The sequence below is a fragment of the Culex quinquefasciatus genome, chromosome 2, assembly GCF_015732765.1.
Source record: "Culex quinquefasciatus strain JHB chromosome 2, VPISU_Cqui_1.0_pri_paternal, whole genome shotgun sequence".
NCBI classification, from domain to species: domain Eukaryota; kingdom Metazoa; phylum Arthropoda; class Insecta; order Diptera; family Culicidae; genus Culex; species Culex quinquefasciatus.
Window position 1 is genome coordinate 71,384,355 of NC_051862.1, and position 140,958 is coordinate 71,525,312.

At 40.2% G+C, this 140,958-nt stretch overlaps 7 protein-coding genes and 2 long non-coding RNA genes across 15 annotated transcripts; 5 read left to right on the forward strand and 4 right to left on the reverse strand.

Annotated features, from left to right (window-relative positions):
- Positions 1–7,382: 7,382 nt before the first annotated feature.
- LOC6051636 (exosome complex component RRP4) lies at positions 7,383–8,439 on the reverse strand. Its single transcript, XM_001868007.2, has 2 exons — positions 8,233–8,439; positions 7,383–8,177 (listed from the first exon to the last, which is right to left on the reverse strand). Exons 1-2 carry the CDS (start codon positions 8,355–8,357, stop codon positions 7,418–7,420), a joined length of 885 nt encoding a protein of 294 aa, XP_001868042.1. The 5' UTR covers positions 8,358–8,439; the 3' UTR covers positions 7,383–7,417.
- Positions 8,440–11,930: 3,491 nt separating this feature from the next.
- On the reverse strand, positions 11,931–13,710 carry LOC119767506. Its single transcript, XR_005277553.1, has 5 exons — positions 12,995–13,710; positions 12,671–12,935; positions 12,350–12,616; positions 12,230–12,288; positions 11,931–12,172 (listed from the first exon to the last, which is right to left on the reverse strand). It is a non-coding gene; the product is annotated as an uncharacterized LOC119767506 (long non-coding RNA).
- Positions 13,711–16,081: 2,371 nt separating this feature from the next.
- On the forward strand, positions 16,082–17,041 carry LOC6040780 (exosome complex component RRP4). Its single transcript, XM_001850073.2, has 2 exons — positions 16,082–16,191; positions 16,247–17,041. Exons 1-2 carry the CDS (start codon positions 16,082–16,084, stop codon positions 17,004–17,006), a joined length of 870 nt encoding a protein of 289 aa, XP_001850125.2. The 3' UTR covers positions 17,007–17,041.
- An 869-nt stretch (positions 17,042–17,910) lies between these two features.
- Positions 17,911–53,190, forward strand: LOC6040781 (E3 ubiquitin-protein ligase RBBP6). Of its 4 annotated transcripts, XM_038255274.1 has the most exons (13): positions 17,911–18,068; positions 26,112–26,333; positions 26,417–26,702; positions 30,983–30,994; positions 31,115–31,226; positions 31,289–31,664; positions 31,720–32,677; positions 32,739–33,107; positions 33,170–33,274; positions 33,528–33,638; positions 33,698–34,024; positions 49,526–51,146; positions 51,714–53,190. In XM_038255274.1, the coding sequence occupies exons 2-13, from the start codon at positions 26,168–26,170 to the stop codon at positions 52,860–52,862; spliced, it is 5,592 nt and encodes a 1,863-aa protein (XP_038111202.1). In that variant the 5' UTR covers positions 17,911–18,068; positions 26,112–26,167; the 3' UTR covers positions 52,863–53,190. The 4 variants fall into 4 exon arrangements, with proteins under 4 accessions (XP_038111202.1, XP_038111203.1, XP_038111204.1 ...); XM_038255275.1 differs by lacking the exon at positions 30,983–30,994; XM_038255276.1 differs by lacking the exons at positions 26,112–26,333; positions 26,417–26,702 and having other exon boundaries at positions 17,916–18,068.
- Positions 41,502–43,714, forward strand: LOC119767214. Its single transcript, XR_005277394.1, has 2 exons — positions 41,502–42,022; positions 42,243–43,714. It is a non-coding gene; the product is annotated as an uncharacterized LOC119767214 (long non-coding RNA).
- A 5,240-nt stretch (positions 53,191–58,430) lies between the features above and the next one.
- On the reverse strand, positions 58,431–85,463 carry LOC6040783 (TBC1 domain family member 16). Of its 2 annotated transcripts, XM_038255278.1 has the most exons (7): positions 84,935–85,463; positions 74,308–75,567; positions 61,766–62,267; positions 61,564–61,708; positions 61,356–61,462; positions 61,107–61,288; positions 59,343–59,542 (listed from the first exon to the last, which is right to left on the reverse strand). In XM_038255278.1, exons 2-7 carry the CDS (start codon positions 75,557–75,559, stop codon positions 59,343–59,345), a joined length of 2,388 nt encoding a protein of 795 aa, XP_038111206.1. In that variant the 5' UTR covers positions 75,560–75,567; positions 84,935–85,463. The 2 variants fall into 2 exon arrangements, with proteins under 2 accessions (XP_038111207.1, XP_038111206.1); XM_038255279.1 differs by lacking the exon at positions 84,935–85,463 and having other exon boundaries at positions 58,431–59,542; positions 74,308–75,559.
- Positions 85,464–95,820: 10,357 nt separating this feature from the next.
- On the reverse strand, positions 95,821–98,291 carry LOC6040784 (borealin). Of its 2 annotated transcripts, none has more exons than XM_038257960.1 (6): positions 98,036–98,291; positions 97,828–97,961; positions 96,971–97,085; positions 96,517–96,757; positions 96,286–96,456; positions 95,821–96,222 (listed from the first exon to the last, which is right to left on the reverse strand). In XM_038257960.1, the coding sequence occupies exons 1-6, from the start codon at positions 98,136–98,138 to the stop codon at positions 96,042–96,044; spliced, it is 945 nt and encodes a 314-aa protein (XP_038113888.1). In that variant the 5' UTR covers positions 98,139–98,291; the 3' UTR covers positions 95,821–96,041. The 2 variants fall into 2 exon arrangements, with proteins under 2 accessions (XP_038113888.1, XP_001850129.1); XM_001850077.2 differs by having other exon boundaries at positions 96,517–96,745; positions 98,036–98,289.
- A 4,088-nt stretch (positions 98,292–102,379) lies between these two features.
- Positions 102,380–121,913, forward strand: LOC6040786 (zinc finger protein 26). Of its 2 annotated transcripts, XM_038252757.1 has the most exons (5): positions 102,380–103,162; positions 103,246–104,437; positions 118,946–120,462; positions 120,560–120,624; positions 120,684–121,913. In XM_038252757.1, the coding sequence occupies exons 2-5, from the start codon at positions 103,276–103,278 to the stop codon at positions 121,108–121,110; spliced, it is 3,171 nt and encodes a 1,056-aa protein (XP_038108685.1). In that variant the 5' UTR covers positions 102,380–103,162; positions 103,246–103,275; the 3' UTR covers positions 121,111–121,913. The 2 variants fall into 2 exon arrangements, with proteins under 2 accessions (XP_038108685.1, XP_038108683.1); XM_038252755.1 differs by having other exon boundaries at positions 102,381–104,437.
- A 4,329-nt stretch (positions 121,914–126,242) lies between these two features.
- On the forward strand, positions 126,243–127,816 carry LOC6054211 (borealin). Its single transcript, XM_038258003.1, has 3 exons — positions 126,243–126,432; positions 126,511–126,671; positions 126,731–127,816. Exons 2-3 carry the CDS (start codon positions 126,569–126,571, stop codon positions 127,636–127,638), a joined length of 1,011 nt encoding a protein of 336 aa, XP_038113931.1. The 5' UTR covers positions 126,243–126,432; positions 126,511–126,568; the 3' UTR covers positions 127,639–127,816.
- Positions 127,817–140,958: the final 13,142 nt, after the last annotated feature.

Below are 140,958 nucleotides of genomic sequence, written 5' to 3' on the forward strand. Positions count from 1 at the left end.
TGACAATCTGTACCACAAACGGCGGCGATGACGATTTATTACCGACCTGGAAAAGAGCAGAAGGGGGAACGAGATTCTTTCAGATTCGAGCACTTTGAGGCTGTAGATCCGTCAAAGTCCTTGAGCAGGTTGAGCGCGCGAATGTTTTCTTTGATCTCGGACACTAGCTTCTCGCGCAGAGAGCTGGACTGCGAGGAAAACGGAGTTCACTCGAAGCGCGAGTCCGAGTTGGAGTCGGTGCTGGAGGAGAGCTACGAGCGCCAGAAAAAGGCCGCCCATGATTTGAAGGTGAAGAAGGACGCACTGTGGGAGTTGGAGGGACACATAAAGAAGATTCACCGCGAGATTGCCGAGATTCGGAAGAACGAGGGTGACACCCTTAACCACACTGTGAAACCGACGTCGTCTACACCAAGCGTCGTCGTCAGCAAAGGACACAAACTGCTCTTGACATCGTTCACCAATACATCCTCACAGTTGGTCGTCCTCCTAATCAGGCGTTCTTAACCACCCAACGAGCAAGGAGAGAGAGAGTATTTTTATTACCTTTCGCGTCCCCTTATTTCTGTGCTGCATACATCACATTCGTAAACATGTGCCAGAGCGACTATAGAGCGTCGCGACGACAGCTAAACGATAGAATAGTGCTTTGTTCTTATCAGTGAACGACGGTGCAAGCGTGCGCGCGATTTGTATGCAAGAACGTACAGCTTGAATAACACTTGGGGTCTCATTTGGAAAAAAAATATCACCGATATGGAATATGGGGGGAAAGATGCAATAAATCAAGTACATAGCAATTTATGAATTTTGAAATATGAATCTAAATATTTTGAAAACTATGATTTGAATTGATAAGCCATTATTACTTCTTGCCTCAAACATACTGCTGTTAGAAAGAAACTCTTACAAGTGTGGTGGGTTAACAGTCGGAGTCCATAAATCCAGTCAAATGATAAGTCGCATGATATGAAGCTGTAAAAAAGTGTAAGAACATACCTAGAAGATATTTCTAATTGGTTTGCCAGATCTCAAAACTGCGGTGCATTGAAAATTATAAAAAATCAATCAGCAACACCATTTTTTAATCACTTTTAGGGTTCCAAACAACCTCTCAAAACTGAGAGCGGTTGGTTAAGCCCACGATTGGCGTGAAGCGCATGAATTTTGCATGGAAAATAACTTTGGGGAAAATTGCATTTTCACATTATTGACTTTACAAAATTCATATTTTATTATTTTATGAAACTAATACCGTAGAAGTATAGCTTTTGATGCCCCTAGTAGGGACTCCCTACCAACTCTCCCAAAGAAAGTCGTCGCTGTCGTGCTAACTTGTCGTACGTGCGTTTTGGGCCAAATTGAGTTAAAAACGCCATTTTGTGCAGCTCACAATGCATCACATTTTGATCTTCACAAATCCCCAAAATTCGATTTCAAACCTGAGATATTCAACGAAATCAGAAAAAAAAACTCCGTGTATTTTTGTCACTTTCAATATAAAAGTACACTCAAACCCCGATGGTTTGACACCAACTGTTGTCAAACGAACGGGGTCACTTTTTAGTTTGACACCCCTTTTACACACACGGAGTTCACACACACTACCAAACGTTTGTTTTGATAGTGTTCGTGAGCGCCGTGTAAAAAGTGACAGTTCGTCACTTTTTAGTTTGACTTTGACCAACCAACGGGGTGCAAACTAAAAAAGTGTCAAACGAAAAAGTGACCAACCACCGGGGGTTGAGTGTAGTTTCAATCTTGTCGTGCTATCTTGTCACTCCCTGAAAATTGATAAAAGTGCGACAACTGGTCAAAAGGATTTCAGGTCAGAACGCGTTTGACGCACGTACAAGTTAGAGTGCCGTAAACATTTCTGGAGTTTTTTTTTGAAAAGGTCCAATAAACCAATTTTTCAGTTTTTGCTTTTTGGGTGTTTTTTGATACCCCTGACTCAAGGCGGTTTCAAAAACACCCAAAAAGCAAAAAACTGGAAATTTGGTTCATTGGACCTTTTCAAAAAAAACTCCAGATTTGTAATTATAATTCGGGACTCCAGCAACCACCTTCAACCAAATTTCGGAACAATGCACATAATTGTCAGCCAAACAAAACGTGTTTGTTATTGTTTACATTGCGTGCTTTCGTTTTTGTTTATTCAAGGTCAAACATTAAAACGCGGGCGGGGGTGCGACAAGATAGCACGACGACGTCGATATGTGCTTTTATACGTTTTGAATGTTTCCGCTTGACATGGCAGTAGAGGGTGACGATTCTCGAGATTTTCAATTTCCCGGGAATCGAGAGTTGAATTTTGCAATTTCCCGGGAATTCCCGGGACCCGGGAATTTTTTTTAAGTATGCCAATAGTGCCAATCATTTATAAAGAAAAGTAATTAATGTGTTTTTTTTTTCAATGAATTTAGATAGAATTAATTTATACTTATTCAATAAAACGTTAATTACTAGCCTCGTTATTTCCGGGAACTGTCTACCTTTAATTTTTTTCTGAATCTGCAAATACAAGATCGCTTCTTGATTTTTTTGGACTCATAATCTCGATCGGACTAAATTCGTTGATCTGTTGAACATCAATTCACGACCTGTAAAATATGAACTGTTAATCTATTTTTTTTTTTTTTAAAGAAGCCAGACTGATCTGATTCTACCTGATTAAGACTACTGATGGACGTGACAGGACGAGGGCCCAGTTTAGAGGTTTCAACATCAACGATGTGCGGCTGGCTTAGAGATCCTAAATAGGGAGACTGGTCGAAGCGAGGGGCGCGAAACTGGCCTTAATATATTAAATTTGGGCATTTAATGTATTAAGGAATTAAATTCCTCTTGTCAACTAACATATGACAGCGCCCAACCTGCTTTGTCGAAAACATTGATTTGTTTTGCGTCTCCTTCGCGCACCCTCCTGTCAAGTTTGTGTTGATTATTTGATCTTGGTCAAAAATTTGGCGATGCTGATCAGTTTTTTTGTTTTCAAATTGTTTTTGCAAATGTTTCCGGAAGGAATCAGTACCGTAATCTGGGGCGAATCGGGACTACAGTCTGAATAGGGACAGCAGTTTTTAGAGCACTTAAAGCTTTTAAATTTGGAAATGGATGTACACATTTTGTTGGTCTGAGTCTGTTCTAACCGAAACCAACCAGAAAAATTAAAATATAGTGTTCCAACAGAGTTAAAACTGCTGTCCCAATTCGCCCCATGTGTCCCGATTGACCCCAGTTTACGGTAAATTTCTGTTGCTAGAAGCTGCGAAAGGTGGTCCATCGTCCATTTCCGCATCTAGGTTTCGGATTCTCGGAAAACCGGCAGCTTATAACGATCATAGAGGCCTTGACCGTGTTCATCTGAACTTCCTGCTGGGCCTGTTCGCCGCAGTTGCGCAAATATTTCTAATCGCCGTTCCGTCGAACCCCGACATCGAGAAGGTCCTGAGCTCGGTCGGTATCGAGGCCGACTCAACCCGAGTCACCAAGGTGGTCAACGAGATGAAGGGCAAGTCCGTCGTGGAACTGATCGCTACCCGCCGCGAGAAGCTCTCTTGGATGCCGTCCGGTGGTGCTGCCCTGACCATTGCCGCCAAGGAGAAGAATAGAGCAAAAGAAGGAAAAGAGTTCGAATCCGAGGATGATGACGACATGGGCTTCGGTCTCTTTGAATGAGGGATTTCTTCGTGGCAACATCGCCGGATGGCTGCTGCCGGTTGCTTTGGCGTTTTATCCACAAACAAAAATTGTGTAATTTTTGTAGTGCTTTTTTTTATTCAGCTGCAGGCAATTGTCAGAAACATCAAATAAAGAATCTTCTGCTTGTGTTTATGCTTCCCACGATCAGCTGGTTGTTCATGATTGGCTAGATTAGTATCAAGCTTGATTCAATTGTGTATTTATAATGGAAACCATTTAAATAAATAAATCAAACTTGTTTTCTAACTGTCTAACAAATGTTGCTGGACCGCCGGGTTTCATGGTCGTACCGGTGATGGTGGTCGTCACGGAGCCAAAAGATGTCACGGGTTAAGCAGGCACGAGGTGTTGTACGGCTAGCCCGCTCGAAGGTGTTCCCGACTGCTGTGGAGGTATGATGACGTTTTGCTCGTTTGGCGACAGGTACAGCCCGGACTGAGATTGCTGCTGGTATTGTTGTTGTCACACCTGTGGCTGCATTATGGCCACTGCTACTTAATGGAGGTCATCCAATCAGTTGAGACTGCTGCGGTTGTTGCTACTGCTGCTGCTGCAGACTAAGATGCGAACTTCCCGAAGGTGGTGTCGTCTAGTTGTACGATGCTTTGGAGCAAACCGGCGATGATACGGCAGCTCCACGGTAACCTAGTGCCTTCGAGGCATCCACCTGAGAGGAGAAATAAAAAAAGTTTAACTCGCGAAACTCTACCTAACAACACTCACTCATCATACATGTTTGCGGTTTGTTTCGAGCATAAACGCTCCGGCAGTGTCATGTGATCCGCCGGGTCCGTGCCCGAGACCCCGACCTCTCCGACTCACGACGCCTGATAGTGGTGCTCTCCACCAACCACATCGTGACCGTCATGACTCTGGGCACCACTTCCGCCGCCTCCAGCACCACCACTCGAGTTCGTCGCAAGAGTTCGAGCAAGTTCCCGTGCGCCTGCGCATTTGCGTGAAGGTTGTTGTTGATCTTAGACTCCAGTTGCTGGGCGATGACAGATCCTCTGGCCAGCAGCATCTCTTGTATCAGCTACTTTTCCGCTACTTTCCGATCTCCTGCGACACCGTTCTTCTTTTCAACTTTTTGTTTGCGGCAGTTCCACCCAAAACAACAAAAACAAACACGCGCGATGTCAAACGGTCGTACCAATGTGATGTAAAAAGAGGTGGCGATGTTTAGATCGTAAACAAAAAAAAAATCCTCGTTAATTAATTAATTTTGGCAGTTAATTAATTAATTAATTTAATTTCTTACTATTGTCGCGCCCCTCGGGTCGAAGTGAATTTGACGTACCCAAACAGACACGAGTTTGACGTATCCAAACGAGCATTTGCCTTTACCCCCAGCAAAACTTATCAGTGTTGCCAAGCTCAAAACATACGTTGCCAGATCGATTCAGCAAACTTAGACCAGTCTCCCTATTTAGGGTCTCTAGGCTGGATCACCCTCCCAAAAAAAAATGTTAAAAATAGAGTTTTCCCACAGTAATTTCCAAAGATATTTTAATCGTTTAGCGCCAATCGTAGACATATCCAAAAACGAAACGAAACTATTGGCACTACGCCCCCCGGGGCATGGCCTTCCTCTAACGTGGGATTTCTGCTCCAGCGCCTCTGACGAGACAGGAGAAACCGGGACCGACGTTTTACTTCACCATCCGATAGAAGCTCAGTGGATAAGGCGGGAATCGAACCCGCGTCTCATAGCATCATCGGGATCGGCAGCCGAAGCCGCTACCCCTGCGCCACGAGACCCACTATCCAATCGCTCACAAATTTTGAGAGGCTGATCGGGACCCTAAATGGGTATAAACAAATGTGTTGCTGATGATATCAATTTTGTGTGTGTGTTTTTGAAACCACTTTGAGTCAGGGGTATGCAAAAACACCCAGAAAGTAAAAGATAAAAAATTGGTTTATTTTACATTTTCAACAAAAAAAAAACTCCAGATATTGCAAAAGTTACATCCTGGAGCAGAAATGAATGAATTAATAGTCTGTCAAATTGATATTTATTTATCTTCGTCTTGAACAGATATGTTTTGGAGATCGTGATTATGCAGGTTAATTTTTTGTGTGCTTTTGTGTCGCTGTTCGTATGGGGTGAGTGATTGTGGTAATCGAATAATAGCATGACTTATGGAATTATTTGTGTCTTGAGCGTAATTTTCGTTGAGTAATTGGTGTTTTTTTGTGATCTTAATTAATTGTTTTGTGATTTTCAAAGCTTTTCCTATATCATCGTTGATCGGAAGGCACGGCGTTGGGTAAATTGTGTATAATTTTTTGAATAAGGTTTTATTTTTTATGGTGAAAAAGACATTTCTATATAATGATCGAAAGACGCACTGACATTTTGGATTAATTAATAGTGGAGTGAAATAATTGTGTGTGAGTGACTTTGTGTGTTAATCAAAAAGACCTTCCCATAGCATCGTTGCTCGGAAGGCTCGCCGAAGGGTCTGTTATGAAAGTCCTCCCCATAGCGATGTAGCTCGCGAGGCATCGAAAAGCCAATACCTTATCCTACTAACCCAAAAAATATTAATCACGTGATGCTTGAAGGAGATGCTGTGGATTCAACGGTCTCAAGCGGTATCAACAAGTATGTAGCGAAAAACTATGTGCTTGATGAGTCTGCAACTTCAACTATCGGACTAACATTCCTCCCTTTCGTTGAACTGCAGGCTTCTTGGGAGGGCGCCGGTATTGACTAATAAAGTAGGGATCTTCAGAGGTTAAACAGTGAACGGATGGTTGGCTCCCACTGATTATTTTTGATTCATTGTTTAACTTCAGCTGATCTGTCAATAACAGAGTAGCAGCTCATTGGCAGTCAACCATGCTCATGCTCATGCTCAAATTGATATGTTTTGGATTTAATTTATAGGTAATTCCATACCATCTATACCAATCAGCACTCTTAATCGTTTTTTTGGATAAAAATCCAAATCGAACCACCTACTCCTTTTGGCACCACCCTAATGTTTTGCCTTTTTTGCGATTTTGTTAAAAGTTCGCTTTAAAAAAAAAACAATTTTTTTTGGTTCAATTTTTTTTTAAATTGCACATTCTCGGAAACTTTTATTTAGACCTCGCCCAGCGAATCAAAAATTACAAAATTACAAATCTCGAAAAATGCGAAATTGGGTACTAAAACCCTATGCCAATTTTTATGTACAACGGTAAAAAACACGATTAAAAACCATTTCTGATCACTTTTTTTCATTTTAATGCAAATTTTTTTTTTGACAAGACAACATTTTTTCGATGGATCAACTATGGTCCCCTTGGAACGACCTGTCAAATTGATTTAAAAATCCATTTTCAGCTCTTTATGGTCGTACAAAGGGTCATTGTACTCAGAAAAATAAGCTTTATCGCTGTGAACAATAATATCAGCAATCTAAGCTTCATTTTAGGACCCAATTCAAGAGAATTAGTCAGAGACAAGAAAACGGTTCGTCACTGATCCTTTTAACGCATCGTTGAGGTCACCAACCAACCAGATCTGATCAAGTGTCAACTAGGACGCTGAATAATCCTTGTTTTGCTCACAAAGTGTTTTTCGGCTTAGTGAATACATTTCAGGAATACATTCCCCAAATTCCCATAATAGACACTGTTATTTTCATCGATTTCTTAAATGAAATTAAAAAAAGAATGTTTTATTCATTTTGTTCAAACAAGTTTTATTCCATCGGCACTATTCCTGCAGCCTCAGCTTGTGCTGGGTCAAAAACGCAATATCAAACATAGCTTCCTGGTGCAACAACTCGTGCACGTCGTACTTGAGCGATTCCTCGTACGCGTACAAAATGCTCGTATCGTACAGCAGCATCTTGCAGTGCGCCAACGCCAGAATGGAGTTCCTCAGCCGCGAAATCACCTCCCGATCCTGCTTCGAGACGGCTTCGTCCAGGTTTTGCGTGAATCCACCACCGTCTTCACCTTCGGTGTTCACGACGGGCGATATCCAGATGAACCCGTTGTTCCCCAGGATGATTGACGCTCCGCAGGGCAGATTGTGGAAGTGCGTCTTGCGCCGTTTGATCAGCGACGGGAACACCTTGACCAGAATTCCCTGACCCAACTTGCCATACTTGAGACTCCGCGTGTGCAGCGACAGCACCCCATCCGAGTGGACGTTCTGCACCTCGGCCGAGATGAGATCGCCCTCCTGGAGGTACTTCCGCATCTGCTGTTCGTCTTCGACGCCTCGCCGCCGCAGTTCTCCGCCGGGAAGGTTCACCGACGACAGCAGCAAGATCGAGTCCAGCCGCGAGTTGGTGTCCACCTTCCAGCGCTTCTGCTGCACGTCGGTGACGCGGGCCACAACGACGTCGCCGATTTCGCCCACGTACCGTCCCTTGAGGGCCTTAACGGTGATCAGCTTGTTGACCTGGACCATCACACCTGCCACAGACGACTTGATGTCCTCATCCTCCATGTACGTGCCGTGGCCACTGGAGGGGAATGCGTTAGATTGCGAAACCGATTCAAAGGATCTGCTGTACTCACCGCATGAATCCCTGCTGGGACGTGATGACCTCTCCGGGAGTGAACAGCCGCGGGTTGCTATCGCCGGAAAGAAGCGAAGGATTAACTCTGTCCGACGCGAGTTTGATTATAACGTTCGAAGCCATTTCAGTGGGTGGCTGTGGGTTGACGGGGCGGAAATGTGGATCAGTAGGTCCTGGATTTTGGGAGTTTATTTTGTAAACAAACCCAGTTAACTCAATCCGAATTCTGAAACGGAATCTAATTAGAATCGTATACAAATTCCGTTTCAAACGCAACAACCGGTTCCGTGTTCAAACCGGTTGTTGCGTTTGAAACGGAAATTGTGTACGATTCTAATTAGATTCCGTTTCAGAATTCGGATTGATTTGACTGGGAACGTGCGCCGCGCGGTTAACCAGTGATGCCATTTACTGTTTTACAAGAACTGTAGAATTCTTCGAAATAGTCTGTAAGAATCATATAGTCACACGCAGAAAAAAGTTTTGTAGAATCAGCCTGTACGAGGTTTGAATTAACAAAATTTTTGTTGAATATAATCAAGCTTCCCATGCGCCAGTGCCAACGCACACCGCGGGTTTGGTTTTCTAGCTTCGGTACGTGCCTGAACCCATTTGTGTATTGGTATCTTGGTACATCGTACTAGCGCACCACGACACCACAGACAAACAGACGTGACTCTCCATACAAATTATTTTTGAAATCCATCGTCCTTCATCAAATCACCAAATCACGGCGACGCCAGCGCTGCCTGGTGAGCTGATGCCGAAGCGCAACCCAAACATACCAATACAAACCCATTACTGTCATGTGCCACGTCAGTGTATGCGTGAGACAATCAAGCCTAAACGATTGTAAACATCAACAGCTGATCGAAATAATTTTGTTGTTGCTACTCGATGAAAAGAATAAAAATCAACACCGAAGGCCGAAGATGGTTCCGTTTCCAATAGCAGAACCTTATGAGCCAAATCATGCGGCAGCACCAGCAACGACGCATCACAACCGCAACCGACAGAGATCAAATAACTGGTCCTCCCAGTTGCTACCAAGTTCTGTCGAAGATTTCTCCTCCACCGAAACCTCGAATCATTACACCTAACACCATCATCAACAAGATGCCCCTGGTCACGAAAACATCAGTAGTGGCCGCCGAAATAGATAAATCCAATTCAAACCTACCAGAAATAATCCCCACGATGGGCGTTTCGGAAATTTCCACGGGGAACGTGTCCACGGCGCAGTTAAGTTGCATCAAACAACAAAAGCAAAAAGTGGCGAAGATTCCAAAAAACGCTACCGCAAAATTTACATCGAAAGCGAACCACAGAAAATGAACTGGAAAAAGATTGAGTGGCGCAACATCGCCAAAAACCCAAAAGGACGACCAGCAGCAGCAATCTGAGCAGCAGTCCACGAAGGGTAAGCAGGTTGCTCCGAAGGAGTAACTCCACCACAGGATCTGGCTTCCTCCGCAGTAGCCGGCGCCTCAGCAGCAACCTCGACATTGGCAGGCAGTTGAGCAGGCCTACCGGGTTATTAGTGGGGAAGAGGCTATGACCCCAATTTTGTCCTGGAAAGCCTGGATTGTGATTCACGGTTAGAATTCCAGAATTCCATAAATATTTGTGCTCTCATTTGCTGCTTCGCACGTGCTCACGCTCAACTAAAAAACAAAAACACGCTTCACACACACTGAGAATAGACGGGCGAGCTGTCACGGCAGCAGCGCCATCAGCGCCGGGTGAGTGGATGCCGAAACAAAATTGCATTCGAAATAACCGTTTTTGGAGGACGATGGTTCGGCACTCGAGTGTCCCGTCTGTTTGTCTGTGACGACACTCTCGGCTCGCCCCATCGGTTTTGTGTCTGGCACTCACCCATGGCATGAACCCAGCGTGCTGTGGTACGCGCCGTGGTATAGGCAAGCAAAACCGTGACGTAGCAAATGAATTCGAAGAACTCAGCATTCATTTTGTGAGTGCCATTTGAGTCGAGGGGTAGCTCACTTCGCGTTAGATCACAAAAACGCTCAACATCAAGCTCGAAATTTCAGAACGCTGCACAAAGCGACGATTTTTTTCACAACGCTACGAGAAGGCACCATAAGGCTAGCTAAGGCGCGTTAGCGCTCATAGGGCGGCTTGTTTCTGCTCGAATGTTGAGCTGCGAGAAATCGAACTTGCAACCTTGCCATGCTAGATCGAGCAGTTTTTTCATAGGTTCTGGCAACTCGGTGTTTGTTTTGATTTGTTTTTCAAGCAGTCCGATCCGTGTACTGTCAAAAACATAAAAAATACTCGTGAGTTTGTTTGGTTAGGCCTGGAGTTGATGAAGGAAAGTGTGCAATTTGATTTTACGATCGTAATTAGTTGATTAATTTAACAAAAAACATGTAATTGCTCTCTGGAGTACTGCGAGAAGGGGCCTGGGTAAAAGTTCCGTCGATACAACAAAGCCGTGGATTCTTGGCGGTCAGCTTTAAATTGGAACTGGTTTGACTACTTGGAAAAGCAGCAGCACTCGTCCGGATTTGGCCGCATTGGACTGGATCGGATGAGCAAGGACAACTACGATCCTGAAATTATTCGGTAGGACACAGCCGGGGAATTGTCTAGACGACTTGGGCGCTGTCAGGGTCGCTACCGGACGAGCTGGTGGAAATGAAACGGGATGCAGCGACCCGCCGGTGGTACGGATTGGACTGAAGACCCGCGTTGTGTCAGAGTCCAGCTGCTGCAACTTTGCCGGCAGCACGGAAACATCGTGAACGTTAACAAATCGATGGATGGCCCACGATGGCCAGGACAACCAAGTGTTCAATGCCAAGGCGGGCTTTGCGAAAAGAAACCGGGAATTTTGTATGGCCCCGCATCTAATGAGAGTAGGTCGTTAATTCGAGAGATGCTTCAGAGCCGTAGGAGGAAAGCTGCTAGCGGATGGTGCAGGGACACTTCAGTACATGATGCAGTTGGTGCACTCTGGTGCCGTTAACACCTCCGTAGTAAGCGATAAGACTAACGGCGCAGAATAGCAGAAGGCAGTCGGACCGGTTGATGCTGATTTGAAATGGGAAAGACAGGAAGCAGCTTAAAATAAATAAAAACTATATTTAAATAAATGCTATTTACAGCAACGAACTCACGATCACAAATGTTGTTGACAAATTCAAACAGCAAGCTTCGTCAAATATTCTATAAGAGATTCTACTGATAACGGAATGCGCAAGGATGTGTCGCTGTTAGGATGTGTCTAAACCCTCTACAACCCAACCCCGCCTCTAGGTGGGCATCGATCCAACTAATTCGCCAAAAATCAGTTTTTCAACCAATTTTTGATCTTTAAAAGCATTGGGAAAGCAAAGGAAAGGAGAACTACTTAAATTCTAGCATATTTAAGGGTTGGAAGTTTGACTTAATTTATGTGACTTTGCCAATATTTCAATCAATGTCATTTTCTGGGGTCAACTTTGGCAGTGTTTTTCGCTAACATTTGTGTATGTTTTGTAATAATAAGTATGCAGTACTTTTTGTAATGTTCCAGACTATGCTTCTACTCATGTTTCTACAATTTAAATGACAATGGTATCGTTCTATAGCAGAAAAAGTGAAAACAAGCTAAAAATGAAAAAGTAGCTCCAAAAACACTTTGCTTTGACGACTTGAGACAGTTTGAGCAGCAAAGTCCTTTCGCCTGCCATCAACTTGAAGTCTGCACATTTCTCTGTATATTCCCCACAGAATTCAGCAATTTTTGGATTTCCGGGTCGAAGGTTCGTAAGTTCTGGGAGGCTTCTGATGTCTTCCTCGATGGACCGTATCTGGCCTTCACTTAGATCCTCCAAGGCACAGTTCAAGTACCCCGTTCTTTGCAGCACTCTCTTCAGATGCGCGGGCACGGGGCACTTCAATTGTGCTTCCGCCTTCTTCCAGAAGTTTTCCTATAAAATTAATATCAATAAGTTTCATGCCATAATTATATTTTGTTTAGTTAGTACCTCGAATCCTTCCATCTGTAACCGGAGTTGACCGGAGACCGGAGTTGACAGAAGTTTTCCTGTTAAATAAAGAAATCATTTAGTTTTTTTTGCATTTTTTTTTGTAATTGAATATTTTACAGGCGCGCGAAGAGGGCTGTTCTCGCCACTTGCTGTTCGGCCAGCTGCAGTCCGGATTGTGGACCTGGGTCAACCAACTTCGACCCAAAATTGTCCACTCTCCGTCTGTCCACCGACCGGGATCGACCACCTACGGCCAAAATGGCCAGCTGCCGTTCGGCCAGTCGAGTTGGGATGGCGGACCTGGGTCGACCAAATTCGACCCAAAATTGTCCACTCCCGCCTGTCCACCGATCGAGATCGACCACCTAAGGCCAAATTTGGCAGCTGAATTAAGAAATCATTATTTTTTTTTGCTTTTTTTGTAATTGCATATTTTACTGGCGCGCGAAGAGGGCTGTTCTCGCCACTTGCTGTTCGGTCAGTTGCAGTCCGGATTGCGGACCCGGGTCAACCAACTTCGACCCAAAATTGTCCACTCTCCGTCAGTCCACCTACGGCCAAAATGGCCAGCTGCCGTTCGCCAGTTGCAGTCGGGATGGCGGACCTGGGTCGACCCAAAATTGTCCACTCCCGTCTGTCCACCGACCGGGATCGACCAACTACGGCCAAATTGGGCAGTTGCCGTTCGGCCAGATCAGTTTTCCTGTTAAATTAAGAAATCATTAAGTTTGTTTTGCTTTTTTTTGTAATTGAATATCTTACCGGCGCGCGAAGAGGGCTGTTTTCGCCCCTGGCTGTTCGGCCAGTTGCTGTCTGGATTGCGGACCCGGTTCAACCAACTTCGAACCAGAATTGTCCACTCTCCGTGTGTCCAACGGCCGGGATACCTACTTCCAAAGTGGCCGGCTGCCGTTCAACCAGTTGCAGTCCGGATTGCGGACCTGGGTCAACCAACTTCGACCCAAAATTGTCCACTCTCCGTCTGTCCACCGACCGGGATCGACTACCTACGGCCAAAATGGCCAGCTGCCGTTCGGCCAGTTGCAGTCGGGATTGCGGACCTGGGTCGACCAAATTCGAACCAAAATTGTCCACTCCCGTTTGTCCACCGACCGGGATCGACTACCTACGGCCAAAATGGCCAGCTGCCGTTCGGCCAGTTGCAGTCGGGATTGCGGACCTGGGTCGACCAAATTCGAGCCAAAATTGTCCACTCCCGTTTGTCCACCGACCGGGATCGACCATCTACGGCAAAAATGGCCAGCTGTCCTTTGCAGTCCGGATTGCGGACCGGCTTCAACTACCATCGATCAAAAAACGTCCACTTTTTGTTTGTCGCGGAACCGGGAATCGGGAACCACTCACTTCCGACGAATCTACCTTCGAACCACAAATGTCCACACTTTGTCGCGGAACCGGGAATCAATGACTTCCGACGAAAGCTTACTAAATTTTGTTTTGTCACTGACGCCACGCCACGCGGTTGAAAACTGCTCGAAGTTTATGTGTCAATTCGAACTGTCAAATTTTTTCGAGTAGTTTGACAAGTGTTTTCACAGAAAGGTAACTGAAAAGGCTAGCTAACACGCGTTAAGATCAAAAAGGAAAAACTAAATGGAAGGAACGAGGAAAGGCTTTTATGAACGCTTAAAGGTTTGGAAAAAAGTAATTTATCGCTCATTAAAGGCGGAAGTGAGCTACCCCTCGATTTGAGTGGTTTGACAGGTGTCAAATCGGGACCTAGCATTTTTTTGAATTAGAATTTGCTTCCGATTGCGCAAAACGTCATAACCCGAGTTTTTTTCGTATTAGTGCCCGTGTGCTTCTGGCCAAGTTCGTGTACGTGCACCTGACCACGTAGGTGTTCCTGGTCGTTCCCGTGACCGTGCTCTAGGCTGTTTCCTTGTCCGGACTCCTGACCGTGTTCGTGCCTGTGCTTCTGACAGTTTTCGTGTCCCTGGCCGTGTAGGTGCCTGTTCCTGGACTTTCCCGTGGCCGTGTGCTTGTCGTGATCCTAACCGTGTTAGTGTCCATACAAAACGGAACAGCCGGAACACAAATTTAATTTTTGATGCAAAGTCCCGGCAATGACACCTGTCAAAAAAGTTCATTTGGTTATTTACCTTTGAGGTTAAGTTCCGAGCTTTTCTCCTTTATAGAGGAGAAAATCGTGACGTCAGAAATGAACTCAAATCACTCAAAGTTCATTTTGTGAGTGACTTTAACATTTTGGCCTAGTTTGACAGCTAGCTCGTTCCCAGATTTTCTGTGGGAGAGAAAAGGAGGCGAATACTTTATGAAAATCATACCTGTCAAAATTCCTAGCCTCAAAATTTTGTCGCGAGTTGCTTTTCTCCTCTATTGAACCCGTTTTGTACCGCCAGCGCATACCACGGCACGTACCTCGGCTCGTGCCAAGTGAAGCACCTTGGTTCATACACCGGGTTCATGCCATAGAGTTATCTCACGGTTACGACACGACTGTCATCCACATACAAAGCGAGTGAAGTCAAAATCGAACCAAGATCGAACCAAGTTTTTAGCGCGTGGCATTTGAAAAGGTCGTATGCGCATCAGACATAAGTTACATAAATAAAACTTTTTTCCGGTTTTTTGTCTTTAGAAAGATTTATGTTTTTTCTCAAATTTGAACTAGGGGAATAGCATATAATTCCATCGAGAACCTGATGTTGGCTTATCAGCACTTTGGTGTTCAGTTACAGCTAGTTTAAAGCATTTTCGACAGAAATTTAGTTAGTATTCTGAAAGCGTAATTCATTTTAAGACAACGGACAGGATTTTAACACAACGGAAATATCAAACAAATTTTATTTTGTTTCAAGGAAACTGAAGCTATTCAGTTTTTAGTTCAGTTCAGTGTGTTGTGTAGTTTTTCTTGCAAGGCCAAGTAGAACTTTGTTTTATTGATCTAATAAATATTAAATGTAAAAAAATAACGTAATACTTGTAACTATCTCGCATATATATGCAAAAAAAAGTTAAAACCGAGGTAGAAACTAACAAAAAACATAATTTGAGAAAAAAAATTGTATTTGTTTCATACGACCTTTTCAAAAACCATACGTAAACAATATTGACAGCGCCTCTGGTGGGGACTTCAGGAAACTGCATGCGTGTCAAATCCCTGAGTTATCTAAGCCAGAGCTCACGCACACTAGCACCCCATTTGTTTTGCTGGCGGGCACAAAATTTAACCTCAATCTTGTTCGTGTACTTACACGCAATACATGCGCACGTAGATAACTCTATGGGTGAGTGCCAGACACAAAACCGACCCGGCGAACCGATAGTGTAGTGGTGCGCTGGTACGATGAACCAAAATACCCTCGGTTCGTGTGAGTCGGGTACGGGTGTAAACCGAACAAAGCAGGCGCAAAGCAAACCCGAGGGACAAGTGAACCGCGTGTACCGCACGGTGCAGGAAAGCTTGAATATAATCAACGCCGATTTTGCGTTGAAACAAACCTTGATTTTCTCGATTCCACAAAAGTCTTTTGTTGTTTTGAAAAAGCTGCTTTGACGTTTAGCGTTGATTCAACAAAAATTATGATTTTCAAATCAACAAAACGTTTTGTTGATTCAAATATGCCTTATTTTTCTGCATGCATTAAACACAATAGGTATTGCAGATCCTGCAGAAGTTTAATTTAATATATTGAATTTGACTTTATAGCTGTCGGCCACCATTGCTAGTACCAACCACTAGTGTCTTCCTTTTATCTACAAGGACTTCGCCGCCCTGGGCTCCTATGAAAGTACACTGATAATCAACATTACACACTGTTCAGTTCACTTTTACACACTTGTATGGGATTTTTCAGTTCAAGTATGATTACACGAAAGTCGGACCGAGTTAATCCGTCGCTTCTGTCCGGCGATAGCAACCCGCGGCTGTTCACTCCCGGAGAGGTCATCACGTCCCAGCAGGGATTCATGCGGTGAGTACAGCAGATCCTTTGAATCGGTTTCGCAATCTAACGCATTCCTCTCCAGTGGCCACGGCACGTACATGGAGGATGAGGACATCAAGTCGTCTGTGGCAGGTGTGATGGTCCAGGTCAACAAGCTGATCACCGTTAAGGCCCTCAAGGGACGGTACGTGGGCGAAATCGGCGACGTCGTTGTGGCCCGCGTCACCGACGTGCAGCAGAAGCGCTGGAAGGTGGACACCAACTCGCGGCTGGACTCGATCTTGCTGCTGTCGTCGGTGAACCTTCCCGGCGGAGAACTGCGGCGGCGAGGCGTCGAAGACGAACAGCAGATGCGGAAGTACCTCCAGGAGGGCGATCTCATCTCGGCCGAGGTGCAGAACGTCCACTCGGATGGGGTGCTGTCGCTGCACACGCGGAGTCTCAAGTATGGCAAGTTGGGTCAGGGAATTCTGGTCAAGGTGTTCCCGTCGCTGATCAAACGGCGCAAGACGCACTTCCACAATCTGCCCTGCGGAGCGTCAATCATCCTGGGGAACAACGGGTTCATCTGGATATCGCCCGTCGTGAACACCGAAGGTGAAGACGGTGGTGGATTCACGCAAAACCTGGACGAAGCCGTCTCGAAGCAGGATCGGGAGGTGATTTCGCGGCTGAGGAACTGCATTCTGGCGTTGGCGCACTGCAAGATGCTGCTGTACGATACGAGCATTTTGTACGCGTACGAGGAATCGCTCAAGTACGACGTGCACGAGTTGTTGCACCAGGGAGCTATGTTTGATATTGCGTTTTTGACCCAGCACAAGCTGAGGCTGCAGGAATAGTGCCGATGGAATAAAACTTGTTTGAACAAAATGAATAAAACATTCTTTTTTAATTTCATTTAAGAAATCGATGAAAATAACAGTGTCTATAAGGCTTTCTAGTCAGAAATTTACCAATACATTCAAAGTATGTTTACATGACAGCTGGACGTTTGTTTGCATCAGGTTTCCTATCTCTTTCTAGCAAAAATTTTTTGTCAGACGACTTCTAGCTGGTTTTTTTTTACTGACTGCCCGATATGTCAGCCAACATACTTCGCAGGGCTGTGACAGCTACAGCTCGATCTTTGTTTGCATCAGGACACTGTGACGAGGAGTTCGTCATTTTTGAGTTAAATTATATTTTTTTCACTGGGACTAGAAAGCCTTATTATGGGAATTTGGGGAATGTATTCCTGAAATGTATTCACTAAGCCGAAAAACACTTTGTGAGCAAAACAAGGATTATTCAGCGTCCTAGTTGACACTTGATCAGATCTGGTTGGTTGGTGACCTCAACGATGCGATGCCGAATACCCATATTTACACAAAGAATTTTAGAGCGCCCGCCGCGGGATTCGAACCAGCGGCCTCAGGATTGTGAGTCCAGTGCGCGGTCCAATTGATCCACACGGGCGGGCGCGTAATATATAGACAAACATTAAAAGTTCAATATTTTTTTCAACCAACAACAATAAATTATTGTTTCAAACAAAAAAATCACTTTAAATTCATATCAACAATCATGTTTTTGCCAAACAAACCACTCTTTACGCTGCAGATATTCTGCAGCTTCGAGTGCAAACTTATCGCATTTGAAAAGCTTTTGGTTACAGCGGCACCAGGTAAAATAAAAAAAAAGCGATCAACCCCCCTTCACCGTGTACTCAAACTGACAGCTGCTTCGGCCGCCGCCGCACCGCACATCAGCTTCTTCTTCTTTTCTCACCAAAAGTCACCGCGAGAAATTTTTACGAAAGTGGCGTGGAGCAAAAGTTGTTCGCTCGTAATGTTCCACGAATACGGTTCCGTTTAGTGGTTACTTCCGGTCCGAAAGTAGTGCAATCCGTCGCCGGTTCGCAAGTGAGTAAAATAAGCCCAAATGTGGCCACTTGGGCGGTGGAATTACGTAAGAAAAGTGGAGTTTAGTTTTGGGGTGATTTTTTTTTCTTCCTTTGCTTCTGCCGAAAGTGTTGCAAACATGGAGGACTTTTGCTTCCACGGTCGGCGGAGCTCTGCCCCCGTCGAATTAAGTGGGCCTCGGCGAGTGCGAAATAAATGGGGAAACAAGCAACGAAATTGCGGAAAATTTTTTTGAAATTAGTGCGGAATGAAGGTGGTTGGTGAAATTCTAGCAAGATTCTAAAGAAAAGAGAAAACACAAGAAATTAGATTGTGATAATTGCTAGCCGCAGCTAAAATTATCGCTCAGTTTTATCGATTGCCAAAATTCAATCAAGTGCCCGGCGTGATTCGATAGGCCACTTCCTGTCTGGAAGAACCATCGAAGCTGAATTACCTAGCATTACGTCAATAATCGTGGTGAGGTACTTTCCTCACCCCGGACTAATCGATAAAAATGTGCAAGAAGAAGAGCAGTGGACAACAACAACAACAGCGGCTTCGGAGTGCTAGTGCAAGTTTCACTCCGAAGTAACATCAGTCAGTGTGTAAAATATAAAACAGGGGTGAATGTCCTTTCCTTCAGCGCTGGAATAAATGCACGAGAATATCGGATGTTGAGAGAAATCCCGAAGGGTGTTTGTTGATGTCTAAGTGAGGGGGATTATCCGGTACTATTTTTAATAAAGAACGTTTATTATCTTAAATACAGGTCGTTGAACCATGATTTTTGTATTTATATCCTTATTATATTCTTAGTTAAAATTGGTTTATCGTTCTATTCTGAGTTTTGTAATGAATGCTATAGAATAATGTTCATGAATCTCGTCGAAACTTGTTAAAATTTTTTGTTTCATTAAAATATTATCATCATAAAAAATATTTTAGTAGGCAGTGCCCATCATGTGAAAGGTAATTAAATTAAGAAATTTTGGAGAAAGGCACTATTTATTTCAGGTTATGGCTTATTTTGAACCAAAACTGATACTTTTTTTATGAAACTTGTTCAGAAAACTGTTTTCTACAATGTGATTGAATTGTAAAATGTATTAAAATGTAATAATGTAATGTGGCAGAGGATTGTAAAAATAATTTTCGGAACCTATTGAGTAATAAACAGCTTCTATATATATAAAAAATTTCGACGGTTTTGTTCGAACGCGAATCAATTCAACACGGAACGTCGGATCGCGGTGCTCTTTGTTGCGTTGGGTTCGAATAAGTCTAAGGAAGGTTCTTACGCCAAAAAGTAACATCACTCTTGAACCGATTCCGGGAAATTTGCAGACGTAAAATCAAATTTTGATCACAGGAGGCTGAATAAGCAAAAAAGTTAAAAACGTCAACAAACGAAAAAAGGCAGAACGAAGTTTGTTGGGTAAGGCTTGTATTAAATAAATAATCCATAATTTGCATTGTTTAATGCTCAAATTTGTATCCGGGCAATGTGTTGCTGTAATTTCATGACAAATTGTACAAATTGTCGTATTTGGGTTTCCAACTTGGATTTTGGGGTTATTTCACAGAAAGCTTGAAAACTTGTAGATTTGGTTCAATTTTTTTTATCGGAGGTCAAATATTGGTCAAATATAGTTGGTTAACTTCCGCAAGGCATATTCATAAGAAATTTAAGTGATATCAACATGAACGCCCCGATTTTCTGTGTTTTTTTTTTTTGAGCAAATATCCCATAAAATCGAAAAAATATTCTTCAAAATTCAGTTTTTTTAATTTTTTAATTGACAAATTTTAGAGATTTTTACTGCCCATGTTTGCATAAATGAACTATATGCAAAAACAACAATCTGAGCTTTTGAAGTTTGTCCCACACATAAGGCTACGTGTTAAGATTCGCGAAAAAAAAAATGATTTCCTCCTGATTTCTAGATTAAAGTACTGGATGTTGTAGGCTATTCTGAAAGAGCACACGATTTTGAGCCAAACTGCATCAATAACTCAAAAGCGATGAAAATGCATATGGGACATTTATGCGATCAGGGTCATTTTAGATGTTTTAATTATTTTTATTTTTGAATTTTGTAAATTTCAGATGTTTTACCCAGAAAATCAAATGATTTTTGTTATGGCGTCCCTCCTTTTAATTTTCGGCATTTCAAGATTCTGCAATTCTTGATTTTCAGTAATATTATATCGCATACAAAATTATTTAAAAGTTTGAAATTTTCAGTCCATTAAATAAGTAAATCCAAATTATTTGATTTGATGCGCTCACGCTCAATGAATGCTCATCAGCAAAGTAGGTAGATTTTTAGTATTGTTGATTAAATTCGCACAGGCCAATTGGATTGCCACTTTTGAAGATTATTTTCATGTTCCTGAGACAATTTCATGTCAGAAAAGGGGCATGAAATCGTCTGATGTTGTCCGGTCAGTATTATTTTCAGAGTTTGATTGTTTTGAAAAAATCCCGATCAATGAAAAATGGTCGATTCGCAATCAAGACACATTTGCTCAAAATTCCAGACACTCTTTTCAGCTTATTAAACTTTCAAATTAAGCCTAAACATTCAAGGAACGGCATTGTTAGGTATTAATTAAGCTGTTAACAGGAATGCAATCGATTTTCTTTAATATTTAAACATGGTTTTACCTGTTAACACGCTCATTTCTCATTTATTTATTTGGAATTGAATCCAGTCTATAGAAAAATAGTTGATTGAAATTCATCTAATAAACAGATTTGACATTTATTTTTTACAAATAATTGATTAAACAAGATGAGGTGTCCAGACTTCAAAATGTAATTTATTACCAAGAAAACATTTTTGTGTTCCTTAGACAATAATTTCAATATTACACTTGAGCAATTCCAGCTCAAATCAGGATTTTTTTTGGTACTTTTGTACCCGACCCTCTCCATTTTCAATGAAACATTGTAGACATATTATCCTAGGCCTTTATAAGCAATTTTTGTGTATATGAAGCCAATAGTACTTGAAAATAACGTTTGAGAAGGGCGTAAGGTATTTAAATATTTTTGTATTCTGTAATTTAAAAATTACTGTATCTCGAAGCCGTTGCGTCGTATCAAAAAGTTGTCAAAGACAAACTTGTAGGAAATTGGACGGGCTTTCTGAAAAAAAAAATACACTGAAACAAAAATACACGCCACATCTATGAGATTTTTTGACTTTTTAGTCTAAAACTTAAATTCAAAGGTGACGTCACGATTTTTTTTTCGTTCAAAATTTTTGAGGAAATAGCCTTAAATATAACCAAAAGACTGACGAAAAATGCAGGATGGTAGGGGAGTTTGGGGTAATATGGACAGTGGGGGTAATTTGGACACCCCTTTAAAAATCACGTTTTTTCGGATATAAAGTGAAAACGGCAATTTAAGTGATAAGGCTAGTACTAGTAATGGCCTAGGAGTATGGACAAACCAAAAAAGTTGGAATAGGTTAAGTAGTTTTGGTATAATATATAAAAGTTTCTAAAGGCCGGTTGGCACTGCCTTAAATTCTAATATTTGAAGGTTAGGAAATAAGGTTTTGCAGGAGTTATATGGCAAAAAAGTGGACATTTTTTGTTTAAGGGGGATGCTTGGACGATGCCTGAGATATGTACGTATAAAAATTGTGCATTTTATCTATTTTTATCATCAAAAATCGCAATTTATGATAGAATATGCTATGGAGGTAATTTGGACATGGCTTGTGGGGTAATTTGGACATACCTGAAAGTCTACCTGTCAGGCAACAAAAAAGTGACTTTCATGGTTGGATGAGTTTTTAGAGGGATTTAATATGTCAAAACAATCAAAAATGAATGTGAGCAATGAGAACTTTCACAAAACCCCTATTTTTTAATTTAGATAAATTTATTCCAATATTCGAATTGAGCATGAGCATGAGCATGAGAGATCACCCATGGTTGCCCCTCCGTTGCTGAACAGAACCGTAATATCCTTTCAGCACTACTGATTATAGGCTTCGACGATCTAGTGGTGTTTCCCTTATCAACAGCATGTATGAATGCGCTGAAAAGATAAAACACCATGATTGCTAAAGCTAGATCAGTTGCGAATAGGTAACAGTCATTGGCCACCAACGGCGCCCGCCATGTCAGTTTGTAGACCTCGATTTTAAGGGACGGGAATGTTAGTTAGCGCAGGTTGCTACTAGGGCAGCTGATTTACTCTGTGCTTACACCCCACGAGCGCCAGGAACCTGAAAATTTGTTAGTAGGATAGGGTGTTTGGTCAGGATTCATCATAGAAGATGATGATGCGACCCAAAATCATAGTGTTTGTTGAACGGTATTTTGTATTATTCTCAAGGCAAGCAATCGGAGGCTGCGGATGAGACATTTCCCGTTTATCTGTTGTTAAATTTTAAATGAAATGGTCTAGTCTTAGACAGCCGGCTGTGGAAAGATAGAACCAAAATCATTTGTAATTTAAACTGAAGGGTTAAACAGTGTAATTTTTAACTTGATTTATTCCAATATTCGAATTGATGAAAATCTGATTACTGTACATTTGGCGTTGAACAAGACTCTTATGTTGATTGCTTTTAATTAATTTCTTTGACATTTCTATGCTCTAATTTCTATGACTAATTTCTATGCTGGTTTACAATAATATTTAAATTTGAAGGGCTACAGAATGTAAAATTAAAAAAATATGATATTTTCAGGCTAATAAATTCTATATAAAGATTGATTTACATAAACGATACCTTAATCACTAAAAACAAGTATAGTGTGCCTGATCCAGAATCAATGTTTAAATCATTTCAGTATTAATGATTAAATTATGTATACTACACTGATCTATTTGTTATCTTCCTATTGAATTATAGTTCTATCACAAAATCATTATTTAAACCTTTGATGAAATATTATGAGCAGCACTTCAAAATATAAAGCAATTACAAAACCAGGTTGAAGGATAAAAAACATGCTCAAAAAATCAAATGTTAAACTTATTCTTCAACATGTGTCCAAATTACCCCACAAAAGGTGTTCATATTACCCCACAAGGTATGTCCAAATTACCCCACAAGGCATGTCCAAATTACCCCATAGGGGTGTTCAAATTACCCCCACACAGAATTTGGACACCTTTTAACTTTTGCGATAAAAATGGGTTTTTCATCAAAATTTATCGAAATTAATGACATTTTTCCATCAAATATGGTCTCTATTATCATCCACATTCCTTTAAAATATCCATACAGCCCGTAACAGAGCAATTTCCTTAGGGTGTCCAAATTACCTCACACTCCCCTATGTCTCTCCTAAAAAAATACAAAAATCATTTACTAAAACTGTTTATTTGAAAAGTGGTCTAAACGTCAACATTTTTGAAAACCGGTAGTGGGAATCGATTCTCCAGACAATTTTACATAAAAGTCTCCATATTGACCATTATCCTATGTCCAATTCTTGGGAAGATACAGCGGTTTTAAAAATTAAAATTTTGAAAAAACGGTTTTTTTTGTGGTTTTTGGCAATTTTTATATGACAGACTTGGTTTTTCAGTCTCGTGAATATTTTTACCAGAAAGCTCGTCCAATTTCCCATAAGTTTGCCTTTGACAGCATTTCAATTGGATGTAAGGGCTTACAGATATAAGCTTAATTACATTGCTTATAACTGAAAACTGAATATTTTTTCATTGTGGTAGAAACCAGGATAGTAAATTTTATTACGTAAATATAAAAACGATATAAATCAAAAAGCTGTCAAAGGCAAACTTATGGGAAATTGGACGAGCTTTCCGGTAAAAATATTTAAGATACAGTAAAACCAAGTCTGCCATATAGAAATTGCCAAAAACCACAAAAAAACCCGTTTTTCAACATTTTAATTTTTAAAACCGCTGTATCTTCCCAAGGATTGGACATAGGACAATGGTCAATATGGAGACTTTTATGTAAAATTGTCTGGAGAATCGATTCCCACTACCGGTTTTCAAAAATGTTGACGTTCAGACCACTTTTCAAATAAACAGTTTTAGTAAATGATTTTTGTTTTTTTAGGAGAGCCATACCATCCTGCATTTTTTGTCAGTCTTTTGGTTATATTTTAGGCTATTTCCTCAAAAATTTTGAACGAAAAAAAAATGTGACATCACCTTTGAATTTAAGTTTTAGACTTAAAAGTCAAAAAATCTCATAGATGTGGCGAGTATTTTTGTTTCAGTGTATTTTTTTCAGAAAGCCCGTCCAATTTCCTACAAGTTTGTCTTTGACAACTTTTTGATATGACGCAACGGCTTCGAGATACAGTAATTTTTAAATTACAGAATTCAAAAATATTTAAAGACCTTACGCCCTTCTCAAATGTTATTTTCGAGTACTATTGGCTTCATATACACAAAAATGGCTTATAAAGGCCTAGGATAATATGTCTACAATGTTTCATTGAAAATGGAGAGGTCGGGTACAAAAATACCAAAAAAAGTCATGATTTGAGCTGGAATTGCTCTCTTTTATCAACTCTATTTTTATTAATCGGATTATTTCTTTTGGTAACGAAGGCAATCGTAATGTGACACCTAAACTGCCGTTCTACGCATAATTGTCCCATGTTCAAAAAAGTGCAACTGAGAAAAAGGCGTTTGAAATTTTTTGACCGTTTTTTTGTGTTAGGTTTGTTTTTTTTTTGTGTTTCTACGCATAATTGTCCCGTAGGTCCCTATTCACCCCATAAGTCCCTAATCATCCCAGTTAGCAGTTCAATCCTCTTACTACAGAACAGGTAAACAAGACACAATACTTTGTAAAACTGATAATTTTGTGATAGAAACTTGGTGGGACAATTATGCGTAGAAGTACAACGATGGGACAAACAGACTTGGTGTTGTTTTCACTGAGTTTACGATCAACACTGTAAATCTACTCGGGATTTAGAGAAAAACGCCAACAAAGTTTGACAGCCCGCTTTGAGCATAAATCGTCTCTTACTCAGTTTAATCATGAAATATCTTCATGAAACTTTCAGGAGTGATTGAAAATCATCTTTTGAGTGGATTTAACCAATATTCTGAAATATAAAATTTTGTGATTTTCTTCATGTATGTAAACCCTAAAAACAAAATTTATTAAAAAATCTTCATTCAATATTATTAAGAAGATAAGCCTATTTCAGCCTCAATTTAAAAATAAAAATCCTCGAAGCTCTGCTGAAAAAGTTGTATACCTGCAAATTTTGCTCAATTAGCAAAAAATAAGCACGAGCGCGAGCGATGAGCATTAGGGTGACAATAAAAAAAACGACTCCAGGGATACACTCTGATTCGAAAATAAGTATCTGTGCAAATGTTGAGCCAAATCGGTTAAGGTTCAGGGATCGCTTTTTATCGTTGAAGTTTACATGGGGGAAAATCTCAAAAATGTGTGCAGAAAAACATCGTTTCAGTTTTTTTTTCTGCCAGGTGGCCCAAAATTGTCCAAATGTGAGATTCTTGTAGGAAATTTAATTTCCTACAACTTAGTAAAAAAAAAGATATTTTCTTATATACTTCCTATATACCCCTTCTATACTTCAAGTATAAGTAAAAATTATATGTTTACGATTCACAAAAATACTTTGAAGGACACTTTTTATAATTACTTCTGCCCTTTTGTTCAATTTTGACCTTATGTCGTTCATCCGTTGATTGTCTTTTAAATTAATAAATTAATATTTTAATATTCGTCCATCGACATTTTTGAAGTCGTGCTCAAACTCTTCGAAAGACAAAAATAAACTTTTTTTAACGTAAAAAGCGGTTCAAACTTTTTTGTTTATGCAAAAAAAGTTTAATATAAGTTTATATTTAATATTCAGTTGATGAAATCAGCTGAAAAAAAACAATATTCATATGTTGAAATGTTTTGTACCGATCTTGGAGAACTCAGACATCCGAAAATGTAAAATAGACAAAGTCTTTTCAAAACCTTTTTTTAAAGAAAACATTGTTGGGTTTCCATCACCCTTGTTGTCGAAACGGTTAAAGTGCGGCCCATTCAACAGCTCTCGCTTTTCGTCCTTCAGGAATTACTGTCAATATAATCTGAGGGTTCCTCGAAACCCCTCGGGCCGCCGCCACAATGTCGGTCCACTACAAGTTCAAGAGTGCGCTCGATTTCGACACCATCACGTTCGATGGGCTGCACATCTCCGTGTCGGACCTCAAGAAGGCCATCGTCCACCAGAAGCGCCTCGGCAAGACGATGGACTTTGACCTGCAGATTACGAACGCGCAAACCAAGGAAGGTAAAGTGGTGACCGCGTGGTGAGGTTTGCCCTAAGGTGATACTAATCGTGGTGTTTTCCCCCTCGCTAAAATCCAAACACAGAGTACGGTGACGATTCGGTGCTGATTCCGAAAAATACCTCGCTGACGATCGCCCGCGTTCCGCTCAAGAACGCCCCCAAGAAGAACTGGGAACCGAAGCGCTCGCAACGGGACGACACGGACAATGCGTCCGGGCAAGGACCGGCGGCGAGAGCAGCGGATTCGCGCAAGGGCCAGGATGCGGCCGCGATGCAGTCCAACGTCGATCTGTCCACCATGAACGGCACCGAGGAGGACAAGATCCGCGAGATGATGTTCCAGAGTACGGCCGAGTACGACCCGACCAAGTGAGTAGACCGACCACCTTGTGTGATGTGACACCTTTATGAATAGGAATAAACAGAGCGATTGATAAATTAGGGCGCAATTGAGAAACAATCGTCCCGCGGTGGTGATGGTGTTGGTGTTGAGTGTTGCTTTTGGGGCGAATCATTATCTCATACTACTTGTATTATTACGTTTGTAAATATTACTGAGAATACAAAGGATTTTTAGGTACACTGCTTTCTGTTCGTCTTTTACTGAAACCCAAATAAAGATGATAACTACATAAAAATCCCTATATATAGTGGAATTTCAACATTCCAATAATTTTGTTTATATGTAAAGTTTTTATTCCTAACCACATTCCGGATACATCTTCCTCATATTACACTGCCAAATATTTCATAAAATCGCTTGCCTCCAAATTCCAATATGATCCAAAGTATTTAGAATATGCCGAATGGGTTTTCTCCAACGTTTGTAAATCTCACTAATTGTTCATATAAAATTCGGAGAAACACCTTATGGCCCTGTCTAAATATTTATGAAAAAATCAAAGTGCACGTGTTTTTGGTGACCCCAAAGTTGCTTCCCCTCGAGTTGAGACTGCGCAGTATTTTTTTAGGTTAGTATATTATCGTTCTACGCATTTTTGTCCCATGTATTTTTTTTACAATTCTGACTTTTTAGCATTTTTAAGTTTAGTTTCAAAAAACCCTTAAAATTTAGTACTTTGTTCGGAAAAACTGTAAAAACAACACCAAGTCTGTTTTTCCCATCGTCGTACTTTTACGCATAATTGTCCCACGAAGTATTTTCATTCACGAAATCATTAGTTTTACGAAGCATAATGTCTTGTTAACCTGTTGCGTAGCAAGAGGAACACACTCAAGAGTGATACGCTTCTAACTGGGGTGATTAAAGACATATAGGGCGAATTGGGAAACCCACCCCCGGGATAAGTATGCATAGAAACACAAAAATCGGTCGAAAAATTTCAATTCTGTTTTTCTCAGTTGCACTTTTTTGAACATGGGACAATTATGCGTAGAACGGCAGTATATTCTTTAGTAAACAGGTTCAGGCTTGCTAAAATAATATTGAAGAAAGCCACTATCGTTTATTTGTAACAGGTGTTTCGTGAAATTTGTTTAAAAATGCAACAACAATAATAGCTTTATTTTTGAACACAACAATTAGAATTTTGTTTTTGCCTTCCTCACCTTACTGAGGAAAGGCTATAAAATCACTCGAAAAATGAACTTCTTAATTCGACCTCGTAGACTTACCTTCACGTATACCTATCGACTCAGAATCAAATTCTGAGCAAATGTCTGTGCGTGTGTATGTTTGTAAGTCCGTGCACCGAAAAAAATGCACTCGATTATCTCCAGACTGGCTGAACCGATTTGGGCCGTTCTGGTCTCATTCGATCCGTCTTAGGGTCCCACAAGACCTATATTAAATATTATGAAGTTTTGTTAAGTATTTCAAAAGTTATGCTAAAAAAACGATTCTGGCTAAAATTTGAAAGATTGTAAAAAGGGTGTTTTTTGTAAAAAAAAAACCCGTCTGATCATACATTTTTAGAAAGTTTTTTGAAAGACCATTCTAATGAGCCTAAAACATTGAAGATCTGATGACCCTATCAAAAGTTATGAGCCCTTTAGTGTCATTTGTACACATTTTAGAGGCCGGATCTCAAATATGTTGATGTAAAAGTTGTCCGGATCTATCATGCGACCCATCGTTGGATAGGTAATCAAAAGACCTTTCCAACAAGCCCAAAAGATTGAAGATCTGATAACCCTATCAAAAGTAATGAGCACCTAAGTGTCATTTGTACACATTGCAGAGGCCGGATCTCAAATATTTTGATGAAAAAGTTGTTCGGATCTATCCGGAGATCTGGCTCCCGGGATTTTGTTGATTGGAAACTCCCGGGAAAAAAGAACAGATATATTTTTTTACTGCCTTAAGGCTTAAAAAACTTTAAAGTAATATAACTATTGAAAGTGAACAATTTTCATGAAACAGCTCCGTAGGTGTTGTTCTAATATTACGTCCAATGATTTTTGGGATTCTAGAGCCCATACTCCATGTAGATATGTTGTAAGAAGTAAAATTTAGATAGAATTTGTAGGTTTGACATTCTTACTACAGAAACAAATATGTACATAATTGTGACGAAGGCACCAACCACCATCGATGGATTAAGTAACGTTTTTTTTTAGAGTAAATAAGAATACGTGAGGGCAAACAAAAACTTCGTCGAACTCTCGATCGAACTACACAATTGTGTTTGCACCCGCGGCTGTTGTTCAATACATTTTTTAAGAATTTTCATGCGTAATACCTTATCTACACCACTCTATAACAAAACATCACCAATTATCAATATTACAACTGAATTCCATATTATTTCCAACTGAACTAAATAATCAGCAATCAAAACAATGATCAAACGACGGCGATTTTGTGCCAGTTGTATTAACTTGTTCTCAATTTTAAGTCTATTTAACCCCATGTTCGCATAAATGTCACATACGCATTTTCATCACTTTTGAGTAGACCCAAAAATGGTTGATAAATAGATTTTAGGATAATTTTTAGATCGAAGCCCGCCGAGAGGCAGGGATGGGTTTTAGAGGGTTAACAAATAGTAGTTTATGCAATAAGTTGCAAAAAGAGGATTTTTTCAGCACGAAACGTACATTTATCCAACGAGGTTCACCGATTTGGATAAATACGACGAGTGCTGAAAAAATCAAGTTTTGTAACGAGTTCCATACAACATTTTTTGCAATTCCGAAAAACATTTATTAAGTGAAATTTTATGTCAAATTTTCATGTATTTTGTCAACAAATCGTTTAAATCAAAAAAATGTTGAAAAGTGTTACTTTTCAAAACAAGTGCTGAAAAGTTCAACTTTTCAAAACAAGTGCTGAAAAGTTCAACTTTTCAGCACCCATTTGAGTGCTGAAAAGTAGAACTTTTCAGCATTTATTTTGAAAAGTGTTGCTGTTCGATTCTGTTATTTTTGGTACAGAAAAGTAGGCTTTTTCGTCGTTCAAGAATGACAGGAAAAGTAAATAGTTTCACGACGGAATTGCAAAAATATTATTTTTCATAACATTGGGAAAGGAACTACAAAAAAATGAACCTTCTACGTTTCCATCTTTTTTTATTTTTTTAAAAGAACTTGATCTTTGAATTTTTAATATATATTTTCAAGATGGTAACTAAAAGCCGGCTGCAGAATTGGCAACTCACTCTAATAACGTGAGTGAAACTTCTCAGTACAAATAATAGCAAGTTGGAGCTAAATGACTTCCAGAATAGAGTTGATGCGCATTTTAACCCCTTCCCGCCCAGAGCAAAATCAAGATTTTTTTTTACCTTGCCATTTTCTATAGAATTGACCAAATTGGATGAAATTTGAATAACACTGTGCAGGAAGAATGATATCATTTCATTTATTTGTTTCGGGAAATTTTAATTTGAAGTGAAAAATTAGTGGTGCTCTGATGCAACCATGGGCGTGAGAGGGTTAAGGTAACAATTTAAAAGCCCTTTTCGTTGAAAGATCTTAAAGCTGGCAACCCTGTCCTGATATAAAATGTTAACAATTAGGCGAAAGGCGAAATCAATGCAACTTTCAAATTATAAAAATGTTTATTTAAAATGACATTGGGCACCGAAAACTAGGGGAACAGCATCTAATTCCAGCGTGCCTCTATTGTTGGCAGGTCAGAACTTTGACATTCAATTAAAGCTAATTAAAAGCGTTTTCAACTTAAATGGAGTGATAAATAGCTCAATCAGAAGTGAGCAAGCCAGTTTCTATCAAAAGTTTTGCAAAATTAGTTGTTTAAATAGTGAAAATCAGCAAATTGGATGGAGTTAGGAGCGAGTGCTTAACCTGCCAAACATATGAGAATTTCCCCTACTTCATGATTTTCGTAAGGCCTTTAAAAGTATTTTCTCATCATTACAAAATGCATGCCTGAATTGTCTAGGTTGGGGACCCTGCAGTGCAATACACAATAAACTAAGTCGAAAGATGTCAGCCAAATAAAAATGTCTAGAGTTTTATTTGAAAAGGTCCATAGGGAATATCATAGCTTTTCAAAAAATCTAGATTTATTCTATACCTAAGTGAAAAAAAAATTAATAAAACGTATCAATTCTATCTCTAAAATAACTGAATAACTCAGCAAATTTCATAACTATCCATTGTTACACCAGTTTCTCAGCATATTTCTCTCTTTTTCATTACCATTCATGCTTTCGTGGGAATAGATTTAAGCACAGGTAAATGAAGCTTTGTTTTGCTGTTATTTGCATTTTTATTAAAGTTTTTCTTTGATTCACCTTTACAAAAAAAAATCGCAAATACAAGTGACACTAACGCCCTCTTTCTACCTCCGCCAGTTACCAGCGAATCCGCGGCCAATCGCAAACGGGGGAAGTCCCCGTCAACTACAAGTGCTACCGCTGCCACAAGCCGGGCCATTGGATCAAAAACTGCCCGCTCGGTCCAATCGTAAGATTTGAAGACTCGTGTAACTCTTGACACATCCTCACTGATAAGGTTTCATTTTGCAGCCCAAGGAAGCGATGGAGGTGGTGAAGCGCACCTCGGGCATCCCGCGGTCCTTCATCGAGCGCGACAAGGACCCGGAGAACAACCCGATCATCCAGCTGCCCGCGGCGGTGCCCGAGGAGAAGCAGGTCATCCCGGAGGACTTGATCTGCGCCATCTGTAAGGATCTGTTCACGGACGCGGTGATGATCCCGTGCTGCGGCAGCTCGTTCTGCGACGAGTGCGTGCGGACGGCGCTGCTCGAGTCGGAGGACAACGAGTGCCCGGACTGCAAGGAGAAGGGCTCGTCGCCGGGCTCGCTGATTCCGAACCGGTTCCTGCGGAACTCGGTGAACGCGTTCAGGAACGAGACGGGGTACACGAAGGCGCCGCAGAAGGGTGAGTTGAGGTGTGGGTTTCTTGGGTTAGATTTTGAAAGTATTTTTGGTTGCAGCGAATAACAAGCAAACCAAGCCGGTTGAAGAACCTGTGGCGTCGGAGCAGACAGCGGTTTCGTCGTCGACGAACGTCGCGGAAGCGCCCATTGAGGGAGCGGATGGCGAGGAGAAGAAGGAGCACTCGGCCGAGGAAGGTCAGCAGGAGTCTACGGATCACTGTGACTTGCACGAAAGCTACGAAGAGGTATCTCAACACGGAGATATCGGGTCACCGAATGGGGACGACAAGGCGTTTGACAACGACTCGGATTACGAGGACGGGATAACGGTGACGGTTCCGCCAGCTCACGTGCAGAGTCGTGGGGCGTCCCGGCTGCACTACAACGGCCGATCGTCGCACTATCCGCGGCACGAGACTCCGCCCACGGGTGGTGGGTACGAATATCCGCGAGAGCCGTACAACAGTGGAACCAGTAGCAGCGGCGGAAGTCGCAGTGAACGCCCCGAGGTTAGTCACGAGGAGGGGAGGGGAGCAGGTGAGGAGTCACGAGCTCCGAAGCGCGAAGAAGACAAGGACGGAAGCTACAATTCCGCCCCGGCGGGAGCTCCCAAGCACGAGTATGGATCACGTTCTCCGGATTACCACCAGCCAAGCCGGGGACTTATTCCGTTGCCAACGCGAGGCCATCCACCGCAACATCCCTCGATGGGAGGACATCCGCCCCATTCGGGCTACATGGGAGCGCCTCACCAGGGACCTCCCGGCCCCGGATATCCAGGAGCGCCCCACCCGGCGGCACCCCATCCGTACCCTGGAGCTTATGGAATGCAACCCGGTTATCCTCCACAACGTCCGTACGACCATCCCGGCGGTATGTACCATGGTGAGCGACCTCCGCGGATGATGTACCCACCGCGGGGAGGTTACGCCCCTCATCCGCCCCACATGCGACCACGCCACATGGCACCGATGGGACCGGGTGGCTATCCGGGCGTCCCCCACGTTGGAACTGGGTAAGTTACACCATCAAGACACTCTCTCAAGAACCACCAAACTAACCTTTCTTACCTGCAGCGTCATCGACGACCCGCTGGAGGCCTTCAATCGGATCATGCGCGAAAAGGAACGTCGCAAGGAGCAGGAAGCGGCCAAGCAGGCCAGTCGGCACCGATCGTCGCCGCACGCCGACCGCAGCCGTCGCTCGCGATCGTTCGAGAACTCCGGCAGCGGAAATCGGAGCAGTCGTCGCTCGGCGGAACGCGATCGGCGTCGATCTTCGAGGGCACGCTCGCCCGATCGCCGCAGAACATCGGAGGAGAAGCACGGTGGCGGAGAACGCAGCGAGAGGGAACGCGGCGGTGGTGAAGGTGGACGAGGAGGCGGAGGAGGTCGACGTCGCAACAGGTCCAGCTCGTACTCGAGCGGATCGCGATCGTACTCCAGGTGAGGCTCACTTGACTTGAGAGAGGTAGCAAGATGTTCATGGTTGGTGTCGTGTCTTTCAGATCACCAGCGAAGCGTGGCAAGTCGCCGAAGAGACGCTCGTCGCGCAGTCCGCAGTACCGGGAGCGACGCTCCCGAAGCCGGTCCAAGTCGTTCGACGAAAGGAGGTGGGTCTTTTTCGTACAAGCAGCTTCCCCTCCCAAATTCCCACGGGACTGCAAGGGCGTAGCCTTGGAGCACAGCGTGGAAATTTATTTTTTTAGATATTTTTGGTTATACCGGGCAGCAATCAAATTGTCTAAGAATATTGAATTGACCATTGTGGCACCCCCTACAGCGTGGAGCAGACCCGTAATGCTGTGCTATGCTAAACCCTAGATTACAAGCAGCTAACACTCCTTCTTTTTCTCTCGCCGGTAGACACTCCAAGCACAGCAAAGATCGCAGCCGCGACGAACGTCGTGACGATCACCGGGGCGAGTACCGTGACAATCGGGAACGATCGCCGGGCTACGGCTCGCACTACTCTGGGTAAGTTCCCCGAAAATCCATCAAAATCCATGATCAGGATCTAACACACTTCCCAATAGCTATCGCGGTGGTCGTGGCAGTGGTGGCTACCGCGGGGGAATGCGAGGACGCGGCGGTTCCCGCGACGGAGGTTACTACCCGCGCAGTGGTTACGGTGGCGAGCGTGGCCACATGCCCCAGCAAGGCCCGGACCAGTACGGCCACCCGGGCATGGTCGACTACCACCATCACGATCCGTCGGTGGTGGGCATTCCGCCGCATCACCACGGAGTTGCTCCGATGGGGGCCGGACCGGCCGGTGGAGGTCACTACGCGGTTCCGGTGCAGCAACAGCAGCAGCAGCAGCAAGTGATGGCGGCGGGTGGAGGCGGTCCCGCTCCAAGCAGGTATTGTGCCCTATTTGTTGTTGTGTATTCCTTGTTGCGTACCTTTCGTGTACTGTCGTTTTGTTTGTGGTTCTGTGTGGGCCGGGGATTTGCGAAATCGGTTTTTATCGATTTGCGTTTGATGACATGGTTTAGTGGGCCCACGCAAAACGTGTTTATTCTGGTGTAATTTTACTTGGGTTTGGGGGAACGATACGGAGGCATTTAAAGTCCTCACTGTAACGCTGCATTAAATGCAGTTATTTCAAGTTTTTCAATTCTCTGTGATAAACCGAATCCCATTTCTAGTTAACTAGTTTTTAAGCCGTAAAATACATGTAAAAAAATAATATTTAAGTATTCATTGTAATCGGAGAATTATTTGTTGGACCACGGTTCGACACTCGTCAAAATTTAACGCAACTCCCATATCTTAAATGCCTACTTTCAGCATCCTTGTACCGACCCTGACCACCGTCACGTACAGTTGTCTCGTAACCGAAACAACCTACTCGACTTACACGTACTACCTGCAGACAAACGCGGTGCTCAATGTAGTGCAACCGAGTCTGCAAATAATTCTCTGAACGATGCTGTTGCATCTGACCAAGAAATGTGAAATTTGTTACATCGCTGTATTGTTATATTGTTTGTTTGGTTTTTAATGCTGTTACAAAAAGTACTTTGTATGATGTAGACTAGTTTATAGAAAACTTTGTAAAACGTCCAGATCGAGCAATAAAGTTGACTTACTCATGTGTTATCTTAGAATCAAATGATATTTGTGATATTAGCATTAGGTTTATTCCCGTAGTTGTGAGAAGACTGAAAGTTTTTGTAGGAAAGCTGTTTGCTACTACATAATTTACGCTGGTATACATGGTTTTTAAAACTATATCATTAGGGCACAAAACCAAAAGGTAAACATTCGGGATTATTCCACTATTCCATTCATTAGTACATTCCCTACATACCCTCCAAGAATCAGATTGATAACAAACAATTTCCTATTGAAAAAATCAAAAACACAACACACACAACAACACACATTTTCACTGCAAACCAGTTTCTCGTACTTGAGGAACTTTTTGTGTTATAAAGTGAACTTTTCATGCATTCTTAACACTAATTCACTTCAAAACAAAGTTTGGTTTACGTTTCACCAAGGATTTCTGCAGAAAAAAACTTCGTCGAAATATTGCGCCTTGCAGCAATTCCTAGAGTTTTGTGTCAATCGTGCTAGGCCTAGATTTTTTCATCACACTGCTTTGCAGGACTGAGAACTGTCAACTTTGCGCACTTTGCACCGCGCTAGAGTGCTGCGGAATAATTTTCATCACAGTTGACAAATTGATTTTCCATCACACCATCAACACAAAACAAGTGTAATGCATCGACTTCTGACCACAATCTAGCCACCTAACTGTGGTAGCCGAGGCAATTAAGTCATTGAAATGGTCTGTTAAAGGTTCCTGGTTCGATTCTCGTAGTTGGAACTTTTGAGTTTTTGACGGGTTATTTTTTTTCTAATGAGCTCGAGGGCATAATTCTATCGGCCACTTTGAGCCGTGATTTTCTTGGACGATTGCTGCCCAATTTTGGGTGATGGTTAATTGAATTTACGTGGAATTGGCTATAAATTCAACAATATTGTGGGAAAAAAACCCATAAATTGTAGACGAAAGAAATCTGTATATTTATCATTATGACATTATAAAAAAAGTTTACAGCCCTAAATGGCATTGGAAGATTGGACAAGCTTCAGGGGTAAGGGGTACGAAAGGGGTAACCAATCGCCCTCTTCAACGACGAAATTCCGAGCATCCGTCCATCTCGTCCGTTTTTCATCATCCGTCCGGCAAGCTGACGAGGAACCGCCGTAAGCCAAGATGCCGGCACGAACATAGCTACTTCCCGGCACCGAAGACCAGAATTCCACTGCCGGAACAAGTAGTCGTAATTGTCTTCTTACACCTAGGTCTCTTCAACTAAAATTTGGACAAATTTCATCATCATGACGACGTGCATAATCCCAACGGTCAATAAATTCTAAACTGGAGGGACATTGTTTTATTGTTTATAAATAAACTACAAAAATCTGCTATGAACCGTGACCATTCTCGCATTAACCGTAGCATAATGTTTAGCAGAGGTTCTCGATCTTAACACAAATGGGAAAATCCAGTATCATTTTTCAATGGAACGATGTAATCTGGGCAGTGTATGGTGAAATCCGTGTCATCACCCTTAAATAGGACTTCACGAAACTAAAAAGAAATTCAAAATTAGTCACATTGAGATCATCTCTCTGCAAGACTGCCAAACCGATGAAACAGGTCCCTTTTATCTAGAATATCCGTCCAAAATATCTGAATCGAATAAAACTTTTCTGACTTTAAAAAACAAACCAGCTACAAACAAAAACAACTTTTCCATGGTTACGGTTGGAAGTGTGATGAAAAATCACTGTGATCAAAAGATACTGTGATGAAAATAATTGCGCAGGGCTCTAGAGAAGTGCAAAATGCGCAATATGTACAACATTTAATACGGCCTGCGGCTGCTGTTCAGTACACTTTTGACGATTTTTTATGTTTCACATACCTTATCTACACCATTCGATCACAAAACTTCACCAATTATCAAAATTTCCGCTGAATTCCTTATTATTTTTAACTAAACAAAAAGGCTCATAAACATCATTAAAAACAACAACCAGGTGACAGCGCTTTAGTGCCCTTTCAGTTCTTTTCGAAATTGCATTAAGAAAGGGCCCATTATGAACAACAGTTGGAAAGTTAAAAGGGCCTAATAACGAGATTTTCTTAAATTATGAGTTTTATTGCAAAAATCATCAAAAATTAAGAAGCATTTAAGCAGAGTTGAGGATAATGATGTGTTTTATCGTATCATCAGTAAAAATACCAACAGTCAAGCTTCTTTTTTTAAAATAGGAATTGAAACAAGTTGTCCACTTTTTGCAAGCGATTTTCTCGAATCGCAGTTTTTGGTTTTGTGCCCTAATGAAATGTTTGGCTTGATATGATCAATTGGGAAACATATGTATTCTTCATTGATTTGTTTAGTCAAACGTGTTTTCCTGAACCCATTTTTTTCGTAGTTTTTCCTTTTCAGGTAATTTTAAGAAACTATGGAAAAAATATCTCTTGTTTGTATTTTTCCTTACACTTTTTTGAGTTTTTATTTGCACTTTTCTCTACTTTTTAGTTGAATACAATTCACTGGAATACCTACTGTGATAAATGACTCATAACAGTCGACTCTGTGGCTGTCGAACTTCTCTTTCTCATTATTCCTCCCTCTGTAGACGATTGCTTCGGTTCCTATAAATTGCATACTTTGATGCCCTCCCTCCTTCGATATCCTCTCTAACTCAACGTTTTCTTCCTCCATGGTCTCTTGGATATCATTCATTTCCATTTCCATTTCCAAAATTCCCTTTATCAATATTGTATGTTTGTCATAGCTTGCGAGACCTCTTTGTGAAGCAGAGTTTTGAAGGAAGTTGATTCTCTCTCATAGCTGGTAGGGGCAGGGGGGGCAGAATGGCCCGCCTAAGTAAAATTCGCCAAAAAACATAGAAAAACATACAAATTTATCAATTCAGTATAGTAGGCTTATGCTTTGGGATGTTCCCTTAAAAGTTGTATACTTGGTTGATGAAAATTTTCAGCTTAAAACTATTTTTGAGTCACTTAAAAAAATAAGTTTTTTTCGGCTACTTTTCCTGGGTGCGGGGCAGAATGGGTCACCTTAGAAAACAAGCCATTTTGTCTAATAAAACGTTGAAGGGAGATAATAAATGATTAAAGGGACCTTTCTAATTTAGTTTCCATGAAGTTAGACCACTTTTATATAAATAGTCACTTACCAAAACAAAGATTTTTGAAAATAGTTTTAATATGTTGAAATAAGACACTATTTTTACAAATAAGCATGAAAACAACTAAAAAATCAACTAATGTTGCATTAAACGTGATTTGTGAACCTACCCGTAGCGACATAATCCATTTATCCAAAATTTCATAACTTTTGATTGTTTTTATAAGGCAGGGAAAGGGTGGTCCATTCTGCCCCCAAGTGGATTTTAACTTATCACTTCCACCACCAAGCCTCTAAATTGATTTGAGGTTCCGTTGTTGATTGATTACCTTCGTAATAGCTCCTGGTAACATTATAAACATTGAACAAACTTTTTCAAACAATCTAACTTTCGAGAAAGCTTATTTAAGAACCTCGAAATAAACAACATTTTCGTGGTTTTGTCAATAAATTTACATTTTTGCTCATAATTCGAAAAATACAATGCATTCAAACGTGGTTTTCGGTATGGTGATGTTATTTGACGTCCTTTATAAGACTCTTGCCTTACAGTTGGTTTAAATCCATTCTGAAGCCCAAAACCAAGGGTGGCCCATTCTGCCCCCATGGGTCATTCTGCCCCCCCTGCCCCTAATAAGCAAAAAAAAAAAAATCAGACGAGTCTACATTTCGCATTGTTCTGCAAAGCGATGATTCTCTTTCTCGATGTCACCTTTGACATCGACAACTAGAAAGTCGAGTGTTTTATCATAAAAGTATTTTTTTAAGGGGTTACATACCTGTAGAAAACCACAAAATTTTATATTACAGATTATTTCATAAATCCACTCAAAACATGATTTTTAATCACTCTTGAAAATTTCATGAAGATATTTAATGATTAATCTGAGCAGGCCAAGGATTGATACCTAAGAGCATGCAATGGCACTGACCTTGTTGCGTGCTCTTCGGTTGACGTCCACGTAAGGAACATCCTGGAAGGAGCGTAACTAACTACATCCGTAGTTCTGTTAGATCATCCGAACTATCTTGATCAGAACAGTATAGCTCTGGTTCCTTGCGAGTGTCCTATTTTCTTACCTCCACGTTGGCTTGGTTTTCATGATGACCTAGCTGGTGGCCTGTGGAAACGGATCGTAAACCTTTGACCACCGCGGGTCAGAGTCGAGACGGCTAAAAGAAAGGGGCGCGTCAATGTGGGAAAGGGAAGTAATTTGTGATTGTAGACGGTATTGTTTTGATTCGCAGTATGTTGAGTCAACTGCTGTGGATGTACCTGAAACATCGCACAACGGTGTTTCTCTTCTCTTCATTCTCAGCTACCACCTATCTCCTATTTTTAATTTGCTTTGCTTTTCCACTCTTTTCTATCAATTGATACTGCTGTAACAAACTTTGTTTTGTTTGTTTTTTTTTTCCTTAAAAATATACTTTTCCTTAATGTACTAGTAATATCAAGTCTATTTATCATTCGCCTAATCTTTTTTTTTATTTTATTGTTAATTTATTTATTTGAATAATTCTTTATCTGTCCTATAAATTATCATTACTATAATCTAAGCTTGTTTTGTATCTCTATTTATTAACTATTGTCTAATTTTACATCTAATACATCTAGCTTCTCATTTTTATTCTTCAAAATACGCTCATCATTCTCTTACTATTGATACTTGATTTTTATAAAATAAATTCTCTTTTACTGTCTATTGTTTTCAATCTTCACCCTTTTTTCAAACAAGTGAGGTTTGAGCCCTTACTCAATTTATGGAATGGTTAAAGGAATAACACAAATATTACTATTGTATTTTTGGTAAACTTTTATAACATGCTTAGGACCAAAAATTGTAACAAAACACCGCGACAAAAGAAATAGCAACAGATAAACACGACTCAACAATAGGGAATATTTCAGGAGAAAACAAAACACAGTAAATAACAATAAGTTTTTGAATTCAAACTAAAAATAAAACAGTTTTTGCTTCAATGAAAGTTGATAGGCACACTATAAATGGTTAGGCGCTTATACTTACATCAAACCCTACGTAATGTACCACCCCCGGCCGAGTTAAAATGCGTAACCGGAAAAGAAGGTGTGCATGCCTGGCACGAACACTCAAAGCGTGTTCTAGCGTGCTGCTCGTACTGACTCAGAGCAAGGGTGAGATGTAGGTGTAAGGGCAGTGCGTGTTCGTCGGGAACCTAGTGCATAAGATCGGTCAAGGCCCGTTCTTACACTGAAAATTGCGATATTTAATGATTAAACTGAGTAAGAGACGATTTATGTTCAAAATTTTGCCATGCGCAAAGCGGGCTGTCAAACTTTGTTGGCGTTTTTCTCTAAACCCCGAGTTGATTTACGGGTGCCACGATATCTCGAGATGGGATGGACCAAATTGGCTGAAATTTTAGGTGAAGACTCTCAAGATGTATCCCGTGTGCATGACGAAGCCCAATTTTTAAAATTAGCTTTTTTTAAAAAATACAAAAATCCAAAACAAACGGTTTTTTAGTATGAAAAACACAAAAATATTTTTATCTTTTTTTATAATAACCTTTTTGAAAATCGGACTTCGTCATGCACACGGAATCAGTTTAACCCTCTCACGCCCATGGTTACTCCAGAGCACCAAAACTTTGAACTCAAATATCTCGGAACTGACACAACTTTTCATGATGCTTTAAGTTGCAGGTGTTCATGTAGAATGTATACTAACATCTCCCAAAATTTCATCAAATTTGGTTAAGCACAAGCAAAGTTACAGTGTGAAATGTAAACAAAAATGGGCCAATTTTAGGGAAATAAATGAGACCTGTTTTCGAAAGCCCGTAAAAAATACCAAACACAAAATTTCATGAAACAAAAAATGTTTTGCTATCATTTGAACCTTGGACAAGAACCCCTGTGAATAACATTGTGAGTTTGGACCGGTTTTAAGTGTTTTTCAACCTTTTTCATTTGGTGCACCAGAGCACCACCTAGGCATATGAGCAACTAAATATTCAGGAGCTCTTTTTTCTAAATTACAGAAAAAGCTTATTTTTATCAAAACAAAAGTTTATAAACGTTTTGACTATTCATAAACAAGACAAAACATTGTTATTAGACCGATAATTTTATTAGTTTCCTCATTTTTCATGAAAATGGTTGTTTGTGGGTTTTGAATGAGCCAATCAAAGAAACCTGAAAATGCAGAGATTTTAGAATTTGTAGTTAATACTTCAGAAATATGGTCTTACAGCAAAGAATAAGTAGTTTTTAACACATTTCGAAGCGTTTTCAAACAAATGAACCAATAGATTTGAAGAAAACGAGATTTTGTGGTTTAAAAAAAAGTTGCTCATCTTCCTGATGGTGCTCTGGTGCCACTTCAAATTCTACTTTTTGCCTCAATTCGATGTTTGTGGGTCAAAGTAAAGTATTTCCTGCATTATTGTACCAAAATTAAGCCATTTACTATTTTTACGATAAGCAAACAGCTCTGGGCGTTAGAGGGTTAACGAGTATTCACCAAAATTTTGAGCCGATTTGGTCAAGACTGTGTTGAGATATCGTGGCACCCGTTTTTTGAAACTGCTAACTTAAAATTGCTATATCTTGGCAACGATGCAACCAAATATCTTCAAATTTGTTTTAGAAGTAGGTGAAAATGTATATTTTAATGTCATGAAAAAAGAATTTAAAAAAAAGTTTAAGTGTGTGCTCATACTAACCTCTGACTTTTTTGCCAATATACATGTATGTAACCCCTTAAGAGTTTTGGGACTCTAACTTTTTTTATAAAGCGCTTTTAGTCATCACTGTAGTAATTTTACATTTAGTTTTAGTTTTTAAATATGATATTCTTTCAATCATTATGCAAATTATATTGGCAGGTCAGCAAAAATATTAACATAACACTAAACGATTTTATTGCACGATTCTGGACGTTCATAGGCCTTACTATGATCAAGAAGACTGATGTATTTGTTAGAATATAATACTACTTTTTTGTAAATCATATTACATAACAGCGAATAAACTAAAACCACACTAAGAAGACTTTCCCTGTAAGCTATCATATCTCAGTTGAGGTAAATTCAACTTCAATGTAGAGAGAAATTTAACAAAAAAAGTCGATGCGTTGTTAAGACTCAATGTCTAAAAAACTTAATATTTTTTTAAACATATTTAAAAAGGTTTCACTTTGGAATACAGAGAAACCTCTTTTTACGCGGTGGCGTTACGCTTTTTGTTTCGAAGATTTCTTTTAAACCATACAATATTTTTGCAAACTTCAAAAAGCGTTTTGTAGATCTGAACAAAACCTACAAATTGCTTTTAAAACATTGCAAAAATGTTGCGTCATTCCAGAGAAATCGACAAATTATCAAAACGTAACGCATCGCGTAAAAAGAGGTTTCACTGTACCGTTAAAAACTTTGATTGCAAACTTGTCAAAATACACTTTATTATTCATTATAAGGGAAAATTTGTAATAGTGGAATGATACATCACGTAAACTGCATTTGGCATCAATGTTTTCCGCAGCTTAAACAAACAAGAAAAAATAAAGGTGGAATAAAATAATTTAAAGGTTAAATAATAAACCTGTATTGTGATCTTTTCTAAAGGTAATATATCAGACCGTCATAAATTTGTAATGCGCTAAGAACTTCATTTTGTTATAATGTGCCGATGAATTCCTCGTTTTGTGCCAATTAAAGATTAAAAAAAAAGAAAACTTACACTCAGCGTTGCGATACGTCTTTCAAAAAGTTTTTTTTTTTCCAAAATAGTTTCCACTTTTCAAACATCATACAACCTTGGAAGTTTAAGGTTTGAATCAGTTTGAAATGATAATGATCGAAAATTGAGATTCAAAACATGAAAATTTTGTGAAACTTTTGTTTATAATACAAATAATTATAAACAACAGTTTTCCAAAATGTTTGAAGCTAAAATATTCAGCTCTTTCATATTTTTTTTTTCAAATGTGTTTTCAATCTGAAATTTGCATGGTCAGTAGGGTGACAAGAAAAATATATTGTAAAATCGTAAGAGATTCTGGTTTGATTCTTTAGGTAAAAATAAATACCCGTGCCATTTTTAAGCCAAATCGGTTAAGGGTTTTGCCTTCCTCACCTCAATGAGGAAAGGCTATAAAATCAGTCGAAAAATTAACTTCTTTATTCGACCTCGTAGACCGACCTTCACGTACACCTATCGACTCAGATTAAAAAAATTATGATAAACACAGGCAAACATTCGTTAATCTGCATTGAATCCAAACAAATCAACAAAACTCTCATTGTAAACTAAATCTAGAGTGAGCGGGAATAACTGTTTATTTACAATCCAAAGCTACGCCATAAAAAAAACTTGAAATTTGTCAGCTAAGCTTTGCTTGTACAAACCTTTAGTAAATTATTTGCTTGAAAATTGTTGAAATCGTTTCAGTATTGTTTAATTGATTAGAAAAAATGTAACAAAAGGTCTGTGATAAGATTTGAAGAATTTGTCAATATATGGTATTCCAAAAATATCTAATATTAAAAAATGTACCTGATAAGTTAAAGTGAATCGAAAGAATAATATAAACTAACAACGGTTGCTGAAGGCTGAATGTGTCACAAACGAAGATAAATCGAACGAAAGCAGCGCTCCTCTCGTCTTGAACACACAATGATTGGACAATACTATTCAATGAAGAAAAGAATCCAGTTGAGCTGCAGAGAGAAAAGAAAATTTAATCCGCCACGTGCTGAAAGTGCCAATTAAGTGGAAAATTAGCTTCTTTCTATAAGAAAATCTCAATTTGTCATTCAATCAAGTACTTTGTATCCAAACTATTGAACAGCAATAAATGCAATCGTTCGAGCAACCAACAAGAGATGTGTATGAACTGAAACTAATGTCCACGTTTATACTAACGATTGGCAGCTGGAAAAGCGCGAAAGACAAGCAGAGCAGCATCGAGGAAGGACGAGTTGCGGACAACGGGCAGCAAAAAACTCTCAATGACTTCGTTGTTTGCATCAAAATTTATTCTAATTATTTGGCGTAAATCAATTAACCCATAAATGCAAACAGCGGAGTCGTTGAGTGTTTCAACGGGAGCCAACAAATCGCAATCATCATTCATCGATTAGATCCGAAAACAATCCCTTTGCAATGTTGTATTTGTCCCCTTTCAACTTCGCTCGTCTTCATCTTCCTCATTGGTTGGTCTTATTTTTCAATCAGTAGAAATCTACCGATTTCAACCGCTCACAGGTTCCAATGCCTGTTTTTTTTCCCTCATCTTACCACAACTAACCAAATCAATATTTTACCTACACTGGTGGAATGGTTTTTTTTCGAAAAAATCGAGCCAAACATTTCATTAGGGCACAAAACCAAAAAGTAAACATTCGGGATTATTCCACTATTCCACTCCATAGAACACTCCCTACAAGCCCTCCAAGAATCAGATTGATAGCAAACAATTTCCTATTGAAAAAATCAAAAAAACAAAAGGGCACATAACAATGTTCACTCCAAACCAGAAAAAAAGTTCAATTGTGCCCTTTTCTTTTTCGTTAGTTTTTCGTGGTTAAGGAACTTTCTATGTTATAAAGTGAACTTTTCATACATTCTTAACACTAATTCACTTCAAAACAAGGTTTGGTTAACGTTTCACCAAGGGTTTCTGCAGAAAAAAACTTCGTCGAAATACAATATTGAATACGGCCCGCGGCTGCTGTTCAGTACACTTTTGAAGAATTTTAATGTTTCACATACCTTATCTGCTCCATTCGATCATAAAACTTCACCAATTATCAAAATTTCCACTGAATTCCTCATTATTTCTAACTAAACAAAAGGGCCCATAAACATCATTCAAAACAACAATCCGGTGACAGCGCTTTAGTGCCCTTTAGTTCTCTTCGAAATTGCATTTAGAAAGGGCCCATTATGAACAGCAGTTGGAAAGCTAAAAGGGCCTAATAACGAGATTTTTTAAAATTATGAGTTTTATTGCGAAAATCAACATAAATTAAGAAGCAGTAAAGCAGAGTTGAGGATAATGGTGTGTTTTATCGAATCATCAGTAAAAATACCATCAGTCATGCTTATTTTTCAAATAGGAATTGAAACAAGTTGTCCATTTTTTGCAAGCGATTTTCTCGAATCGCGGTTTTTGCTTTTGTGCCCTAATGAAATGTTTGGCTCGAAATGTGCAGTTTTGGAGCTTTCGTGTCTGCGGAAGGATTGCTGCAAATAGAAAGAAAGCGTTATTCAATTACGCAACGCAAAAATTTGGTCAACAACTTCCATACAAATTTTAAGAAAACATTTGAAGCGTAACACAGCCTTCGCGCCTTTCCACCACTTACTGCGTTACGTGATTACAGAACGCTCGGATGATAGCGTTGCTTGGATTGGTAAGCCCATAAATTTTTTAGAACACAAAACAAATTCACACTTACATTTTTTTAATGTACTCGGTAAATTTTTTACCGAAATCTCAACAGCCGAGCGCTCGATAGTCAGCTCGGTAAAAATTACAACTACCGCAAGCTCGGTAAACGTTAATTTGTCAGCTTGCTTAAAATTTCACCGAACAACCCGGTAAAAATTACCGAGAATTGACCGTGCCTACAGTAAAGCTTTATTTTCCTCATTTTTCTTGTTTTTATAAAAAAAATGACTTTTAAAATTGAAAATACATTTATTTCAAAACAATTTTTCAATAAATGCACATTTTTTTTGCGATCTCGATTATTCCGCTGCAGACTCAGAACTAGAGCATGACAGTGTGAAAGTAAATTTATTGTTCCGAAGTTCTAAACCAAGGTAAGAGACTTCAACGCAAACTGAAAAGATGTTTTAATTAAAAACATGCTACATTTACAAAGTTGATATCACTTACCCAAAATAATTATTCTCGTTTAAAACTATCGTTTTCAACACTTATTTGAAAAAAAAAAAAATGCACGGTCAATGACTGACTTCAAAGTTAAAAATGACAGCAAGAAAATGACATTAGTATCTACTGTGCAGCACAGTAAAACACATTAATATTTACTGAGCTACCGGTATAAAAATGATTGAGAATCAGAAGTTTCCCGTCAAAACTGGTTTACTGAGTAGATCAGTACTTTATTTTTACTGAAGTACGGTATTTTAAAGAAAAAATACCGATGGCTCAGTAAGTTTAGTAAAAATAACCGACAGCTCAGTAAAATCTTACTTTTACAGTGCAATTTCGGTAAAAAGATTACCGAGTAATGCGCTAATTTCAGGAAAGTCCGATTTTCTCAAAAAACCTTAACGTGAACCACCCTAATTTTCAAGCAAGCCAAAATGCGATCTGAACCATTGCAGTGTAGATAACTTTGGAACAATGCGATTTTTTACGGTTATGATAGATTTGGGCTCACTGAACACGCTCCAATCTACAGAATAGAACTTATCAAGTTCATAAAAATAATGATAAAGATATCAAACAATCTGTCGAGTTCAGAAATTGAGTTCAGTTGGACAAAAGTTGCTCAAGAACTGACGTCCCGTTTCACCTTAAACCAGACTTAGTTTTTTAATGGTAGGTGCATAAAGAGGCTGTCAAGGGCATATTCAACTTAACAGTTCGTTGTGCCTTAAAAGAATCCTTAAAACTCCATTTAAATCCTGAGATATGCGTGTGTGTATTTTCCAATCAAATACCCGCTGGCTGGCTGCAACATTTTGGGAAAGTATTGTTTATATCTGACCTGATTTTTATACTGATTGGATGGATCTGTAAAACATATTTGTTTAACAGATTTGTAGAGAAATCTCTTACCTTTAAAACCCTTTTTGAACTTTGTAAATCCGTTTTGATTGTCAAAAGATATTAATTTTATATGCGGACTTTGTTTTACCTTGATCTTGAACTTACGGATTCCCAAAAAAGTGACCACGTGGTTTATGGATGGTTCCAAATCAAAACGGATTTACAGAGTTCAAAAGGGTTTCAAAGGTAAGAGATTTTTCTACAAATCTGTTAAACCAAATATTTTTTAATGATCGATCCACCAATAACGTCTGGTCAGTTAAATCTCCTTACTAAAAATAAAAAAAATCCTTAATTTTTTTTTGAAAAATGTAATTTTTACCTATACAATATTTTGATTTTTACAGATTCTAATTCAGGCGATATAACACACACTTTATACGTATAAATCTCCGATGGGGTATCTCGGTTTATAATATTTTACTCCAGCCACGCCGCACGGTGATAACCCTCGCGCAGCACAGTTAAACCAAATCTGTGTAAAATCGCATGCAAAAGCATGCACATAACCTTTGTGAGCAAAAACATGTAATATTGTATGACAAAACGTGTACACAAAAAGTATGTACCGCAGAAAAAAAAAACGGGTCCGCTCACCCCAAAAATAATATCAATCCGGCGAGAGTCATATTCAGATTACCACGTCCGCCCCCAAACGCGCTCGGCTATCTCGCCGCTGTGTAAATAGTTGTATCAATGCCCATATAACAGTAGGTTTTTCTTACGTCGTATACTGTGTTAACTGCATACGATGTATGGGGAACCTACAGCTACATCGATGAAGATCCATTTAATATTGGTAATCTGAATATGACTCTTGTCAGATTGATGTTATTTTTGGGGTGAGCAGACCTGATTTTTTTGTTCGGTACATGCTTTTTGTGTACACGATTTCTCATACCGTAAACTGGGGTGACATTGATAGAAATTTGATTTGGCTACTAATTTTGATAAATCTAATGTAACGGTCGCATTTTTGCATATATGGTCGATAATAAGCTATTCTTTAATGCTTACATTCTCAAAATTCTCACAAATATTCAGATATTAATTTGATGGGCAATTGAAAAACCTATCAAAGTCACCCCGGGCTATCAAAGTCATCCCAGTTTACGGTATATATTACATGCTTTTGCTCACAAAGGTGATGTGCATGCTTTTGTATGCGATTTTACCATCGGATTTTTTGCTATGTGCTTTCAACGAACAATTTCTAAATTACAGACCTATTTGCGGTCCAATTCCGAGGTCGTTAGGTATTTTGGGGTCGGTGTTGTAGTGGTTATGCGTGGTTTCCTCTCACCCTCTGGGTAAAAAAACCTGTCTCGGTGGAGTCTCTGGTCGGCAGTAGGACTCACAAACCAAAAGTCGTTAGTTCGAATACCGGGGTGGACGGAGCTTAGGTGTAGAAATAGGATTGCCTCACCGTTTCAAGCCTTTGGACACCTAGTTTCGAGTAGGAATTTCGCAATAGAGAACGTCAAGGTATTGTGGTTTTTGAAATAAATCGAAATAACAGCGCGAGTGGTTTTCATCTCGCGAAGCAATTTTCTGTTGTTTCTTTTCTGAGTGTATCCCAAATGTCACACGCGAAACCAAAACAAAATTTCGCCGCGGCACCAAATTGAAATGTCGCCAGTTGAGTTGCGAAAAAACTCGCGCCGCAACTTACACGGAGCACGGAATCGATCACGAAAATCTACCGGAAATCGTTCTGTGAGCGTGGATCCGATCAACCGGATGGACCATTCCATGATGTCTAGCTTGGAGAGGACAATTACAGCGCTTTTGATTTTCAAATTGATGGCTAATCTTCCCATTTTGACTCTAGAGCTTACCCGCAACAACCCGCATCAGCAAAACTCTCCTGGTGGTAGGACACAACGGACCGGATTGAGGTCCCTCGACAATGATGGTCACTTGTTTTTGTTTTATTTAGACGGAAATCCATCCGTAATCAGAAACTTAACCAAGACTTTTTCCATTCTGCGTCTTTTCTGAAGCTGAAAACCAACTGAATTTCATAAATTACCCCAATTGACACAGTTCTAAGTGGTAGCAGAACTGAAACCAAGATTTTAAACAATAATTCCATCTAAAACGTTCAATTTCCTTGGCAAATCACAAAAAATCAGCCACGTTTTTCTCAACATCCAAAGCCGTCAAAACAAAAAAGCAAACTCACTGATTCAAAATCACCCAGCTTGACAGATATTTTGCGACAGAAAATCGTCGCGAGAGTTAAACTTGCTCAATTCGGTTTAGTGCCGCGGCAACAATAACGTTGTATGTAGAGCGAACAATTTGTTTTTTTAATTCTACGTAAACTTAAGGACAGATGCGTTGAATCTCAATTAAACATGATCGAAAACGCTCACATTTATAAAAGCGCCATTGATGAAAATCCTTTATTATTGTCTGCTCAGAAAGAATACGCCAATGAATGTTTATCAACACGGTGAACTAAACCAAATGATCCATTTCTGTATAATAACTCTAATTTCCCCTGAAGCAAAAATCCGAAAATTACCTAACGAATTGAGTCCCTACTTTTATTCGCGCCTTACAACATTGCAAATGGATTGTTAGGTCTACAACAGATCCTCTTCACTTGCTTCAAACATCGTTACCAGCCCCAGGGTCTTGTACAGTGGAGACAAGGTTACTTATTTTGTCAGGTAATAACGATCTATACTAGCTGCGAATGCGTCTCAACTTTTCAGGTTGTGGAGAGTCCTGCACAAAACTCATACGATATTTGTTTTCGGTTCACTTCACGGTTTTATGTTTCACTGTTTTTTAACCCTTTTAAATGTTTCGGAAAATCTGGTTTAACATGAGCATATTTTTTCTTTTCTTTTTCTCTTCCTCACATCTTTCGCAGATTCCCCCCACGTGACGTTGGTCGCGATCCGTACATGGGTGGCCACCCGGCCGTAAAGTCCGACTCGATGGGAGGCTACTACGATGATCCTGCGGCGCGGCAAGTCCCCATCCCGCAGCAGCAGCAGCCCCAGCAGCAAGCGCCGACTCCGAGCGTGGAGCCTCCACCGCCGGGCTTCGAAGAACAGGACACCTGGTCCGGCAAGCAGGAATCGGACTACCGCGCACCAGCCAACGTGACCGCCATTAAGACCGTAAGCGCGGAAGAGGCGGCGTACGGCGATTACCACAATACGCCAAAGAGCCGTGACCGGGACGAGCAGCGGGGCCACACACCGGTCATGCGGGACGGCGATCGTCACCACCACGATCAGGACAAGGAGGGTGGAAGCAGCAGCAGCAAGAAGAAGAGTCGCGATGACGGCGGCGATCGTAGCCGGGAGGAGCGTCGGGTGCGGTCCAAGACGCCGGATCGGCACGACAAGGACAAGTCGAAGCGGGGAGATAGGGAGGATCGTGGCGGTGACAAGGACAAGAAGCGACCTCGGGATGTGAGCAAGGATAAGCGGGGAGCGGAGAAGGAGCGCCACCGAGAGGCGGAGAAGAGTCGCGAGCGGGAGACGAAACGTAAGCAGAGAGATTCTAGCGAGGAGGAAAAACGGGACAAGAAGAAGGACAAGGAGAAGAAGAAGCGAAAGAAGGAGAAGGAAGCGGAGAAGAAGAAGCACAAGAAGGAGCGGAAGGAAAAGGACAAGGACAAGCGCTCGAAGGAGGGAAAGAAGGAGCGCAAGACGGTGGAGAAGGAAGAGGCAGACAGTTCGCTGCAGCCGGCCACTCCGAAGCATGCTCCGAGAAGGGAGGAAGGGGAGAAGGAGCAACCGCAGGTTGACACCACTCAAGAGTACATGGCGCACGAGCTGGACGACACGCTGGTCATTCCGGAACGTTGTCACGATCTCAGCAAAACTGCCTCCGAGGGTGAGGACAATTCGTACCGTGAGGAACCTTCCAGCAGTCACGATCAACAGGAAGAACAGCATCAGCATCTTGAGGAGCAGGTCGACCATAGCGATCTGTACTCGGACATCCCGGACAAGTATGAGGGCGATCAGCTGGAGAAATCCGTGCTCGAGGGTCACCTCGGTGACGAGGAGGACGCCGACCTGGTCAACAGCAGCGGTGTCGCCGCCGAAGATCAGGACGACATCAAGCGCTCCGACTCGATCCTAGACCTGCACGCCAACCTCGACTTTGAGGGAGAACTGGAAGAGGGCGAGCACCAGTCGCCCCCCAAGTTCATCGGCATCCCCGAGCTCTCCAAGTGGGAACTGGACGAGGACACCCCGCTCATCTCCAGCACGGAACGCAAGGTCATGCTGGACGAGGGAGGCGTGAACGTCGCCAAGCACGACGACTCGTCCACCAAGGTCACCAACGAGGTGCTGAAGCGGGCCGAGAATGCGATCTTTACGCGCGCCATCAACGCCATACGGCCCATCGAGATCAAGAAGATCAGCGTCGATCGACAGAAGCTGTACGCCAACGAGGGTGGCCACGAGCACGAGCACGACGTGGTGGAGATCAAGAACGATAAGCAGCAGGACGAACTGAAGCGGTTCCAGGTGAGTGTTTTTTATTGGGTTTACTTTAAAAGGGGGTTTCGAAAATAGATTGCGATCACGTGTTGGGGGGTTACTCTTCCGCTTCGTACTCGTACTGTTCCATGCGAGAAGACTCGATCTGGCGGATGATTTCTTCGCTCAAATCCAGTTTTAGGTTGATGGTTACCGTCGATCTAGGCATGTAAAGATGAGTTTTGGAATAAGAATAGGAGGAAAAAGTCACAACTTACGCTTGTCTTTCTTGATTTCTGGACTGAATCATCATGACAACTGCGTAGCTTAGCAAACACGAAATAGTTGCGAAAAAAAGTTTCAGCGAGAATTTGGCATTGTCTTCGTTGTAGAACAGTAAAATTGCCGCATTTACCAATAACAAAATGCAGTTTAGGGCGAACATTCGATTCATTGTGATTAGGTAAAAAATATACACTGAAAATTAAGCTGAAAATAAATATTTACTTGTTTTGACGTTACTTAATATTTTTTCAATGGTTACTTGAGCAATAATTATAAAAAGTTTTATTTGTTTGTTCAAATTATGCTCTATTCTCTCTCTCTCTCCCTTAGGTCACCGTCCCCACCAACGACGACCACGCGGAGCGCTCGGTCGAAATCAAGGGCATGGACGGCAAACCCGACGGTCGCGGCTCGCCGGTTCGCGCCTCCATCAAGGAGCGCCTCGGCAACAAAATCACCGACGTCATCCGGGGCAGCAGCTCGAACACGTTCTCGCGTTCGCGCACCCCGCCCCAGTCGTCGACGTCGTCCGGCCTGCGCAAGGTCAAGTCTTCTACGGTGGGATCATCGTCTAAACTGGTGGTTGACTCGACCTCTTCGTCGGCTGCGGCCGCAGCGTCCTCTTCCCGGAAGCGAACGCGCAGCAAGTCCGCGGATCGGGACCGGGGTCGGCGTGACGATCGTGGCGGGCGCCGCGGCGAGGAGATTAAGATTAGCAGCAGCAGCAGTGGAGGCTCGCGGAGGGTGGACATTGCCAGGAGGCTGATCGTATCGGTGCGGGAAGTTACGCCGGAGAAGCGGGCAGATGGTGGGGGACGTTCGAAGGATCGTCGCAGCAGGGAACGCGTCGCGAAGGAGCCTTTGCCGTCGGGTGGGGATCGGAGTCGCGATCGTGTGGTTAGGCGTAGCAGGGAACGGAGTCGCGAGAAGAGGATGGAGAGGGAGCGGGAGAGGGAGAAGGAGAGGAAGCGTGGTGGGGAGAAGGACTCCTCGCGGAGGAAGTCACCGGAAAAGAGGGGAGAAGACAAGAAGGTGGCGCCTGAGCGGAGACGGGCTGAAGGCGACTCTGAACGACGTCGTCGGGAGCGTTCCGCTTCTCCAAGCCGTCGCATCAAGGACGAAGATCCGGGCAAACGCTTCGTGGAAGCCCTTGGCCGGGTCGTCCAGGAGGAAGTGGTCCCGGCGAAGAAGAGCAAATCGGACAAATCGCTGACCAGCAAGCCGGCAAAACCGGCCAGTTCGAGCGACTCGAGTAGCTCGGACTCGGAGTCTTCGTCGTCGGATTCCAGTTCGGATTCGGACGATGAAGCTGCGGCCCGCAAGCGCAAAAAGCGCAAACACAAGAAGGAGAGGAAGCGCGCCAAACGGTCCGCCTCGACGGATTCGGACGACTCGGGCGGTAAGAAGAAAAAGAAGAGCAAAAAGTCCAAATCGGGAAAGAAGAAGAAGAAGGAGAAGAAGCACCGGAAGGGTGAGTGAGGTGAGCCTCCGTGAAAGTACAGTATTCGAGCGGGAATATCGTCGATTTGAGGGGATTATTGTACAGCAGAACACGCACTCGGTTTGAATTCTCGTACGTTCTTTTTTTTTATTTAAACTTGATTCAACTCCAAACAACGCTATAAGTTTGTAGTAAGCCTTTCATACCACACTTAAGTTAAGTCATACAAGCTCTTTTGCAAGACCGACCCTGAATTCTGACCGGTGAAACCAATGAAATCGACTCACCTGCGAATGGTCCTCTGCGCCTTCTGTAAACTAACAGTTACGTTAAAGAACTCTAATAAAGCTATAGAACTGAAGAAAAGGATGTTTTTTTTTCACATAAAAAAAGAAAATTCCACCATTGTTGTAGTCTTATGTGTCTGGTAGACTTTTATTTGAAGCGGTATCTCTTTTTACAAGTACAATATAGTTTTGTTTTTTTGCTTGCTTATCACGACAATATTTGCATATTTGTTTTCCCTATTTATATATTCACATCCGTTTCCAAAAGGGCGCACCCACCGATCATGATCGCACAATCGACGAATGCCGCCTTCCTTCCAGCTAAAAGCCATCATAATACACAATACACTTTTATAATCACGTTTCGTTTTGTAATACCTCTTTGCTTAAAATCCATTCCATTAATCGTTTTGCTAGCTTTGCCCTAAAAGTGATCGTCAGCATCTTTTCTTTCATCATAAGTTTTAAGTTTTCCTCCTTTATTTTGTCACCATTGCTTGACTCTGTGGTTTAGACCCCTTCCCTCTGTCTCTTCTCTCGATAAGTGTTTCTGCTGAGGCTGTTTAAAGGGTCAACACAAGAAGGGGTCAGGGGGGCTGTGTGTTTTGTTTGTTAGGGGGTTTGACTAAGCTAGGAATTGCCTTTATTTTACATTTTGGGAAGAGAGTAGCGGTGAAATGATAAACAAAGAAAAAAAATCAGGTTCTCATAGTTGAAAGAAACAATTAAAACTCTTTATGTTTTTTTCCTTTCTTGGACATTTATTTGATTTTGTTTATCGTTTGAAGATCCGTTCTCAAATTAAATTCAATCCATCTCAACTAATTATGTTTGCGAGAAACATAACGCAGTAGGCCTGGTAATAGAAAAAATAACGTTGGGAATGATCGACAATATTTATTTTGACTATTGAGCAATTCTCTACTGACACCGCAAATGGATGTATAATTTGTATTTTTTTAATTTGGCTCAAACTTTGTGACCAAAGAAGCCATTTTGTGTCATTGGTTCACTCATACAAGTCTCCATACAATTTGGCAGCATACAAAAATTGTACGCAAATATTCGAAAATCTGTAACTTTTGAAGGGAATTTCTGATGAATTTGTTGCCCTTAGCAAAGTTGTAGGTATTGTTGAGGACTATTAAAAAATGTACACGGAAATTTTATTGCCGTTTTTCATTTTTTTAACACAAACTCAATTTTTCAAAATTTGTTTTTTTTTATTTTTGAGATTTTTGATATGTAGTAGGGGAAATTCTCGTATGTTTGGCAGGTTAAGCACTCGCTCCAAACTCTTTCCAATTTGCTGATTTTCACTATTCAAACAACTAATTTTGCAAAACTTTTGATAGAACTTGCTTGCTCACTTTTTATTGAGCTATTTATCACTCGACTTTGGGACCATCCATAAACCACGTGGACACTTTTTTGGGAATCTGTTACCCCCCCCCCCCCCCTTCGTGGACAATTGTCCATACAAAAAAATCTTATTTGTATGGGTCGTGGACAATCGCCATAACCCCCTAAAGTGTCCACGTGGTTTATGGATGGCCAGGCTAACCAGGCTAATGAAAACCATGACTATGCATGGTTAAGGTGCAACAATGCTACCGTGTAACAAATTGATGATGTAACAATGTTACAGTGTATCGAATGATACGGTGTAACAATGTTACGGTGTAACCATATTACGGTGTAACGGATGTCACGGTGTAACAAATGTTACGGCAATGGTTATACTGCAACATTTGTTACACCGTAACTTTGTTACACCGTAACTTTGTTACACCGTAACTTTGTTACACCGTAGCATTGTTACACTGTAATTTGTTACACCGTAACTTTGTTACACCGTAGTATTGTTACACCGTAGCATTGTTACACCGTAACTTTGTTACACCGTAACTTTGTTACACCGTAACTTTGTTACACTGAAACTTTGTTACACCGTAACAATGCTACGGTGTCACGGTCTAACACAGATCACCGTTTAGCCTAACATTCTTTAATCAGGTTTAAGCCTGGTTCAAGCCAATGGTTCATTTTGGCTAGCTTGCCTGGTTTGAACTAAATGAACCATGGCTCACGGCGCTCGGTGAGCCTGAGCCGACGATGCTTGCCGACGCGTGGTGTGAACCTGAGCCAGAAAAATGAACCTAGCCGAGCCGATGGCTCAGGCTCGTGGGAACACTGATGGCAACATTAGAGGCACGCTGGAATTAGATGCTGTTCCCTTATGGTCAAGAGTATGGTCAAAAACTTTGCCGTAGAGTTATGAATTTTTGAAATAATAGTGATTTTTGGAAAAAAATCGAAATAACGTTTTTTGAACTCATTTTTAAATGTAAAATTGGATTTGCACTCGAAAAGTACTTAAAACATTTTTTGATAAAGGTTCCCGTAAATCAACCAAGCGTTCAATATTTTGTCCTTTTGAAATATTATTCTTGATTCAAATATTGTTTTCGAATAAAAAAAGTTTTATCTTCGAAAATCGGATCACTAGCTGCCCAGATAACTACATTGGAAAATTAGGTGTTGTTTGGGTTAGACTTAGAAAACTTAAATTTCCCTTTTTCTTTTTGTTTAAGCCGCTGTATCCCAGCAACCAGAGGTGCAGTCTTCAATGTCTCTTAGACAATTTTATAGCAAATTTGCCTCATGGCCACTATGTTTGAATAGAGGAGAAAATCGTGACGTCAGAAATGAACTCAAATCACTCAAAGTTCATTTTGTGAGTGACTTTAACATTTTGGCCTAGTTTGACAGCTACCTCGTTCCCAAGTTTTCTATGGGAGAGAAAAGGAGGCGAATACTTTATGAAAATCATACCTGTCAAAATTCCTAGCCTCAAAATTTTGTTGCGAGTTGCTTTTCTCCTCTATATCGAAAAACGCAAATATTTCGCTAAAATCAATCTTTCGGTGACTATATCTTGAAAAAAGGGTCTCTTATCAAAAAATCTTGGAAGTACTTTTCAATTGCAAATTTAATTTTACATTTAAAAATTAGGTCAAACATTTTCTTAAATTTTTATCCAAAAATCATTACTTGGCGGCAAAATGTTTTGATCATCCTTCTATGGCTTAAAAGTTGCGGGTTTTTGTCCCCTAAAACATAAAAAAATCTCGACATTTAAATGAATATTGATTTTGGGAAATTGAGTTTTTGTAAAAAAAACATTAATTTACAAATCGTCAAAAAAATATTTCGTGTACCTTTATTCTAAATAGTTCCCAACAATACCTACAACTTTGCTGAGCACACCAAATTCAATTCAATTCAATTCGAGTTTTTTTAAATACTAGTTCGAGGTTAAGTTTTAGGGGAAAAATTATGTTATAAGCAAGGTCCTGATTGCTCAAAATCAACCACTCCATTCGCGAGCACAAATAGCAGGCGACCGGATACTGCCCTGATGAATTCCTACCGTTTGTCACTCTATCACCATTCGCTCCCGAACACTCTCTTTTCTACTCTTCTCTCTCTCTCCGATCGGCTCAGTCTCCGAACGGTTCAGACAGGCCAATCGTCTCCGATCACTCTGAACTGAAAACATTTTTTCTCTGATGCGCTGCATTGATTTGAGTTGCCTAAAATCAATGTTATCAATTAAATTGTGCATTTATTTTGATTTCATAACATTATAGACACCATTCAAAGAAACTTCCACCAAGAAAAAATCAAATTGATGGCAAACTGATGGCGTGAAGACAAAAAGACTGCCACGCTGGCATTTTGTGAGAGTGGCTCTTCCACGCTGAAAAATAAGGCATATTTGAATCAACAAAACGTTTTGTTGATTTGAAAATCAAAATTTTTGTTGAATCAACGCTAAACGTCAAAGCAGCTTTTTCAAAACAACAAAAGAATTTTGTGGAATCGATAAAATCAAGGTTTGTTTCAACGCAAAATCGGCGTTGATTATATTCAACAAAAAATTTGTTGATTCAAACCTCGTACAGGCTGATTCTACAAAACTTTTTTCTGCGTGTCGCTGAGCATGGTAGTGTGTGAGTGTCGTCGAGCGACGGAGTAGGCAAATACAGTAGTTGTTCGGTAACTGGGCGCTGTTTAACTGGGCTGCTTTTTAACTGGGCGCTCGATAACTGGGCCGTAGCCCAGTTAAAAAGCAGTCAAACGTCAAAAAACCAAAACAAACCGAAATGACCGAGGGGTTAATGGATGCAAAAGTCATTTTCAATGAATACAAAAACTTTTTCAAACATTTATTTAATTTCAAGTCAGAATTGAAGAAGTATGAAAAGTAAGCATTATAAATAATTTGAGTAACTTTTATTATAATATTTCATGTGGAAAATATTATGCATCGGTGATCCCCTCGTAATTTTTCGTTCAGCCCAGTTAGCGAGCAGCATTCGGTGACTGGGCTACGTTCTCAGCCCAGTTACCGAACAAATACTGTATTTTCACGATGTATTTGTTCGCTGAGTGAACAGTTCGGGCCACTCGCTGGCTGCTTGCGAGACTCATTCGCTCATGAATGCTAGCGGGTTGGAATAGGCGACGAATGGATAGGCGATGAGTGAGTGGTTTCTGTTCATTGAACCGAAAATCAGGACCCTTGGTTATAAGCATTCAAAGAGCTCTAAAAGACAAACATTTTCGTTTTCGAAAAAAAGTGAAATTAAGTTGCAGCAGTTTTTAGGTAAAAAGGATGCAATTTTAAAACTAAAATATCTTGAAAAGGCGCAAGCCAAATTTTATGTACCAGAATGCATTTGAACGGGAGATTTAGCCTACAAACGTAGACAAAATCTCAAGAAAAGTTTGCTTAAAACAGAAGAGCTACGTTTAAAAGTGTATAATTTTCAAAGGAAAATGTATGAGACCAACCTATCGAAATTTGAAAATTGTGCAACTTCATGTTTTTCTATGTATTCCCTGGATCTGAATCTGCTCTAAAATTAGTGTTTAAAAACAATCAAAACATAAAAAAAAACTTGTCACGGACACTTAACTTTTAGTGATCAAAAGTCGAAATGGCAAATTATTTGTTCCATGTAAATATTTCTTAAACTAAGTCAAACCTGCAACTTTGCTCATGACATGACACAAAAACTTTTTAAACCCAAAAAAGGTTAGTGATTATTGAAAAAATATTTCCAAATTTTGAATACACATATTTTGTCTGACTCTTTAAACAAAAGGAGTTAAAGTTTACCTAAAAAAATAAAAGAGCGTCTAACCTGGAAAAAGCTGACAAAAGCTAGAGAAACGAAGATAATAAATAAATTGGAAATATGTATATAAAACAACATTAATTACTAACATTTTGTTTAAATCAATCTAAACTTATGTCACCACTACTCACTTTTTACTATTTGTTCTTGCTTTTTTTATGTGTTAGCTAATTCTTCATAATTGTAGCAGTGTTTTGTTTTGTTATAGTTTCTACATGTAAGAATGGTTATAAAATTTTGTGTAAATATTTCGTAACATCAACAATATAATTTCACTGTACTTTTTATTTTCTTTTAATCGCTGCTTTATACTGGCTGGGACCATTTGTGAATCCTTTGCTACGGCAGGTGCTTCATCTTTGCGGTAATTTTTGCATTATTATAGTTCCAATTTTGGTTGTGTGTTGTTGGATATCTCTACCAGACTATTGTAATTTGGTTTATTTTAAATATATGTGTCTTTTCCGTTTTTTTTTCGGCTAAATTGCTTGCAGCTGAACTAAACTCATAGCGTCTTCTTTAGTAAAAGTTTTGCAGAATATAGTACTGGTAAAAAAGCATAGCTCAAAGAATGTTTTATTGTTCTTCGTTTTGTGTGTTTTTGCCTGTTTGTGTTTGATTGCATCGAAGATAATTGATTATTCTAACCGCTAAAGATAACATGTTTTGTTTTCATATATAAGCATAGCTATGAATACGCACGTGTCAGTGAATGTGAATGTAAGTGTGTGTCTGTTTACTTTTACGTTTACTAATATAGTAACTCATCATACTATAGCTTAAAGTGTTTGTCTTGTAATCCGTTCAACAGTAAAATAACGACTATTTGGAGAGCTAAAGAGTTTTCTGGTTTGATTTTGCAATAAATAATCTTATCTACGAAGCAGTTGCTGCATGTATCTAAATCGATTAATTCTTCTCTTGTTTTTTTCATAGTGCTAAACTAATAAAAATAAAGCATCAGATCTCTCTTCTCTCACATCACAATCACACACTTTCCTCTGTAAAAAATAAATCAATTCCTTTAATCCACGGCGAGCGCACACGTTTCGTGGTCCAGGTGGCCGATGCACTCGATCGACGGATGGTGGCCCGAGTCCCACATGCCGGGGCCGCACCGCTTGCAGAGGCCAGACAGTGTGCACGGAATTTTCGGAAACTGGCGGAACTGGAACAGCAGACCGCGGGCCTTGCGCAGGATCAGCTGACCGTCCATGTACATGGCTGGAATGGAAAAACAGATTAAATGTTTCAACTTATTTTTTTACAGAGCATCACTGGTTATTAGTACATTTGTTGAAATATTTTGGTTTCATGTTTATTTCTTCACATTCAATTTCAATGCAATTCCACCTCAATGATGTATAAAGCAAAATTCGTTGGAGAAGCCGAGTTATTTATTTTGTTTATCAAAACCATCATCTTTTTGTTGAAACATAACATTTTGTATTTTACCGGTGCATATTTCATTTCTAGATTAGTTTTTTTTTAAACAATCAATAAATACGTCATGGGTTTCCTATGTACATAAGAACTTTTAAAAAAATAAGCGAGATTTCAAGTTTACATCGAGCCCCCTTCAAATTTCCCTAAAAATGAGGGGGAAAACCTAGGCCGTACCCCAGTTAAAAAAGCAGACAAACGTCAAAAAACCAAAACGAACCGAAATTACCGAGGGGTTAATGGAAGCAAAAATCATATTCAATAAATAAAAAAGCTTTTTTCAAAATTTTGTTTAATTTCAAGTTACAATTAAAGAAATATGAAAAGTAAACATTGTAAATAAATTTGAGTATTTTTTTTATTTTTATAATTCATCTGGAAAGTATTATGCATCGGTGGATTGTATCGAAGATTGTATCGAAAATATCAATGATAACAGCTTAAAATCACATTGTTCGATGCGAAGTGACGTTTAGTCATAAGTGGGAAGGTATAGCACAAGGATGAGGGCGCCGAATACATATCCTTCGCTTAGTGAGTTCAGCACGCCACCAGTTGATGCACACATGGAAAAAATCGCAATTTTATTTAATAAAAGTCGTTTCTTTATTTTTTCCAACATGAACCTTTATAAAATTTGACTTCTTCTAGCTTATGCCGCCTATAGCTGTTTTTCAATATGTATGCAATCATTTTGAAACGTTTTATTTTGCAATAGTCGACCTTTTTTCCTTTCAAGTTTTGTCCATTCGATCTTATGGCTTTCGACCTTTTGTCATACATTTAGAATTGCAGGAACACAAATATTTTCATAAATTCTTTGATATTTAGCAAATTTTTGATAGCAGCTTAACTGTAATGATGTATAAGGCTTGTACAAATTTTATTCAATGTTTTTGTCACCCCCTCCCCCTTCGAAGTTGGTCCTTCAAAGTTTGCTCGAAAAATCAAAGGGCAAACAATTTTTTTTTTTCAAGAAACTTAAAAATTTCAAGAGAAATTTAAGTACAATCAGTTGAAATCAATTTTATATGCATTTCCCTGCGTTTAGAATTATTTTTAGCAAGTTTGGGTTGATTTAAAAATCTTTTGATTTTTTGAAAATTTTCGATAAGCTATGAGCTATGATTTGTGTTATTTTAACACATATAAAATCTACCAAAAATATTTATTCGAAAATTATCTCACTTAGCAGAAAATGGTATTTCCGTCACTCTTTAAAGTTTCATAAAAATATTTTATAATTTCAACAATCTCCAGACGAATAAAGTTTGAAAATTCATCACGTACAACGTTTGAAATGTTTAACAATATTTCGAACAATAAAAGTCCAATCCACACTCACCCAGCGAGCTAAAGTGCAGCAGCATCTCGTCGGTGCGCAAATCTTGAGCAATCACGTCGTCGGCGTACACCGCGATGATGGCCAGACACAGAAACAGGTGGAAGTAGTCGGTCAGGTAGTTGGACCAGCACGCCTCCCACATCCGGATGGCCACGGCTTCCGTGAATTCGCGCTTGAAGCAGCTGCAAAGAATATTTGAATGAGATGTGGTTTTTTAATCTATGAAGATAAATTTAGAGAACTTCTTACAGCAGTATCCAGCGATGACAAAACAGCAATTCCATGGCGTCGGTGTGCTTTTGTAGATGCTTGTAGAAACTAGGAACCATCAATCGTATCAATTCCCTCAGGTAGCACTGAAAAATAGTGAAAAAGTTAGTTTGGAAAGCTGAAGGACCATGCGTTTCCACAGAATAGCTTTCAATGGAGACGCATGGTGTTTCAAACTCAAACTTACCAAATTTCGATCAATGTCGTTGTCGGTTGGTGTGCAGACAAAGATTGCCCGCTGCATAAGTCCCACAAAGCACCAGAACGTTTCAGATTCGTTTTTGATTTCGCACAGAACCGGTGCCAGCAGGTCGCTCATCCCTTGCGTGTAACTACGGAACAAAACCGTTAGCAAACGAATACTTTGAAAAGTTCAACCTTAAACTTACGACATTCCCGGGTTGTAGAACGCATAGTTCAGCAAAATGTTCTTCATCGTGTCAATGTTCGGGTTGTCCTCGCCGGCAAAGAACGGATTCCCGCGATCGGTACGCACCACGTCCTTCTCGATGACGCACTGAACCGTGCGCCAGAACTGGGCCTGCGCCTCCGGGGACATCGAGTACAGCCGCCGCCGGGTGATTTCCTCGTACTCCTGACGGCGAATCTCCGCCAGCGCCGCCCGGTCCTCGAACGTCGAGCTGGTGCTGTAGCAGTGCAGCAGGAACGGCCACACCGTTTTGCGCAGGCTCTTCTCGAGACCGCCGAAGAAGACGCACTTGCGCAGCTGCAGGTCGTCCTCGATTTGGCCCTTCTCGTTGAGCAACGTGCCGTAAAAGTAGTCGGTGGTGATCTTGTTGACCTTGTTCTCCTCCGGGTGGAGTTCGGACTTGCGCACCTCCGGACGGCACACCATGAACTGGCGGTACGGCTGGTTCGGTTCGTCTTGGCCTGGGGGAGTAAGAGGTAGCAGTTGGAAATTGAAAAAAAAATGAATTGGATTCATTGAATTTAATCTATTACGATAAAACTGATAAAGAAATTATCACTAATCTGTGAAATTTCTGATGCTTAAAAAAATTAAATGAAAATAAATGAATTTCATAGGGAAACAAACATTTTTTTCTTCTTTTCAATTTATCTTTTGATTTTAAAATTCCATAACTTTTCTAGGAGAGATATTCAAATCAGATTAATAGTATCCAAAATATCGTCGTATCAAATATATATAAGAACAAATGTTTTCTGAACTTAAAAATATCAGAACTGAACAATAATGGATTATAAACAAAATCTCAAACCAGCTGGATTCAGATCAAAAGAGCTCTGATTTGACTTAAATTAGGGAAAATATTTGGCCTCGCATTTTTTTTGTTTGTTGATTACCCACTAGGGTGGTAATTAAAAAAATCGACCTCAGGGTATCCCCAGATTTGGTTCCTTAGGCAAAAATAAGTAACTGAGAAAAATTTGAGCGAAATCGGTTGAGGGTTGAAGGTTTTTATCGTTGAAGTTGGCGAAAAAAAATTCTTTTCATACAAAAACGTCTTCTTTAAATCGGTAATAACTCGTCAGGGTTAACTCGGATTGTTTTGCGGTCTTAGACAAAGTTTTTTGTCATAAAATTTCACATTTTTTTTGCGTTTTCTTATACATTTTTGCTAATTTTCCCATACAACTTCAACGATGAAAAAAGACCTTTAACCTTTAACCGATTTGGCTCAAAATTGGCACAGTTACTTATGTTTACCTAAAGAATCGAGCCAAGGGGTACCTCTTACGATTTTCCAAAATTTTCATTTTATCTTGTTACCCTAATGTACACGGTGTATTTTTTCGAGAAATTAAGATAAAAAATTCGGCAAGTCTGATATTTGGCACCATGAAAAAAGTGTGGGTTTGAAGCATTTTTTTGATTTTTTTTCGATTTTGTAGAATTTTTAGAAAAGTCAATAAAAATTGACGAGTCATATCTATAAAATTTATTATAATATGCTTCGAGACTCTAAATTACTTATTTCGACGTTAACATTTCAAATTGCATCATGTGCAAACAAAAAAAAGATTTTTAGTCGGTCATATTGAGCTTTCCAGCTTGGATAGTGGAGATATTTAAAAAACGTTACTTAATCCACCTTTCTTTAGGTGGTTGGTGCCTTCCTCTCATTTATAGAGTGATTACAATCCCTTAAAGTGTCCACATGGTTTATGGATCTCCCCGAATGTGATCGCAGCACCTAAGAGGTCCTATATAATAATAAAAAAAAGTGACGAGTAAAAAAATAGACTTCCTACAGACTTTTTGTCAAGATTATACAGACACCGCCTTTCAGGAAAATGGCATCCCTCTACAAGGCTTTTTACGTGGCGATCAGACGGGACCATTTGAGGTTATGTAAATTCAGACCATTTTTTAAACTGCTTGTAATTTTAGATAGGTAAGTCAGATTTTGAAAATTCTTAATCCACAAGAAAGGTCTTCTTATATGCGTTCTAAAAATATGTTACATGTGTGGGTTTCATGAAAATCACCCTTTTTACCATACTTTTAATTTAATATGAAACAGTTTTTTTAACATAACTTTTTAAATACATGATAAAACTGCATGAATTTAAATAGCAACTTAGGGGACGTTAAGACGGAGCGACTAAAACCATTCCGGCCAAAATCGGTTGAGCCTGTGACAAGATATTCCAGTGACATTGATTTGGTACACATGTTTACATACAGCCAAACACACAGACATTTGCTCAGCTGGTGATTCTGAGTCGATATGTACAAATGAAAGTAGGTCTAGGAGGTCTAACTAAAAAGTTCGTTTTTCGAGTGATTTTATAGCCTTTCCTCAGTAAAGTGAGGAAGGCAAAAACTATAAATCTTCTAAATTTCGTTTGGAAACTTTTTATTGGAGATTAAAGTCTCAAGAGACTTTAATCTTGAGGCATATTCATGAGAAATTTGATGGATATGAACATGAACTCATCGATTTTCGTCGACTTTTCTGAAGAAAAATCCTACAAAATCGAAAAAATCTTTGAGAAAACATGTTGCTTTAGACCCCCGATGAAATATTTTGCCGGACCCCGCAAAATGTCGGGAAAGAGCCCTTTTTTCATGATGCCAAATACAGTACTTGTTCGTTAACTGGGCTGAGAAAGTAGCACAGTTACCGAATGCTGCTGAACGAAAAATGACGAGGGGACCACCGATGCATGATATTTTTTTTTAATGAAACATAGAAACTAAAGAGACCCAAATTTGTTAACTATGTTTACTTCTTATTTTTCACTAATTGTGACTTTAAAATTTATAAAATGTTTAAAAAAAGGTTTTTTTGTTGTTGAACTTCTTTTTTGCAACTACCAACCCCTCGGTAATTTCGGTTTGTTTTGGTTTTTTGACGTTTTTCTGCTTTTTAACCAGGAGGATGCTAAAGGCCGCCATCTTGGGTGATTGAGATTAATAACGCGCGCAAAATGCGCACAGTGAAAACAAAAATATTTTCTTTATAAATAATTAAATTTTTGTTATAAAAATTACTGTAGTAAAAGTCAAATTACACAGTAGTTAAGTTAAACGTTTCATGAGATAAAAGTACAATTTCAAATGAGGTCATAAGCACACATTTAATAATCCCAACTTTAGTAGTATATTTTGCAAATAAATTGATAAAAATTACCTCAAAAACATACACTAACGTTTGAACTTACATTGCGGTAAAATTTTACATAAAAACAATAATTACTTTATTTCCATTTTTGTACTTTTTTTTTACAGTGCGCAGTTGCTTTGTTTTGGTTCCGTAACGAACAGCTGTTCTTTTGTGCTGGTGCCGTAATTGAAAGCTCCCCTTTGTTCTGGTGCCGAAGTTGACAGCTATTGTTGGCTGCGGGCGATCTGCCTTTAGTGAGACATATTAATCTTCTCATTGAAAAGTGCCGGCGACAAAATTGGGCGAAAAGTTCACCGCCCGGAGATCGCGAGTGAATGAACACCGCGAAAAAAGATTCGGGGGTGCATTGGGGTTAAATGATCATTTCGTCATTCGGTTTAATTAAAAAATAATTATTTTTTCGTAATTATCGCTACTTTGATGCGATGTAATTCATTTTTACAGTAAATTAGGCATTGTTACATCAAATTTGACCTTTCAAACGCACCAGAATGGCCAAATTTTAAAACATCAATGTTTGCCAATTTGACCGTTTTACCCCCAATTCCCCTTGTAGAACAAAAGAAAAGTTCATCCGCGGTCTGTCAGCAGCGCGCTGTTTTGTTTGCTGGATCAACATTTGGAAATGTCGAACGTTGAAGGAAATCGCTCAAAAAATGGAAATTAACCGATTTCAAATGTTATGGCCGCAAATGAAAAGTAAGGGTGGCTAATTTTTGATTCCGATCTGTAAAACTAGTTCTGGCGAGGGTTCTGGGCACTGCGGCAATCGATTTTACCGGTGGGTTGCTTCCGGTTGCATTTGATTTGAGGAGAAGGTTTTTCAATCCACCAGGGGCTTATTCGGGGGCAACAGTTTCGGTAATCCGGAACTTCCGGTAAGTTTCATATATGCAGTGTTTAGCATGAAAAACAAACTTAGACCAATCTTTCAAGTGTGCGCTCTTTTTGAGGAGGGGGCGCAAACCGAAGAAGAGCGCAACTCGGGGGAGCGTTATTTCGGGGTTTGAGCGCAAATCGAAGGAGCGTTATTGCGGGGTTTTGGCGTAAAATGGGATTTTCTTTTTTAATTTTATTTACAATTAAACGAAACATTTATATAAGGGGTCATCCACAAAACACTGATAAGGCTGGTACAAATATTTTTAAAAGTTTTTGTCACCCCCTTCAAAATTGGCCCGAAAAATCAGGGGCAAAAAAATATTTTACAATAAACTTCAAAATTTCAATGAAAATTCAAGTGCAACCAGCTGAAATCAAATTAAAATACATTCTTCTGCGTTTAAAATCATTTTTAGCATGTTTGGGTTTATTAAAAAATCTTAAGATTTTTTGAAAATTTTCGATGCAAAACCTTTTTTTCGATACAATTTTTGTTTTTGTCAGATCTTAGATTTTTTGAAAACTAATGATTGCAAAACAACTGAACTAGTGTAAAATGCATTTTTAAACACTTTTTTCATTTGAATCATTTCTCGGACAAGACGTCGTCGCGAGCAGTCGATCCGAACAATTGCTCCCAAGTGAGAGTCTTTTTGCCGTCTGTTGGCTCTATAGCCACGTGAGTTTTTTTTTTCTTTTTTGTGCGGAATCTATTGAAAAATAGAGTAATTATGGAAAACGGAGTTCGAAAGAACACTTTGAAGTTGATGTTCGAGACCGGTGCGAAAGCACCAGTGCACATGGACGTGCTACGGTTTATCATGGACAAGCTGAAGCTTAGTGCTACGGATTTACACTCGGTCTACAAAGACGAAAATGACGGGAATTTTTACCTCAAGTTCATCGACGAAGCTGCTTTTTCGGGGTTCCTGAACAACCTTGAGGAGCATTACCAGTTCCAGTACAACGACGGTTCCACGACATTCGTCCAGCTGGCCACGGCAAGCCGGATCTTCCGATATGTCAGGATTTTTAATCTCCTCCGGAGATTGAGGAAAAGACCATTGCCCAAGCTTTAGGACAGTACGGAACCATCCGGCAGCACGAGGGAACGCTATCCAATGGACTTCCAGTTCAACGTGTACAACGGCGTACGAGGTGTACACATGGAACTAGCGAAGGAGATTCCAGCCAGCCTGTTCATCGGCCACTTCAGGGCTCGGCTTTATTACGATGGCTTGAAAAATCGGTGCTTCCATTGCAAACAAGAAGGGCACGTGAAGTCGAGCTGTCCAAAACTGGTAACAGTCTCGCCGGGAAGCGGCGGTCCACGTTCTTACAGTTCTGTGGCCGCCCGTGGGACTCCCGTTGCGCCACCGGTACTGGAGGTTCCAGCATTTAAACCACAGATGCAACTTCTAAACAGCAAACGCAATCAGTCTGTACCGACACCAGCACCTCCGCAAGTCACCGTTCCGGTTACCGAAGCAGCGATCTCGCAGCGAGAAAAGGTTCCAGCTGACGGCGCAGCACTACCAGCAGTAACACCAGCAACAAGTGGCAGTTCTGTGGCGGGTTCCAGCAAGACCCCGGCGGAGATTCTGAAGGTTCTGCAGAGCATAGCTAAAGAAACGGAGGAGCCCATGGACACCAGCCTCGACAAGGTGGCACCAAAGAGGCCAGCAGATCCGCCATCGGATGGTGAAGGGGGGGTTTCGGAAGAGGGGGGGTCTGAAGAGGGGGAACTGCAGAGGGGGTGATGAGGGTTTGGGGGTCTGGGGTAGACGCTGACGGATTCAAAAACAAGGAGGTAAGCGATCAAACAAAGCAAAAAATCGAAAAAGTGATCAAAACGATCGAAACAAGAGCAGATGCTAAGGCCAGCAAGTGAGCGTAACATAACCTCACTTGCGTTCCCGTAGAACACGTGGTGCTGACAGTCAGTTAAAGTTTTTGTGCGTATTGGTTTGCCGGAAGATGGTCTTTACTCGTAGTATTTGTACAATCAACATCAATTCTATTAGTTGTATTGCAAAGAAACTATTACTTAGAGATTTTATTTTTAACACAGACATTGACATACTTTTGCTACAAGAAGTAGCCTTTGAAAGTTTTGGATTCTTACATTCTCACACAGCTATAGTTAATTTTAATAACGATAGTATTGGTACAGCTATTCTTGTGCGTAAAGGTATTGAGTTTAGTAACGTGTTGATGGGATCGTGCGGACGTATACTATCTGTGTCTATCGATAACTTTAACATTATTAATATTTACGCTGCTTCAGGTACTAATCGCAAAAAAGAAAGGGATATTCTTTTTTCTTCAACGATAATACCACATCTATCATCTGTAAAAAATAACATTATTGCTGGAGATTTTAACTGCATTTTACTTTCTTCTGATTCAAACAGTACAGTTCCAAATTTTTGCAAAGGACTTGAATCTTTGGTTAAATCCGTTTGTTTGTTCGACGTGGAAAAGGAAAAAATAAATCAGTTCAATTTACATTCATTCGTGGAATATCTATGTCAAGACTCGATCGCTTTTATGCTCCAAAAGACTTTTAAGCAAGGTTCTGTCTGTGTCAACCGCAGCAGTTCCTTTCTCTGATCACCATGCCGTTCTTATTAAATATCAGGTTCCTGATGGAATTCCATTGAAATTATTTGGAAGAGGATTTTGGAAAATCAATCCGAGTTTGATTGATAATTCAGACATTCATAATAAATTGATAACTGTTTTAAATGACTTAGAAACCCGTGAAATGTTTTCGCGAGATTTGAACAAATGGTGGAATCAAACAGTGAAAGTCAAAATTAAGCAAACTTATAAATCTGAAAGTTTTCATTTGAATCAGCAAATCCATCGTGAGAAAAATTTTTACTATACGTGTTTAAAAGAGATTATTATAGAGCAAAGTAATGGGCGACACGTTTATGATGAAATGATTTTTATTAAATCCAAACTTTTACAAATTGAGCATGATCGTTTAAAAAACTTTTCGTTGAAAATACCTCCAACATCTCTAGCTTCTGAAGAAACTCTCTCGCTTTTTCAAATATCATCCAGTATTAAAAAAAATTACTCTGATAACTTACTACATCTTCGTACAACTAAAGGTATTACTTCAGATTACAAAGAACTAAAACCTTGTATTGAAAATTATTTTACAAAAATTTTTGCAAATGAATCTTCCAATAATTCGAATAACTATTTTCCAGTATTAAATAATATCAATAAATCATTAAACTTGCAAGACTCCAACATGTTAATAAGACCAATTAGTAAAGATGAATTAAATACTATTATTAAACTATCAGCCAAAAAAAAGAGTCCCGGTCCTGATGGACTCACTTACGAGTTCTACGAACATTTTTTCGATGTTTTGAGTGATCATTTACTTAAGCTATTTAATAGTTATTTGAGGGATGGAGTATGCCCGGAACCAAGTTTTTCAGAAGGAATTATAGCCTTAGTTCCAAAAAATGGAGACCAAACTGACATTTCAAATAAAAGACCAATTAGTATGCTCAACTGTGATTATAAAATTTTCAGTAAAATTCTAGCAAACAGACTACACGCAGTTTTACCAAATTTAATTGGACCTGGCCAGGCAGCCTGTAATCCAGAGAAATCATGTATATATAATCTTCGTTTAATTCGCAATATCTGTCTCCGTGCTGAGCAAACAAAAAGGTTAAAAGGTCTTATATTAAGCATTGATTTAGAAAAAGCATTTGATAATGTTAGCCATGACTTTCTTTGGGCTGTTCTCAAAAAGTACGGTTTTCCAAATGAATTCATTACATGCATACAAAATCTTTACAAACACGCTTCATCGAAAATTCTTTTCAATGGATTTTTAACAAATACGATTTTAATATTAAATTCTGTTCGACAAGGTTGCCCTTTGAGCATGGCTCTATTCGCGCTGTACATTGAACCACTGATTCGTTTGATATATGACAATGTTCAAGGTTGTTTCATAGCAAACACTTTCATAAAAGTGATTGCTTACGCAGACGATCTGAACATTTTTGTTTTAAACGATCACGAGTTTGATACTGTGCTGGAGCTCATCAACTATTTTAGTATTTTTCTAAAATAAAATTGAATGCCAGGAAATCTCATTTTATGAGATTAAATAACTGTCGTTCCGGCCCTCACATGTTAGAAGAAAAATGAGCTTAAAAATTCTGGGAATTGTTTTTATCAGGACTTTTCTAGAACAGTAGATAGTAATTATAATTCAATCATACCAAAATTTAAAAATGTATTAGCACAACATTCAAAGCGAAAATTAAATCTAGTTCAAAAATGCATAGTGTTAAACTCCTACGCTTTGTCCAAAATCTGGTACATTGCCCAGATATTTCCACCCTCTAACAAACATTTGGCAGACATTAGAAAAAGTTGTGGTTGGTTTATATGGACCAACTTTTTCAAAGTAGATAGAAATCAGCTTTATCTTCCATTAGAAAAAGGTGGGCTTGGATTAGCAGATCCAGAAGTAAAAGCGCAATCCCTTTTTGTTAAAAATATAATTTTTGCATTTAATGATGATAAAGATAGCTTTATGTTAGCACAAACCCGTAATAAATCTCTTACTAGAAACGCACGAGCATGGCTGGATCTCGCGTCAGAGTTGTCTCATTTTAGTTATTTGGATAGCTGTAAATCATTTTATAACTTTCTTTTACAAAAAAAGGAATACTATTCCTAAAGTTGAACGTGAGAATCCAGAATTTTCATGGGAAATAATTTGGGAAAACATTAGCAAAAATTTTTTTAAGTTCCTATGCAAAAGAGGCGTTATACATGGTGTATAATAATTTAGTCCCAAATAGATCAAAAATGTTTCGTTTAAAAGTTAGAGGAGTTGTAGATAACCTTTGTGAGATTTGTAATAATGTTGACAGTACAGAACACAGGATAAAAAATTGTAAAAATACCAGGCAAGTTTGGGAATGGGTGGAAGAGATTATTAGCAAGAGATTGAAGTTAGTAGTAGAAGATCCAGAAGAAATCATGCAAATGAGTATAGTAACATCAATGAAAAGAAAAGCATGTTTATGGCTAGTAGCAGAAGTAATTTGTTTTAATCTTAAAAATACCAATAACGCAACAGTAAAGGACTTTCAGCACCACATTAGAAAAATCAGATGGAACTTTCGAGAAGTTTTCAAGAATCATTTTGGGAATCTGCTAAACATTTGCTAAGATCGCTATTTTTTGTTGTAAAATATCTCCGTAAAATAAAGACAATCATGAAAAAAAAAAAAAATGTGTAGACTATGGCTTGTTATTTAAATTTTTATATTTTTTTTTAATTTTTTGCCCCCCCCCCCTTGACCTCGGCCAGGGCCGAGGGACAAAAACTTTTTTTAATATTTGCATCGGCCTAATGGGTCATCCTCAAATCTGGGTATCCAAGAACTCCCGGATGTCATGGCCTAGATAGCTACCTGATCAACGGAGGTCTATATGGGTGAATTAACCATCGGTATAGCTTCAGGTTGCTTCAGTGAACCACGATGGATACCCTTCGCCATGTTGGATTATTATGGGTCCTCCAGGAACTCCCGGGAGTTATGACCTGATGATTTACGTGACTACTGAGAGTTCCTGGGAAACCCATAACAATCCAGCATGGTGCAAAGTGTCCATCATGGTCCACTGAAGCTTCTTGAAGCGATACCGATGGTTGATATACCCATATAGTTTCGCGTTGATCAGGTAGATCGTCAGGTCATCATTTCCTGGAATTCTTGGATGATCGATAACAACGTACCTCAGAGTATCTATCGTTGTTCACTGAAGCTACCTGAAGCCACACCGATGATCAATTCACCCATAAGACAATAGGGTCCTAAAGCCCTGAGTCAATTGTTATGTTCAACGGTAAAAAAAAACAGAATAAAACCCATTTTTGATCATTTTTTTTTCATTTAAATACAAAAAATAGGACAGAACAACATTTTTTTGATGAATCAATTAAGGTCCGCTTAGAACGAGCTGTGATTTTTTTTTAAATTGATTTAAAATCGATTTTAAATCCTTCTCGGTCGTACAAAGTGTCATTGTACTCAGAAAAATAAGCTTTATCGTTGTGAACAATAATATCACAAATGTAAGCTTCACCTTTGGGCCCAATTGAAACATCACTAGCGTGCACAGGGTGGGGCAACATGGGGCAACTTCCCCACCATCCTCAGAAATTTGTTCTAAATTTGGTCAGGGGGTGTCCACAAATGACGTATTTTTCAAAACGTCCATATTATTGCCCCACCTTCCTCACGCTAGTGTGAAACATATCAAACGAAATATTTGAAACCAAACCTGCACAACAACAAACAAACAGAAAAATGAGGCGTTAATTTGGATTCAACAAAGTATTTAATTCCTTTCGTTATTGCAAATCGGCTTTTGATTGCATTTTCAGATTTGGACAAGGTTTCATCCATTGATGTTTTTTATGACCAAAATAGTTATTGTGCACTATTGCCTCATATTCTTCATACAAAATGGTGTCTGTCTATACACAAGTGCTGTGAATGTTTTCGCAAATCTGTATCTTGAGATAAGATTTTCTGAATACCAACCATTGGCAAAGTTTTAAGTTATGACCAGGTTTGAATTAAAAACTTTTTTTAGTCTAAAAAAGATTATAGTTACAATGGTTAATACACCCATATAGACCCCCGTTGATTAGGTAGATCATCAGCATGGCTTTCTACCTAAGGTACTCGCGAGTGTGCAGTAGTGCGGTTGTCAAAATCGTTATCTCTGACTCTCTCACTCCACTGCCACTGACATTGTTTATGTTTTGCTTTTCCTGGCACGGTCCATTGTTCGTTTGTTATTGTTTTGGTTTTAGTGGAGTCGGAGTCATGCACTCACACTAATGCAAAGGAAGATCGAGAGTACCTATGATATACAGCCTTGGATCGTCAGGTCATAACTCCCGGGAGTTCCTGGAGGACCCATAATAATCCAACATGCCGAAGGGTATCCATCGTGGTTCACTGAAGCAACCTGAAGCTATACCGATGGTTAATTCACCCATATAGACCTCCGTTGATCAGGTAGCTATCTAGGCCATGACATCCGGGAGTTCTTGGATACCCAGATTTGAGGATGGCCCATTATCAGTGTTTTGTGGATGACCCCTTATATAAATGTTTCGTTTAATTGTAAATAAAATTAAAAAAGAAAATCCCATTTTACGCCAAAACCCAGCAATAACGCTCCTTCGATTTGCGCAAAAAAACCCGAAATAAAGCTCCCCCGAATTGCGCTCTACTTCGGTTTGCGCTCCCTCCTCAAAAAAAGCGCACACTTGAATGATTGGTCTAAGTTTGTTTTTCATGCTAAACACTGCATATATGAAACTTACCGGAAGTTCCGGATTACCGAAACTGTTGCCCCCGAATAAGCCCCTGGTGGATTGAAAAACCTTCTCCTCAAATCAAATGCAACCGGAAGCAACCCGCCGGTAAAATCGATTGCCGCAGTGCCCAGAACCCTCGCCAGAACTAGTTTTACAGATCGGAATAAAAAATTAGCCACCCTTACTTTTCATTTGCGGCCATAACATTTGAAATCGGATAATTTCCATTTTTTGAGCGATTTCCTTCAACGTTCGACATTTCCAAATGTTGATCCAGCAAACAAAACAGCGCGCTGCTGACAGACCGCGGATGAACTTTTCTTTTGTTCTACAAGGGGAATTGGGGGTAAAACGGTCAAATTGGCAAACATTGATGTTTTAAAATTTGGCCATTCTAGTGCGTTTGAAAGGTCAAATTTGATGTAACAATGCTCAATTTACTGTAAAAATGAATTACATCGCATCAAAGTAGCGATACTTACGAAAAAATAATTATTTTTTAATTAAACCGAATGACGAAATGATCATTTAACCCCAATGCAACCCCGAATCGTTTTTCGCGGTGTTCATTCGCTCGCGCCAACTCGCGATCTCCGGACGGTGAACTTTTCGCCCAATTTTGTCGCCGGCACTTTTCAATGAGAAGATTAATAGATGTCGCCCCCCTGTTTTTAACTGGGCTACGAAGCAAATATCGAGCGTCCAATTAGAAGAAGTCCATTTATATTTTTTGTCCACCAATTAAAAAAATAATTATTTTGGCCAGGGATCAATCATGCCTAATTTGAGGCACATCGGATCACTTTTAATATGTATCCTGCTGGTTTGACGTGGAATAGTTGTTGATGTTCAGCGTAGCACAACAAACAATGTTATTTAAATTGACAAAAAGGAGTTTTTGAACGAAAATAACTTCTAATGAAAAGATAACCAACCATGCGTCTCCTCCATCTTGGCTTGATCTCGCTTTTCTCAGACACTTTTTGATGGAGACGCATGGTGTTTGCACCTCAACAAACAAACCATGCCACCCTTCTCTTACCCGGCGCCAGCTTAATGTTGTGCAGCAAGCAGTGCCACTGGTGCAGCACCTGCGCCAGATGGTCCAGCCCGCCGTGGTGAAAGTGCAGTATCTTGTACTGCGACTCACGGGACGCAATCACCAACTGTCCGGACGTGCAGTTCTCGTCGTTGAAGAACAGTCGCAGCGCGCGCATCTGACTAAGGTCCACCGAGAACCTTCGACACTTGAGCGGGGTCTTCCGGTTGACGATCGGGGACGCGGAAGCACTCTCCGGGAAGGCCAGATTGTGCTTGTACGCGAGGAGCTCGGGGGACATCCAGTTGGGGTTGTTTTCGTCGCTTGAGGACACGGACAGGGATCGCATGAAGCGCTCGTTGGGCGGAAGGACGGCGTCCGGGGGTGGAATGTCTACGTTTTGGATGTGTGGACTGGCGATCGTAATGTTGACCGAGGTTACTGAAGTTTGCGAGGGTAACACTTTGGCGGAGCTGGCCGCTTTGGCGCTTTCTTCCGTTTCGATCAACGGTTGAAGTTCGGTTTTCAATTCCTGCTCTTCGGTAGACTCTTCGACGATGCTGGTGGACATGTTCGTCTCGGAGGTTATGATGCCTTCGTCTTCTTCGTCGTCGTGCACGTCTTCACGGCTGTATTCGTTGCTGTTGCAGAGACTGGCCTTGTCCGAGCTAGAACTGATGCTGATGGTTTCCGAGTAGTCCGAGCAGTTCATCGACTTGGCATCGCTCGAAGTCTGCGCCAGTGTGTCGTTGTACGGTTCCAGGAATGGATTTGTGTTTGCGATCTTGATCGTCGTGACGAACGGATTTTCACCGGGCTTTTCCGGAACGGAGTGACCTGCAAGTCCTTCGCCCTTTTGAAGTTGTTCCTTCTGTTGCAATTTAAGCTGTTCGTGCTGTTGGTGTAACTTTAGTTTGTTCTCACTCAAGCTGTTACACCTGAAAAACCCCACATTCTCCACCGTCGACGGACACTTTCTCAACGTCGAGTTGGGGATCCACGTGAGAAATAGCGTTGGTCGCTTTGCATTGTTATACTGATCGATAAAAGTCTTTGTGGTTACGGTTAAATAGCCCGGATAGTGCAGCACATCGGATTCCTGCCGAATCACCGCCGGTGGATGGACGCAAATGTTGTTCTTGCAGAAGAGGACCTCGTTGTCCTCGTACACCATCTCGTTGTTGCCCTCATCGCCGTCCTCGTCACTGCCCATGATGTAACTGGACGCGCGCTTCAGAATGCTTACGATGGGCATTTTGAGATCTGAAAAACGGACGAAAAAAGAGGAAAAGTATGTTAATGGAGACGCATGGCTTTTAACCCTCTACCACTCAACTACTAGTTTTTTTTTTGAATAGGTCCTATAAACTATTGTCTTTCATATGAATATAGGACCTATTCAAAAAAAAAACTCTAGACTTCTAGACAAGCTTTTACCTTAAATTTCGCAAAAAATCCATCTTTGCCAATTTCTTAAATAAATAGTTTTGTTGAGGTCATGTTTGGCCGTGACTGAGGAATATTAAACATATATGACTGACAAAACAAAAACGAATCATTTCAATCAAATTCAAAAACAGAAAATGAAAAACATAATAAAAATGATAAATTTAAATATTCATAAAAAGTAAAAACAAGAGAAGAACACCCAAAATATGTTTTCCGTTGAACAAAGGATGTCAAATTAACTCGTAAACATGGGTCAAACAAATGAAAAAAAAAAAAAAAACAAAAAAAAGTTGAGGGTTTAGAGCTAACGATTTCCATCGAACTCATTAGGGCGATAACGATTGGTCGTATATAAATAGAGCCAACCGCATTAATGAATGTAAAGGAAATGACCAAGGTTGTTGTTCCGTTTCGTCGTTTCATTAATGTTGTGCAAGAAAAGAAGAAACAGCGTATCGGAACAGAAGTTACAACTTTTTATTCCCAGTGGACTCGACTCATGAGATTGAGAGCAACAGGATACTTTTTCCCTCTGTGAGATTTTTGGTCAGCCGATTGTTAGAGCTTGTTAGCAGTAGCAAGGGAATTTGGTGATAAAAATCAATATCCCACACGTGGGGTCATTTTTATTTGTATATTAGAGGAAGAAATCCATGGTATGATATCAGCCTCCTACACGGGTGTTGAAGGATGGTTGTGAGAATGGGGAATATTTATCAAGTTATTTTTATCCTGTGGGAAGCAACGTGTCCAAATTAGTCATTCGTATCAGTATCAGCTTTCGAAATCATTATTTTTTTCGATGAAGCTCAAAGTTGGCGTTGCTATTCAGCGTAACCATTTGGCCAAGCCTGCTGCCTGGAGTCGAGGAACATAAAATTCAAACAATATTGAAAACTGTAAAAATAGCAAACATATAAGTAATCCATATGAATTCAAAAGTCTCCTGAACTGGGTGACAATCCTCTGAATCGATTCCTTAGGCAAAAGTAAGTATCTGTGCTAATTTTTAGCCAAATCGGTTAAGATCAGGAGGTCGCTTTTTATCGTTGAAGTTAATATGGGGGAAATCACAAAAATGTATGCAGAAAAACATCGTTTCAGTATTTTTTTGTCAGGTGGCGCGGATCTCGCCCAAAATTATCCAAGTTTGATATTCTTGCAGAAAATTTAATTTTCTACAACTTTGTCGAAGGGTGCAAAACGATTCGAGTTGATCCTGTTTTTTTTGTGATATGGGTAATTCTCCGCCAACTCACACAGCAGTTGCCCCGACCCCTCTTCGATTTGCGTGAAACTTTGCCCTAAGGAGTAAATTGTGTCCCTGATCACGAATTCGAGGTCCGTTTTTTGGTATCTCGTGACGGAGGGGCGGTACGACCCCTTCCATTTTTGAACATGCGAAAAAAGGTGTTTTTCAATAATTTGCAGTCTGAAACAGTGATGAGATAGAAAGTTGGTGTCAAAGGGACTTTTATGTAAAATTAGACAAATTCGTGGTCACTCACGACAGGCACGGAAGACGAAACAAAGAGAAGCGCAATAAGTAAACACACTTTACACTCTAAAAAATAACCCTGCAAAGTTAGAAAAACACGAAATTTTGAAATGAAATTTTTTCTTCTAAATGAAAAAATGACCTTTCTGGGTCAATGATTCGAAAAGTACATTGAATTTCCCATAAAATGGCATGTTCCAATTTTTTTTTTACAGTCGAGTAACGGAAAATGGCAAAGTTTTAAAAACGTTTTTAGTGTTTTTTCGATGAAAAACTAACTTAATCCACCTATGTGGTTGATGCCTTCCTCACTTTTTACCAACAATGGGTAATATGAGTGGTTTGGACACATATTTCAGCTATTTTTTTTAGGTCCAGAAAAATAAGTACACAGATATAACTTAAGTTGTCATAACTTGAGACAGGGTTGCCAGATTTTCAATTATGTGGACTCGTTGGAAAGGTCTCTTGATTACCTAACCAACGATGGGTCGGATGATGGTTCCGGACATCGTTTACATACATTTAAGTGAGATCCGGCTTCAAAAAAGTACATAAATATCACTTAAGTGGTCATAACTCGAGACAGGGTTGCCAGATCTTTAATGTTGTGGACTCGTTGGAAAGGTTTCTCGATTATCTAACCAACGATGGGTCGGATGATGGATCCGGACATCGTTTACATGCATTTAAGTAAGATCCGGCTTCAAAAAAGTACATAAATATCACTTAAGTGGTCATAACTCGAGACAGGGTTGCCAGATTTTCAATTATGTGAACTCGTTGGAAAGGTCTCTTGATTACCTAACCAATGATGGGTCGGATGATGGTTCCGGACATCGTTTACATACATTTAAGAGAGATCCGGCTTCAAAAAAGTACATAAATATCACTTAAGTGGTCATAACTCGAGACAGGGTTGCCAGATTTTCAATTATGTGAACTCGTTGGAAAGGTCTCTTGATTACCTAACCAACGATGGGTCGGATGATGGTTCCGGACATCGTTTACATACATTTAAGTGAGATCCGGCTTCAAAAAAGTACATAAATATCACTTAAGTGGTCATAACTCGAGACAGGGTTGCCAGATTTTCAATTATGTGAACTCGTTGGAAAGGTCTCTTGATTACCTAACCAATGATGGGTCGGATGATGGTTCCGGACATCGTTTACATACATTTAAGTGAGATCCGGCTTCAAAAAAGTACATAAATATCACTTAAGTGGTCTTAACTCGAGACAGGGTTGCCAGATCTTCAATGTTGTGGACTCGTTGGAAAGGTCTTTAAATTATCTAACCAACGATGAGTCGGATGATGGATCCGAACGTCGTTTACATGCATTTAAGTGAGATCCGGCTTCAAAAAAGTACATAAATATCACTTAAGTAGTCATAACTCGAGACAGGGTTGCCAGATCATCAATTATATGGACTCTTTGGAAAGGTCTCTTGATTACCTAACCAACGATGGGTCGGATGATGGTTCCGGACATCGTTTACATGCATATAATTGAGATCCGGATATATGTGAAATCACATTTTTATACATAACTTTTGAACTACTTATCGAAACTTCAAACAATTCAATAGCGATGTATGGGACCCTAAACCAAGTCGAATGCAACTGGTTCGATCAAAATCGGTTCAGCCAGTGCTGAGAAAACTTGGCAAGATTTTTGAACACATACATACATACATACACACACACATACACACACACACACATACACACACACACACACACATACACACACACATACAGACATTTGTTCAGTTTTCGATTCTGAGTCGATATGTATACATGAAGGTGGGTCTTCGAGCTTTTAATAAAAAGTTCATTTTTAGAGCAGGATTATAGCCTTACCTCAGTGAGGAAGGCAAAATACGTTTTTTCGTAATTCTGAGTACGCCATCAAATCGGGCGTCTAATTTTACATAAAGTCCCTTTGACACCAAATTTCTATCTCATCACCGTTTCAGGCTGCAAATTATTGAAAAACACCTTTTTTTTAGCATGCTCAAAAATTGAAGGGGTCGTACCGCACCTCCGTCACGAGGTATCAAAAAACGAACCTCGGATTCGTGATCAGGGACAAAAGTTACCGAATAGAAAAAAGTTTCACGCAAATCGAAGAGGGGTCGGGACAACTTTTCCTGTTTTCGTGTAAATTGGTAGAGAACTACCCATATTTTAGTAAAAAGCAATGCTGTTAATCGATGAATCAACGTCATCGATGTCGTTGATCGTTGATTTAAACGTAATCGTAATCGCAGCCATCGTTGATTTAATCGTCAACGTCAACGGAGTCGTTGATTTAAACGGCGTTGATTATCGATAATCAACGAGTTAATCAACAGCGTTCTATTATAGTTGTCTAGAGTTTTTATGAGGAAAGAACGATTTTTCATAAATGTATTGATTGGGAAACATTCTCATATAGATGTGACATGGTTGTTCGGGGATCCGAGTGTACCAAGAGGACCGAAGTGACCGGATTTTAAACCGTAATTTAAGCCTTAGCTAATTACTGGTCACTTTCATCTCCACTTTGGTTCCCAAGTCCAACCAGGATTTTTCTTATGTAAATGACACCGAGGACGGACGGGAACCGAGATATGGTCGGATTAACACCGGAATTATGGTTCCGGCGGGTTCAGTAAGAGTCTCGCATGGCTAAATAACGACAGAATTTGTTTTTCTATGATACAATACTGAATTGACCGCATGACCCATGTTCCAGATCCCAGATTGAGATCGGCCAAGATGTCAAACTTCATGACAGACCGGAGTAGCCTACTGTTGGTGATCAATGAGTTTCGATTGAACCCCACGAGAAAAATCTTTCGTGTGGTGCCGAAAACCGATCGCAGTAGGTCATAATTATTTTGTTTACTCTTTGAATACTAGCAGGTAGCTACTCCGGTCTGTCATGAAGCTTGACATCTTGGCCGATCTCAATCTGGGTTCTGGAACATGGGTCATGCGGTCAATTCAGTATTGTATCATAGAAAAACAAATTCTGTCGTTATTTAGCCATGCGAGACTCTTACTGAACCCGCCGGAACAATAATTCCGGTGTTAATCCGACCATATCTCGGTTCCCGTCCGTCCTCGGTGTCATTTACATAAGAAAAATCCTGGTTGGACTTGGGAACCAAAGTGGAGATGAAAGTGACCAGTAATTAGCTAAGGTTTAAATTTCGGTTTAAAATCCGGTCACTCTTGGTACACCCGGATCCCCGAACAACCATGTCACATCTATTTGAGAATGTTTCCCAATCAATACATTTATGAAAAAATCGTTCTTCCCTCATAAAACTCAAGAAAACTATAAAAGAACGCCGTTGATCAACTCGATGATTATCGATAATCAACGCGTTGATCAACGCCGTTTAAATCAACGACTCCGTTGACGTTGACGATTAAATCAACGATGGCTGCGATTACGATTACGTTTAAATCAACGATCATCGACATCGATGATATAAACGCCGTTGATTTCAACGATTAACAGCATTGGTAAAAAGCATTTTCGTATATACTTCCTATATCCAGGTTTTTAAGCGAAGATGGCGTTCCAATGTTGAACGTCCGAAATGTCAAAATCGCGCAGTAGCACCAACATTAGAAAAAAATTGGCTGTCATGTCATTGCACACTTTTTCCGTAATGTTGGTACCACTGCGTGATTTTGACATTTGGGCGTTCACCATTCGAACGCCATTTTCGCTTAAAAACCTGGATACATTGCATTGCTAATAACTCATGAGGATCAACCCAGATCATATTGCACCCTTCAACAAAGTTGTAGGAAATTGAATTTCCTACAAGAATCTCACACTTGGGCAATTTTGGGCGAGACCTGCGCCACTTACTGCTAAAATTCTGAAGCGACGTTTTCCCCATATATTTTCGCGATTTTCCCCAATCTCAAAAAAAAAAAAATTAGTTAACGTAAACGTCAAAAGAGTTCATGCCAACGGGAACCAGGAAGAAAAGTTTTCATCTTTCATGGTGCAATTTTGAATTTTGCACCATAAAAGTTGAACAGTTTTCTTCCTGGTTCCCGTTGGCATGAACTCTGTTCACGTTTACGCGAACTCCTTTTTTGCGTGCATATAAACTTAAACGATAAAAAGTGACCCTTAAACCTTAACCAATTTGGCTCAAAATTGGCACAGTTACTAATTATTGTTTAAAGCATCGAGCCAGGAGGTATCTCTTGAAATTTTCCAAAATGTTCAATTTTTCTTGTCACCCTAATGAACAATCATTTTGCAGAGATTTAACTTCTTACAAAAATATTGTATAGCCTGATTTCCTGATTTCGCGAAAATTGCTATGAAAAAGTTTTGAATATCATTTTCTGTATAATTTGTTATATTTTTGTATTTTAATAAATTTCATCCAATTATCATTTTTGAACAAAACTGATGACAAAATGTATTTTTCTGTTTTCTTTCATTTAAAAACGACGAAAATGTCGTAAATGTTAGGAAAAACCTGAAATATCAAAAAACTTCAACTGATAAATGTATTTTAAAGATTTATAGATTGAAATAACATAATTTAACACTTTCAAATAAATATTTTTTGAAATTTAACCAGCCATTTGAAAAGCCCCTGACGCAAATAATAATTTATTTCACATGAATTTCATCGAATTTTATAATATATTTCATAACTTAACAAAGTGTTATTGTTTTGCTGAAAGTTCAGTAATTTTCTTGTGGCAGTTTGACAGATCATTTGCTGAAGATTCAGCAATCGTTGCTGGTATTTCAGTTATCAAAATTTGATTTTGCTTGTCATTGAAAATGTTTCCAGTACTGCTATTTATACATTTGTTTCATCAATCGTCAAAACCTTAAAAAAAGGTCGAGGCATTTGTTAACATTAACATTTTTCTTACCTTGGTTTCTAAAGATCACAATACAAAATATGTAAAAAAAAAACACAACTTGTTTGAAAAAGGATTTTTTCTCGGCAGCATCCAAACAATTAGTCATAAGTGACATTTCAGTTTGACAGATATGCAGTTACTGATTTTGACGAAGAACTTCGTCTTAGGGCTCTATACAGGGTAGCAATCCAAAATTTCGCGAAGCGAAATGAAACGCTTTGGTTTCACCTTCCCCTCTCGGCAAATTTCCCCTCTTCTTAGCGCACGCTGGTTGGTTGAACAAACGTTTCCCAATCAGTCAATCGAGAGACGTGAGATTGATGTATCTAAAATCACCCCCACTCTACCTCATAATTTTCGGATCGTCGACGCGGCAAAAAGCGAATAAGGAGATGTAGGGGAATGGGTGCAAAAAGGCGGGGCATACGTCCCCGATCTAAATTAACAAAACGCGGCTCGGTCGGTCCCGATAATTCATTCTGTTGCTGGACGTCGACGAGTCAACATCAGGAGCAGATGGCCTGGCCTGGAGACCCGGTAGCAGAAGGCTTGGAGGCCCGGGAGCAGATGGCTTGGAGACCCTAGAGCAGATGGCCTGGAGGCATGGACACGCCAAGACATGCCAGCCGGCATGAGCGGGAGTTGATTATTGGAACTGGCAACCACCTGGAGTGGCCGGAGGCCCCGGGGATGTTCCGATAAAGGGACATTTGGCGGAACCATAAGAGTTGGGGCAATATGGGTATCATGAAATTTGACATTTTGGCAGTAGAGCAGTTCTCTAGGATTTCGGTGATTCGATTTTTTTTGTATTTTTTAATCCGACTGAAACTTTTTTGGTGGCTTCGTTATGCCCAAAGAAGCCATTTTGCATCATTAGTTTGTCCATATAATTTTCCATACAAATTTGGCAGCTGTCCATACAAAAATGATATGTGAAAATTCAAAAATCTGTATCTTTTGAAGGAATTTTTTGATCGATTTGGTGTCTTCGGCAAATTTGATACTGGACATGCAATTTGACATTTGGGCAGTAATGGCCACCAACTAGAGTGGCCGGAGGCCCCGGGGATGTTCCGATAAGGGGACATTTGCAGAACCTTAAGAGTTGGGGCAATATGGGTATCAAGCTCTAGGGTTTGTGTGTTGTGTCTTTAACACATGGTTCAGAATGACTCTTTGTAATAAATTTTTTTGTTTGCAAAAAATTTCTTGAAAATTGTTCAATGCCGAAAGTTAAACATAGAATTGATGAAATGATTTCATATAAACTGGCTCTAAATTTTTGCTATTACGATTAGCTGAAGAAGCGTCTGAAATTTTTAATTGTTATCAAACGTCAAAATACCATCTTTGAGCAAAAATAAATAGATCTTACGAAATAACTTTTTCTTGATTGATTTTGTGGCCAAGAAACGCAAATATTAAAAACTCTAAAAATTTCATTTACTTGTGTGTCCGAAGTTCTTCGTCATGATGGTTATGCCTGTAGGATTACCACTGCACCTTTTTTAGCAATGTTTTTGTTCATTACCGAATTTCAGCAAAAGTGCTAATTACTGAATCGCATTCAGTTAATTTTTTTTACTGAAATTGCGATCCAAAATTTGCTGTGTATGTTTGAGTTTGACCAATTCCCACGCAAAATATGGATTATTTCGAAGCGGCAGTTCAATATGAGCGGTAAGTGCTATTTAATTGGAAAAAGCTTTATAAAACGACAACAATCCTGTTTATTCCAATTTACCTAAATGTTTCATACTTCTGGAGATTCTTCCAGACATCAAACTATTTGTAATACCTAAGTTAGAACATTATCTCGAACAAAGCGACCGCAGTAATTGCCACTGGGATGAGCTTGAAAATAAATATAGATATTCAAAAAATAAATTGTTAACCTTAACTTTCAAGTATTATTCAAAACGGTTTATCTAATACAATGAATATTTGAATGAGATCATCAATCAAGTTTTATGAATTCAACACAAAACACAACAAAACGTGTTTGACAAACCCTACGTCTCCATGAAACACAAACCACCTTTTCATCTACAACACGCCAATAAAAACAGCTGAACAATCACAATACTAGAAAATCGATACGTTCTCTCGTAAAATGAAAAAAAAAACTGCTTCATGCCACCAATAATTCAAGGTCGCATCCCGCAGAGCAGCCAACAAGCTCGACCTTTTCTGCATTAATCGCCCAATCGATCACGATTTACGAGCTGTTGATTTCCGTTTTGAAATTGCGAAGCTTTAAAACCCATCATAATATGCTAAAGTGGTGCTGCTATAAAGCTAAATCTCATCTCAATGCACAATTTCTGACGTAGGTCGGGTTGGGTGGGTGGTTTTCGCCTGGTTGGCACAGTAATAATTGTCACCACCCACGCCATCATCAACCCCGCCGTCATCACAGATTCATGGAAAATTGCAGGAAGAAATAACGACGACAACGACGTCGAAAGGGAGGAAAAATATTGTCCCTTTTCACTTTCTGTTTGAGAAATAAAAACTGGATGGCATGCGGTTGACTGAATGTAGAATTGCTTCCATACAACATATAGCGCATTATATTACTTCATAATGTTTTTCTGTGCCTGAAAAGGGGGTTCTTTTTGAAATGATATAGCACTGAAGTGGTGGTTTCACCTTTATTTGAGTATGCTCTAGAATTGAAGTGGTTTCCTCTGCAAGCACTAAATCTTGCACTCTCCGCAGGGAGTTGACCCAAAAACTTTGAGGTTTCTTTGCTCTACAAAAATAAATCTCACCTTATGGTTAGTATCGTTCCTCTAATTGTATAATCCAAGCAGGCTGCTGCTATGACTAAAATAACTTCCCAACTTTTAAGGGAAAGCTTGCTGATTCAAGCAGTAGGCTAAGAGCGTTTCACGATTACGTTTTTGTATTGCAAGATTTGCGGAAACCACTGGGTAACTAGATTTGTAGGAAAAATACTGCCATAAAATGCGTGTGGCTGCGCCTTAGCCCCCGAATGCTTTTCCTCTGCGTTTTTCTCACATCACTTTTCTTTCTTTTCTCCTGCGTGAAAACTTCCGCACAAAGTGAACAATTTTAATCCAATTTTCCTCAGGTCAAAACCCCCTTTATTCGCTCGAAAATTTAACCACTTTTCACCCGATTTCGATTTTCACGTCACGCGATTATCGATTAATTCTGCACGTTCACGTCACGCGGTGATGATGTTTTCTCGCGGCGTACCAACTCACTGTGATGGAAGGACATTCGGCTGTGCGACAGCAGCTGCGGGTAAAGGATATCACTGTTCCGAGCGATGATAGTGTGGTGCCAAAGTGGCCACTTTGACATGTGCCTTTGGGGACTGCGCATGCTCCCCATCTGTCTAAAAAAGGGGGGTTGTTTGGTTTGATTGAGGGAGGTAGGATTGTTCAGAATGTAATGATATTTTTTGATGTTGCTTAACATGGTAAATTAATCTCTAAACATCGTCACAATGTCTGATAATGTTTTTGATTTAAAAAAAAAAAACAGAACACTCCATAATTTTCACAAATCATTGGGTAAGAATCGATTAATATTGAAACTAGAAATTGTGAACTTAATAAATTGAATATTATGACAAAAATATGATTTTAATTTTGGTTAACGATTTGAATTCGACTTTTATCAATCGCATATTTTTTAATTACAACACATTGAAAAGGGTTCATTTAGGAATGTTTTCAAAATAATTAGTGAATTATTGCAATAAAATCGTATCTTGTTCATTGTCTGTACATTTCAAATTTTATTCAATGAAGCTCGTCCATCAGTCAATTAATGGTAATTGTATGGCACAGTATGGGTGTTGTTGAATATAACGAATATATCAAGTTACGTTGAAACAAGTCGTGTTTATCACATACATTACTTATGATTAATTTAAGCTTAAATTAAGGTGGTGTTAATAAAACATAAACTTGGACAAAAATCAAATTTAGAAACATAATCGTAAAATAAATTATGAGAGTTGCTTTGAAAATCTGGCCAACAAGTAATGACATCGCTCTTTTTGAACTTCCAAAAAAAAAAACCGTTGGCATATTTTCATGTTGAGGACGGATTTTGCTAAAATTTGGGGTGATGTTTATGATCTCAAGATTATGTTGCTTAAATATGAAGTTCAGAATAGTTTTTGAGATATTGCGAAACAAGTACACATCGGCCAAAATGTTGTTTTTTTTTAAGAGATTGGAAATATCATTGAAACGATAATGTCTAGCAAAGTTCTCCAAAAAACAATTAACAAAAAGATTAGATAAAGCAGATTTGTGTGAGACACGAACTAACGCCAGCCAATTGAATGTTGGGTGAGGTTTAAGAAACTGTCCAATGACATTATGACAAAAAGTAAGAATATTCATAGAAGCATTTAATTTACAAACGTAAATTTTGTTCAAGAGATTCAACATTATGTTTACATTCATTAAAATGGATTTTCGGATTCTTTGGACAATTTCCCCCTACATTTTAAGTGTTTTTGAAACACAATTCGTAAAAATCTTTTAATGTATTGTAAAACAAATTGTGAAAAAATCGTATTCAGTTTGAAATGCTATATTAATCGACATTTATACAAAAAAAAACTAGTTTTGAAAAATGTTAGGCAAAATTCTAATTTTTAATAAATTTGATCTTAAATTTTAATATAACTTTTTTTAGCTATTTTAAACCACAGAAATATTTCATTTGACGTAAAAAATTATATTTGAACACATTAAATTCGATTTTAACCCTCTACTGCTCAATTTTTTTTTCGATTTTTTCAGTTTTCCCATTTTTAAGGATGTAATTTTTAGCAACTTTTGATCAACAAAAAACTTCTCTCGTTTTATATTTCTATTGATTTTTTTTTTTAATTTTGTAATTTATATTAATCTTATTTAGTTTATGCAAAGTTTATGTTTGTTTCTGATTGTTTATGTTTGTTTCAGATTGTAATTGGCTTACTCTATACTTTATTTCCATATGATATAAGGGAAATATTAGCAAGAAACACGGCAACATTGGCAAAGTCACATAAGAGCAATTCCATCTCAAATCAGGAATTTTTCTGGTACTTTTGTATCCGACCCTCTCCGACTTCAATGAATTGTAGACATGTTTTCCCAGGCCTATATAAGCCATTTTTGTGTATATGGAGCCAATTGAAGTCACGATTTTTTTTCGTTCAAAATTTGATTTGAGATGGAATTGCTCATTTTTATTATTTTCTCAATTTTAAGAGTCGATTCTCCAAACCATTTGAATGATCAAAAATTGTTTGAAAAAATGATTTTTGGCGAATTTTGAGATCGAAGCCCGCCTAGAGGCGTCACCAGTCAAAGTCACGTCATAAAAGCCACCCTGGAATTAAAAATAAAAATTTACAATTCACCTTTTTTTTAATATTGGAAAAATATTGAATCTGCAAGGGTCCTTTTTTTTCATTTCGAACAGATTTTTTCCATTTCAAAATGTCGTGTTTTTTTTTCGCGATTTTACGATAGAAGCTTTGAAAATTCTGAAAACTGCTGTTCCTATTCAGACTGTAGTCCCTATTCGCCCAAGATGATGGTACGGATTAGAGGTGAGCAAAACCGCTCTTTTTTAGGGAGCCGCTAATTTCCGCTCGCTCATCAAAAGATCGGCTCTTTCGCTCTTTTTCAAAATTTCAAATCAAAATCAAATCAAAATTTACTTTTGGAATAATTTCATAGAAAGAACTAGAAAAGACGCTCAGTCCTGTTTTTTCGTGTTATTTTCCGTCTCTTTTGTGTCGCTGTTCGAGTGCATGGGGTGATTGGTCATTATAATTAAATAATGGCATCAGTAGTGCGGTGCCTGTGTGGACGCGCAGTCCTGTTTTTTTTTCGTTTTTTTTCCGTCTCTTTTGTGTCGCTATTTGTGTACAAGGGGTGATAGGATTTCTTCTTCTTCTTTTTTTCATTTATTTTTTGTTCGCGCGTTCGTTGGCCGATGAATTTTATTTTTGTTCTCTTTATATAGTTTTCGATAGAAACGATCCGATTTTTGTTTTTTGAGACAAGCAAGTCGTATTGCTGGATTAAGTCCTTTCCATATCACCGAGGATCGGAAGGCACGTCGACGGATATGTTTTAAGGCTTATGATATAAAATAATTTTAATGAATGAAGCCCTTCCTAAATCACCGTTGATCGGAAGGCACGCCGACGGAGAATTTCTGGAGAATCGCGGTCGAATTAATACTATATTTAAATCCCTAGATAGGTATCTTTCCGCAGCCGGCTGCCTAAGATTTTTAAAATTTCAACCGATAAACAAATTGCTCATGGTCGCATCACCTTCCACAGTGAATCCTGACCCCATACCCATCTTACTAACCCCTCAAAACTCATGTGATACTTTGTCGGAGACGCAGTCGATTTGGCGGTCCCATCACTCAAGTATCGGCTAACATTCCCATCCACTTCCCCGTGTCTTACCACTGGTCGTGGCCGGCGTCGGGATTGATCAGCACGATAGGGACCTTTGAAAATTGCGAAGGGGTGATGATTGGTTCCTACTTTTCATCTGTGGTCCACGGAGCAATATTTGGGGGTCCTGGTCAATAACGAAGTAGCAGCTACGGGTAGACACCAATGCTATGCTATGCTATGCTAATTTCATAGAAAGAACTAGAAAACTGAAAATATAGGTTTGAAAATTTCTATATGGTGTATTTCTATGTATATTGATGAAAAAGTTGCAATAAACTGCCATTTTAAATCCTCAAATCCTACAATTTCTTGGTAATTCAATGAATTATATTTTTAAACTAATAAAATACAGAAGTTTAGAAATCGGTTCATCTTTGAACGGTTCTTTCTGAAGATCAGCGTTTCAAAAGACCCGCAACTCTTTTTTGTGAACCATGGCTCATTCGCTCTTTTGAATGAACTGGCTCTTTGAGCGGCTCCCTCTTGTTTTGCCCACCTCTAGTACGAATATTTAAAAGAGACTCTCAAGCAACCTTCTCGTGAAAAATATTGTTTTCTATTTGATATTTGTAAACCAAGGTTAAAATTTGAAGTAATATCTTGAATAACCTTTTCGCATTTCAACACAGTGTGAGCCGTGTATTTCTGTGACATTACTTCGGAAGGAAAAAAAACAAGCTAAATTAAGTTATGAAAATAATTTATTGTTGAACAACAATACTATTTATCTCCATCATTCCTGATGGTTGGCAAGTTAAGACTAAAAGCTTATAAAAATGTGTTCAATATACAAAAATAGACGCACAAAAATCACATTCTGCAACATTTTAGCAAAAATATTCCTTAATCTAACTACAACAGATAAGCATTTTGGCGGCGTTGGCGAAACATCTTTCGGATTCACGCGTGAACGAAGAACTTTGCCACTTCAATTGGCCACAATTGGCATTCCCCTGCGGTGACCACACTCCTCCCACTTCTCTCACTGACTTATCATCCGGCCAAATTCTGAAAGAATACACAAAAAGTTTATCACAAGTTTATGAAATTACTAAAAGCATACTTACTAGTAAGACTATTTATGATTAGAAACACTCCCTTCGTGATGATGTAGATAGTTGCCGCAGGAAGTTTAACCAAAATTGCCAGCTGGTCAAAAAGCGACTTTGCCGGACGAGTTAATGTTCCGAGAACCATTTTGCGACTTGCAGTCCTCACCGTGAGTGGCTTGCCAGCAGTACTACTCATAGCAGAGGGCACACCTTATTTATGTTTGCTGCTGATTTATGCTCTCTCTTTGATGGGGACGGGCTCTTTTGATGACCTCGCGATGTTTGCCAAAGGTTAAATGAGCGAAATCAGCGCTTTTGCTTTTGCAGACCGTATGTCAGAGTGGCGTTTTGATATCGAAACTGGAAGTTTTTTGCCTTCTTATCTGTACGGCCTGTGAGGAAATGTTTTGATTTGATTTGTGGGATGGGGGAATCAGGTGGGGTTTTATATCGATAGGGATGGTCACGAGATATAGTTCAGCTTTGAATACTTATTTAATAAAAAAAAAATCACATAAAAACTGCTTTAACTTTTAAAAATATATTAAAGGATACAACAAATATACTTTTTTATTAAATCATTTGAAGCACATCTAAATGATAACGACATGCTTTTAGTTGCTAATCCTAGAAACAACAATCACGGTCTAGTGCAAGAGGATTAACTTATCTTGATCAAATCAAAGACTGTTATATATTTTGTACATTTCTGGATAACTGAAATGCATTTCGTGCTGCAAATTCAGCAGTATTCAATTAAAATCCAAACCAAACGGCTAACAGGAATCCAGCGTTTCGTGAATTGATTTTTTCTTCTGTATGATGATTGATTGTGATGAGATGGAAATTTGGAGCCAAAGGGACTTTTATGTAAAATTGGACGCCCGATTTGAGGCGTACTCAAAATTCCTAAAAAAACGTTACTTGATTGTAAAAATTTTTTTGGACATGTCATTTCAAGGGAAAAATAATCTACTTTTTGAATCTACATTAACCCAGAAGGGTCAGTTTATCATTTAGAACAAAATTTTCATTTTCAAATGTCGTGGTTTTCCTTACTTTGCAAGGTTATTTTTAGAGTGTAACAATGTTGTACAAAGTTGTAGAACAGACAATTACAAAAAAAATGATACAGTCATCCCTCATCCCCGGAACAGTTTACAGATCTGCCAATGTTCAACAAATCATAGAAAACACTACTCGACAAAACAAAACTTGTGTCAAGGGATTCACGATATCTCATCGGTTCCTCAGAGAAAAGGCATCCCCGAATCCGATGCAATCGACAGAATTTGATTTTATGTCCACGCGGACTGACGAGAAGTTGGTAAATTTTTTAACATAAAAAAATCGAACAATTTAAAAAAAAACATGCGTCTCCTCCCAACTATATGAGCCATCTACAAAAATATGGAAGCGCCTGGTGCATAGCCATTTCCATTAAGCACAACGGAAACAACCAATACAAATGTTTAAAAAAGTTGTCAAGTTCGGGGGGTCCACAGCTAGCATTTTTTGTACGATTATAAAAATAAATATTAAAAGTTTAAAATTAAAATATTTGAAAAACATTTTTTTTAAATTTATTTGTTTACTAAAATTTTATGTTTCTCAAAGGTCTATGGGTACTTCGGGATGTCCATGGTCATCCAAGGACTCCCTGGAGTTAAGATCTACGAGTCTACCGCCGTAACAAACAAGAGGTCGTCGGCTTTTGACCCCGGATCATGTGCGTATAGCATCAGTGGATATGGTAGACTACTATATGAATGTAATGGGATGTCCATGGTCATCCAAGGACTCCCTAGAGTTAAGATCTATGAGTCTACCGTCGTAACAAGCAAGAGGTCGTCGGATTTTGACCCCGGATCATGTGCGTATAGCATCAGTGGATATGGTAGACTACTACCTATATGAATGTAATGGGATGTACATGGTCATCCAAGGACTCCCTGGAGTTAAGATCTACGAGTCTTCCGCAGTAACAAGCAAGAGATAAGGAACTTGACAACTTTTTTATACATTTGTATTGGTTGTTTCTGTTGTGCTTAAAGGAAATGGCTATGCACCAGGCGCTTCCATATTTTTGTAGATGGCTCATATAGTTAGGAGAGTGTTTTTTTTTTTAAATTGTTCGATTTTTTTATGTTAAAAAGTTTACCAACTTCTCGTCAGTCCGCGTGGACATAAAATCAAATTCTGTCGATTGCATCGGATTCGGGGATGCCTTTTCTATGAGGAACCGATGAGATATCGTGAATCCCTTGACACAAGTTTTGTTTTGTCGAGTAGTGAACTCGATAATTGAACATAATGATTTGCTTTTACCTTCATGTGAAAGCTTTTCTTGCGATCATTCGATTGATGTATAGACCGGCTGTACATTTCTGCGTTTTATATCAAGTTTTTAAAGAAAAACAATGACCCTTGAAATCCACAAATTCGGAACACTTTTTTCTTACGGTGTAAACAAACTTTTTTTCTCTCCAAATAAGTACTTTTTTACAAAATAATGACTTCACGCTCTGAAACCAATAAAACTCATGCTTAGTAATGTTTTATGAATGGTTTGATAACGTTTTTTGTGAAAATTTCAGTTAAATTCAGGTATTTCACAATTGTGGGAGGCACACTAACATCCCACAATCATGGAACAGGAAATTTGGAGGGAGTGTTTTGCTGCTCTGGATAAAATAGTCTTGAAAGGCAGGTTTTTTGTTTAAAAAGTACTACTTTTACTAGTGAAATAGCAAGAAAATGTCCAAATAAAGGTCCTAAAAATAGTAGGGTCAACAGAAAAGATTTGGCATGCTTTTGACAAATTATTACAAAAGTGTTCCGAATATGTGGGATGACTGTAAGTCTGTTTTACATATTTCACTCTAAATCTTCGCTTTTGTTCTATACAATAGAAATTAAGAAAATGTTGGTGAAGAAAATTTATAGCTAATTGATTTTAACGTAGGATTTTTAAAGTTTTTTTTTTTTTTACATTTTAACGTTCCGTGAAATGTTGTGTTTTGGAATCATGGTCCCCGTGAAAATTGCAATTTTTGAGCGTGAAAAATCACTAAATCAAAACACCCTGTGTCTCCATGAAACGGTTTCCTTCAGTATTATTGTATGGGGCTCATGGTTTTTTTTTTACCAGAAAATTAGAAAGAATGACTAGAAGACTATATCATTTCCACCACAGCGCTAAGGGTCTTATGCAGATAAGATCATTTCGAGCCAAACATTTCATTAGGGCACAAAACCAAAAACCGCGATTCGAGAAAATCGCTTGCAAAAAGTGAACAACTTGTTTCAATTCCTATTTAAAAAAAAAAGAATCTTGACTGTTGGTTTTTTTACTGATGATACGATAAAACACATCATTACACTCTGCTTAGATGCTTCTTAATTTTTGTTGATTTTCGACATAAAACTCATAATTAAAAAAAAAATCGTTATTGGGCCCTTTTAACTTTCCAACTTTTATTCATAATGGATGCTTTCTAAATGCAATTTCGAAGAGAGCTGAAAGGGCACTGAAGCGCTGTCACCGGATTCTTGTTTTGAATGATGTTTACGGGCCCTTTTGTTTAGTTAGAAATAATGAGGAATTCAGTAGGAATTTTGATTATTGGAGAAGTTTTGTGATTGAATAGTGGAGATTAGGTATGTGAAACATAAAAATTCTTCAGAAGTGTACTGAACAGCAGCCGCAGGACCGTTTTAAATATTTTTTTAAAAAAGTTTTTCTCTGCAGAAATCCTAGGTGAAAAGTAAACCAAACCTTTTTTAAGTGAATTAGTGTTTAGAATGTATGAAAAGTTCACTTCATAATGTAAGGTATGCACTTCGGAAGGAACCGGTCAAGAAAAAAATCAAATGGGCAGCAGCGGCAGCGCAAGCAAGTCAGAGAGGGTGAAGAAAAACCCCAAGAAATCGCACCCTCTCCTTTGTTCTGCTGTTCGTGAAGCTGTTTCTTGACCCCTTTCCTTCCGATCTGCATACTAGCCTTAACACAAAAAGTTCCTCAAGTACGAAAACCTAACGAAAAATAAAAGGGCACATTTCTGGAGTTTTTCTTGAAAAGGTCCAATAAACCAAATTTTATTTTTTTTTTGCTTTTTGGGTGTTTTTTAATAGCCCTGACTCAAGGCGGTTTTAAAAACACCCAAAAAGCAAAAACTGGAAATTTGGTTTATTGGACCTTTTCAAAAAAAAAACCCCAGATTTAAACTTTTTTTTTTGGTTTGCAGTGAACATGGTTATGTGCCCTTTTGTGTTTTTGATTTTTTCGATAGGAAATTGTTTGTTATCAATCTGATTCTTGGAGGGCATGTAGGGAGTGTACTAATGAATGGAATAGTGGAATAATCGCGAATAATCGTTTACGTTTTGGTTTTGTGCCCTAATGAAATGTTTGGCAAATTTTGTCAAAGCGAGCCAAACATTTCATTAGGGCACAAAACCAAAAAGTAAACATTCGGGATTATTCCACTATTCCACTCCATAGTACACTCCCTACATGCCCTCCAAGAATCAGATTGATAGCAAACAATTTCCTATTGAAAAAATCAAAAAAACAAAAGGGCACATAACAATGTTCACTCCAAACCAGAAAAAAAGTTCAATTGTGCCCTTTTCTTTTTCGTTAGTTTTTCGTGGTTAAGGAACTTTCTATGTTATAAAGTGAACTTTTCATACATTCTTAACACTAATTCACTTCAAAACAAAGTTTGGTTAACGTTTCACCAAGGGTTTCTGCAGAAAAAAAACTTCGTCGAAATACAATATTGAATACGGCCCGCGGCTGCTGTTCAGTACACTTTTGAAGAATTTTAATGTTTCACATACCTTATCTGCTCCATTCGATCATAAAACTTCACCAATTATCAAAATTTCCACAGAATTCCTCATTATTTCTAACTAAACAAAAGGGCCCATAAACATCATTCAAAACAACAATCCGGTGACAGCGCTTTAGTGCCCTTTTAGTTCTCTTCGAAATTGCATTTAGAAAGGGCCCATTATGAACAGCAGTTGGAAAGCTAAAAGGGCCTAATAACGAGATTTTTTAAAATTATGAGTTTTATTGCGAAAATCAACATAAATTAAGAAGCAGTAAAGCAGAGTTGAGGATAATGGTGTGTTTTATCGAATCATCAGTAAAAATACCATCAGTCATGCTTATTTTTTAAATAGGAATTGAAACAAGTTGTCCATTTTTTGCAAGCGATTTTCTCGAACCGCGGTTTTTGCTTTTGTGCCCTTATGAAATGTTTGGCAAATTTTGTCAAAGAACGCTTGCTTATACTTACGTGAAGTTACTTCGCTTCGCTTCGCTAGGAGATGGTGATTTTAGCGGATTGCAGACTGGATTTTTGCCATGTGATGTGATGATTGTCTAAGCTCAAGTTGCCTAGGAATCGATAATTGGGAATAGAATCGATTCCACCTGAACTAGATTCTCACCACCATGGCAACCGTCCATTGTCGGCCGCTCCCATCTCCACCGCGCAACAGGGTCAAGGAAAGGGATTCGGAAGACGGGAAGTGTTGATGCTCCACTAGTTTAAGGGGTCAAGGACAAATCACCACGGTGTCCTCAAGTAAGTTTCGCTTGGAGTTGGACGGTTTTTGGGAAGGTGAATGGTCTGAGGAGCCACCCTAGGCAAGTGGTAACGACGAATTCTTCGTCTGTTCTCATTTCTAATGGGAAAGCTTTCAAATTCTTCTCATCTCGTATTGGATGAATTCTATTAGTCGCCCAGGCTATTTTTAGCGAGGTATTTTCAATTTCAACTGCGCTTGCAATCTTGTTTGAGCTCTGATATTCAACTTGCATTCAATTTTATTCTTTGTCCGATTCTTGGATTCAAGTATATCAGTCTCAGTCCTCCTCAAGCTACCAATGCTCCACGGTTAAGTGCATGCCAATCCTAAGGACAGGGGATCGAACCCTGCCGTGAGCAGTTTTCAAAGTTTTTCATTTTTAATTCAAATTTGAATGAGTCCATAACTTTCTCGTTGGGAGCAGATGGGTATCGAACCCAGAACCATTCGACTATTAAGCGAACATCGCAACCATTCAGCCACGACCACTCCCGCTTATACTTACGTGAACTTCGGATGTTGTAAAAACAATGAGTTTATGTTTCAAATTGATAAAAATATTCTTTTATTGTTAAAATTGTATATGTCAGTTAAAGGAATATAAATGAGTCGTTGTACAAAGATATACGAAAGAAATAAGAATGAGTCACAAACACGGCAGCAATGCATCTGAACGCGACGCAATAAGCCTTTAGCAAGTCCTACAAAATACACGAGAAAATAATAACTTGTATAATTGTGACGCGCGCACACTCCTCAGCTCTACAGCTTCAGCGTCCGCATGATCACGTTCAGGTTCTCCTGCAGCTGCTTCAGCTCGGCCAGCACGTGCGGATCGATTTTGCTGACCATGGCCGGGTCGACGGTGCCCATCTCCGTTGGCCGGATCGACAGCATGCCGTTTTCGACGGGGATGTTTACGTTGGCGGTCGATTCCAGAATGCTGAGGGAGAATTTTCAGAAATTTAGTCATATTTTGCAGGTTTGAGTTGAAGAAGATTCTTACTTGGCAGTGATCACCGGACTTCCAGTGATGGCATAGACGGGTTCGCCCAGCCGGGCGTGACGGAGGATGGCCATGGCCGAGTTGGGTTGCACCTTGGGCGTGATTGCACCGTAGATTCGATCCACGCTGATCGCCTTCGGACGGTTTGGCATCGGGGTTTTGGCTTTGGCTCTGAAAATGGAAGGAATTTGTGTTATTCTGAATTGGTTTAAGTCTTCCAATTCGACCAACCTCGAGTTACGATCCTTGGCCAGCACGCTGGTTCCGAGGGTTTTCCCCAGTGCCGATCGATCCACCAGCGTAGCCGTCTGGTTCTGGTACAAGCTGCGATTGACGGTGGACGTGTTGGTGACTCCACCGGCCGACTTGCTGCGGCGCCGGAACTTGGCCGACATGAGCGGACCGACGCGCTTTGAGGCCGACGACATCGCGGACAGCCGCTCCGGGTGGTCACTTTCCTCTGTAAGGTACCCTAGAGTGGATTACGATCGAACGGACCGTTTGCCAACACCAAAAGCAATTCCCGCCAGAGGGCGGAACAAAAATAGAGACGACAATCACCGGATTAGTTAAGCGAACCATGTGCGAGTGAGTGAGTTAAGCTTGTGCAGTGCAGATTAAAAGACAATGTGTTGTGCGTGTGTTTGTGCATTGTGGGTTAGTTTAATCTTAAGGTTAGACTCACCGTCATCTTTGGACTTTTTGCGGGCGGATTTCTCCAGCAGTACACTCAGGTTGGCGGCCATGACGGCGGTGCGATCGCCGTAGAAGGACGCTTCGATCTTCTCTGCCTCTTCCTGCTAAAAGGGAAGCAAAGCGGATTTTTTTTATATAAATTTCTCGATTTTTTGTTTGTTTGAAAAAAATCTAAATATCTATTTTTTAACATCAAAATTTTGAAAATTTCAAACCTTGGGATTATCAACTCTTATATGTACATTACTACAAAAATAAAAAAATAAATAGAATTTTAAGATTTTTTTTATTGTTGGATTCCAAATCTTAAATCCAAACATAGGAATTTTAAAATTTTAGAGTTTAAGAACTGTATAATTTTAAACATAGTTCCAATTCTAGAACTCTAGAATTTCTGATTTTTTAGAATTTTACCAGAATTTTAAAAATTATAATTTCTTAATTTCACATCGTCAGTTAAATATACACGTCAAAAATGAAGAATTTTAGAATGTTAACATGTAAAAGATTTTAAAGTATAAATTCTATAAATTCTAACCCTCTTAAATTCAGGAAACTCAGAATTTTAGGGTTATAGAATTTTAGGTTATCCAAAATTAAGAATTATAAAATTTATTTAAACAAAATAAAGCAGAAAATTAAATATTATTTGAAAAAAACCAACACACAAACATAATATTCTAAAAACTCTTCTTTCTAATGATAAAAAATTGATTTTTAATGATTACAATTTAATTTAAGATTTCTATTGATTGATTTATCAAGAGGTCCTATCGGCATAGGAAACCCAAGACTCATAGGTTGTTTTGAAAATTTACTCTAGAATTTAATCTTTCTAATGCTTACATATTCTCTGATCTGATTGATGGTCATTGTGAGATATTTCTTCGGGATTCTGGTCTTTAGCCCATCGACCAACCGCTGAACGCGATCCATTTCGTCTCGAAATTTCAGCTCCAGATTGGCCAACTCGCAATCAACTGGAAACAAAGAGAACCAAAAATTCAAATTTGCAAACCCCATTCCTTAATCCAAGCAAGCCACCGGAACTTACCCGTCACTTCGAAGTCGCGCATTTTGTTGGCGATTCGGGTTTTCTCGTCGACGGAACCGCGCTTTTTGCTCACCAGCCGGCGGCCGGTCTTTGTGCGAGTCATTTTGAATAAAAATCACACTTTTACTACAAAATATAAGGCTAAATTGCTGGCAATTCCTGTTCAAACTTGCACCGGCACGAAAAAAAAAGGCAGCTGCTCTGTTGAAAATCTTTGAAAAGTCCGTTGACAACCCGCGGAGGAGCAAAGAAGCGCGATGTGAAGAGGAGACGGAGAAACACAAACACCAAAGCAAGCCAAGGAACGTTGAAAGAGGAGTGATCAGGTAATGTAACTTTTGTGTAGTACTTTGCACGCGCGTTTGAAACTGCTCAGAAAAATGAATAAATAAATCTGAAATAGGGTCCTAAGGCACTATGTCAATTTTTATTTAGGCCGTTGCACTTTGGTCAGTGGCGAGGGACATAAACTTCAAAAATATTTGCAACGGCCTTACAGCGCTAAAAAAACACGTTTCAAAACTCATTTAACCCGTGGATTAACCCCTTGTGGTCGTAAAAAGGGTAATTGTTCCCAGAAAAATAAGCTTTATCGTTGTGAAAAATAAATAATATCAGAAATTTATGCTTAATTTTAGGATCCAGTTTTCAAAACTCAAGATAAAAAAAAGTTTGATACCCATATTTTGTTGGGTTGAGACCACTGCGACCATGACTTTGATCTATTGCGGTGATACCCATATTGCCCCAACTCTTATGGTTCCGCAAATGTCCCCTTATCGGAACATCCCGAGGCCTCCGGCCACTCCAAGTGGTGGCCAGTTCCAATGATCAACTCCCTCATGCTCATGCCGGCTGGCATGTCTTGGCGTGTCCATGCCTCCAGGCCATCTGTTCCCGCGCGCTTCCGGGCCACCAAGCCATCTGCTCCTGATGAGTTCTCGTCGACGTCCAGCAGCAGAATGAATTTTCGGGAAGGACCGAGCCGCTTTTTGTTGATTTAGGTCGGGGACGTATGCCCCGCCTTTTTGCACCCATTCTCCTATACTTCCTTATTCGCTTGTTGCCCGTCGACGATCTGAAAATTATGAGGTAGAGTGGGGATGATTTTAGATACATCAATCTCACGTCTCTCGATTGACTGATTGGGAAACGTTTATTCAACCAACCAGCGTTCGCTAAGAAGAGGGGAAATTTGCCGAGAGGGGAAGGTGAAACCAAAGCGTTTCATTTTGCTTCACGAAATTTTGGATTGCTACCCTGTATAGAGCCCTAAGACGAAGTTCTTCGTCAAAAAACTCAATGATAAATTTCACTAAAATTTATGTATTCGTGTAAAATTTAAACGAAATGCGTCTAGGCTAACTTAACTTAACTCTTTTGTTGTTCTGAGTGCTGCGAAAAAACAAATTGTACTGAATATGATTTGGTAAAAAAAAATAAATATTTTAGATTTGCTTACTGTTACGTCCGGAAGTGAACCGGAAGGAAACAGCGTTGTACCAAATGTGGAGACAAAACTTTATTTGCTGCTTGACTGTTTGGTTGCCAACGACTGAATGGTGAAGCTAGCGAACGATGTTTGCTTCGATTGGTTTCGCTAGGTTGCTGGGTTGCTAGTCCAGGATATTATAACACTTACTTGCGACTGAATTTCAAACGTTTCAATAATTTTGTATTCAATATTTACAATGATATTGGAAATTCCAAATTGTTGAACCTCGAAACGCAGAGTTTTGATACTAAAAGGGCGGATTTTATTTTTTGCTCAAATGAAGTAGACCAAAAGGAAAATCCCTAGGAAAATCTAAACAATTACAGTCCAGACCAAGGTCCAGACTCGATTATCCTAAAGCCTAAGGAAAAACTTTCACTTCGGACCTTCGGATAATCGGATCAAGAAAAAAAAATCGTTGTCTTATTTTTGATGGTCGAGCTTAAGTAGGACTCGGGACACATCGGAGCACAATATGTTGATTTTTCTGGTTGGTTTCGGTTAGAACAGACTCAGACCAACAAAATGTGTACATCCATATCCAAATTTAAATACTTTAAGTGCTCTAAAAACGGCTGTCCCTATTGCGACTGAAGTCCCGATTCACCCCAGATTACGGTACTCTAAAATGATTTATAATTTTTGAATCCAAGATGGCGGTTAAAACATATCGAGAAAAGACATTTTTCAATATAAAAGGCAATCAAATAATCAAATTTGATCAAAATGGGTTCGCGGAGCTCAAATTTGATGTTAAAAGTAAGAAAATAAAAATATACATACATAATATACCTCGTAATATACAATTTTTTTGGTCTTGTTTTGATATTCGAAGTTCCATAAAAACCATCGGATAATCGAGGCTTCGGATATTCGTGTCTGGACTGTATCATGATATTTTCTGTTAAAAATAAAAAAAATGGATTACAAACTCAAAATTTTGAAATTAATAAATTATAATCAACATTTAAAAAACTTAAATTTACAAGTAATCACAAGTTAAAAAGATCTCAATTTCAAAAATTTAAAACTTAAAAAATCGGTGAAATCATCCGGTTTTGCTAGAATCCTGCTTGAATCCTGCTAGAACTGTTCTGACCTCGGTTCTGACAGGCTAGCTGCTAGATTTTGTTAGAATAGTTATAATACTGCTAGAATGAGCTGGCTGGAATTTCCTGCTAGAATCCTGCTAGAATGAGCTGGCTGGAATTTCCTGCTAGAATCCTGCTAGAGTTTTGTTAGAATAGAACGGATACACACAAAAAAATATTACCGTAATGACAAAAGTAACATATATTTTATTTGAAAAGTTGCTAAAATCAGCTCAAGGGAAAGTGTTTTTCTTGTTTAAAGCGGTATACGCACTTCGGAAGGAACCGGTCAAGAAAAAGAAAAAAAATCAAATGGGCAGCAGTTGCAGCGAAAGCAAGTCAGAGAGGGTGAAGAAAAGCCCCAAGAAATCGCTCTCTCTCCTTTGTTCTGCTGTTCGTAAAGCTGTTTCTTGACCCCTTTCCTTCCGATCTGCATACTAGCCTTAAAAAATGAAAACTTTTAATGATAAGTTTTTGAAAACTCCTTACTAACTGATTTAAAAGTCTTAACTTTTAATACGACTGTAGAATTTCTTTCATTTTGATGTTCTCGTGTAACCGTGTACGACTAAGTTCCAAATGTAAACAAACACTTTGGTAGGTCTGGTGGTACTGGTGATTCTAGGACGCAAAGCAAAGCCGACCGTGGCAGCAGCCAGGAATCGGCCGTGGAAACCTTCGTGAGCCAAACAGCAACAGCGGAACTCCTTCGAAGGAGGGTGGTGCGGGTACGGGACGAGGTCAAGTGCTCAACAAGCCAACGCGAGCTTTTAATCCAACGTACGATCTTTTTAAATTCAGAGTACTTTTTTTCTTTCCTGCAGGATACGTTATGTGAAAGGTTTGTTTGGGGCTTTCGTTGGATTTTTTCTAGCAAATAAAACCAACTTGGATTTTTTTTTAACAATCATACACTTTTAACTTTTTCTTATAAACACTTTCAATTTCACGTGTTCTGGTGGGATTAAAGTGAACGCAGTCTGCAGGTATTGTTTACACGTCACTAATGTTTTGATGTTGTTCCAGTGTACCGGATCCGGATGTACACATTCCAGCTGCATAATGCTGGCAAAACTCTATCAAAATTCTGGCAGCTGTGCAAGAAATTTCCGTAACCGGGAAGTGTCATTGGACTACAAAGCTCAGATCGAATTTGACGAAATCTGAGTTAGGGGAACAGCATCTAATTCCAGCGTGCCTCTAATGTTGGCAGGTCAGAACTTTGACATTCAATTAAAGCTAATTAAAAGCGTTTTCAACTGAAATCAAGTGATAAATAGCTCAATAAGAAGTGAGCAAGCAAGTTTCTATCAAAAGTTTTGCAAAATTAGTTGTTTAAATAGTGAAAATCAGCAAATTGGATGGAGTTAGGAGCGAGAGCTTAACCTGCCAAACATACGAGAATTTCCCCTATTTGGAAAAAAACGTTTGTGTGTTAATTACAGCCCCTTGCGTGCACAATTCCTGTTGAACGTGTTGGCTACCAAGTTCGCACGTTTGTTGGTAACCCTTCGCTGTCATCGCTCGTTTTGTTTCCCACATACCATGGCAAGATGACGAGTACCTTTGATATACAGCCTTGCCCACATACCAAAACAAAACGTCAAAAATGCGCATCGCATTTTTGACATTTCCTCTTCGTGTTTGTCTTTGTTCTTTCCGTGACGGGCCAAGAGAAACTTGAATGAAAAGGTTGCCAGAGAACGATTTTTACTCGCGAATTTTGAGTTTGTTTTCTGCGATTTTAATTGTTAATTTTCGTGTTTTTGAGTTGATTTTGTTTTGTTTTTTGAATTATTTTGCTTTTATGTCTTTCGCACTTGCTCAAAGTGAAGTTTTCCTGGTTTAAACTGTGAATCTGCGATTTTTGTCCGTTTCGCAATTCTTGCCACCTCTTTCATCTTGGCATCCCTGGTCCCTCGCGCCCATCATCGCAGATTCCGTGTGTCCGTATCGCCGTCGTCGGTGGTTGTGTTGTGTTTCTTCCTTCCGTCCGTCCGTCGTCGCGTTTCGCGTTTGTGTGTGCCAAGTCAAAGAGGTTGCCCTGCGATGCTTACGGCGAGATTACGACGACGACGAGCGAAACCTACTTGGACGAACGACGCGTCGACGATGGCGGAACATCCGGTGACAACTGCTGGTCACATTTCGGAGGAGTAGGGGAGACATCGAAGCAACCGAGGAAGATTTTGTGAAGGTTTTTGTGGTGCACACGGGTTTGGAAGAAGTGTGTGACATTTCGGCAGCGGAAACCGGAAGTGGATCCATTTTTCGTGTGCGCGTTTCTGCGGAAGAAAGGTCGGATTTTGTCGACGGCGACGACGACGAGGCCATTCCTGGTGGTGTGTCGTCACGTACACAAATACAGGCGCGTGGAACCGTGGAGAAGAGCTGTTGTGTGGAACGCGAAAGTGTCGATTAGGCAACCCTGAGGGGCAAATTCTGGTTTTTCTCGTCACGGGGACCGTGTTTTCAGACGGCGAGAGAGGGAGTGAGAAGGGACGAGGTTTCTCGTGGGTTGGCGCGGGGTGGGGAACCACGGCAAAAAGACAACCGCGAGAAGCGAAAAAAGAAGCAGGCAGGCGGTGACGACGGAACGATTTTTTCCTTGTGTCTCTGCGTAGATTCGCACCAGTTGTTACGACGGCTACGTAATGAACGAGATCGAGGTGAAGCAGGAAAATTTTGCGGACGTGGCCAATGGCCGGCCTTCGTCGGCGCTGCAGCAGGATGAAAATGGGGAAGATGACGGCGAGATGGTCGTCGGAATCGACGCGGACCACATCAACTTTCTCACCAGTATGGCGTCGGACGATTCGCTCGACTGCCCACCGGAAGTTGCCGCGAGAGGTCACGGTGGCCAAGCGGGCGAGTACGGCGAAGAAGACGAGGAGGACGTGATGGCCGCGGCCGAGTCGATTCTGCAGAAAACGGCCAAACGAAGTGGTGGTGGCGCCGCTGGAGCTCAGCAGTTTTATCACTGCCAGTACTGCAACAAGACCTTCACCTGGCTCAAGTCCCTGACGGTGCATCTTCGCACGCACACCAACGTTAAACCGTACAAATGCGAGCTGTGCGATCGTTCCTTCGTGCGGTCCGACTATCTCAAGTATCACATTCTCAAGAGCCACGAAACGACGGAACAGGTTTTCACGTGCGGAGCGTGCGGCGGAGTTTTTGCCACCAACCGCGGCCTCCTCCGACACATCCGCACCGAACACGACGGCCATCCCACCGGCGATGACGAGCTCAACCCAAACGCCAACCCAACCGCCCCAGAATCCGACTCGGAATCAATCCCCGACGCCGACGAGCACGGCAAATTCTCCTGCACGTACTGCGACGAGTGCTACGACACCCGGGAACCGCTCGCCGTCCACATGCGGCGCCGTCACCTCGGCGACAAGCCCTTCCGCTGTGACCTCTGCCCCAAGTCGTTCATCCGGGTGGACTTTCTCCAATGCCATCGCTCGAACCACCTCAAAACCATGGACTATCGCCAAAACGGCGCCAACGCCAAACGACCCCGCATCAGCTTGAAAAAGCTCGAAGATCTGGTCCCGTCGGCGTCCGCATCCCGGGCGGAATCGAGCGACGACGACGACGACGGTTCCGACTCGGACGGGGACAGCAGCTCATCGGACGCGGAAAATCCGCAGCATGATCAGCAGCAGCAAAGTGAGGAGCAGCGCAGTTTGTTGGCGGCGCTGTTGACGCAGGTGTCCCGTACCGAGAACGATCGATATCAGTGTCCGCGCTGCGACAAGACGTTCACGCAGGAGTCGACGCTCAAGGTGCACCTGAGGACGCACACAGGTGGGTGTTGTTAATTAATTGTTTTGTTGTGGCGGGGTCTTTAAAGTCGCGGCTTCTGGTGCGATTGAGAGTGTTCAGAAAAGTTATTGATTTTGAGAAAAGCGTTAGAAAACTAAATAATTTATTGAAGTGTGCAGCCTCTTTTTCATCGCCGAAAATAATTGGACAGAAACGTAAGTTTCAGCATCCATTTGAAGGCTTTTCGATAAATACTGTTTTGACATTTATCTTGACGGCAAATAACAATCAAGCGAGGAAACAAACTTTTGAGTGAAGAAGAAAATTACTAAACAAAGTGTGTTTTCCGGAAATGCATAAAAAATCACTTAATCCACCTTGAGGTGGCTGGTACCTTCCTCACATTAATGCAGTTATATAACAGTTAAGTGCTAATAAGTTTTGGTAGGGTTTTCAGATCATCAATGTTTTAGGTGTATTGGAAAGATCTTTGAAATACCTTTAAAAAAAATAACAAGGCGGGTTCTTACAAAAGCCACCCTTTTTACAATCTTCCAAACTTTTGTTAAAATCGTACTTTTGAAGTACTTTTCTTAACATCCTAATATTAATTAGGGACTCCAAGACGGATTGAATGAGACCAAAACGGTCTAAATGGTTTCATCCAGTCCGAAGATAATTGGGTACATTTTGTTTGGTGAACAGACTCACATCCAGACACACGCACAGACATTTGTTCAGAATTTGATCCTGATTCGATAGGTACACGTGAAGGTCGGTTTACGAGGTCGAATTAGGAAGTTCATTTTTCGAGCGATTTTATAGCCTTTCCTCGGTTCTTGAAGTTTTGTATCATTTCCGGCATTATTTTGTTATTTTTTACCAAAAACTCATATAGGAGGGCTGAGGTGTAATCCGGAATATCTCATGAGTATGAGTATGAACGTGGTTGATGCCAAATGAGTTGCTACTCCGTAATAAAGGAGAAAAGCAACTCGCGACGAAATTTTGAGGCTAGGAATTTTGACAGGTATGATTTTCATAAAGTATTCGCCTCCTTTTCTCTCCCACAGAAAACTGGGGACAATGTAGCTGTCAAACTAGGCGTAACTGTTAAAGTCATTCACAAAATGAGCTTTGAGTGATTTGAGTTCATTTTTGACGTCACGATTTTCTCCTCTATAGAGATCTCCACGGTTTCTCTCACGCACACCATCATTCTGTGTTAGTATTTGTATTTGAAGTATTGTTTTGGTTTTGAACGATTGTGATTGGCTGAATTCCAAGCAGCTGATTTTGTTTACACTTTTTTTACGCAGACATAGGCAAATCGAGTAGATCAATCGTCTGTAGAAACCAGCTGTTTACCACGTGCTCGTGGTATAACAAAGGACACAGCTGATTTTGACAGACGAATCATTCTACTCGATTTGCCTTTGTGTGCGTGTAAATTTTGTTACAAACTAACACACTCTCGCGCGTGGATATCTCTATAAAGGAGAAAATCGTGACTCCTTTATAGAGGAGAAAATTGTGACGTCAAAAATGAACTCAAATCATTCAAAGTTCATTTTGTGAATGACATTAACAGTTAAGGTAAGAACAAGATTGTCCGTCAGACCTGGACGCAAACGCAAAATTTTGCGCCTGTCATCATAGCCTGCCAGTCATCAACCATTGAACAAAGCAACCCCTTTAGATTGTTCGACTGACAGCTGATGGAAAAATCGAACTGGCACAGCGTTCTGCGTTCACCACTGCGTCGAACGGACAATCTTGTTCTTAGCTTTACGCCTAGTTTGACAGCTACATTGTCCGCAGTTTTCGGTGGGAGAGAAAAGTAGGCGAATACTTTATGAAAATCATACCTGTCAAAATTTCTAGCCTCAAAATTATGTCGCGAGTTGCTGTTCTTATCTATCCAGGTTTTTAAGCGAAGATGGCGTTCGAATGGTGAACATCCGAAATGTCAAAAGCACGCAGTAGCACCAACGTTAGAAATCAAATGTGGCTGTCATGCCATGGCACACTTTTTTCGGAATATTGGTACCACAGCGTGATTTTGATATTTCGGACGTTCACCATTCGAACGCCATCTTCGCCTAAAAACCTGGATACAGGCGCCCTCGCAAGAAGCCTCCAGTTCAACAGAAGTAAGGAATGTCAGAAGGAAGTCAAGAACCTACACTCAAACCCCGATGCACGCACGTTCAAAATCACTCAGTTTTCGTCAAAACCGAACCTACTCAGAAATGAGTAAAGGGAGCATCTGTCAGATTTGAGTGAATTTCACCCAGAATTCCACGAAAACCAAGGTATGTAGATAAGTAAGGTAAGGCGGGTTTTCCAGCTGTCAAAATAGTTAGTTACTACCAAGCCCGGATTTTATATGGAGATTTTCAGAAAAGTGAAAATTTGACAATTTTCCGTGCAAATTTCACCGGAATTTTTTGTAAGGTTGTTAAGGATGCCAAACTGAGCTGAAATGCGCTTTTAAAACATTTTTTTTTTTCAAAAAAAAAATCAATTAAACGCGTTTTTCGGTTCAGTTTGGCATGCTTAACAACCTTACAAAAAAATCCGGTGAAATTTGCACGGAAAATGGTCAAATTTTAACTTTTCTGAAAATCTCCATATAAAATCCGGGTTTTGTGCTAACTAACTATTTTGACAGCTGGAAAACCCGCCTTACCTTACTTATCTACATACCTTCAGCCCTCTGTCACGACGGCCATGTTTATGAAACCTAATGGTACGTTCGTTTGATGGCTAGTTCCACACTGAGTGCCGCACTCAGAGCTGTCAAAGTGTTTCTTTGAAGAAACTCGCACTAGTTCCGCACGAGTTTCGCCGCCATCTTGGAACTGAAACTCTAGTGCCGCACTCGATATTTTTTCAGTTTCATGCGAGTTCCATGCACACTGAAAAAGAATGTTCGTTTGAACCAAAACTGGCACAAACGAGTGTGGCACTCAGTGCTGCACTGGCTGTTCAAACGAACGTACCATAAATGTTCGACGCGAACATGAAGACAACAAAGAAGATGAAGAACGCATTTGCTGTCAAAATTTGAAAATAAACAAACCGCGTGGTAAACAAAGGTATTATTTCATATTGTTGAAATGATTTCCATGAAAAAGGAACCCTACCCGCCAGAGACTATGGATAAATGCCCCGCGAAGTATAGCGATGAAGACGGTTTTGCAAGTTCAAAGTTCAGATTTATTCGGACCACTTCGCGATGAACTTCTTGTGAGTCCATTTCTTCGATTCCCTGTGCGAGTCGACAGCGGGAGTGGGAAGGATGCTCGGAAAGACCAGCTCCGCCACAATCACCGGAATTGCGGATGTTTCTGCACTTGGTCGGTTACTCCCTGCCGGAGATTGCAGCGAATTGTTCGGCAGGATCAACAGCGGGACTTGGCCAGTCCCCGGTCCAGAGTACTACCCAGCAAATTTTACCGGTCAATCGACAGCAACAGTTTTCATCTTTTTTCGTAACAGATTTGCACACACAAAAAGTGGTGTTTCTTGAAGATTTGGTGTAAACAAACAGACAACACCAATACTGCTACACTCACAGAGCCCACGCAGTAGTATTAGTGAAGAGCCCACGATAAACAACGTGGGCTCTTCACTAATACTACTACGTGGGCTCTTCGAGGTTTTGATGACTGTCAAACGTTCTAGCCATTTACAGTGGTGCCAGAGGGTTGCATCGGTTGCATACCTTGGTTTTCGTGGAATTCTGAGTGAAATTCACTCAAATCTGACAGATGCCCCCTTTAATCATTTCTGAGTAGGTTCGGTTTTGACGAAAACTGAGTGATTTTAAACGTGCGTGTGGTTTGAAAACAACTGTTTGACACCTCTTTTATACGAAGTTCACACACACTATCAAACATTTGTTCAGATAGTGTGCGTGAGCTCCGTGTAAAAAGTGCAGTCCGTCACTTTTTAGTTTGACTTTGTCCAGGTGTAGGAGTCGTCTCCCTGGGTCCTGTCTCGGTGGAGTCGCTGGTTGGACTAGCAACCCAAAGGTCGTCAGTTCGAATCCCGGGGTGGATGGAAGCTAAGGTGTAAAAAGAGGTTTGCAATTGCTTCAACAATCAAGCCTTCGGACACCTAGTTTCGAGAAGGAATCTCGCAATCGAGAACGCCAAGGCAATAGACAAATCCAGCGAAAGCCTAACGCTGCTTTTTGATGGTGAGAGATTTGACAGCTCCCATACTAAATGTCTCGATTTTCATACTTTTTGTTAATTTTCTTCTAAAATAAAACACTTAACATATGAAAACTATATATTTTTGGTGCCCAAAATTCCTGCTGAATCGAATGGTGTACTTATCTCAATTGCAAATTTTTCGAACAGTTTTTATTTAAATAATATTCTAGACACATTTTGTGCACCTAATCAATCAATACTTTTATCATAAATAATCATTTTATTGCTTAAAAATTGAATTTTCCTGAGCTCCCTTTTTCAAATACATGGAAGCTGTCATTTCTAACACCATTGGCCACCCAGCGGCCATTTCAAACTGGATACGTCTATGCTGAAGAGCGAATAGTTTGATTTTTAAACCAACGGGGTATCGAGAAATTAAATGTGAGAGTGTGTGCAACATGGAGTTAAACTTTCTGTGCAGTTGCTGTGAAGGTTCCCATGGCACTTTGAAAAATTGAACTCCATGTTGCACGCACACACTCTCACTTTTAATTTCTCGATAGACTAAAAAGCGGGGGGATGGCAACCCTATTCCGACCAAAGCAAACTGACAACAGTCGACATTAGCACGGTTGTCAAAGCACTAGCTGTCAAATGGTACACAGAAAAAAATATTCCTGTAGATTTACATCATTTATCATGTACCAAAAGGTATCATGATAAATGATGTATATTTACATTAGATTCATTGGAAATTTACATGTTTTTCATTGTAAATGTTTCCAATCAAAATATATTGAAATCGTGTAAATTTCCAACAAAAACGATGTAAATTTACCAAACCGAAAAAATTTTTTTTGCTCCGCTGGATGAAAAATTCGATTTAATTTATCGAATTCTAGATCCAACGGAGCAATACCAGTAATTAAAAATAAACAAAAAATTTTCAAGTTTTAAATAATTTGTAACAAAATTTGTAGCTAATGAGCTTTGTAACTTTTAGTAGGCCTCTTACCCGTGCATCGATTTTCAAAAGTCATCCGTGGACCAACTCTATAGGTTCAGAGGGCAAGTCATAATTCCGATTTTTCTGGACCGTCGTAGATGAAATCGTTGCACGGCTGCCGATCGCGGCCAGCCACTTGGGGTTCTTGACGCACTCGACATCATTTCTCGCCAACTCGCTCACGGACAACTGCCATAACCGTGCTGCGGTACGACGTCTGATGAACGGTATTATCCGGGCCGGAGCATCGTTGTCCTGCACGAGTTCTTAAAGCAAGAATTGTCCAGATAATAGGTGAAGATTATGATAAACTGTGGAGAAGAGGATTACAGGTTGATGTTGATATGTCGCTTTACTCACCCTTCATTCAAGATGGATTAACGAGACTCCGTTGAACCGCGTCTTGGACTCCGAGACCAAACTTATCCTGGTGCAGCAGATTCCGGGGTCCCGCCTGATCGAGTTTAGGTACGACTCGAACACATCAAGCGAAACTAGCTGCTTGAACATCTCACCCTTCAGAATGGCCTTCATCGATAGTTTTCCGCGGCCTAGTGGACGGCCAGCGCTGTTAATTTTGAGTTGCCCTTGAAGGTCCTGCCCTGTGATTGTTTTTCCTAAAAAGATAATAAATATTGCTATATTCCATACTTAATTAAACACAACACCTACCTCCAATCAAATTCCGCTCACCTTTTTCTTCGAATTGGATATCAACAGCTGTTCCGTTTGTTTTGTTTTGAATATTGACGTTTCTCCCCCAGCGAAGATTACACAGAAAAAAATATGTGAATTTACTCGACACGGAAAAAATGAATTACATGTAAACTCAGTTAATGTAAACTTGAGATTCGCGGTAAACGGTTGAATCACACGTAAAATCATGTTTTTACGTATAATTTGTCGCAAATTTACATCAATTTGCATTTAAATTTAAATGTTTAATGACGTGCAAAAGTGTTACATCATAAATGATGTAACATTCGGAAATATTTTTTTGTGTGTATGGTTGCACCAGTTGCAGTATGTTGCACTGCGTCTGCATTCGATGTGCCTACCCAAAGGCGTATTCTGTTTAAAAACATCCCCAAATTTAAAGTTACCTCCACCATCCTCCACATCACTCGAAACACTTGAATGAATGTTTTGGTTCGGCCAGCTGTCATTTTTCAATAAAGGTTTAAAATTGAAATTTACATGCTTTTCAAATTTACATTTAGAAAATATTACATTAGTTTTACAATTTACATGATTTTTGTTTTGGCAAAATGTGGCAGTTTAAGATAATTTACATGAGATGCGTCATTTACATTCGATTAGATTTTACATAACCTGGTTTTACATGATATTTAACTATTTACATTAATTTTCAATTTTACATTAACAAATTTTACATTTATTTCAAGGTTTACATTAAGTGTAGCTTTACATATTTTTTTCTGTGTAGCCAATAACGCCCATAACAAATCATTGTTTGGGTTTTTGATTTTCAAATTTCCCGCAATTCAAACGATAGATACCTAAAAAAACACGTGAATTGTGTTGCTGATGGCAAATTCTATCATATCCTTGGAGATTCCATCCCAATATTGGCTGAAAATTCATATCGAAAAAAGTGATTTTTCTGTTAACCTTTTTTTGCTTTTTTTCTATTGGTCGATCAAACAGTGCGCCCGTACACTGTGAATCGGCATTACACATTTTTCAGTTTGGTGTTACACATTTGCATGGGACTTTTGAGTTTAACCAGGATAACACACTTCGTGTTACCAAAGTAATATTGTAAGATCAGTTCCTAGCTGGACTCGGTCACTGGAAACGACCGGCGACTCAGTGACCGATGAAATAGGCTGCGGGCCAGATGCGGGCATAAAAATGTCAAAATCTCTTCCCCCCCGTGTTCCCCCCTCACTTCGTCTCACGGTTCAGCTGCAGCTTTGTTGACAAACAAACGGAGCACGCGGTCGCATGATAGCGGCATCGAGCCAGAATTAGGGGTGATCATGTGATTAAAAATGAAAGTTTTTTAAGAAAAATAATATTTTTCCGACCGAATAAAAAATTGCGAGCATGTTCAAACAATTATTTCTGATGATTATTAAAAAGCAAAATTTTAATCCATATTTTTTCTATAAATTGTTTTTTTTTCACTCCAACTGGGAACCCCTAGGTCTATCCACGACCGTTTCCAATGACCGTGAGAAGATGCCAGAAAATCCAGCTACGAGCTAAATCCACAATATGAATAATACTGATTCTGAGTGTTTGTTATCTGAACTTCCAAGATGGCGACTTCTTCGCTACCCCCTGCTAAAAAGTGTCAAACGTAAAAGTGACCAACCACCGGGGGTTTAGTGAAAGCAAAGTGTTGGAGAAGCAACCGTAGAATTATAATTGGGTACTAAAGCCCTATGCCAATTTTTATGTACAACGGTAAAAAACACGATTAAAAACCATTTCTGATCACTTTTTTTCATTTTAATGCAAAATTTTTTTTTGACAAGACAACATTTTTTCGATGGATCAACTATGGTCCCCTTGGAACGACCTGTCAAGTAGGAGCTTTTCTGTCAAGAAGGACCGCGAGGTTAATTTTTCAAAATTGATTTAAAAATCCATTTTAAGCTCTTTATGGTCGTACAAAGGGTTATTGTACTCAGAAAAATAAGCTTTATCGCTGTGAACAATAATATCAGCAATCTAAGCTTCATTTTAGGACCCAATTAGTTATAGTAGTCTATGACTTACGAGCTATAAATAAATTTGATCATTAGTTGTTGAACCCTCAAACTATAAAGAACTACTGCCTTTAGGTTATGGGCCCAGACAGTCCGTAGCAACGGCTGTTTGGAGAAAATAACAGTTTGGAAGAAAAATTTTCACTCAAGAAGTTAACTGAAGAATTTGGAAGAAGTTTGTCCTGAAACGATGGCCGATGAAGAAGTCCGAGTTCCTGGCGCTGGACGAGGCGTGGCGGCGGTTCAACCTGGCGGTCAAAGGCTACCCGGAAGTTCCGTTTCGCTGCCGGTGAAGGAGGTGCTGGGTGGTTCGGAGAACTACAACTCCTGGGCGTTTGCCACGAAGATGGTCCTAATCAAGGAACGGACCTGGCGCGCCGTACGGGATCCTGTAGAAGGAGAACCGGAAGTGGACGCGGATACCTCGGAGCAAGCACTGGCGACTATCTGCCTCAGCATGGAACGGGGCCTACGTGGCATGGTCCAGAATGCGGCAACGGCAAGGGAAGCTTGGAACATCTTACGCAACACGTTCGAGGACAGCGGTTCCACCCGGAGGATCGGTCTCCTGAGAAAACTGACCGGGATTCGGTTGGTGGGAGCTGAGAAGGTGGAGGAGATCATCTGCCAGTCGACCCAAGAGTATGTGAGCGAGGTCATGGTGACCTGCAACCAGCTGGCGGAAGTCGGCTTCAAGGTCGACGATGATTGGGTGTCGAGTTTGCTGCTGAAAGGCCTGCCCAAGAAGTACGCGCCGATGATTCTCGGACTGGAGTCGTCCGGGGTCAAGCTGACGGCGGAGAAGGTGAAGGCCACGATCATGCAGGAGGTGAAGGTCGAGGCTGGATCGAGCTCGAGCGAGAGCGAGGGCGCTTTCTACAGCAAGCAGCGGCAGCAGAAGTTCAAGAAACCCGTCGAGAAGTCTGACGTAAAGTGTTTCCGTTGCAAGAAGATGGGACACTACGCGTCGGAGTGCACGAACGGGACGAGCGCGAAGAGCAAGGAGAAGTCTGGTAACCACAAGGGGAATGCGACTTCGTTCTTTGCTGCGTTCAACGCGGTGGAGTCACCGGCAGGAGCCGGTGGTGACTGGATCATCGATTCCGGAGCGACAACTCACATGTGCCGGAACGAATCAATCCTGGAGAACCCATCGAGTGTGTCGGCCAAGATCAATGTGGCCAACAACGCGGAGGTTGCCGTCGTCGCAAAGGGTTCCGTCAAGCTGGAAGCTGACTGTGATGGAGAAATCCGGGACTTGACGATGACCGACGTGATGTGCGTTCCGGACCTGGCGATTAACCTGCTTTCTGTAAGTAAAGTGTGCCAGAAAGGTTTTCGTGTGGAGTTCACGAAGGACGCGTGTGCGGTGCTGGACGCAAGTGACACGGTGGTAGCGATTGGTCGAGAGACGGACGGTCTCTACAAGCTCACCGAAACCAAGCGATCTCGTGCGAATCTGGTGCAAGCAGACGACCAGTTCGAGCTGTGGCATCGCCGGATGGGACATCTTTCTGCTAGCGGAATGAAGCGATTAGGGTAGAGGACCCAGTTTTCGCCCTGCTCCAGTTTTCGCCCACCTACTGGATTTAATCTGTATTTAGCAAACTCATACCGTTTTTTGGTTGAATTTATTATGCAGGTTTACATATTCATTCATTTCTAGTACTAATTGAAACTTTCCTAATGATTTTCTATTGTTTATTAAGTTTTTATAAGCTTTTCAAAAAAAGCCTTACTGCAGCCGCCATATTTTTGTCAATTTACACTACAGCGGGTAATAATGTTAATGAGGGAAAGCAAATAATTTTGTCCGAAAATAATGTAAATGAATAATTCATTAGTTCACTGTATGTCTGAATTTCATGAAAATCTAGTGATTTGCCTGTTTTAAACGTTTACCAAAGGTTATTTCAATAAAATAAAGTGGGCGATTTCTGGGGTCATGAAAAAACATGAGATCCAATTTTCGCCCAGGGCGAAATCTAGTATTGTGTTTTCAGATTTTATCTAGAACCAGTTTTCGTTTACCATAAAAACGAATCTAATCGCAGCGAAATGTGCTTGAAAATATATTTGGAACATTCTAGATTATTTTTAAAGGTTAAATAATCATTTTAATTACTTTCATTCATAAGGGGTTTTGGTTCAAATGTTGTAAAAGTTTACTGGTACATAGGAGAACAAATTAAGCAGAGGATGGAGAAGTAGTTACACATGTGCTTTAATATTTTTATTAAGAGGTACTCGATGTTTTATATTGAGTCAATTCGGAAGCAAATGACCCATAGGGTGTAATAGTGTAGTTATAATAGACAGAGAATCTCAAAATAAGCAGGATATCTGAAAAAAAGCTCCTAGGATTTTTTGAACCTCAATTAATAATATGTACGACAAAATATGTGCACATCAATGAAATTTAGCTTCGGGAACATGTTGTGTATCAATAGGAGACCATATTTGCTAAGCTTTGAGTCATAATTTCATTTGATTTTTGATTTTTGTCGTGGGCGAAAACTGGTTCCAAGGGTGGGCGAAAATTGGATTTAGGGGGGCGAAAAAAGGGCTCTTCAGAGCACTTTATTGAAACGCAAAATTCTATAAAAAATGAACACGTAAATGATAAAACCTTGTGGAAACTTAAAATCAAATAGTTTATCAACGTTCTACAACAAATAGAACCAAAAACCATAAATTGTCATCAAATTCTCATCAAATTTCCTAGATTGCCACTATAAAGTGGGCGATTTCTGGGTCCTCTACCCTACGAGAGATGACGACCGGCGCCCAGTTCGACGTGAAGGACGGGCTGCAGTGTGTACCGTGCATCGAGGGCAAGCACCAGCGTCAACCGTTCAACGCGCGAGGGCAGAGAGCGGAGCGAGTCCTGGAACTGGTCCACTCGGACCTGTGCGGCCCGATGGAGACGGAGTCAATCGGAGGCAGACGATACTTTCTGACCTTCATTGACGATGCCAGCCGCAAGACCGTCGTGTATTTCCTGAAGTCGAAGACTGATGTGCTGGAAGCATTTCAAAACTTCAAGGCATTTGCGGAGAACCAGACAGGTGAGCGGATCAAGCGGATTCGTACCGACAACGGTCGTGAGTACGTGAACCGCGAGATGGAAGAGTTCCTGCGCAAGTCTGGTATCCACCACGAGAAGACCGTTCCGTACAATCCGGAACAGAACGGTCTGGCTGAGAGACGCAACCGTACGTACGTCGAGAGAGCGAGAAGCATGCTGTTCGACGCTGGCCTGGACAAGAGATTTTGGGCGGAAGCAGTGGCAACTGCGTCGCACGTGATCAACCGATCACCGGCGAAGGGACTGTCGGTGACACCGGAGGAGAAGTTCACGGGCAAGCGACCGGATCTGTCGCATCTCCGCGTGTTCGGGACCAAGTGCATGGCGCACGTACCGAAGGAGCGACGACGAAAGTGGGACAAGAAGTCGGAACCTTGCATTTTCGTCGGCTACAGCGACAACTCGAAGGCGTACAGGGTCTACAGCCAGAGGACCAAGTCCGTTGTGACAAGCCGAGACGTCATCTTCCTGGACGAGAAGTCGACCGGGACTGACGTTGCTTTGACGGAGCCTGAGGTCGGAGATGAAGAAATGGAGCTGATCGTGCCAAGTATTGCGATCGAGGTCGGTCCAGCTGCTGAAGAGGAAGCTGAGCCCGAAGAAGACGAGTCGGACTTCAGCGATTACGAGTCGGTCGAAGGCGATGCCGATTCGCTGGTTGAGGTGGAGGAAGAACCGATGGTGCTCCCTCCACAACCAGAGGACCCACAAGTGTTGGTAAGGCGCAGTGGTAGGGAGCACGTGCCCCCAGGCAAGTATAAAGATTATGTGTGCAGTACCCTACCTGAAAAAGATTCCCAACCCAGACAGAACCGATCCATCCCGATGATGGTCGAGCCTGACACGTACCGTGAGGCGATTGCTCGAGACGACAGCGACCAGTGGAAACGTGCGATGGCTGCGGAGTTCGGAGCGCTGGTGGAGAATTGGACGTGGGAACTAACCGATCTGCCGAAGGGGAGGAAAGCTCTACGCTGCAAATGGGTCTACAAACTCAAGACGAACTCGGATGGATCTGTTGAGCGCTACAAAGCCCGCTTGGTGATCAAGGGCTATTCGCAGATCAAGGGCGTCGACTACAGTGAGACGTTCTCACCTGTTGTCCGGTACGCTACCGTCCGTTACCTGATGTCGTTGGCTGCCAAGTTGGATCTCAAGGTGCACCAGATGGATGCAGTGACGGCGTTCCTGCAGGGTGACCTGGGAGAAGAGGAGATTTACATGGAGCAGCCGGAAGGATTCACGGAATCATGTGCCCCCACGAAAGTCTGTAAGCTGCGGAAGGCGCTGTACGGTCTGAAACAAGCCAGCCGGGTATGGAACCAGAAGCTGGATGCCGAGCTGAAGCGAACTGGGCTGAAGCGTTCGGCGTACAACACGTGCGTCTACTTCAAGCTGGAGGGCAACACGGTCCTTATCGTTGCTGTTTACGTGGACGATTTGTGGGTGTTCTCGAACAACCAGCAGTGGGTGACCAAGCTGAAGAAGGACCTGATGGCGCGATTCCGGATGAAAGACTTAGGCATGGCGAGCAAAGTTCTTGGCATGCGAGTGACCAGAGGCGACGGCAAGGTGATGTTGGACCAGGAGCAGTACATTAACGAGTTGCTGCAGCGATTCAACGTGGCCGAGTGTAATGCCGTCTCGACGCCTGCTGATCCGACTCAGAAGCTGACCAAGGAGATGTGCCCGAGCACTGTCGAGGAACGGGAGCAGATGGCGAAAGTTCCGTTCCGTGAACTGGTAGGCGGACTGCAGTATTTGGCGCTATCAACCCGGCCAGATATCTGCTACGCGGTGAACGCGGTCAGCCAGTTCAGCAGCAACCCAGGGAAGGCACACTGGATTGCGGCCAAGCGAGTGCTGCGGTACTTGAAGGGGACCAAGACGATGAAGCTGACCTACTCAAAGCACGGAGACCAGGGCTTCGTCGGATACAGCGATGCGGACTGGGGAAACGATCCCGAGACCCGTCGATCGATCACTGGCTACGTCTACATGGAGGCTGGTGGTTCGATCTCATGGAGCTGCAGGAAGCAAACCACGGTGGCGCTGTCGACGATGGAAGCGGAATACATGGCCGTCTCAGCTGCTACTCAAGAGGCACTGTGGTGGCGCGGACTGCTGAAGGAGCTGTTTGGTGTCGCTCAACCGGTCACGATCCACTGTGACAACATGAGCGCGGTGCACCTGGCGGAGAAGGAGATCGGCTACTCGCCCCGAAGCAAGCACATCGATATTCGGCACCACTTTGTGCTCGAGAACGTCGAGGAGAAGCTGATCAAGCTGGAGCACGTCGCAACGGATGCGCAGAAGGCGGACGTGTTCACGAAGCCGGTAGCTGCAGTGAAATTTCTTGAAGCACGGAAGGCTCTCGGAATTCTCGGTTGAGGGGGGATGTTGGAGAAGCAACCGTAGAATTATAATTAGTTATAGTAGTCTATGACTTACGAGCTATAAATAAATTTGATCATTAGTTGTTGAACCCTCAAACTATAAATACCTACTGCCTTTACAAAGCAATCCACTTTAACGACTCCCGGGTCTTTTGTGGGCTCTGTTGCAAGTTTCTGCTCATTTCTAGGCGCCCGAAGGTTATGTGTGGTGAGTCACCCAAAACCTCTTTTACGCAAATGGACCGACGTTTTACTTCCCCATCCGATAGAAGGGCAGGAGGATAAGGCGGGAATCGAGGGTTTAGTGTAGTTATTCACTATATACCTGTTGACACCGCTTGAGACCGTTGAATCCACATCATCTCCTTCAATCATCACGGGATTGATTTTTTTTTTTGGGTTAGTAGGATAAGGTATTGGCTGTCCGATGCCTCCCGAGCTACGATGCTATGGGAAGGTCTTTCTAAATAACATAATAAATACTGATCACTCAACAAAATGAAACCGAAAACACGAATATTCCTGCACAGCATCAGAACTCATAAAGGAGGACCGAGGTACCCCAACGGAATCCGGAATATCTGTCCCCCATCTAGCAGTCCAAACATAGACAAATCTGGATATTTTGCAACCGGAAGCATCCAATTTTATCAATTCTACGAAAAGTTAAAGAAAAAAACTAGGGGTCAAATAACTACCCGAGCGTTTGTATATATTTTCGATTTCGTTGGGGAGCGTTCTTTTATTACGTAACGCGAAAAATCGGACTTTTAGACCCCCTTCCCCCCCCCCCCTCGTAACAAAATTTCCATAAAAATTTCAAAAATTTGTAATGAGCGTAACACGGCCTCCGACCCCCCCTCCCCCCCTACTGCGTTACGTAATAAAAGAACGCTCCCTTGGTTGTTTTACATTTTTTTACTTCTTGAAAAAAAACACCCTAAAAATAATAATTGAAAAGCTGAGAAAACTTCCTATAATTTACAAAGGTTTTACCCAATAGGTTATTTAATTTGTGGAAATTAGCGTTTAATTGATGGAAATTGGACCGATTCCAATATTTTGATATCGGAAAGTTTCCATTTCCAATAAGTTCCTTGCTATATCATAGGATTTTAAAATACTTTTCCCTTTTCTCTTCCATTCCTATTAGGCATCACCCCGTTCAAATGCCCGCTCTGCGATCTGGCATTCATCCGATCTGACTACCTTAAGAACCACCTGAAGAAACACATCGAAGACAACGGCGAGGACCCGGGAGCACCGGGCGCGATCGACCCGTCCACCTTTTCGTATAGCAGTTCAACGTACGCAAGCGGTCCCAGCGTCAGCGGCACTGGCAGTGGTGGTGGTTCGGTGTCCCTGTTGAAACCGCTTGCGGCAAGAACCCAATCGACGGGCATTTCGCTGCTGAAACCTCCGGAGGAGCGAAAACCCCCCGATCAACCCGAGTACTGCATCCGGACGGAGGATGGCAAGTTTATGTGTACGGCGTGCGAGCGCGTGTTTAGCCACCAGCAAACGGTCCGGATCCATTACCGGATACACACCAACGAAAAGCCCTACAAATGCCCGAGCTGTCCGGAGTCGTTTATCCGGTCGGACTATTTGGAGCGGCACATGAAGGTGCACTGGAAGGACGGCGGGCCGCTCGGACCGTTGCCACCGTTGATGGTTCCGACCAAAAGTGGGGGCAGCGCGTTGGCATCGGCTTCCGCTTCGGTGGGTGCCTCGGACAGCAGCGATTCGACGAGTCCGCAAAAGCCGACGATTGGCCGGGCCGGGCTGCTGCCGGAGAATTACCACTTTGTGGAGGCCGGCGATGGTCAGTACGCGTGCAAGATTTGTGATCAAGTATTTTCCCAAAGCGATCAAACGAGCATTCGGAAGCATGCGTTGACGCACACCGAGGAGAAGCCGTTCTTCTGTGATGTGTGCGATCGCTCGTTCAACCGGGTTGACTACCTGAAGGAGCACTTCAAGTCGAAACGGCACCGACAGGCCTTGGCCGAAGCCAGCGGGGACGCAATGGCGATGACAATGGCCGAGGAGGACGACGACTCGATGACGGACACGAGCATCACCGGCAGGATGGCCAAAATCAAGTCCCCCATCAGTCCGATGACGAACGCGATCGCCGACCGGATGGAGTTCCAGCGGACGGAGGACGGCCGGTACAAGTGCACCGACTGCGACAAGACGTTCGTGACGGCCGTTACGCTTAAAATGCACCTCCGGCTGCACACCGGAGAAAAGCCGTACAAATGCTCACGCTGCAGCATGGCCTTTATCCGGTCGGACTACCTGAAGACGCACGAGAAGATCCACCGGCAGGAGGCGTACATGGCCAACCGGCAGCTGTACTCGCGCGACCAGAGCATTGCATCCGGCGATGAGTACGACGACGATGGCCAGCAGCAGCAGCAGCAGCAGCAGCAACAGTACGAAGAGGGCGAGTACACGGGACTGCCGTCGCAGCTTTATCCTCAGCAGAACCAGCAGGTCAAGCAGGATCCGGAGCTGATCATTGAGGCGTCGGTGGGACTCCACGAGCAGGACGGTGGTCCGATGGTCAAGGAGGAGGAGCAGGATGAGGATGAGGACGATGACGACGAGGACAACGGTGGGGACGAAGAGGAAGAGGACGAGGAGGAGAGTGAGGACGAACAGGTGAGCGGTGGTAACGGATCGTTTTACCTTTTTGCGTGGAGGTAAAGTACGGGTTGGCGCGGAATCGGAGGGAACTAACGGTGTGCTTTCGTTGCAGGTCATTGAGGTGATGGTCAAGGAGGAGGACTCGGACGACGACGATGATGAGGAGGAGCAAGGAGGGTGAGTTATTTACTTGCTTAGTTGTAACTTGGTGATTTTAACTAATATTTACGTTTCAGTGACGACGACCAGAACGAGGAGGACGAGGAGGGTGGCGACGAGGAGGAGGACGAGCATGAAAACAACAACAGCTACGAAAACGAGGACAGCTCGTCCCGCGTGAGTGGCGGCGTCGGCGGAGTCGGTGCCCACTTGGAACAATCGTCCGGCCCGCGGTCCAAGCACCGGTGTCACCTGTGCAAGAAGGAATTTGCATGGCCAAAGTCGCTCAAGATTCATCTGCGCACGCACACCGGCGAACGGCCGTACGAGTGCGAAATTTGCGGGAAAAGCTTCACCCGGTCGGACAGTTTGAAGGCGCATCGAAACACCCACGGGGACGTTCGGGTGCTGCAGTGCCATCTGTGCGACGCCACCTTCGTCAATGGAAGTGGGCTGATACGGCACCAGAAGACGGAACACGGCGTTGAACCGTTGGACGCGTAAAGCCGCGCGAAAACAAAACGAAAATGAAAGAAATCGTTCCCACCCCCGCCGCCCCTTTCTGAATCCTGCCTGCCCGCCCTCGCCCACACACGTCACAAGAATCGAGACAATATATTGACACCCCCGGGCTCCCCTCCCCCGCGAAGGGAAGACATTGTGAATGCACCACTCCCAGACGCCCCCCCCCCTCCCACCACGACTGTTGAACATTGCCAACGCACCTCCTTGGAAGAAGAAGAAACAGAAGTAATCACTTGCAACACAATATTATTAAACAATTGAATAGTAGCAATTTAGCATAACAAGGTAAAGTAATTACGAAGATGAGCGATCAGTTTCAATTGAGAGTTTTTCACGGTTTTAATTGTAATTGCATAAAACATGAAAACACAATAGAATTTAGTGTTCCCTGCAGTGCGAATTGTGTTGTCGTCGTCGGCGTTTGTTGAGAGAGTGGTGTAGGTGTGTGTGTGTGTGTGGGAGAGAGAGAGAGATATTTGCACATATTACTATTTTGCTTGGAGAGAATGCGTGAAAAGCACTTGCATTTTTGCTCTTACATTTTTTTTTCTTATTTCGTCTGTAAGATTTTATTTACATTATAAATAATATTATTACTAAAATAGTTGTACTTCTACTGCTAGTGTAAAGAGATGTGAGCGCGGGGGAAGTTGCGCGCGCGTAGGTTTTATATGGTAGGACACACTATTCGAAGATGTTAGATTTTTTTTTCACCCCCACAAAGTATGTATATTTGTATTGATTGAACATTACATGGCGTATAAAAAGTAAACACAAAAAAAGGTTTATTTAAATTGGCAATGAAGAAATCGAAACATGAATATCACATCCCTTATTTCTAACATATAAATAAATATACGATTACAGAAAGAAACAGAGCATTAATAGACACTCAAGTTTTGAGATAAAATTAAATTTCGTGACTCGACTCCGGAGTTCAAATTTGGGTGATGCCTTTATGAATAATCGAGTTCAAAACATGTCTGGAGTTTTTTTTTGAAAAGGTCCAATAAATCAAATTTCCGGCTTTTGATCGTAGTAATCGGTGCGTGCGGGCGTGATTTTTTTTTGCTGCGTCATGTTTTTTCGAATTTAAAATTAACCTTCTAGGAAAATTTTAGAAAATTAAAGTGTCTAAACCAGATATTAGATTCGTATTTTGCCTTTTCTGACAGTTGGTTGTAATGTCATCATCCGCGGAAATCTTTGTGAGGTGTAAGCTGCCAAAGCGAAGAACTGGACATTTCTGCAGAAAGAGTGAAGTCTTCCGAGTGTTGGTCCAGAAGGGATTTCTACTTTCTTTTCGTATGGATATCGTTGAAGACGTCGGGAAGCTGTTCCAAGGAAATTGGAATGTTGGGTTCCGATCCCTACGAAATCTACCAAGCTGATGGATCGGAATTTTGCTTGTAAAGGAGGTTTATTATGGATCGTTGAATCTGAATCTTGATTTGGTGAGATCTATCCATTTTATCTATCATTATTTGATTTTTTCCCCTTATTTTATATAATATTCTATTGATCAAATGATATATCCATATTATCCCTTTCCCACCTTCCCTTTCTCCTATCCTCATTTCCTCCCCCTCCCAACTTCCCCCCCCCCCACCTCTAAATATTATTATCTGCCAAATTTACACTAACACACCACACCACAACTGATTCGGAGCGTTTGGTACGGTATGTCCACGCATCCTTCCTCCCCTGATGATTCTGTGAAATGTGATCCGTTCACAGAATCTGTCTCTGCGGTTAATGCAACGCAGTAGGCCTGGCTGCTTTAATTTTTGCTATACATTTTCGGGGTAACTCGGATGTACTGTAATCATTAATATTGACAAGAAAGGACTTGAGGCGTGATCTTACCACAAGTTCTTCCAGGATGCTTTCTTCGGACTGGCTGCGCTTGTGTTCGATTAGATTAGATTAGATTAGAAAAGGTCCAATAAACCAAATTTCCAGTTTTTGCTTGTTGGGTGTTTTTAGAACCGCTTTGAGTCAGGGGTATTAAAAAACACCCAAAAAGCAAAAACTGGAAATCTGGTTAATTGGTCCTTTTTAAAAAAAACTCCAGATGTTTAAATTTCTTTAATTTCCGCGTTCATAAATTCCTTTTTTTTTTTTGCAGGCCAAGTGCGAATGATGCTGATGATACCTGTTCAGTTGACGCTCAGGCGAGGAACATCCTGGAATGAGCGTCACTGACTACGGCCGTAGTCCTGTTAGATCATGCTTGATCAAGACAGTATAGCTCTGGTTCCTTGCAAGTGTCCTATTTTCTTACCTCCACGTTGGCTTGGTTTTCATGATGACCTAGCTGGTGGCCTGTGGAAACGGCTCGTAAACCTTTGACCGCCGTGGGTCAGAATCGAGACGGCTAAAAGAAAGGGGCGCGCCAATGTGGGACAGGGAAGTAATTTGTGATTGTAGACGGTATTGTTTTGATTCGCAGTATGTTGAGTCAACTGCTGTGGATGTACCTGAGCATCGCAGAACGGGGTTTCTCTTCTTTCCATTTCAGCTACCACTTATCTTCTATTTATTTTGTTTCACTGTTTACTATCCTCTATTTGATTTCGATTTTACTCATTTGATTCTCTTATTTCTCAACGCTTTTCCACTCTATTTTACCAATTGATGCTGCTGTAACAAACTTTCTGCTTTCCCTTAATTTGGCAGTGATATTAATTTTGTTTATCATGTGCCTTTTCTTTATTAATCTATTTGAATAATTTCTCATCTTCCCTGTAATTTGCCCTCAATACAATCTTAGCAAACACGCGTCTTCGCACCTTCCACAGAATTCGACATGAACACGACCACGAATACAGCACAAAAATAACACCACAAAAATCCACCTTCCCGGCACTGCTGCTCACACGATACTCTGAAATTTTCCAGGATTCTGAATATCTCAAAATTAAGCTCTAAAAGTGCGGTCTTTCTGGAATACCATAGGCCAAAATAGGGTCCCGAAGCCCTATGTAAATTTTTATGTACAGTGGTAAAAAAACACGATTAAAAAACATTTGTAGTTGCTTTTTTATTTTAATGCACAACCAGGGCTTGCGTAATTTCGACTTTTTTGGTGATAGCTGACAGAACACTCCAATCGTCTTCACCACACAACCTGATTTTTACAGTCTACTTTCGTTCGTTTCACACACAAAGGAATGAGTGCTACGCAAAGTCACTCAAACAATCATTGACTTCCCTCCAGGAGAAAAATCGCTTCGAGAGCGGTCGATTGACATTCTACCGAGATTCCTATCATCTCTCCAATGATAGCAATCATATGATTTCTGTCACCACGCAGCATACACTAGGAAGAGAGAGACAAAAACGAGAGAAAGAGAAAGAGCACGTTGTCTCGTTCGGTCGGCTGCTTGAGCTTGATGGCCTATCTACAATCACTTAGCTTAGAAAATTTCACTTAGCTTAGGAATTTGAATCAATGGAAATGAATCTGAGTTTCTACAATGGAAAAGTAATCAAATTAGAAACTGACGTTTGGTTTGGAAAATTTCAAAATCTACGGTAAGTTGACGTTTCCATATCAAAGGTAAACAAACAACTGCATAGCAACGTATATCAGCCCAGCAAGTTTTCTAAGTTGATTGTGGATGACGAACGTAAGTTGCAGACTTTCCTAAGTAACTACTTTACTTAGATGTTCTAAGCTAAGTGATTGTAGATAGGCCATGAGGCATTTTTCGTTCGTTTCGTCTTCGTGTTTACGTTCACTGACCGTCGCCAAGCAACGGCGGTCATGATAGGCGTTGTGTGTCAGCGATCAAATATCGTTTTGGGAAATGATCGCTGACTGAAAATTCTGTCGAATATCGAGCAGTCCCATTCAGTGATAGATCCCTTTTCAAGCATTGTGCACAACACTCGGCACAACAAATAAATTGACAAAACGACATTTCTTCGATGGATCAACTATGGTCCCCTTTGAACGAGCTGTCAAGTAGGACATGCCAAGAAGAAATTAAAGCTTAATTTTACGACTCAATTTATTTGTGTTCACACTCACAATAAGAACTATCCCTCAAAAGGGTACTCTCTATGCCTTTTCCTCAAAGAAGGATACTTTTACTTTCTTTCCTTTTTTCTAGTTCACCCGGCGTCACCACAGATTTACTTTTGTCATTACAGTAATATTTGTGCGAGTGTAGTACTTCAAAAGGCATTTTTAAATGCAACCAAGAGATTTGAAGATTAAAGAGAGCCTGGAGCTTATTCGAGCACGGCCAAAATCCTTTGTCTTATGCTCGATTGGTACCTCCGTTTGACAGTTCTCGTGCTTCGATTGGTACTTTTTATTTGAGTTGTCCGTTCTCTAATAAGCTCTAGGTTCTCTAGTAGAAAAGGGACCTAAAGCCCTATAGAGTTATCTAAGCCCGCGCTCACGCGGTCACTACTGGTCGGTACAAAATTTAACCTCAATCTTTTTCGTGTACGTATACGCAATACATGCGCACGTAGATAACTCTATAAGGCTTTCTAGTCAGAACTTTACCAACACATGCAAAGTATGTTTACATTACAGCTGGACGTTTGTTTGCATGCAGGTTTCCTATCTCTTTCTAGCAAAAGTTTTTTGTCAGGTGACTTCTAGCTGGTTTTTTTTTGACTGACCGCCCGATAAGTCAGCCAACATACTTCGCAGGGCTGTGACAGCTCGAGCTCGATGGCTCGATCATTGTTTGCATCAGAACACTGTGACGAAAAGTTTGTAATTTTTGGGTTAAATTATATTTTTTTCACTGGGCCTAGAAAGCCTTATGTAAATTTTTGTGTACAACGCAACGGTATAAAAACCATTTCTTTTTTTAAGGCCACGCTCCATTTTTTTTTAATTTGCATGGAAATTTTGTTACTAGGGGAAGGGGAGAGGGTTCAAAAATCATTTATTTTTACGAGCTTGCATGGTTTTTTGTCGATATACCCGATTTAAAGTTTTCCGTGTTTCAAAACTCTCCACACCAGAAAGCTCTTCGAAAAGCTCTCATCTTTTAAATAATTTAAATTAAATTCTCTCCAAAATCACAGCTGGCTGTCATCTGCCCGTTCGCGCTGTCAGCTGGAGAGTAGGCGCATTCCTCGAACGAACACATTGGCTCTTCCAACGAATATTTTGCAAGCGAAACTTTAAACTTGTAAAATATCCTCAATTTGTAACAAAAAGACTGTTTATTGGGCTGTACATAATTTTGTTTTAATGTTTAACAACTGGTGAACTACGGGTACAACAAATTTCCTATGATTTAGTGGAAGAGTTTGACTAAAAACAGTCTGGTAAGTAGTTGGCTTGCCAGAAATTCCGCTCCAAAAAATAATGCAATGGCGTAACTTTACGATTCTATTGTCCCCCAGTGATAGCGAAAGCATTGTGTTCGTGTCCGGAACTTGCCACCGAACGTCAAGTTTCAGAATGGTTCGCACCAAGCCATCCCGCCACGGCAACACCAAACGGAACCGGACCAGCTTCCAGGAGGAGAAACTGAACGCAAAGATTCGTGACTTTGACATTTTGGGTAAGCGTTTGGGAGACGATTCATAGCGGATTCACTCTAAACAGGGTTTGCCTTTCCAGCGGAAGGCCTACTGGCGAACCTGGAGTCCGTGTACAGCAACAGCTTGGACGACCAGTTGCGGAAGTTGCACTTGGTGAAGAACCGGATGCCCAAGCGGGTGCTGCAGATGAAGATGGGTGACCTGCGGCTGTTGACCGGCGTCAAGACCTTTGCAGATTTGGAGAAAATGTCCGTGGAGGCGATCGACGCGATGAGTTCTATCGGCTCGAGCCAGTTCTCGCAGAGTTTCGGCAACGGCAACGAGAAGACCGAAAAGAAGCTGTCCAAGGCCGACGAGGGTTATCTCACCGAGGACAGCGGCCTGGGCTGCAACCCGCTGCCGGACCTGATGATGTCCGCTTCGAAAGCCCGTCCGTACGGCCCGTTGGCATCGGCGATGAAGAACCGTCGCCGGAGCAAGTCCGTGTCCGGCCAGGCCACCCCGTCCAAAGGTCACGCTTCCCTCTTGCTCGGCATCAAGTCCAAGAAGACCTTCGGCGCAAGTCAATCGCTCTTCGCCGCAGCCGCCGCCGACAACAATCGCCACTCGCGGTCCAAGTTCCGGACGCCCAACGCCGCGGCAGGTCGCCTCCAGACGGTCAGCACGGATCGCGGTCTTAGCCTGATTACGCCCAAGGTGCAACCAAACACGCCGATGGCCTTACTGAGACACGCGCGCGCAGGGGAAAGCATCTACTCTATGACCGGTAGTCCGGTTATAACGGCCGCCATGGTGGAGGAAACGGCCAACGTTAACATCCCGGTCGCGAACGGAATGCTATCGATTCGACCCACCGACATGGAAAGTTTCGATGCGGGACTGCTTCAGCGTATCGACCCGGGAACGTTGGAACATCTCAAGAAGCTGCAGAGGAATCTGAACAAGATTATGCAGATCGCCGAGGAGCGTCAACTGCAGAAGCTGTGAATAGACTGGCATACTTTGTATTTTATCATTAGTTGCCTTACTTAATTTTGCAATGTCACTCATTATGTGTAGAATAATTCATGTTTGTTTGAAGATTAGTTAATTGTATCGCATGGAGAGAGGAGATAATTCTCTGATGACTGGTTCCTAATCCTTACTGAAATAGCAGTTTTTAAATGATGTCAATAAATAAATGTTCAAATTTAATCAATTCTGTTTTCTTGTAGCGGAAAAAGCAAATACAGTCCAGACTCGGTTATCCGAAGGTATTTTTGGGACTTCGGATAATCGAATCCCGAACAAAAAAAAAAAAATCGACTTTTTTTTCTATTTTTTTACTTTTAAATTCGAGTTCTGCGACCCTTTTTCTGTCTTTTTTAATGGTTGATTAACTATAAAATTATATTTTTTTCTTCAATATTTCGTCTTTGCCATTTTGGCCGCCATCTTGGATTTCAAAAAACTAAATCATTTGGAGTAGTTTAGGGGTCATACAATCAAAAATAAGACAAAGAAAAAAATATTGTTTCGATTATCCGAAGTGAAATTTTGCCAATGCCTTCTGATAATCGAGTCTGGACTGTAAACATTTTTTATTTGAGATTAGAGCAATTCTTGAGATTTCGATCTTTAGATTTTGTTTTTGTATTTTTTAGTCCGACTGAAACTTTTTTGGTGCCTTTGATATGCCCAAAGCGTAATTAGTTTGTCCATATAATTTTCCATACAAATTTGGCAGTTGTCCATACCAAAATGATACATGAAAATTCAAAAATCTCTATCTTTTTAAGGAATTTTTTGATCGGTTTGGTGTCTTCAGCAAAGTTGTCGGTATGGATAAGCACTACAGTGAACAAAAATGATACAAGGTGATTTTTTTTTGTGATTTTTAATTTAACTTTTTGTCACTAAAACTTGATTTGCAAAAAACACATTTTTTTTTGTTCTCTGATATGGGGATATCAAATGCCAACTTTTCAGAAATTTCCAGAATGTGCAAAAAATCTTTGACCGAGTTTTGATTTTTTGAATCAATACTGATTTAAAAAAAATCGAAATATCGGTCGCAATTTTTTTTTGTGTAAAATCGAATTTTCAATAAAAAAGTACGTAAGTAAAATTTTGATAAAGTGTACCATTTTCAAGTTATAGCCATTTTCAGGTATTTTTTTTTGAAAATAGTCGCAGTCAGGGTTGTTAAAATATCAAAATATCAGCTCTCAGCAACTACAATTATCCCGCCTGAATTATCATGCCTCAAATACAACTGCTCTTCTCTCCTCATTGAAACTCTCAGCGCCGAACATAGCCGAACACGTTTTGGTGTTTACCCACTCGCGATTGACATTTTCCTTTTCTCTCTCATTCCCGCTTCCACGATCCTACCGCAACAGCGTTTAACCACAAAAGCCGCCACAAAACCAATTTTGCAAACGCAGTTTAACGGGACGTCATGCGGGGTCGGATCCTAATCGCCATCTTGCGTTCTCTCATTGCAGTATTAAGAAAGATTGAGAGACTCAGCGGTGAGAGCGCATAGTCGAGGAAAAGGGGAGGAGTGATAGAGAGAGAATAACATCGCTCGGATATTTTTGGTACAGAGATAATCTATTGATAGCTTTTCTATCACTCATTTGCAACACTGGTCGCAGTTATTCATTTTTTAAAATAAGTGCCCATGTTTACACACTTAAAAAATATTTTTGAAGAGCTGAGAAAATTCTCAATATTTTGCTGATTTTGTTGATAAGACTTTTAGTTGCTGAGATTTTGCTACCGCAAACAATCAAACAAACTCGCACTTTTTCGTGTTGAACAGTTTGCCAAACTCGCAAACAAGACAAAATGAATGCAAACATTACAATGCTACAATAAAAGTTACAGAATCAAATTTATCATATTTCTAGCTTTCTTTGAAATTACCCTAAAAATCAAAGTTTTCATTTACTATTACGGTATTTGTCAATATGTTGGGCATACTAAGCAAAGCGCACTTTTAATTTGATGTATTCTCAAAGGCTGTTATTGGCAGCCTAGCTTAATTACATGAATAGAGTAATCTACGTGCGTATGTATTGCGTGTACGTACACGAAAATAAAGTGAGGTTAAATTTTGTCAGCCAGCAAAATCATATGGTGCGCTAGTGTACGTACGCGAAACGTCATAAAGGTCTGATGCAGACTCAGTGGGCAAAATTAGAGATCCTTAAAAGGGGTTTTTAGGGTCTCTAGGCAAAATTACATGGAAAAACATATATTTGGACAATTTTCGGATTTTTTTAGGGTGGTCCCATAAGGTTTTCCCTTGAAAATTAGACCGTTTCAAATGAAGATATTTTGAGTTTAAAGCAAAACACTCCTGAGATTTTTTCAGCGTTTGTAGTGCTAAATCTCCTCTTTCAAATGCAACCTGGCGTTTAAAATTTGGCTTGCGGCTTTTCGAGATATTTGAGTTTTAAATTTGCATCTTTCTAATTTTAAAATGGCTGCAACTTTTGACCATTAAGTCCAAATTGTCTTGTCAATAAATAAAAATGTTTGTTTTGTAGAGCTCTAAAAGTGCCTCTAGTATCACTTTTCTTTAAAACTTAACCCTGAATTGCCACGTTCTAAAAACATATTTTTAAAGGTTTGCTCAGATGCTTTTTTTAAATTTGGTCGTAGGAGGCGTAGATTACGAGATAAAAATTTGGTGCCTTCGACAAAGTTGCTTGAATTGGCAAGCTCAACAACTTTTTAGAAGAAAAAATAATCCCAAAAATATTCCTGAGAAATGAGATTTTCAAAATCATCCTAATCGTGAACCACCTTTATTTACAACCAAAAGCTCCAAAACTTCGCCATTTTGGGACCATCCACAGACCACTCAACCCCCTCCCCCTCGTGGAAAATCGCCAAACCTTCAACCCCCCTCCCCCCTCACCACTAAAGTGAAATTTCACGTCGGCCTATGGGAAATTTAGGTTGGAGATTCAAATATTTGTTTTTTTTGTCAAATATTTCATTGTTTAAATTTTTATATTAAAATTTCAATAGTGTTAAAATCGAGTAGGACGCAAAATGTTATGAACCCAAAAGACGTTTTAGCTGCCCCCTCAAGTAATATGCCCCTCGACAGTATCCTATTAGGAAGGTATCGGTATCAATCATTCTAAATGAAAATATATGTTCCATGGATAAATAAGCATCGAACCTTCTCAAGGAGAGAAGCCTGGGCCCGAGCAACGCGCGCACCTAATTGCAATCATTGAGCAAATTACTTTATTAGTTAAACCATCATTAAGAGCCAATAAAAAAAGTCTCCTCTTTCCCGCTCCTCGTCGTTTAAAGTAGCTTTGCTGATGTTCTGATGGCGACCAACCCGCGCCCATGGTGTATTCCGACCGCAACCTTTCTGCCACAAATTATCGCTAAGCAGCCCAGGCCAAGGTTTACCCACAGCCACGGTGTCCTTGACGTCCAAACGACCGGATATTCAACTTTAAATCTTTTGCAGATGATCCCCAACGATATTACTGGGGGTTCTTAGAGCTTGAACAAGTTCGAATTGGGTCTTATAGTTGAGTGATATTTGGGAACAACGTTGCAATCAATTACAGACTATCCCGATTCTAAGAGGATCACACTCTAAACCACGTAGAACTGATTATCAGAGAACCTTCACCATAGAGTGTGCCAAAGTGGGTAACGACAGCCAATAATTGTACCTTTGCCGCGCAAACTTCTTGGTTGAGCTTCAACCTGGGCGTTGAAAACAGTGTTCTTCAACTCAACACTCACGGGCACAGCACTTAACTCAATGACGGAATGAAGTCGGTGGTCATTAATCCCTTCTGCAGGTCAAAACGTTTTGTTGTTCTGATTATGGGAAAGTGAATCGACCTTCCAGGTATCGATTGGACAGAAACACTGAAGTAGCCATAAATGTGAATTTGTAAAACTCACCCGCATCGCATCGGGTCATTGAATTGATAACGAAAGAAGACAAGCATAAGTGGCCCGGAGAATGCTGTCCAGTGCGGTAAAACACTTGTCGAAACTGGTTCGAGAACATCGCGAGACCGTAGCCGCGAAGTTCGATCGAAATTATGGGTAACGTGATGGGTGAACTTTTGAAGATATGAGCAAATCGACGTGATTTAATGTGTTTTAATGTTTGACCTTTTTGTTTTGCTGGCCGTTCTGTACATAGTCCCAAAATTTGGTTGAAGTTGATTGCCGGATTCCCGAGTTACAATCGAAAATGTTTACTGTAGTCGGTATCCGTTTTTCAATAACTTGTGACATTTTTTTCAACAAATTACAGCTGGAGATTTAATGGCGTACTCAAAATCCGAAAATACGTATTTTCATGAAAAAATCAATTGGGAGATCTTGAGACTGATTATTATCAATTGAATGTATTTCATGAATTTTTTATTTTGAGAAAAAAATATATAATTGAAAAAAAAATCGAAAGGTTATCTCCAGAGAGTACGTGGTAACACTGTCCAACAAAATAGTTAGAGGGTGACGAGCGTGAATTCCCGGGAAAAATTTCCCGGGAAATCGACCATTTTTGGACCTCTCGATTCCCGGGAAATTCGGTCGAGACTCCCGGGAAATTTTTAACTTATAAATATCGAAGCAAACTTAGATAAACTATTAAGAAAAACATTTGAAAAAATAAAAATTGTTATGAACATTTAATGTTTTATGTTCGATGTTCAATGTTCGATGTTCAATTTCGAATAAACCAATGCTTCTCTAATCTTCTTATTCAGAAAGATTAAATTTTAACTTGTCAAAAATTCCAAACCCTAGAATTGAGAAAAATTTGGACCCCAAATTTTACCTTCAAAAATATTTTCCAGTTACACCCTAGACATGAAATCAAATATTTTATTTTCAAATATTTTTTTATTATTTCTAAGAGGGAAAGGATTTTTCAAGTTAAGTTTAATTCCGTTATCTTCTATTGAGCATAGCAATCCTCATAATCTAGTTTTTTTGTGAACATATGAATTTTCCTGATAACTCTAAATATTTCTTCAATGAAATTTTACAGTTGACCTAAAAATTACAAAAAAAAAACAGTTCAATTTGTTGTTTTGAGTCGATGTTTATCATATTGCAAAATTCCCGATACTGGAAAATTATATATTAGCTTTATTATGTAGTTTTTTTTACAAAAATCTAATAACAACTTTGTGCAACTTTTGAAAAATCACTCAGTGCGAATTAAGATTCGTAAATATTTTAAACTACAATTTTGAGTCTTAAAAGGCTCAGGAGACGATTTTGTATTTCAGAAAAAAATCAAAAGGTTTCATATAGTTCCTTAAAATTATGAGGCTGCTTAAACTAACGTTTCATAGAATTAGTTTGAATGAATTGTAACTGAATTTATTAAGAAACAAAAACAAATTTATTAACTTTCATTTCATTAAATTTTAGCACTATTGGCATAGTAAAAAAACTCTCGGGTCTCGGGAATTCCCGGGAAATGGCCAAATTCAACTCTCGATTCCCGGGAAATTGAAAATCTCGAGAATCGTCACCCTCTAAAAATAGTAGAGCAGACAATGAAAAAATGTAAGTTATGGGTTTGGTTGCGTGCTAAAATTTTCACAAAAATTCCGTTTTTTTTTTTTCAAAAATACTCAGATTTTCAAAATTTGCAATCGAAGCGAAAGCCCCTTCAAAATCGGTCCAAAAAATCAGGGGGCAAAAAAAATATTTGAGCATGAGCATGAGCATGAGCATGGTTGACTGCCAATGAGCTGCTACTCCGTTATTGACAGATCAGCTGAAGTTAAACAATGAATCAAAAATGATCAGTGGGAGCCAACCATCCGTTCACTGTTTAACCCCTGAAAACTCCGACTTTATTAGTCAATACCGGCGCCCTCCCAAGAAGCCTGCAGTTCAACAAAAGGGAGGAATGTTAGTCCGATAGTTGAAGTTGCAGACTCATCAAGCACATAGTTTTTCGCTATATACTTGTTGATACCGCTTGAGACCGTTGAATCCGCAGCATCTCCTTCAAGCATCACGTGATTAATATTTTTTGGGTTAGTAGGATAAGGTATTGGCTATTCGATGCCTCCCGAGCTACGTCGCTATGGGGAGGACTTTCATAACAGACCCTTCGGCGAGCCTTCCGAGCAGGGATGCCAGGTCTGGTGGAAGTCGAATCCGTAGACTTGTTAAAAAAAATCCAGGTGGTTGGTGTCTTGGGAACCCAAAATAGTTTTCTTTTTAAAGATTTTTTTACTAAAATTGAATTAAGGTTTTATCAAGATCAACAAAAAATTAATTTCAAATTTCATGCCTAATTTTACTAAACTATATTTCTAAAGTTGTGCTACTGTACATAAACTACAAAATATAAATGATTTTTGGAAAATATGTTTTTTCATGATTTTATGTGCATATGTCCGTTATGATGGTTATGATATATTGTGCCGTGACAGAATGACGTTTCTTTTTTTCAGTTTTTTGCCGAAACTCGGAAATTTCAAAGAAAACATCCTCAATATTTTTACAGATTCGGAAAGTAAATTAATTTGCCATGAGACATTGGGCTAAGGGTTTAACGTTTCGGTTGCTGTTCTACGTTCGTGTTTTTCGACGAGAAATTTATTCTATTTTCTGGATATGATATGCTTTGGAAAAATGGTTCCTGACCACCGGATATATTTCAGGATTCCGAAGGTGGAATCACAATATATATTTCGCCATTAAATCAAGTTTAAAAATTTTCTATACTAGCCCGGAGAATGTGTCTTATAAACACAAGGAAATGCATTTTAAAGTTGAGTTCATTGCACTCCTTTTTTCAAGACAACTCTGATTTTTTATTACAAAAAAATATTTACCATAATTTGTGAGGTACCTTATTTAGAAGCAAAGGCAACATTAACATTGAATTTATGTGTATTACATGAAAAAAGGCCACATTTTTATTCCCATCATTGTTATATAATTTGATAAACCTTCATATTACATATAATATTACTAAAATGACATTTGCAACGTTTTCAAGTGGTTTGTAAATAGCCGAAAATTTTTATCTTGCGAATGAACCATCCGATTGATTTGATGTTTTCGGCTAAGATTTTCATATTTTTCACTTTTGTCACTAAAACTTGATTTGCAAAACAAAAACACAATTTTATTTATTTTTTATTTTTCGATATGTTTAAGGAGTTTAATGTTTAATTTATAACTCGCTTAAATATTTTTTGCCTATTCTGGAAACTTCTGCAAAGTTAGCATTTGATGTCCCCTAAAACATATCAGAAAAAAAAAATAGTGATTTTTGCAAGTCATATTTTAATGACAAAAAGTGAAATAGAAAATCACTAAATTTTTTTACCGACTACCATATTTTTTCAGTGTCGTCCTTATCCATACCTACAACTTTGCCGAAGATACCAAATCGATCAAAAAAATTCCTTCCAAAGATACAAATTTTTGAATTTCCATAAATCATTTTTGTATGAACAGCTGCCAAATATGCATGGAAAATTATATGGACAAACTAATGATGCAAAATGGCTTCTTTGGGCATACCGAAGGCACCAAAAAAGTTTCAGCCGGATTAAAAAATACAAAAAAAATCGAATGACCGAAATCTCAGAGAATTGCTCATTTTTTTTTTTTTTTTTTTAATGCTCTGGGCATACAAATGTCTCGAAGCAAATTTGGTTGTAGTAATTTAGAAATATAGAAATAATAAAATTTATAAAAAAAAAATTTATAGATGGTTTGAAAAATATTTTTCCTTAGCTTTGTTTAAAATCTAAATTTGATTTCACGAATAAAAAAATAAATAAGAAAAATCACTTTAAATTTTTTTTAATGCAAAAATTAATAAAAAAAAGGTGTAGGTGGTTATGTTCTACATGATCAATATGACAAAGAACTTTGTACACAACTCCTAAAAAAATATTCAATTTTTTTTATATATTTTTAAATCATTGCCTATTTATTTAATCCTAAATAATTTATTCCAATTAAATGTTTTCAATATTTGGCACCTCTGTGGAAATAAATTGCCAAAACACCGAGAGAACCTCCCAGAGTGAACCGGCCACTCCGGGTGTGGCCAATCCGGTCAAAATGGCCATTTTCATTACCAGTTTCAAAAACCATGAATTTTGATACCCATATTGCACCAAGTCGCATGGTTTGATTAATGTCCCCCCGGTAGAACCTTCCCCAGGGCACTGGCCACTCCAGGCTGTGGCAAATATCCTATAAATGTGGTCCCAACCCCATTGTCCCAAATCATTCTGGTTTTCCGGTGACCGTCCTAACAATCTTCATTAGAACAGAATTCCTCCCAATTTGGTGCACACACTGTGTTTTTCAATGTGTCCGTGTGTGTGTGTGAGCATTAAAATTACCACCGTGGATCCGTCTTTAACGAAACCTCCGTAGGCACTGAAATTTTCTGAGGCTAATTGCTAGTTATATAGGGGAAATATACCCATTTTAATCACTCTAAGCCGTTCGACCAATTCTCATCACTTTTGCCGTTTTTCGCTATTAAATCAACATTTTCAGATGTATCAACAATGGAGAGTTGCTTGCTCACTCTTATTTGAGCTATTTATTACTTTGGAACAGTCAAAAACACTTTATGAAAGCTGTAATTCATGATCAAAGTGCTGATAGGCCGATAATAGAAATAGGCTGAGAAAGGGTATAGTTCCCCTAGTTCGCATTAAAAGTGTGGCAACATGGTGCAACATTCTCGCGTGACAGTTCCCAAAAGCAGGAGACAAGGCAAAATTTGCTAAGTGCTCTAAGCCAATCAGTAGCCAGGATTTTTATTTACACCAACAGAATTATTTTTCAATCATCGACTTGACGTGACCTCAACCCACTAGATCGATTACTTATCTATAAGCTTCCTTGGATTTAAGCCATCGCCTCATTTCTCCTAAACGACTTTGCAATTTAACGATCCTCAAAACTACTTGTAAAACAGATTGTTCAAAACGTTTTCCTAAAACATTTTTATCACGCAAAAATATAATTTCACGTCCTTCATACAATTATCAGCCGGTATGAAAATCCGTAGATTTTGGAGATCAATCCGTAGATCCGTAGGAATGGCTGAAATCCGTAGATCTACGGAGAAATCCGTAGATATGGCATCCCTGCTTCCGAGCAACGATGCTATGGGAAGGTCTTTCTAATTAGCACACCAAAACACTCGCTCACAGGTATTTAAATGCTGAATAAATGTAATTTTTCATCACGATTACCCAGACGACATTGATGATATAGGAAGGACTTTTTTACAGTCATTTACAGTAATACTTAAACTTATTTTAATGCAACAATTCACACGACGTCGTGCCTCCCGATCAACGATGATGTAGGAAGGACTTGAGCAAGCCAACCAGGATGAAACACGAAATAAAATTCTTTTCTTTTCACACACAATCACGGGGGGCAAAAAAAATATTTTTTCAAAAAACTTCAAAATTTTAAAGGAAATAGAAGTCTAGCCAACCGTAAACCATTAGAAATGCATTTTCCTGCGTTTAAAACCATATTTGGCATGTCTGTGATCGATCTAAAATATTTTTAATTTTTTTAGAATTCCAACGTACAGGCACCGCAAAAAGTTTTTTTTGGCGAAAAAAAATCTCTTCAATACTTGAATATTTTGAAAACTAATGGTTGCAAAACAACTGGGCAGTTGTAAAATGCATTTTAAAACACTCTTTTCATTCAAATGTTGAGACCATGGCTTGTTATTTGAATATTACATATTTTTTATTTTTTTGGGTGTAAAATAAATTTTGCATTATTTTATGAAATTTAATGTAATGTTACACCCTGAAATATGTAGCCCATCAGAATGGGAAACCTACTTGACAGAAGTGTCAAGCTCATATATGCATTAATTCTTCCCATTTTACATCGGTCTGATGGCCGAGCGGGCTAAGGCGCCAGTCCTTACTATTGGAGTTGGATCATCGGTTGCAACTTTTTTTTTGTGTTCACAAAAATTGTACATGCAGTGTGTGATATTAAGTGTTTTTTTTGACGAAGGTAATGTGGATGCTTTTGCATGCGATTTTACTATCGGATTTTTTTTGCTGTGTATTCTTAGTGATAGAATTCAAAATTTAACATGATATGGTTGAAATGGTCGATTTTAGTTATCGGCGATAGTCTTAGCGATAAAATTATCGAAATGGCGATAACGATAACGATGGATTATCGTTATTGTTCCGACGAAAATGATAGAACTATCATTATCATTATTGAGCCTTGATAATTTTATCGTTAACAATCTTGGATTTTATAATGTTTAAATCAATGTTTGACATAATAAACTTGCAAGTGCATTGAGCTGAATAACATAAAAATCTGATAAACCTGAATACATTAAATCGCCCCTTTCCATAAAAGAGCATGTGAACTTTCTTCACCCAAACAACAACCAAAATACACCATGCAGCGCCGTCGAGTCCATTTGTTGACCTGCTGCTGGGAGTAAACACCAAATTCTTATCTGTTGTTCCAGGAATCGCACAAAAAAAAAGAAAAAAAAAAAAAAACATTCCTCGCGGACTCGTTTATTTCCCATTCCACGCTCTCGTTTCGCCAAATCGAACATCAGTTATTATGCTTCACCTGCATGCTGTTTTGTGCCCGATTCTTCAACTTGCTTCATTTCTCCACGTCGATTTAATTGACCCGTAACTTCGCAGCGACCGCCGAATCTTCACGTCGAAGTTCGGTACTTTCGTTGCCTTTAATTCGCTTTGATAAATTTGACACATTAAAAAGCCCTCGCGGGTCTGCGGGCTTTTATTGGTCATATTTTGTGTACTTTTCGCGGAATTCCAGGCTGGAAGAGCGGTCTCCCGCTGAGGTTGACCTTTTGCCGGCGCGAGTTTCGGGGTCTGCTTTCAACTTGTGAGTAATTCTTTATGATTTTGGAGGTTCTTTAGGTACCAATTTCCTATATAACGATACATTTGATAATGTATCATTATTTTTACTTGGTTTTAGAGTGACAACTCTCAAAAGAGTCTGTTATGATTTAATTAATATCAATAGTTAATTTTATTTGTTGAAATTTGACGTTTTGAAAATTTAATTTTAACATTGTTAATTTGTTATTTTTGAAATATAACAAATATTTATTTTATGATTTAGTAAAGTTCAGAGTTGAATTTATGATTTTGGTGCTGAATCCCTGGAGAACAGCTTTCTTATCTTGTTTCTTTCTGCCAAGTTGTGCCGATTCTCTCGTTATGTTCCATTTCGGAAGCTGCTCGTACAACCTTTTTCGAAAAGTTATTGCTTCATGTAACTGCCATTAACTGTTGCGTTCTGTTTCCCTTTTATGTTCTGCTGAACTCTCCTCTTTCCCTGTTTAGCTGATGGCAAGTTTTCGCGAACCATGATGTTATGACAGAACGTGACAGTTTCGACACGATTGAACAAAGCTTCCTCACATGAGACGATCATACACGTGAAGTGGACGACGACGACGACGACGAGTGATGATCGTAAACTTGAGCTACCTTAATGCCTTCGAGAGGGGGACTACTTTATCGCGAGGTTCTCGACATCAATAACATCGCAGGTAATAATTGAATGTTGGAAGACGATGATAGGATATAGGACTGGGATTGAAGTGCGGTTCTGAGTTCTTGAGATCAGATTTCTTGGACTCGAGCAGTGATCGTATACCTTTATGTTTTGTTATGATGTTGATGGGCCCCGGAGGCAAGAAGAGAAGCGCGTGCCGGTCACATCAACAATAACGGATGAACCCCCTGCTGGCGAATTGGCGGTGACGTCTGTTGGAGTTGGAGCGCAGGGGTTCGTCGCCTGGAGGGTTTTGGCGTTGATGTTTCTTGTTTAGCTAATCAAGTTTTATTAAAACCTTCAAAATTCTTAATAGAATTTCTTTTCAATTTGACAACGAAATTTATGGCAAAACGTTTAATTATTAAGAATTTGTTTCACCAAACTTATAAATATTTTTTAATGTAACTTTTTTATTTTTTTGTAGGTTATGATCAAAACTCTTCCGAAATAAAAGGGTTTCACTTTTAACCCCTTCCCGCCTAGAGAAAAATCGTGATTTTTTACGTTTTTCTATATTACTAGTATCTGGATCGACAAAATTGGATGCAATTTTGATGGTTGTAAGTTAAGAATCTATGACATTTCCCCGAAACCCATATTACCGAAGGGACATTTACCCGATTAGTCATATCCCTGAATAGTCATTTCCCTGAATGCCATTTCGCGCGCGCTCCTGGGCACCGGGCATTTCCGCTTGACTGGGTACGGGGAAATAGCATTTTATAAAAAAAATGATGGCAATTTTTATCACATCAAACCACATATAATATTTCTTGAAAGGTTCGTATTGGCCTTGAAGGATCAACTTTCTTTTTGGATTCACTCAGAACAGACCTAGCATTTTAGGGGGGAAAGAGTGTTGAAAGGTTTGGTACTATTCATTCATATACAATGAATATTGTTACAGACTTTTTGTTATATATTCTCAAACCAAATACTTTTTACTTATAGACATGATAATAATAATTAGGCTTAGTGATTTTTCACGCTCGAAAATTGCAAATTTCACGGGGGCCTCTATTTCAAAACATTAAATTTCACGCAAATTTCGCGGAACGTGAAAATTTTTAAAATAACTCTGAAAATCTTGTGTTTAAATAACAAAAACTACTTTTCATGCTTCATTATATATTATTCTTCAATAAACTAAAAAAATCTTCACTAGAATAAATCATCAATTTTTGAACGTGACACAAAAAAATCTCCTAATTTTCAAAAAAGTTTTCATCTGTTTTATGGATGTGCTATATAAGTATATATTTTGAAACAGAATGTAGGACATACGTATTCTTATTTACTGAACAGCTTTTTTTTTAAATTCGACTAATAAAGCTAAAAAGTTTTCGCTGATTCACTTCTGTTACATAATTTTACATTTTATTGAATTTCATATCAGACCTCTAGCGTGCACAGGGTGGGGCAACATGGGGCAACTGCCCCACCATCCTCAGAAATTTGTTCTAAATTTGGTCAGGGGGTGTCCACAAATGACGTATTTTTCAAAACGTCCATATTATTGCCCCACCTTCCTCAAAGAGCTGGGCACGCTAGTGTATCAGACCAAGATTCAACTATCTTGTAAAGCCTAAATGAGTAAAATAATTTGAACTTTCTGCGACTTTAAGCCAATTTAAAATAATTTTCAAGGTTTTCATCACACATTTAAAAAACTAAATGTAAACTCAATAGGCAAAAGTAATCTAATTT

Coding starts and splice junctions, on each gene's coding strand:
- LOC6040783 (XM_038255279.1), bottom strand. CDS start 75,559: ATGCCCATCGTAAGCATTCTGAAGCGCGCGTCCAGTTACATCATGGGC. Junction 61,463..61,563: donor ACGACATTGATCGAAATTTG/GTAAGTTTGAGT, acceptor ACTATTTTTCAG/TGCTACCTGAGGGAATTGAT. Junction 61,289..61,355: donor TGTCATCGCTGGATACTGCT/GTAAGAAGTTCT, acceptor TATTCTTTGCAG/CTGCTTCAAGCGCGAATTCA.
- LOC6040786 (XM_038252757.1), top strand. CDS start 103,276: ATGAACGAGATCGAGGTGAAGCAGGAAAATTTTGCGGACGTGGCCAAT. Junction 104,438..118,945: donor GCACCTGAGGACGCACACAG/GTGGGTGTTGTT, acceptor CATTCCTATTAG/GCATCACCCCGTTCAAATGC. Junction 120,625..120,683: donor GATGAGGAGGAGCAAGGAGG/GTGAGTTATTTA, acceptor TTTACGTTTCAG/TGACGACGACCAGAACGAGG.
- LOC6040780 (XM_001850073.2), top strand. CDS start 16,082: ATGATTACACGAAAGTCGGACCGAGTTAATCCGTCGCTTCTGTCCGGC. Junction 16,192..16,246: donor TCCCAGCAGGGATTCATGCG/GTGAGTACAGCA, acceptor ATTCCTCTCCAG/TGGCCACGGCACGTACATGG.
- LOC6040781 (XM_038255274.1), top strand. CDS start 26,168: ATGTCGGTCCACTACAAGTTCAAGAGTGCGCTCGATTTCGACACCATC. Junction 26,334..26,416: donor GAACGCGCAAACCAAGGAAG/GTAAAGTGGTGA, acceptor ATCCAAACACAG/AGTACGGTGACGATTCGGTG. Junction 33,108..33,169: donor GGATCGCGATCGTACTCCAG/GTGAGGCTCACT, acceptor CGTGTCTTTCAG/ATCACCAGCGAAGCGTGGCA.
- LOC6054211 (XM_038258003.1), top strand. CDS start 126,569: ATGGTTCGCACCAAGCCATCCCGCCACGGCAACACCAAACGGAACCGG. Junction 126,672..126,730: donor TCGTGACTTTGACATTTTGG/GTAAGCGTTTGG, acceptor TTGCCTTTCCAG/CGGAAGGCCTACTGGCGAAC.
- LOC6051636 (XM_001868007.2), bottom strand. CDS start 8,357: ATGGCTTCGAACGTTATAATCAAACTCGCGTCGGACAGAGTTAATCCT. Junction 8,178..8,232: donor TCCCAGCAGGGATTCATGCG/GTGAGTACAGCA, acceptor ATTCCCCTCCAG/TGGCCACGGCACGTACATGG.
- LOC6040784 (XM_038257960.1), bottom strand. CDS start 98,138: ATGACTCGCACAAAGACCGGCCGCCGGCTGGTGAGCAAAAAGCGCGGT. Junction 97,086..97,827: donor TCAATCAGATCAGAGAATAT/GTAAGCATTAGA, acceptor CTTCCCTTTTAG/CAGGAAGAGGCAGAGAAGAT. Junction 96,457..96,516: donor GCCAAGGATCGTAACTCGAG/GTTGGTCGAATT, acceptor TTCCATTTTCAG/AGCCAAAGCCAAAACCCCGA.